Source organism: Aythya fuligula, chromosome 9 (genome assembly GCF_009819795.1).
Source record: "Aythya fuligula isolate bAytFul2 chromosome 9, bAytFul2.pri, whole genome shotgun sequence".
In the NCBI taxonomy this organism is placed as follows: domain Eukaryota; kingdom Metazoa; phylum Chordata; class Aves; order Anseriformes; family Anatidae; genus Aythya; species Aythya fuligula.
The window spans coordinates 26,302,510-26,433,532 of NC_045567.1; the positions used below are offsets into that span (position 1 = coordinate 26,302,510).

The following is a 131,023-nucleotide window of genomic DNA, read 5'->3' on the forward strand; positions in this document are numbered from 1 at the left end:
CGCCCGCGGCCACCCCGCGGACCCGAAGTTTCCGAGGCCGTTGCATAACCGCAGGCGGGGCGGGGCGGGACGAGGGCCGGGCCGCCGGGGGGCGGGCGGAGGGGGCCGGCGCGGCCCTCGCCCCGCCGCAGCCCGGCGTGGCCCGGCCCGGCCCGGCGCGGGGGAGGGCGGCGCGCCGCCCGGGGGCTGACCCGCCCGCCCCTCCGTCGGCCGCCCGGGACTCCGCCGCCGTCCGGGACGCGGAGGCATTGTCCGCGGCGCAGCTGCCGGGGAGCAGCTCGGCCGGCTCCGAAGGGCACGGCGCGTCCTCGGCGGCGGCCTGCGGCGGGGCCGGCCCCGGCGACCGCCCGCGCGCCGAGGCGTCCGCGCTCGCCGTCGGGGCGGACGGGCGGAAAATGAACCCCGCTCCCGCGGCCCCGCCGCCGGGGCAGCAGGTGATCCACGTCACGCAGGACCTGGACACGGAGCTCGAGGCGCTGTTCAACGCCGTCATGAACCCCAAGCCCAGCTCCTGGAGGAAGAAGATCCTGCCCGAGTCCTTCTTCAAGGAGCCCGACTCGGGCTCGCACTCGCGGCAGTCGAGCACGGACTCGGGCGGCCCTCCGCCGCGGCCCGCCGCCGCGCAGCACGTCCGCTCCCACTCCTCGCCCGCCTCTCTCGTGGGCTCGGCCGCCGCGCCGCAGCACGGGCACCTCCGCCAGCGCTCCTACGACGTGACGGACGAGCTGCCGCTGCCGCCCGGCTGGGAGATGGCTCTCACGCACACGGGACAGCGGTACTTTCTCAAGTGAGTGCCCGCGGCGCCGAGCCGCCGCCGCCCCGGGGCGGGGCGGGCGGGCGGGGGGGCGCCGGGGCCGGGCCGGGTCCCGCTGCGGAGGGGTGGGTGGGGGGGAGGGGGCCTCCGTGCGGGCGGGGCGCGGCGGGGCGGCCGAACGGCCCCGGCTGAGCGTCCCGCCGGCGACGTCGGGAGCTGGGTGGGAAGCGGCTCCGTAGGCCCGGAGACGGTTTGCGACCGCGGCGGGGGCAAGGCGCCCGGCCCCGGCGCCGGTGCGGACGAGAGGGCGCCGCTGACCCGGCGGCAGCCGAGCGGCCGGGGCCGGGGCCGCGGAGCTCCCTCGGGCCGGGCGCGACAGCCGGCACGTGGGCAGCGCGTGGCGGCCCCGCGAGGGCTGGGCGCAAGTTGGTCGCAAAAACGGGGGAGTGCGGGGCCGGGGGCCGTGGAACCCGCGAGGAGCCCAGACCTCGAGTTGCTCCGTACAGAGGCTGGGTCTTTGCCTCTCGCACCCCGAGCTGCCAGCACAGCGCGAAAACGCGTTCCTTGCCGTGCCGCCGTTCCGTACGCTGGTGTGTGCGGTGTGTAGCACCGGGAGCACGCTCCCCAGGGTCTGGATTTACCGGTCTTTCGTTGAGCTGGGGTATCACGTAAAGGAGACGTTGCTGCTCCGTACTTCGGGCGCGCTTTTCTCAGTAGAGCACGACAGAGAAGAGGAGGCTTGCTGGTAGGAGCACCGCGACAGACTGCTCACACACTAATATGTTACATAAATTCTTCCTAGGGCTTGACCAGCAAGCGTTTTCAAACTCTGACTGAAGATCAGATCACATAATCTTCATCTGCCATTCAGCTTTTGCCTAATATCGAAATGCGCTCACATGGTTTCACCTTCACCCGCTACGCATTTCTGGCACAGAGATGGTGTTTTCCAAACTGCGGAATTCTTGTTGCTTAGGCCAAAAAATGCAAGTCCCTTGTTAAAATAGCTATGGATAAAAACCCAAAGCATCTTTGATGTTGACAGGATTTGGGAAAAACAGCAATACTCTGATTAACAATATCCTTTTTAATATAAAATAATGTTTAATAGTGTGTGTCGTTTGTTACCTTATTCTATATAGTTTCCCCAGTTTCATTGACCCAACAGAACTTTTCTCATTTCTTTAAAAATTAATTGGAATAATGTATTTCTTTATTACTTGGTGCATTTTGTGGTAATACTTACCAATGAAACGGTCATGTTTGAGTTGCAGTGTTTTGCAAGCTATGTGATGTCTTTCAGCTGAAAATAGCATTTTCTGCAGAAATTTAAGATTGTTAATGGAAAGCAACATTTAAAACTGTGCAATATTATGTAGAGTTCACATCAGACAATGAGTTTGAAAATCCTATCTGGTCAAACCAAGCATACCTATATTGAGGTGCTATCTGTTGAAAAAAAAAAAAAAAAAGTTTTTTATTTCCAGCATACTGATAAAGATTTGTTCAATAGTCATTAGCAAAAAAAAAATTGAGAAGGAAATGAAGAGCACATAGCCAGACTAGGTCCTGTTAAAGCCTTTAAGGTCTGCTGAAGTTTAGCAAGCAGTTTCTCGTACTTGAACGTGTAGCTCATGTTTCCAAGAGCTACTAGAAGAAAGCAGCAGTGGTCCTCTCAGTCAGTGGTGAGCCATGGTTAGTGCTGTTGACCAGGAACCAGCCGGGACTTGTCGTGATCACACTCATGCATGTCTGTTCCTGCAGAAGTTTTCTGGCTGTGGCTGGAAGAAACATAAGTAGCCTGGGGACCACTCCACCCTGTAATTAAATACCAAGCCACAGAAGTGGGGGATGGAAAACAGACTAATAAACACACACTCGCTTACAGCAATGTTATCTAAAGCATTTTTCTCCGTGTGCATGCATGGGAAAAAAAAATTTAAGTGTGATTTATTTCTGATAAAAAAAGATTTCTGGAAAGACAGGCAAACTGCCTTGTGTAGCTCTTATGTTGGTAAGTGGGAATATCAGTTGCGTATCGATCCACATGCTGAGCTGTGTACACATATTCACTGAAAAGAATTTTTCAAGTATTACTTTCTACCGATTTGTTTTTAGGTGCTGCAACCTCATATTTCAAATGCGAAGACTTACGTTTTAATGTTTTCTCAGTGTGTGTACAGTGCTTCTTGATCAGGGTGTGATTTCATTCCAGAAGGTAAACAGAATACAGGGAGTATGGTGTTTGCACTGAACAGATTTGTGAAACTTGTTGCGGCTGTTATCTTTAATACAGTGTTGTTTTTCTTCAAATGTTACAGTGAACATTTGCCATTCCAGGACATATTTGCCAATGAAATTCTCTTCAAGGGGGAAGAAGGCTAGTCACTTTCAGTGTTTGATTTGCTTGACCTGTTCAAAGTTTTTCCTGCTAGTTTCTGTTGGTGGAAAAGCTTGATTTGATGCACAGTCAATTTTATATTACTGAACAGGTTCAGCAGGACATTGAGACAAAAATTAATATAAATGCTATGGAAATACTTCCTCCCCCCCCCCTAAAAAAAAATAGTTGAAGTGCCCAGCTGGTTTCCAAATGCAGTCCTTCCATGAGAGCAGTTCATGGTAGTTCTGCAGGGTCGCGATCGTTTTCACATTGATTTGCTAGGTGCTGTGGGGCAGAGGAACTTCTCCACCATGGGAGCCTGGTCATACAGTACAGGTGGGAGACGGGAAGGACAGTGCACAAGACCATTACCCTGCTGAGTTGAGAAGTGATGAAAAATTTGACACCTTCATCTATTCATATGACACTTACAGTATTGGTCCACATTTATGACCAACTACTAATGGGCAGGAGGCAGACCCTGGAAGGTGGGGCTCACATCAGTATAGTTTCCTTTGGTCTTGGTAGAAAAACAGTGCCAACCAAGAAGCCACGCATCCTTGCTGTTCTTGGAGTTGTGTGTTGGAGAGAGGTGTTTGCAAAAGAACAGAGCTTTTAAAGCTTTTCATGCATGCTTTGGGCAGTGTTTTTCCCCTGTACCTAGTGGTTGCTCAGGTGGGGTCTTGGTGGTTTCCTTACATCTGCTGCTCATGCTGCTCTTCTCACCAGTATTCCTTTGTTAAAAATAAGTTATACTGCACAAGACAGTTTTGAGATGCATTGCTACTAATGACGTCTGTATGGTATTGATGCATATATTTACAGACTTTTAAAAGTTCTTAACAGACAGGAAAGCTGTGATAAAATCACACAGAATAACAGAATTTCTAGGTTGGAAGAGACCTCAAGATCATCGAGTCCAACCTCTGACCACAAAACAAAACATGAGTTTTGTTTAATGGATAATCCAAAACACCACATAAACAAAATACGAGTTTGTTTAATGGATATTCAACTATAGCTCAACTTTCTGCCTCATTTCAAAGATTCTTAGGGAGTACTGAGTTTTGGGATGTACCAAATTCATGAGCTGTGATTGACAACATTAAAGTGCTATCTGATTGCTCCTTTAACTGGAGTCCGTGGTTCAAATTCTGTTTTAATAATGTTGTTACAAATCCAGAGAACTTCCTTAACTTTTGTGCAGCTGAGAATTGGCTCCCTTCTTATACAGGGCCAGCACGATGTATGGAACAATTTTGGCCTCTCAGTTTTGAGATAGGGCTAGACCTCGCTCTTGGCAAAGCGGGAGGGCTTGGGCTTTGTCTAGAGAAGTTCTAGTGCCGCCAGGTAGGAGGGAGGATGAACACCAAAACTCTTCAGGCATATGCAATTAGGTGATTCAATTCCTGCGAATGAACATTTGAAATACAGGAAGTACAAAAATATTAAAAATACTAAAAATATTTTCAGAATCATAAATTAATTAGTATATTTGATTTAGTAATCTCTGGTACTGTATGCAAGCAAGAAAACCAATGGAATTTGAAAGCTGTCTTTCAAAACAGAAATTTGCTCATTAGTTCATCGTCCTTGATAGGATTTGTGCCTGACGGAAGACAGAAGGATTTCAGAAATTCACCTTATACATTGTTAAGGAATAACTGTCTTATTTCACTGCTAAATATTTCTAAGTTTCTTATAAGGTAGGCATATAACTAAATTTGAATATGCTCCAAAAATTAGGCATCTATTTTTTTTTTAAAGTACAGTAGAAAAGCAGAATTGGTAATCACAAGAATATTTAATAAGTTTTATTAATGGACTGCTGATACTGAAAGTCATTACTGGGACAAACTAATAAAAGCCACAGACACCAGACCATATCCGAGCTGTTACTTTTCAGGCTGTTCTGCTTCATTAGAATTGCATACCTATGATTCCAGTCAGAACTTGCATTTCAGCCATCACAGCTTTAAGTTTCTCAATTTAATATATTTGTATGGAGTGCAATCATATTTCATGTATGTCTTGACTTTTTATATAAGATTTAATTACTGTATTTGGAGTGTATATGAATATATATATATAAACGTATTTAAAAAGAGCATATACACTTTCTAAGAAAAGTTCTGTATGACTAGCTCCTAAGTACATCATGGAATATTACTGACATGACATTTTTTTTCTTTTTTTTCTTTTTTTTTTTGACTTGGAAGTTTTAATAGATGCATTTCCATAGTTGGTGCTATATTAGACCTGCAATAGATTCCACATTAAAAAAGTTTGTAATAATGTAATATATTTGTGTTTTTATCAAAGGAGCATATGGAAGCAAAAATACTCGGAAATAAAGGTTAATTAAAACGGTGTAACAAATGCATAGACAATAAATTAAATCAACTTGGTTTTGTTACTTTATGAACAAAGTGCAAGCTTGGATAATTTTTGCTGTTGGAAGTGAGACAGTTGTAGTTTTTTCTTCTTAGATGCTTCTCTTAAAGTAAAATGGCTGAACTGTTTCATTAGTTAAAATTTGCATTTTTCGTAATCTTTAAAGTCCAGTTTCCCTTAAGTGAGTACACTTGCTAGCCTATTTTTTGGAAGTGGAGCATAGCCTTTTTTTTTTTCTGGTGATCAAGCCAAAAGTCACATTTGGTGTATGAAAAAGTTTTGACTATATTCGGGACTTGTGTATCGCTACTTTGGGAAGGAGATAAAATCATGTCTGTCGTAAAATTGATGCAACTCAAAATTCAGACCATACCATCATTCTCAGCACAATGGCGCTTATGAAGTGATGAGTTTTTCCTTTTCACTGACCTTCTACTGGATGCGGTGAACTGAAGGCCCTGCCATTTAACAGGAAGTTTCAGGCTCTTATCATAGGAGATGTGATCCTGTGGTGAAACTTCTAATTAAAAAGCTGGTTGCAGGACATCATATCTGAACCATGCATGTTAGAATATCTGATCTTTGTATTTTTCTTTAGCTAACATTTTAATAATTACTGGACTATGATCATTATTTAACCAATTTGGTATTTTTAACTTTAATGGTATTTTTAACTTCAAAAGTCAAGAACGAGTTTAAGCATTCATTTGCTGGCAGGAGGCAACAAATAGTATTTTCGCATTACTTTTAAAACTTTGTGCATTCAAACTAAGTGGGGAAACACCGGTGGTTTAGTAGATTAACAGTTTTGTAATTTAATATGCATATTAAAAATAATTATAAAAAAACACAACGTAAAAATGGACCACATTTTGGCTTATGAATTCAAATTTTTCGTTTTGGATCAAATACTCTTTTTAGGCTGTGACTGCATTTGTAGTCATTATATGCAAAGGTACATAAATGTGTCAAGCATGCAGCTTTAGTTATAACAACAATGGACTTGTAGCAGAAACCCAGTGAAATGTGAAAAATTATTTCTAGGATCTTTGGATGGTTCTTTTCAGAGTTGGGTCACATCCTGCTGACTGATACATGTCTATTTTAGATCTTAACTGAAGATAGTCAAAAGAACAGTTATAAGGTATCGCATTGCAGGCTGATTGTTGCAGATCTGCTGCAGCTGAAGCAATGGATTGTGTTTACTGACACTCATTGTAATGGTCTGTTTGAAAGTGTCTCTTTTGAATACAAGAAAATCTGCCAGGCTTATGCTTTAAATTTACAGTGAGGTTAGAAAACAGTTATTCATATGTTGACTTAACTTTGTGGAAATTAAAGTGTCTCTCTCCATTGATAGTTACAAAAGGTTGGAATAGATTGTTTAAAATCAGACTGAATCACTGGAGGAAATTTTGACATGGATAAATAACTTCTTTTGATATAAATTTATAAAATACTGTTGAAGTGAAAAAATAACCTAATTTATCTGTTGACATTATAGCCCCTCTTGAAAAAATAAATAAAATTAAAAAACAAAAACACTAAGGATCTGTAAGTCACCTTTTTCCTCTGAATTTGGGGATGGTAGGAATACCATCCAAACAGTAGGAATGGCTGCAGTTCAGTTTTCAATGACAGTTGATAATTATTAATTTTCTAATCCAAGATAGTGTCTTTTTATGATCAATAGGCTGTTTTCTCAAAATCTAAAAACACATCAGCTGCAGTGCTTAATAAAAATTGCTGGTTAATATGCTGCTTAAAATGTTGAGCTTAATAAAGTCTGAGGGTGGAAGCGGATCTAGAATAAAACTGATTTGGGGATGTGTTCCTCTTGCAAGGTTCCTGGGTTTTCTGCATTAGGATATGATCTACATTTTCACTTAGTCAGCTGTAAAGTGTCAGCAAAGAAAGCTTAATGCAGGACTGTGTTGACTTTAGAAGTGTTGCCAAGAAGGGTTCCTTTGAAGAAATATATAAGAAACTTGTGTGAAGGGTTGTCCAGACACGAAAGTTGTATTAAATTTAAATAGACATACTCCTAAGTAATTTAGGAAATCAATGAAAACCCTTCTATAGACACTGTTGTTTTGATGTAAAATTGATTGTATTGGACTGATGTACACTTTTAAGCTAATCAGTGAACAATTATTGTGCATGCAGAGAAGTGCAGTGGTTTAGTGAAATGTGTCTTAAATCCACCCATTAGTCTTAGTTTTAAACCCAAAGCTCAGCATCAGATCCAAACAATCACACATTCATTTCATAATATAAGATTAAAATACGATTGCTTTAAGCATAAATCATCAGAAAAGAATGTCAATTAGTGTACTTTAGAAAGATGTGATAGAATTGTGGTGTATGGAATGAATCTTGGTGTAGAATCAGGTGTTAATGCTATCGTGAGAACATTCTTCCCTTGTAGATGTTTTCTGGAAACATATGCAAGGGAATAGGCTTTATGAATGGTTTGGACTGCTCCACATAGGAACAGCCAGTTGTTTTGCTTTCGTGCTGTTTGTGAGCTGCTGTAGGCGGCATCTAGAAGACAACCTGCCCTGCCCTAACCATCTTCACTGCACAGTCTGCATAGAGGTCAGCATGCAGAGCCAGCTGCTTCTCTGCCTGCCTGCTGTACACAGCCCGTCCTCACCAGCCCACACTGCTTGCTCCCTCACATCCTGGGGGAGTCAGCAGTATGGCCTGGGCTTGTCTACGGCTTGGGTGCTCTGGATGAAGGTAGAAACCTGTTTATTTCACTTGCTCTGCTTGGTTTTAGCCACATGTTCTTTGCTCTTATTATGGAGGTGGGAGGAGGACAAGAGCTCCTTTGTAACAGAGAATATTTTGTGCTCTGGGACCTAGCGTGACTAGCAGATGCAAATTGTGTGGAAGCAATTAGATCCAAAGGAAACGTCATGTGGGCTGAATTTCAGCATACAGTCTTGTGGCATTTCCCCCCTCATTTCAGAGAGAGGGGGAGTGATAGGGGGTCAGGTTTTTGTTTGTTCTGGGGGATTTTGTTGCATTTGGTTAAGTCAAAGCCCAGACCCAGAGTTAATTCCTGCGGCTGCTGTGTGAACTCATGTTACGTGGGATGCAAGGGTGCTGCACGGCACCACAGCGTCCCCTCTTCCCTACCTTTGGCCATTTCCAAGGTGGGTGTGACTGAAACTGCTGGGCAGGGACAGAGCAATGCCTGCTTAGAGAGCTGAGCAGAACATGGCACATTAAAACTGAAGTAAAGCCTATAGTGCCTAAAGCACAGTGATGGAAAGGGAGGTGAAGAGGAAGGAGCTGGCTGTCCTGCGCTTTCTGGTGGCTGGTGGCTTGTGCTTCGGCAGCTGCTGCCTCGTGTAGAAGGAGCAGGGCTGAAGTCTGGGCATAGCATGCTGGCAGTGGGGAGTTCTTTGTCTGCCCAGACCCAGTGTTCCATTTGTGGGTACCTCACTACTTTCTTGGCCAGAATGCTCCTTTCTTTTCATCGGGTACCAATCTGTCCCTAGTCCTTTTTGGGCTCAATATGCTGTCTGCCTTTCAGGTTTATGCGTAGAAGGATGCTTCCATTGATTGTCTTGAGTTTTTGCCCTACACTACAAGTAATCCTTTTTTTCCCCATCTGTGTTCAACTTTCCTGGTCTCTCAATTGCTGTCATTTTTATTAAATGCTCTACATAAACTATTTTTCAGCAATTGGTTGATGAGCAATGGTGTGTCACAGAGTGAAGCAACAGTCTTCTGTCAAATGAATAGTTTGTGCAAACTACAGTCTATACCTGAAAGCTTCCGTAGAACAGAATTTACAGACCTATGAAGAAGGCAGCTTCACTGACTACAGTGTGTTAGATCTATAGACCGTATTTTCAAAGGTCACTTTGCCTAAAAAGCAATTTGTTTTTGGTTTAGTGGTTTTGGAGCCTCCTTTTGTGAAAAGAGAGAAAGAGAGAAGGAAAAAAAGAAGGAGACAAAGAAAGAAAATCCATTATGTGTAACTGTTTTGCCTAAGCAGACTTTTGCATATGTCAAGGTGCAAATGCGAATGTTGTCTTCAGAATTTTCTCAAAGTACGGTATTTTCGAGGGTTTCAGGAGTAAACGTAATTACCGCTTAGAAAGGCTTTGGATTGTCTTCTTAGTTGGACAGTTTGGACAAAAGTAGCCTCTCTAATCTCAGCATTTGTTCTGTGTGATTTTAGAGCCACTCCAGTAGGTACATTGTGTGGATTCATTTCTCTTCAGCCTCTGGCCGGAGCCATGGTTCACGTAGGTTGGATATTTGGGGAACCACACAAAAGCAGACTTTGCATAAGTAAATGACTGCAGCCTGCACTGTGTGGTCATCACTGTACAGCTTTGTGGGGAGTGTAGTAAAAGGTCAACATTTCTGAGCTTACAAGAGCAGGATTTAGCGTGGGAGTTCTTCACAAAAGTGTTTTTTTTTTTTTTTAAATTTCATATTTGTTTTTGGCACTACATTTTCATAATCACTTCTGACATTTTACTCATTCTACTGTATGTATTCAAACAGAACTGTAATGGTTTTTGTCTTGAGAGGTGAGGTGTTTTTTTGTTTTTGTTTTTTTTCAAATATATGTGACAATTGCACAGGCATAAATCAAAAATGAGGATTTGATGTGATGTGAAGTTACTGTGAAAACCATGAACCAGATTTTCATGCATTGAATAAACGCATGTAGGTGCAACCTGCAGCTCCTGCGAGTGAGCGGGCAGTCATGTGAGCAGGAGTGGTATCAGGATGCTGAAGACTTTGACATCCCTTCATATTGCATCAGGTACAGCTGGCATTTCTGACAGCTAGTTCTTTAGTGAAGATTTCCCCAGTTAAGCGATGATTTTTCACAGATGCTGCCATCACTGTATCTCAGCCTTGATGTCACCCAAGTGTTAAATTGTACTTTTAGACAAAACACTTTTTTTTTTTTTTTGGTGGGGGAGGGAGCGAGGGTGATCAAGGGTTCTGCTTCTTCGTTCACGTTTTGTAATAGGCATTTTGATTTAGCCTGCCACTGAAAGACTTCATGGTGGTGGAAAATCAATGACACTATGCCACTGCAAAAGAGTAGACAATGTAAAGCTGAATAAAAGAGATTTCTACTAAGATTATTTACAACTCACTGAAAGTGGAACATTAAAAAAAATATGTTTAGGAGAAATTAAGGTTTTGTTGAAGATTCAACACTGAGGGTAGTCAGTGAAGGTTTGTATGTTGCAAAAGTATCTTCTGAAAGCTAGGAAAGATCATTTTCTGTGATCTCAGTTTCCCAGGGTTAAAAAAAAAAAAAAAAAGACCTTTCTGAAGGTCTTTTATGAAATATGAAAACAGAAAAATCTTCAATCAGTCAGCACATTAAAAGAGAGGGGGAAAAACATGCACATTTCCAATTAAATAAATCTCCTGGTTATGAAAATTTCTGGAGGTACTGATTTTACTTTTACTTTGATTATGTTCTGTTTACATTTTTTTCATTTATGATTTGCTCTAGGTCCCCTCCTGCCCCCAAACAGAACTTTAAAAGGGCTGTTTCAAAGTTGTTATGACAACCTTGTAAAGGCCTCTGTAGACAGTTGCTACAAGGACTGTGGATGTGATCAGCTGCAGTGGAGCCTCAGCTGAAGGTCACCCAGCCAAAATTCTGTACTTTTTTCCAGCCTTGGGAATGCTTGTTATTGTTCCTTTTCCCTTGCTTTTAATTTACATCTGGACAGGGAAAATGAAGTTCTCTGCAAAGTCTGAGACATCAAGCAACAGATCATTTTTTAAGTGTTACACTCAGCCACACATAATGGGACAAATGTTTTATTTTAGAATTAATAGTTCAAATAAAAAAAAGTTCAAATAAAAAAAAAAGCTTTCTTGTATGAAAAGTGCTTTTGGACTGGTTCTTTTATGACCGTTTATTTTATAAGTCAATGGAAGAAAAACAAGTTGATGCAATGAAAAGGCAGGAGCTTAGCTGTTCTGATAGGTATTTTAAGTGTCTTTATCATGCCTACAATCTAAAAAAATTAAAAAAAAAAAAAAAAGTGTTGCAAAATACCGAATTAGGTAACTTGCCAGTACAAAACCATCTCTTTTTGCAAAAGATGCTTTGTGAAATGAAATTGTCTAAGTGATTGTTGTACTAGTTTCTATTCTTGGAAATGAGAATTTTGATCCTACAGATCCATAATTGAGGCTTGGATTACTCTTGTGAGTAGGAATTTAACAATGCCTTGTCAAGATTGAGTCCAGAAGGAGAGGACCCAGACCCTGCTGCTTTACCAAGGCATGAAGTGAATGATGTAAAACACGCTTGGTGGCCCAGGCGGGATGGAGCTAAGAGTGCATTGTGCAGGGACAGGCTGCCCTGCAGGGCCGTGGCTGGGGCTCACAGCAGCCCCCACCGCACTGCCCAACACAGCCCTGTGTCTCTCATGCAGGGACCGCAGGACAGAGAGTGTGTCATGCTGCAGGTGGCAGTGCAGTGTGTCAGGACCCTGCTGGTGTGCTGCTGTTTTTGTTTGGAGCATGTGAGTCAGTAAGAATATGCCTTCTAACAGAAAGAGGTCCCCCTCAACTCTTCCCAAGGAGAAAACAGTCTTGTAACGTTACATTTTGAATCGATGGACTTGTGTCCTTACTCAAGAAGGACTAGATGACCGTAGCTCAAAGCACACAAATCAGAATTGTGTATGGAGAGCCCTAGTGGAGTGACTCCCCTGTGGGCTCCAGCTCTCAGCATTCCCTTCTGCGTTCTGAGCAGTTGGCTTCCTAGCTGGTTGCCAGTGACCGTGACTGGACTTTGATTCCCCCTCCAAAAGCAGAGAAAGTGTGACGTGGAAGTCAGGAATGCCCTTCGAGTATTTGTATTCCAGCCTGTCAGTTCCCTAACAGAATGCCAATGTGCTCTAGTGTGGGAGATGCACTCACAGTGCACTTTATGCTTCGCTTTGCCTTTGGAGTCTGTGTGTAAATGATGTGATGATTTTAGAGACTGTGTGAAAATATATTTCTCCACTAGCTGTGAAGGATCAACAAAAGCACTTTTTAACCTTTTTTTTAATATTCCACATACTGGTTCAAGCTTTTATTTCAGTTCATTATCTGATACTGCCAATATTCCTCATCTAATGCAAATAAGGCTTCTCTAATCACTAGATGGTTTTCTTAGTTGCAGAGGGTAGTTCATGGTTTGAGGTGGTAAATTCTCCAAGACTTCTGTAGGTTATAGTTCATACTGCAAGTGCTTAACACTTGCTAATATGAGACAGAGGTTTATTTCGGTGAATTTATTTTTGGAATTACCATTTTAAGTACCCAAAATAATGATTATTTTTTCCTACAAGAAGCTGAAGTAAGAGGATCTTTGTACTGATGTGTTTCGTAGCCAGCCCAGCATAGCATGGAGACATCTTGGCTAGGCCTTTAACCAGATGTGCTTGGCTTTTAAAGTTAATTTAAATAACTCTGTTGACATTATGAATAATCTGTTTTTGTTCACCAGTGCCTCCATTTGTCTCACCCAGCTGTATCATGCTGTTAGATAATTTCTGTTCAACAATGATTACAATGTAGGATATTTTCCTCCCCAGGTTCAATTTTATTGTGAGGAAAAAAAACAACTCTTAGGATGCTGTAGTAGTTCTCACCTCAAAATTCTGTGGGTTATATTCGTCATATTTTCAGTGGATTTCTTTCAGAGGTGGAACACATAAACATAGCAAGTATGCACATAACAAATGTATATTTTCTCCTTTGGAGTATTGCGCTTCGTGAGAACAGCATTGCTCTTTTAGGATAGGCAGAGTACCTGATTTCATGGAACTAGTTATAATTAATTAATGTAGTTGTGTTAGACCACTGAAAAGGGACTTCATAAATGCTTGGTAATTTTCCTGAATTTAATAATTAAGTAAATAGTCCATTTAGAGGTACAGTATTGAAATACTTACTCTAATTCATTCTACAGGTTTTTCTTTTAAACAGAAACAATTATATTGGACTTCTTAAGACCATGAGATAGAGTAAGAAAGAATAAAAATAAAATGAAAAAGAATAAAAATATGTGTAGAAGTTTTACTCTCTAGGTTCAAGAGCAAATACCATTTTAGCGCTGAGAAGTACATAAAGTCTGGACCCCTGTTGGCAGAATCTCGAGTCGGTGATACAGGTGTGTAGAGGGGTTTAAGGCTGGCCACTGGCTTGGAGCATGGTTCACCCTGGAGGTGCACCTGCAGGTTATGGGGCCAACCATCAGACTGCTTTTGAGTGAAGAAAATGTTAAATTCTCATCCATAGGTTGCTGTATTATCTTAATGAAAGCTAATGAAAAGCAGAATGCTTCAGCAGCTCGTTAGTCTGAGTAACTTGAATTGCTTGCCCCAAGATTAGTCATCCAAACTGTGAGCATATACATGTCTTTGCCATTCAAATTTTTAAGTGTGGTAAAATTACCGAACTGTAAGGGCTTCTTCACTGAGGCTTCTCTGACTGGAAAGACAACTGCTTTTAAAGCAGAAATAATGAAAATGAAAAAGGTATGTAAATTTTCCATCTTCAAAATCAGCACAGTATCATCAGGCGTTATGACATACAGCTGCACATTCTCCTGCTTTTCTTCTGCATGTATTAGACACTGAAGGCAGTGCTAAGACAAGAAGAGATTAAAACTGACTTGAGTGTAATGGAAAGTGTCATCCAATCTCAAATAAGCAATTGGGGCCTTTGTAGCTTCCCGAAAAATCAAGTGTAGACCAGAAGTTTGAAAACTTCTTTTTTCATGTAAGCAAATTACAGGAGTGTTTTGTCAACCTCATTTGCTTATGACAATACATAAAAACAACCAACCAAAAACAAAAACAAGCAAACCAAAACAAACAAACAAAAATAACAACAAAAAAAACACCTTGTGTTCTTGGGAATGGGAAATCTCATTCATTGACAAAATATTGCAAAAATTAAAAGAAATGTTATGGAACTATTTAATGTAAATTCTGGTTTACTGTGGTCATTTTGTAGAAACATAGGAGGTAGTTGGAATCTAGTCCAGTCCCCTTTTATTAGAGATAACTCCTTCATATAACACATATTCTTATATTTTGTAAAAACTGCTTATTTTTTTAAGCCTGCTCTTCCTGTTAAGATAATTGCAGAAACTTCAGATAGGAAGATAATATCCTGACTTTTCACAGTCTCTTTCCTTTTGTACCTAATGAGAATATTACATTATGATATAGAAGCCTACAAATTTATGTTCTACTTGTATACCATAATTCGGTGTACGACAGCTTCTCAAATAACTTTGCAGTTCTTTTCAAGTCCATAAATTGTAAAGGAGAGGCTAACTCTTAGTACATGCTAATACTCACCCAAATCTACATGTATATAGGAACTAGAGGAATGTTTTTTTAACCAGTCATCTGCAGTGACTTGATGATTTGTATTATTAGGTGTATTTTCTTCCTGTGGTAGGATATTCTCTGAAGACAGAGGGACGATCTAACTTTGGTTCCTTAAATACCGTTTACATATATCAACAGCTAGATTTACCATTTCATGTGAATTGTTTCATAGAAGCAGAATTATTATAGCATTCCATTGGCAACCAATTTGATGCAGTTCAATGCTTCTGTGACAAGTGTCACAGAATATTTAGTGTTGCAGCATGAAAAAATATTTAGTGTTGCAACATGAAAATGTATGAACAGTTTATGGCACCAGAAGTGGTTTCATGAGCTATACACATCCAGAAAGCAGCTCTTGTGTGATCTGGGGCAGTGCTAGGGTAAAAGCAGTAATGCTATTCACGTCTGATTGTCTGCTTTTTTTTAAAAAACAAACAAAAGAAACTTGTATTTAAGAGACACATTAGATTATCATATGGAGCCACCTGTGTTGATTTTCTTGTCAGACAATTGCCAAAACTTGGGCACTGTAATTGCTTATGGTGTTTGGTGCCATATATTTAGACTCAAAAACTTCCCAAAGCATTCATGAAATTTTGATGTTTTGATATGCTATTTTTTAGCAGTTACCGCAGATCTTTCTTGTAACAGTGAATAAAATTATTGGAGAAAGAAGCATAATCTTACATATAAAACGAAGATGTAATTAAGACACGGGAGCACTGCCAGTTACCATTCTGTGCTACTTTTCTTGTAGGTATAGACATATGTTTGCATTTATCATAGTAGTTATGGGATACTGTCTGGTATGCTTTTCTAAACAGATGTCTTTTGCTGAGGATATTGTCTCATGAACATTTCCTTTTTCTGTCAGAATGGCCTCTATTAAGAACTGTATTTCCAGTCGTCTTTTTTATCTTGAAGAAACAAATGTCTGATTCATTTTCCTAGAAAAAACAGGAAGCTGTAAAGAACACAGACTGAAAAAGAAATGCATGCTATTACTCACAATGTAATTTTTTAAGAAAAAAAAAAGAATGTTATTTGTCAGGCACTGATGGGATATTACAGTTTTACTGTTTTCCTCCTGCTGTCTGAACCTCACGTGAAAAACAATTTAAGATGAGCTTGTTGAAAACAAACAAAAAAGATCTGCACATATGAAAACCTCAAATTAAAGCAGCTTCAATACAGCAGGATGTGGTTTGAAAACATCCAGTCTTTGCTTCTTTGTGAGCTATGGTACCTGTCAGTGATGTTCAGTACTACAGCTGCACTATGACAGGTACAGATTCTGGCTATAACTAAGTATTTTTCAAAGCAAGAGAAAAAGAGAAAAATGTAGAAATTTGTGTTGATGATTCTTTCTGGCCATGTATGAGTTTGAGATTTTTTTGAAATGGAATTACATGATTAATGAGTAAGATCTTCCAACTAATTTCAGTAGACTGAAAAAAGCCTGCATATTAATAATCATGTTACTAATGACATACTGTATAGCTGTTTTTGCTATTTGAACTTTTTAGAAAAGTTCAATCCTAAAGGCAAATTCTTCTCAGATTTGCATTAAAGAAACCTGCCAATCTGCTATTCTGGTTTCCTACCTACTGGAAATACCCACTAACATTTTGCACCCGTAAAAAGCAGAATGACTGCATGCTGAAAGTGGAATATAAAAAATCATGTTCTACAGTAGCCACTGCATTAGGATGATGCTGATAAGTATATGCAATTAGTAAGTGATGAGGTATTGATACTTTTGGGTATCACCACTACCTGTCTTGTACTCCCCTTGCCATGCATAGCCTGGTCCTCCACTCTAGTAGCTCTGTTACTGTTCTTTATCCCGAGGGCAGTAGTCTTCCCTGCTCCAGTGTGTGCTGGTGGAAGTTCTCCCTGTAACACGTGTTGATGAAACTTAAAGATCAGGCCTTCTAGTTTAATACCCGTGACAGAGAATGGAAGCTTAGAAATGTAACAGGAATGCATCCTAAGAAAAGTCAAGCTAAAAGACTTCTGTTAATGTCATAGTTTTACCTTCTGACAGATACGAGGTGAACTGCCTAAAAGCTATAGTGAAATTGATATATTGAAAGCATGAAATTCAGTCTTTACTTCTGCAGATAAATACTCAGTGGGAAGATCATCTTGACTGTAATTAAAGAGTGCTTGCAAAGTGCAAAACCATCAGAAATTAATCTGATCCAATGAGCTGAAGTCTCTGAGATCTACCTTTGTGGTAATGCTGCAAGAAACTTTAGATTTGTGTTCAAATAAGGAGTGATGCCACTTGGCTTACAGTCTTTGAAGATTCATTGCACAAAATAATTCAAATACATTTGGTAGTTTGTAACTGCTGACAACCTGCATGACCAGTGCCAGCTAAACTGCCTCAAGCATCTTAATCCCAAGCTCCTAAATTGCTTTTAAACTTTTGACTGCAGAACACAAATTTTCTCCTAATAAATACATTTGGCTACTTTTTGTTTGTTTGTTTGTTTGTCTGTTTGTTTTTCTTAGTGACTGTAAAAGGAAGTACAGGAAAAAATGTCTTAACTGAAATTGTTCTTAGGGTCACAGGGAAAGAGCATATCACTGCAAAAGTTCTACCTGATACAGAAATAGCATTTGACCTGACTTCTTGTTTGCATGTTATGCACGTCAGTGTTGCAGCTTGCTTTTGTAGATAGTGTTTCAGAACAGAAGGGAAATATTTTCTCTGAGACAAAGCTATGACAGTCATTAAAATTCTAATCAATAAGTGAAGTTTTACATAAATTACAGCTTTTTAAAGTTCTTGTTCACTGCTGAGAGATAAGCAGTTTACAAATGGTTTATTCTATCCTAGTATTCCTTTGACACTGTAGTTCCAGAGGGATCTTCACAAAGAAGGCAATAGAAATACTGTTCAGTTATCCAATATAAAGATAATTTTGACTTTAATTATGTGTTTGGAATTAAGAACAAAGCATGCATAAATCCTCATTGTCAACTCACATTTATAGTCCACACTTTAAATAAGCATAAGAAGTTGATGACAAAGCCATCTTTCAATATATTTTGTAACGTATTGTTAGTCCAATGTGAAAAATTCTATAATGTATTTTAGCATATTGGTTTCCAGTGGTTAAAACAGGACTGAGAGCTAGCTGATCAGCGTTCCATTCCAGTCCATCATTGCAGGATGATTGAATGCAACACTCTATGTCCAGTCTTTTTGTTGGTAAACTGGGAAATTTTAATACTAATTGGGATCTGGAGCTAGCTGAATTTGGCTGAGTCCCAGAGGTATTTAACTGGAAAGTGAGTGAACGATTATTTCAACTGGAAAGTAAATGGGAGATTATTTATTGTTGTAACTGGGTTGCAGGATTTTTATCAAACTGCCACTGAAATCGATGGATATGATCCATTTTCTTACTAATTTTGAGTCACCTTTAACAGATGTGTTTTGGGGGATTCACATCTCTGTGAGATCAAAATAGCATTTTTTTTTTGTTGAAATTACATATTTATTTGGTGTAATGACTAGACTCTGTCTTAGTCCTTAATCCATTAGCATTATTAAGCATCCTAGCATCCCACTTCTACTCTCTTTTACTTTTGCATAATGCTCATCTGTTTAAAATAATCTTAATGTAAAGCAAGATGGCAATCACGTTAAACATGGGCTAGGCATGCATCCTTGTTCTTCAGTTCACACAGTTTGGACTGGCCTTTCTTTTCTGTGTGGTCAAACCTCGCCTATCAAGTCAAATTAGGCCATAAAAATTACTACAAATTTAAATCCATAGTTGATAAATGACATGCCTTCTAACATGATTATATGCACGTGGAGTCCATGTTCTTTTTTATGTTGAATAATACCATTTTGTTAAGACAACTATGTACTGTAGGAACATATGCAAAAATTACTTGTTCTAGGAATAACTATCACTAGTTCTCTGAGCACAGAGTTGTAACTGAATTGGTTGGACTGAACTCAGAACTGTTTGTTTTTGCCAAAGATGCCATTCTCCTGCTTGGGTTTTGTAGTTGGATGCCTCTTAACGGAATTAGTTCTTGAGGCAGATGTATCTCAGTGAAACATAGGGTAGTTGTCATCCTTGTAGGCAGTGCTTCATGCTCCGTAGATTTAGCAAGCTAACTGTCTGCTATGAAATACACCAGTAAATGAGTTAACTTGTACAGTCATGGTCATACTGAACTCATCAAAGTTTAATTTTATTTGCTGCAAGGTGTACTGAATAACTTACTGGTCTTCAGCTGACTACACTGTGAAGAGTCTTGCTGGCATTTTAAGCCTTTTTTACATACTAGATGTCTAGCAACTTGTTTCCTGAGATATAGAAGCCAGACATGCATTCCACATGAAAAAAGAACAGGGGGACTTGAAATGCGTGTTTAGCTTGCAAGCAATTTTAGTGCCTGAACAGTTACGACATCTCAATCCATTTTTTTTCCCCTCCTTTTTCTTATATAATCATAGAATACCCTGAGTTGGATGGGACCTGTGACAATTATTGAGTCCAACTCCTGTCTCCACACAAGACTACCTAAACATTAAACCGTATGTTTGAGAGCATTATCCAAATGCTTCTTGAACACTAGCAAGAAGAACCTCAGTCATTTATGTTTATAGTAACCAGACCCATTAATCTCTTTTTTTGTTTTTTTCCATGAAAGTTCCTGATGCTTCATTAGGTCCAGTTCTTATTTCCCTATGCAACATTTATTTTGACCCTTTGTAAAATCCTCTAGCTCTATAGCTAAAACTGTCTTTAGTTAAGCTCTTGCATATTGTTTCCCTGGCTTGTTGACTCATTCACTGTACAAAATGAAGAGTTCACAGTTAACTAAATACAGCAAGATACTTAATTTTATTTCTCTTTTTGTGTTTTCAGACCTTACTAACTGCAAACTACAATTTGGTTTCTGTGATGCCCTTTCGTGAGTTGTGCCAGTCCTAAGGATAGCCTTGTAAACTTTCTCAATTTTTGCAGTTCTTTTTATGAGAGATTGCCTGTGAAGCAATGATTGAATCTGTAGGATGACAGCTTTGAGGTTCCAGGTGTCTCAGGTAAAGTAAGAAAGGAATTCATCATCTGGCTTTCTGATTTGAGGGCACAGTCAGACAACTACAAACTTAAAAATGTTCTAATTTAAAATAATATTTTTTTGTGGGTGACAAAACAGTGTTGCAAATTACAGGCACAAAATAGTCCTTTTTTTTTAGCAGAGACATTTGAAGTCAAGTAATTGGGTGGCATGTAGATTGTTCATTAAGTCTAGGGGATCTCAGTAGAAGCTGTCACATGCAACGTTCATTTCACGTTGAACGTGGACAAAAGACTGTTCTGTTTTTTTCCCACCATATGTTCACTTTTGGTAGAATAATATGCAGTTTTCCATTTCTTAAGATTTCTGTAAGAAAAAATTTGGTGTGTAATATTGTGGGGTTTTGTCTGTCTACTTGTTTATACTTCAGAGTATTGTTGCAGTGTTTCCAGAGAGCATACAGAAAAGTTTGGGGGAAACAATAATTATATGGAAATACTATGGAAAGTTATTATTTGTCTCAGATTATGTAATGACCTTTATGACTTTAGAGTCTGGAAGACCAGGAGAGGATCTACAGCTTCCATTTTGCCCAGGATCAGGAGTTTGTGGCAACAGAAAATAATCAGCTGCCATGACAAAAAAAAAAACCCTGCAATTCTGGTTTCTTTCCTGTACCTGTTTTTCTTTATACGTCTTATGTCAACAACTTAGTACATAATGTTGTATTATATGATGCAGTCTATCTTAACAGGAGTTAGTATAAATACTGACACCAACTTTGATGACAGTAATAGCACAATATTTTCCTTTGTAATGGAAGATAACTGTGATATTGCAAAATAAAAAATAAAATGTGTATAGTCACTTGAGCCCAGTAGATGGGTGAGACCGGAGCAGATTTTATGTGAGGTGCACAAGGTAAGCTGGCCTTTTTTCCTCCATTTTGTGGTCTGGTTGGCAGTGTCTGCATGCTGCCCCTCCAGTTATGTGTGATCGGCATTGTCATTTAATGCAGAATGATTGTTCTTACCTGTCAGACAGGTAACATTCTGAACACTTTTGTTATTGTAAATTATGAAAGTACCAACAAATCATTAGATTTTATCAGATACATTTTAAAATAGTTATAAATAGTTTTAAAATAGTTTATTTTAAAAAATAATAGATACTGCTTTATTCCTCACCTCTGAATTCAGTATGCAAATAAAACATCACAAACCTTTCCTAAGATGACAGAGCTCCTTGCAGGGCATATCCTTACTTGCATTCTCACAAAATTTCTTTTGCCTCTTCGGAGTTTAATTTTGGTCAAGAGTTCATGTAATATTTTACTGAATTTGGATATTACAAATTCTTTGTCTTTTTGAAAGACCACAAAGGATTTTAAGGCTTTGAACTAAATTAAAATACAGTCTATATTTGTACTGTGACATAATTGCACCTTTATTTAATAGGAAGTCCAATTGAAATGCAGGGAGATTGTTTTCCAGGTGAGATGTTAATCAAAAATACTTCATTCCTACTGTATTTTAAAAATCATGTTTGAAAGACCAAATTTTTGTTTGTTTGTTTGTTTTGCAGCTTTAGGAAATTTACATAATTCTGTAGCACTGCCTTTTCATTTTATTTTTTTTAATTAGTGTCAGCACTTCTTGTAGCTGCAGTACGGCCTTCTAATGTTCAAAAGACAGTCACATTTTTCCTGAGTATAGGAAACTTTTTTCTCATTTCTTTTCCCTAGAAATTACATTTGTTAGCCAGGTTTAATATGTAAGCTAAACATAACCTGATCAGTCACTCTATTTTGCTTTACTAAATAAATAGGCTTAGGATCCGAGTCTTAACTAGTAAGAATTTAGTAACTATGCTGCTTCAGTATCACATTATTCTTTTTACATACAACACAGTATATTCCTTGAAAATATATGCAGCTTCTCAGAGTTGTACCAGTAATCCTCAAAAAAAGTGTGGATTTGTAATTCTTAACTGAGCAGTGTACTCCTCTATAAATAAGTGGGATGCACCTATGCTGTTAAGTGATATTTTTGTACACTATTCTCAGCTTAAGGGAAATAAATCTTGCTCGTCCACATGTGTACTTAAAATTTTAAAAGATAGCTTTACTTTCAAATAGAATGTATATGATCGGAATATTATTACAGTGTCAGAATTGACAATTCCTTTCCAACTAAATATTATTTCAGACCCTGGTGTCACTTTAAAACGCTCAACTTATATACCAGTGAGCACCAGTGCAGAACTGTCACCCTTCTTCAGCTGAGGTCAACTATCAGCTAGCAAACATCGTATCTTTATTTTGGAAAGGTTTTGCTTGGGCAGAGATTTGGTCTTTTAACCAGATCCTGCTTTTCATCTGTTTTTGATGGCAAACAATCACATTTCCCAACCATTTGCAAACAGTGACTGTCTGGCAGGATTTCCTGGATACACAGTAGTTTTGGATTATAAAAGGACAACTTTCTGAATTCCAGCGATTAGTATGGTTATTTGTACGGCCTTTTCTTCCATGGGAACTAATCAGCTCATCATATGGAAGGTAGAAATAGGGTCCAAGAAAAATTCATCTGCTAGCTAATGACCTCCTCTGCCATGAATCACAAAGAAAAAAAAAGTAATTGAAATAGGACAGCTCCTGACCTTTTTGTACTAAATGTTCTGAAGAGCAGAAACTGAAATTTTAGGAATTTTTGTAAAACAGTCCTGAAAAAGCTATTTAGAACCTGATCCATTTTTGTGTAGCAGAATGAGGTACCTTGCAGCACATAACCCATGAGTTAGAAGTTGTGTGAGCGGAACACAATGGATAATCAGAACTGAATGCGAAAAGAAGTATTTATTTATTAAACTTTTTTTTTTGTATTCTGTACTTTTGTATTTTGTATTATTTTGTATTTTGTATTTTTTTGTATTCCAAGCCATCCTTCAAAATTAAAAGCAAGAAGGTAATAAAAACATGTAAATCCAAAGATGCTACAAGAAACTAGACCAATTTTAATTTATTTCTTGTGAGTCAATTCACTGGAAGAAGCAGTGGGATTTTTCATTTCAGGTAAGAGATGAACCCTTCACCGGTGTTCCAAGGGCACCTTCTAGAAGGGTAAGTATGGAATAGTAGAGAAGATATTGATGAGAGCCAGACTTGATCCATTATTTTAATGGAAAATGTCTTCACATTATGAAAATGGTTGTGTTTCTTGAACACCAGGAGTCCTAATGTTTTTTGTTTTTTTTTTTAATCTTAAGGGGAAGAGAAAAGAGTTATGCTCCATTTTCCTTATCACACAAAAGTTGATTTTGATTGATGGCTTTCCCACTTGAGGGGGAAATGTCAAAGACGTCCTGATATCCTCATATCCTCTTTCTCTGCCCATACTGTCCAGAGTATTTTTTTTTTTTTAACAATATGAATGCGATCTAAAAGTTTGGGGGTTGTATGGTTGGTTTTTTGGGGGTGGAGGTGGTGTGTGTCTGTGTATGTTTGTTTTAAATATGTATGCATTCTCCACCAATCCAGCTGATTTTCTGCAAGATTGTCATCTGCATGTAGTTAGCTAGTGACTAGCAGGCTGATTTGAGTACAGATGCTGGTGCGGGAGGGCAGGATTCTCAAACCTTGCAAAGATGCTTGGGCTGTACAAGTCTTTCACATAACTCGATGTCTGCATCCGCATGTACATTTTACAAGTTATAAAAGCAATTTAGAAATGTTACTTCAGCCTCTGACATGTAGGCTTGAAAATATGCTTCTTATTCTACACCGTACAACACTGAAAGGAGAGCAGGAACCAAAAAAGAGTTTGATGGTTAGATTCACAGCATAAAGCGCGCTTTCTTTCTTATCCCTCTAAGCAATTCTGTACTCTACCAAAGCTTCACTCCCAGTGAAATCAAAGGATTTGCTTCCAAAAACAGCTGGTGATCTTGTAATGCAACTGTGAGCTGTCATTTTTATCCATGTCTGCTTCTTTCATTAAATAAATCTGCAAAAGTGTGATGCATCTCATCAGTGATAAGTTGACAAAACTTCAGTGCTTACTATTAAAGTTACCCTTAGCACTTCAGTTTTCATTAAAAAAGAAACAAAAAAAAACCCATCTGAAATACTGGGAGATTAAGGGAGGTTTGAAATTTAATATAATTCTAGCTTCCTGTTTACCACTATTGTGGTAGCTAAATAGAAATGTAAAGTAATTTTCTTCTACTGAATATTGATATCTGTGATTAGAAAGAACATATACAAGTGAAGCTTGTTGAGAAACATTGTTCATTCTTCACTTCTTCTAACTAAGTCTTAGGAGAAAATGCCCTTTCCAAAATAATTTTGCCAAACTAGTTCAAGTCTTATTGACAAGATTTGTATCTTGGTCTGAAGAATTAGGGATTTGGGGCTTTAAGGGAAAACAAACTGCTGCCGTGACAGCAGAGAAAATATATTTTAGGTCCGAGCTTTGCTCTGCATCTGTTGTGCTGTAACCATTGGCATCTGTGTTAAAATATAAAGACTGCTGCAGATGAAGTTCAAAGAGCAGAAGCTGTTCTGACTTTTTCTGGAGGTTAATAAATGTACTGACCTGAAAGTTGAGTTTGTGAGAATGATGTCTGAGTGAGAGCTGCAGTACCAGGAACTGCTTTGCACAAATGTGTGTATTTTGAGCCAGAGTTTTGTTTCCAGTGAAGGCAAATCATCTGTTTGGGAAGTGTATCCCTCAAGCCAATTTTTGTTATCATTTGGAAACTCTGACCAAGCAGAACTGGAAGAAGAAATCTTGTCATAGGAAAAAGTTAGAACAACTGCTCGGCATTTGTGAAAAGAAATTCTACAGGCTGTGGTAACCTCAATTTTTTGTCCTTTTATGAAATGCTGATCCCAGTTGTACAGTATCAAAAACAAAGATGAGACCACCGATGTGCCTGCTGTGAAGTTCGGAGTAGAAATTACTTTTTTTCTGTAGCTAAAAGCCTTCTTTAAAAGTGTGCTTGAATGAGTTGCATTTGTGCAATTGATTTGCAGATCAGTTGTATTGACCTTGAAGTGCTTTACAGTTATTCTTAAAATTACAAAGAGAAGACAGTCCATGATGGTTAGTTAAATAGCACAAATATCAGAGTTTTATTGGGATTATAGATAAGATAATGATAAAGATAACTCCATATATTTTTTGATCAAATATACACTGGTACTAGGAAAAAAATCCAAATTTTAATATACATGTACACCCAAAATGTACAGTGCTCTGGAATTGTAAATGGTGAATTTTCTGACAGACTCAGAAAGCACAATGTGAAATAAAAGTTTAGGCTGCAGGGAGCTCTTGGGCTGAATTCTGCAATGCCATGCATTTCTCTGCCTCTGGCTGATGCAGTGCGATACAACCATAAAGGATATTTATTCTTACGTCCGATTTTGTTTGAGGGTGTTTGTCTAACAATCTGTTCTTACATGAGGGAGATTTTGATTATTTTCCTATAAGGGGATTCTGCATAGATACAGAGCATTCTTTTTGTTGTTAGTGATTTGTTTTGCTTTGGTTGTTCTTACTAGAGCACAGAATATGTTAAAATATTAAAGTTTTGCCTAGAAATGCCACCTTGATGGTAAAAGAATATTTATTAGATTGGGCTCCTCCTTTTCTTGTTACAAGGTAGCACCGTTCTATATTTTGTTTAGATATACCCTGATTGCTCATAAATATGTTAACTTTTGACAGAGGTTTTCTATTGGTAAGTAAAGAGTTGCTGTCACAACAAAAGATGGTTACAGGCCTCTAGCTCAAGTGGAGGACAGTTAATTATTTTTCATTCTGCAACCTATTTAAAAATTTCTGTAACTTCATGAATCTTTAAATGTCATGTGTCCCTTTCACGGGAGCATTTGTTTTCAGATTAATACATATTTCCCAAAATAAAATAAATATGTTTTTTAATAGAATCATTAATATGTATCTTTAAATATGAATGATACAGACATTTGTCAAGCAAGCAAATATGCATTAGCACCATTATATATTGTATACATTAAAAAATCCCATAACAACGTTCTCTATAATAGTTTCATTCATTACCCTTTTTTCTTTCTCTCAAGAACTGGGATTTCATCCAAATTCTAAAGGTTAAGTTGTCAATAGAACTCAAAGGGGTTTTGTTTCCATCTGTATAACTAGTTTAAAGTCTTTTAAGTCCCCAGCATATACTCACAATAGGATCAGTCAGTTACAGGGAAGCTTAGCAGGGCATTCTTAAAGTTCTCTTCATGGTAGCAAGTAATGTTGAAACTAATTCAGTAAAAGAGCAACTCATGTCATTAAAAAGTTATTTTAATTAGTACTTAACATGGGATAATAAATATTCAAATAATTATGTAATGTTCCGGCTTCAAGATTAGAAATTACAATGAACATGCAATAGGGAAACAAAGTCCATGGTTCAGTCCATTTAATAATTACATTGTGTCTCCTCGTTAAAACTTCATGAAATTTTCATGAAACATTATCAATGTCTGAAAAAGCAAGTGCCATGAATATTACTAGCTAAATCGTCAAGTTGAGCTATGAGGTTGTTACATGTTTGTGTGCTTCTATAGTGTTATCATGAAAGATAAAATCTTTTTCTTTCCAACTGTTGAAATAAGCAGTATAACTATAATCACTAACATACAGCTTTAACCTCTTCAGCCTAATAGGTATTCTGTCCTCTCATGTATATACTGTGTGTATGGTCTTTTATAAAATATTAGTAACATTTTGGTTTTTAATAAGACAAACTTTTTTTGCTTTCCTGATTAGCAGTGAATACTGCCAGCCAAAAATTAAAATGCTGAATTTAGAAAACAATATTTAACAGCCATTCTGGAGGATATCAAGAAGGGCCACCCTGAGTGCTTTGCAGTGGCTATAAGCATGGGCTAACAAAATGAGTTTACTCCGAAGTGCTGGTGAGCACTCTGAGTGCCATAGGCATAAGCAGTATCTCCTATATTTAAGGGAGAGGAGTTGTACGAGATTTTTGTAGTAAAAAACTAGTATAGCATGTGGTTTTTGATATCTGGTTTTGGTATAAAACAAAAATGTCACTGTTGACTTTCATTCATCTTTCCCATTCTGCTCTCTATCAGAAATTTCTAGACCAGAGCTGAGTATGAAATAGACTGAAAGTAACCCAGCTATTTCACAGTTCAATCTATTCTGACTGCAGAGTGCTGCTGAAAGGAGCAGTCCAGCCTTGACCTTACATTCCCTTCTGCATATTTCCAAACTTTTTTCTGCATTTTGTTTTGTCTAGCATTCTTGGGGTTGCGGGGTGCACCAGATCAATTTGATCATCCAGCTGAGAAATAATCAGCAGGGTTTGTTTCTAGAGGTTCAACAAGTTGACAGAAGGGCTTGGTCACTTCACCTTGCCCCAGCATGGTTATTAGGCCTGACACAAAGAAATGGTGAGAGGGTTCCTGGAGCTGAGTACCTGGCGGGCTGTCCCCTTCCGTATTACGATGGCCATGAAGCCAATGTTATTCTGTTAGACAAACAGAGGCTACCTGCTTGTGCTTTTTTTTTTTTTTTTTTTTTTTTTTTTTTTTTTTTTTTTTTTTTTTTAAACCAGCCTGCTGGGGTTGAATTGTGACCTTAAGATGCCTCATGTATTTTTTGTGATCTAGAACCACAGAAATTGAGAACAGACCTTAAGTCTGTTTTTTAATTTTATTTGCAGTAGTCCACGTGTCCTATGGTCTGACCCAAGGGCTTGGAACATCAAGAAACACCAGTGTTAGTCAAGTCAGTAGTGTTAAGAAGCAAGCACACTGTGACCGTCTTAATTTCCTACTTCAAAGTATTGTCCCATGAAAGGAGAATCTTACACATTCGTTGCTAGCCAGCACTGTGCCATATGCCTGCAATGTGGCACTTGAGGTAGGCCAGTGTCTATGTCAGACAAATTCTCTGTGCCTGTACTGAGCCTGTTGTACACACATATGTTTTACCTACATACTCCGTTGCCAACAGAGTCTGACTCATCCTGTCTAGGTTCTTGTCTGCTATTAGCCAACATTGTGTTTTTACAGTAACTCATTATTTTTCACATATTTTCCTATAGGGGATGAAGCCAATCTAAAAATAAATGTGTATTCCACTTACTCCACTTTTACATATGAATGAAAAAGGAAATAGTATTATTCTTCAAGTACCTGGAACAGAACAAGTTCTGTCAACATTTTTATATGATATTGAAAAAATGTCAGACTAGTGGAGAAATATTTATTCTGCAGAGAATATTCATTTTTGACATGGCTGTTACAGGTGATAAAAGATAAGGATATGCTAAATATTGTTTGTGAGGATCACAACTTTTACCCATTGTTTACTACAAATTGAATCATTAAATCAAGCTTCATGGAATCATAAAATGGCTCACGTTGGAAGGGACCTTAAAAATCATCTAGATCCAACCTTCCACTAGATCTGGTTGCTCAAAGCCCCGTGTGTATTCACAAGATAGCCTAAATAAAGGCTCTATTCTTTCATCCTCTGTTCATCTATTTTAGTTCGCACTGTACAAAAAAAGGATTTTTAATCTCCGTCAACCTGCATGAAAGGGTGTATATGTTTGAGAGAAAGAAGCCTGGAAGGAGCATTTTTTTTTAATATTCTACATTTAGTATAGTTCAGGGAGTATAAAGCAGATTTATTCTGAAAAGCTTTTATGTCAAAACTGTTTTGGATATAGAAACATATTTATGTTTATGGTGATATCTTTTAACACAGAGAGTCTAGTGTCTATTTGGCACTGAGTGAAATCACTCTTCAGAATTCATTGTCTGTGGAAACCTGAATCAGCTGTTCTTCAACTCTCTCAAATATAACTCTTTGTGAAAATCTAACCAGAGTGTATAGTCCAAGAAGAAGGATCTTCCCTATGAACATTGAGAATGCAAGATGTATACTTTTTAAAAATCTTTTCTTTATTTTTCTTAGTAAGGATTTTTCCCATCTCACAATCTGCAAGACAGCTGACAAAATTCCCCAGTCTGTTTGGCTGCTTCCCTTTTAGCATAAAGAGTGGAATTTGCATAGGATCTTCAAAATAAACTGCACTAAATGCCATCTAGAGCTGATTTTTTTTTCAGTCATGAAGTCAAAACCATAGTGAAAGGGACTAGAGTGTGAAATAAGTTTAAAACTAAAGCAAAGGAGAAAATCTAATTGAAATTGTGACTTAAGAGTTTTGAGGGAGCTCACAAGGTAAAACCACATGGGATGTTTATCTTAGTGGACAGAGTTGGAAAGAAGGAAGCTAGTGCCTTATCTTTTTGGCACAAGTTGTTGGAAGAGAGACAGTTCAAGCACAAGTTAGATGAGCAAAGGACATGGGAAGGGGAATAAAATGAGAAATTGCTGTGACGGTAGCTGGCTCAAGCACCTTGACAGTACTAAAGTTACAGGAAGTAATTTTGAACTGAACCTGACATACCAGAAAACCAGTGAAGGTGTTTGCAGATAGAACTGATCTTGTAAAAGATACTACTATAGAAGAAGTGCTTGAAAAGATGAAGGAAAACTACTCTAATTCAGTACTCCACTGTAGAACAGGAAATGATGGACTCTCTCCTTCAGTAGCAGTTTATGGTCTGTGCTAAGGCAGTTGACAAATTTTTTTGGAGAGCCATGAATGTACCAGGGCTAAGGTGTAAAGGAAATGATTGGTATTTGTCTTCTGGTCCAAGTTGAGATGCACCTACTAGGTACCATCGTAATTAATGAGCATGCTACCACACATTATTTCTCAGTCAGTGTATACAAGATGAAGTCTTAATTTGGTTTCCAAATTCACTATTTTTTTTTTTTTTTTAATGTAAATGTACTGTAATGAATCATTTCCCAGTCAAAGAGTTGTTGAATATTTGAATTAGGCTGATTTTTTAAAATAAATTTAATTCAAAAAATAATTGGAAGGAGTTTCTCTTGATTCTTTTTTTTTTTTTTTTTCCTCCATAGAAATGTGTTTTTGTGGACTCAGGAGCACATACAAGCACACTTTCACTTAGCAATTGCCCATTGTGTTGTGGGGTAATTGTAAGCTCCATTTATCCATTTATGCAGTGGGTGCCTAAAGATCCATAGAGCACAAAGTATCCTGGACATACCTTAGCTGCTGTTGTAGAAGAAATGAGAGTAATGGTAATAATACAGGTTCATTTAATCTCTGCCTTACCACATGATAATAGATTATGAAAGATGGTTGCTGAAAAATAGGTGAGAGGATTTTGCATGTTCAAAGGCAAGGAAATCCAACTGCTTGAGCCTACATTTATCTCCTTTGTATTTATTTTTGAACAACCTATTGTACTAGCTGAGCTGAGGAGATAGCAGAGGATGGGCATGAGCAAGGTGCAGAACTGTTGGTGATGTTACGTTTGGCCTCACCAAGCATACTGCAGACAGGCAATAACCTGAAACGCTGCTCGATCTCTCATGTCATATGAAGGGCTGAATGCTTGGCACCTGTGTGGGTTAAGTTCCTACACCAGATTAACAAAAATGAACATCATTTTTTCTTTGTTAGTTGTATTCCTGCTGCACTGGGGTCATGCTGAACATGTGATCACAGCTGCTGCTGTGGGTCTTGGTCTCTCAGGGTTCTGGGTCAGCTGCCTCCTGGCACTGGTCGTTGCAACCACCAGGATCACATAAAGCGGGCCAGAGACAGTAGTGACTGCCCAGGGAGAGGAGTCACTCAATTTTGGAGCCTGGGTGTGGTCAGCTGTGGGGCAGAAATGGGAAGCTTTTCTTGTAGTTACCAGGAGCATGTCTGGTTTGTGTGAATAGTTTTTTTTTTTCTTTGTAGGCATGCTTTAAAGCAAACTTCTAAGGCACCAAAAGCTGATAAACATTTTTACTTTTGCTGCTAGATCTGTCATCCTACTTGTTGCTGAAATATTGTGTGGGTTGGATCTGGCTGTAGTTCTATAGCCAGAAATTGCATTTCAGTACAGTGAGCAAACACAGAACAGACTGGGATGTTGTGGCCCCAAGGTCATTCCTTTAAAATTTCAAGAACTGTCCATTTGTCCATTTAAAAACCGCTCAAGTATGTCTGCTACATCATGTAGTGACAAAGCATTTCCGATGGAATCTTATTTGAAAGCAAACTTCTTTTTTGCCTCTTTTTTGCTTACAAAGGACAACAGAGTGAAGTTGGGCAATGATTTGGTTCTGCGTAGAGTGAAATAAGCAGATTTCCCAATGTTCAATAATGATGGAAGTGTATGTCTGGATGTTCCCCAACACAGTATGAGTTATCATCCTGCTTGGAGAAATTAATGAGTCAGAACATACAGGTTGTTCACATTAATGAGTCATCAACTTCCCACTTGCCCTGAAGCAGCTTTACTTTGATGTAACTCAGTCACAAAATCCCCTCTCATAGTCCCTTTGACAAAGGCCTGATAAAGAACTCTATACAAGCACTACAGTGTTAGCTAAGCTCTAAGTTTGTGTTATTTCAGGTGAGAGCACGCTTATGGAATAATACATTTCAAATCAGTTCTTTCTTTTCAATTCTCCTTTTTAAATTATTAGGTCTGAATTTGCTGATACTAGAAAAATATACGGTCATGAAGTAGAACTAGATATTAGATAAAATATTAGAACCTAGCAGTTAATAATGATAATATCTAGTAGAATAATAATTATAATAATACCTAGTAGAATTAGATGCTAGATCTAGTATTACAACCTAGTAGTTAAAAAATGCAATACACAGCAGTAGCTCAAGTTCTGAAGAACATTCTCATTTCAGAGTGAGAAGCTGACACCCAAACAGGAAACATTTACCAAAAAAAGCCTTAGGTACAACAGGAGGAACAGAATCAAAAAATCCTGGTAAAATACGGATTTACTTAAATCTGAAGTATTGCTTTTTTTTTTTTTTTCTTTTTCCTAATGAGGAGACACCATTAGGATGCAATTTACAGCTTGCCAAGCTTGTGCATCATAGGACTTTGTGGTTGCAAATGGTTTTGGCAACTTGGGGCAGTGTTTGTAATAGCATATCTCTGTCATACTTGACAGATAGTTGGTATCTCTTTCAAGTTGTAAATACTTTACTTTCTCTGATTTCAGTAGGAAGTGTTAACCCTCAGCTAAGCATTCTTGAAAATTATATTTTCAAAACTTTGCTAATAAAGACCCCCATCAGTTTTCCATGTGATTCAGAAAGAAGTTAAAATGAATGTCTCTTCTTTCCCACTCTGCTTAATTATGAGTAAAGACCTTGTTGAGAAATAGTCTGCTCTGATGCTAGGATTTATAATGATAGGAAAAGCAAAGATTGCTTGTGAAAAAAAAAATTGAAAGTGAGAACTTCAGCATGTGTTTTGGGGCTACCTTGTCAAGTACTTGAATGCTCCCCAAATCAAAATTCCATAAAAACAAGCCTTTAAAGTTCATTACATTTCTGGTTAGCAGTTCTCTGTATCTCATACTAAAGCTTCAATTTTATTGGTTAGCCAAGATATCCTTAGAGTTTGGGGCTCTTCCTCTTTAGATTCATACACAGGTAATGGAGACATATATCTTCACAATTTATAATAAGAAACCGTTTCACCAATTCTTTCTCAAACTCCTAGACTGTTTGGATAGTATGTATTGATGATGAACAGAAAATGGCATGCAATAAAAGATTGCATTGGATTGCGGCACTCATAAAATTGGTCTTTTTCAGAATTGTTCCAACCTTGAGTTTCATGTTCATCTTTAGTTGAGCACTTGATACAAGAATACCTTTTTAAGAAAATGTATGTGAATGCAATCAGCATTTTTTATTCATATACATTTTAAAACAAAAAATGTGTTATTGTTCCATCTTGTATTTTCATAACAATTACAAGAGAAATTGAAATATATAATTTAATATATAATTTACATAACTTTGGAGCTATTTTATGAAAACCGTTAATCAATTAAAAATTTATTATAATCCACAGACAAATGTGCAAAAATTAAAAGTATAAGGAAGAAGAATTTTTTCTATAGTTGCTGTTTTAGGGAAGTGAAGGCAGATTCTTCAACAGAATATATCTATTAGGACTGAATGACAGAAAGATGTTTTCATAGTATTTATTAATGTTGACAGATTTAGTAGAGTGTCTTTCTGTATAGGTTTCACCAGCGTGCAAGTAGAGTATCTTTCTGTATAGGTTAATTCTGTTGCACCAGAATGAAATGCTTAAAGTGATTTATAACAATATAATTCCATTGTTAAAACTGGTAAAGCTATCGTACAGACAAGGCCTTAGGGGATACTTAGGTCAGAGTTTTAATTCACTGGTGCCTAATTCTCAGTGATACTGGAGGTTAAATGCTTAATTTTTCATCAGTACCAGTGTAAAGCTCAGATTCTGGAAGAAGCAAAAGTTCTGTAGTCTTCCAAGGCTTGTCATCCATTCAGTATAGTTTAGCAATGAAGACAAGATTTCCTGTGTATATTATTTACCTTTGTCTGAAGCTTTGTTTTCTGTCTCATTGTTACAGGCTATGTGATGTATGCCAAGAAAAAAATACTTATGGGATTAGTATTTCTAGAAATAATAAAATAAGAAACAGATGGATTGATACAATCCCAGATAAGGATGTTTAGTTGTTTTCTCCATAGTGTTGTTTGTTTGTTTTTGTGTATAGAATCACTTAAATGGTTTTCATTAGAATGAAATTTCACATAGAATCGTAGAATTGATCATATAACCATAGACTGGTTAGGGTTGGAGGGGACCTTACAGCCCACCAAGTCCCAGCCCCTGCAATGGGCAGGGACACCTCCCACCAGAGCAGGCTACACAAATCCCATCCAACCTGGCCTTGGGCACTGCCAGGGATGGGGCAGCCCCAGCTTCTCAGGACAACCTGTGCCAGGGTCTCACCACCCTCACAGTGAAAATTTCTTCCATCTAAATCTACCCGCTCTCAGGTAAATTACCCCTTGTCCTATCATTACATGCCCTTCACAGAATCACACAGAATCACAGAATTTTCTAGGTTGGAAGAGACCTCAAGATCATCGAGTCCAACCTCTGACCTAACGCTAGCAGTCCCCACTAAACCATATCCCTAAGCTCTACATCTAAACGTCTTTTGAAGACTTCCAGGGATGGTGACTCCACCACTTCCCTAATGTAACAAGTCTCTTTTTATCTTTCTTTTAAGTCCCCTCTAAGTACTGGAAGGCTGCTATCAGGTCTCCCCAGATTCTTCTCTTCTCCATGCTGAACAACCCCATCTCCCTCAGCTTGTCTCCACAGGAGAGGTGTTCCAGCCATCGTTGTGCCTTCTTCTGGGCCTGCTCCAGCAAGGAGCAGAATCACCTCCCTCGACCTGCTGGTTGCACATTTTTGATGCTGCCAGGATACAGTTCATTTTCTGGGCTGCAAACACACACTGCCAGCTCATTTCCAATTGTTCATCCACCAGTATCCAGAAGTCCTTCTCCATAGGGGCTGTTCTCAGTCCATTCATACCCCACTCTCTACTGATGTTTGGGATGCCCTAGCCCAGCTGCAGCACCTTGCACTTGTATGCGTGAAATTATTTTTCCAGGCAGGATTAAACTAAAGAGAGGTAAAAGGGTGTGGTTTAACAGTCAAAAATCCTGCTTTTCTGCCACTAAGGAGCCGCATTCCCTCCCCCTTCATTGTGCAGCCCTAACAGCTGTTTGGATGAGGTTCCACCAAAAATAGAATTGGCAAAAGAGAAAAGAAGAAATTATTAGCCAAAAAAGCATCATACTTTCAAAAAAGCAAAAGAGTCCTGTGGACAGTACAGAGCTAGATGCTCTGTTTACAGCTGCTCAGTGTGACTGAATCTGGCCTGGCTGCTCCATATAGCAGAGTTACCGAATGTTTATAGTAGGCTTGTGAGTGGGAGCCATGGGTCATCTACTGGTCTTAGGCTGGTGGCTGCCTGTTGATGGATTTCAACAGTGAAGATCCTGAATTTTAGGGCAGCATTCTACATGCTGGTGTTTGAAATCTATCTGTAATGTTCAGTGTTTTACCTGCTGGCCTTTAAGGAAAAAGAGATGGTTCTGAATTTAATTTTATCAGTTCTAATACCCAGGAGGCTGTAAGAATGTAAAAATAAAATAAAATATTTTATTTTATTCTCCTGTATAAACGAAAACATACTAGGCCAAATTCTGTTATCAAAGTATAAATCCAATAATTTGAAGTGGAGTGAGCCAGCACCCGTTTCTGCAAAGGTTTAATGTAACCTTTTCCAATACCTGTGTAGAAATAAAGGGAGAATGTTTACATAAACAGTGGAAATTTTGGCAGGGCAGAAGGCTGCTCTGGCCTGTAAGCAAGCCTTTTAGTTTAGAGTCTCAGTGCATTCAGTTAGGGCATTGTTGTTTTCCTGGTTCTGTTTTCTTAAGTTGTTAGCCACTTGGGGATCCCAGCTATGGCTGTTGAGAGCTTATCGTGTTTACACAGAAAAATTCCTGTGATGTTGTTAGTTTTTAATGCAGTTAAATCTGTGCAGATAGATCTATGATCCTTATGTTTTTGACCTTTTTTCAGTTCTTTTTTATGTTAAGAAGTATTGCCGAACGGCTGATGCTGCCCTGCTTCTTACATGTGTGATTACAGTACAGATCGTTTTCTTTATAAAAAGGAGAAAAGAGGTGTTGAACAAAAGCAGTATTAGTTTTGAACTACAATTTCATGACCAGTTGCTTTGTATGGTGATTTGCACATTTTTCTCTTTTCTTAGAAGTATTTCCCTGTCAGAACAGGCTGCATGAATTTATTAAGACCTTTTTGAATTTATATTTTTACTTCAAATGAAAAATAAAATCTGCAGGTTATGATAACTTCTGTTTAAAGTGAAAATATACAATCTAGGAAAACAGTAGATTAGAAAATACTGTCTTGTTCATAGATGCTAAATGACGATGTGTTTCTCCATGTTTTTGTGTTGCCTTAATTCTGTCTGCCTTGTGGTACCTATAACTAAGAAAAGACACACATTTCAGAGAAAGCAAATAGCAGAGCTTATAAACCTTTATAGGCTGGACATTTTGAGTAGGAATATTTAAAAAAAAAAAAAAAAGAAAAGAAAAGAAAAAGAAAAAGAAAAAGAAAAAAGGAAAGGATGGAGAATTGGCTCATGGAACTACATAGAAAAAAAATCCTTTACAGAACTAAAGCTCATTTTATCCTAATTTGGTCATCAGAAACAAAGTGTTTCCACATGCAGTGTTAGGTCAAATGTGTTCATAAAAGAGTAACTATAGCTTGATTGTGTGGCATTTCAAGTATATTAGCATAGTACTGTTCATAATTTTTTTGTTTTCAAAGTCACTATATGGACAATGTTTTGCTGACCTTATGATAATATCATAAGCACTATGTCAGCACTACGTAAACTGTATTGCTGAAGAATATTTGTAATGACTTCTGTCAACAAAACTCTGTATGTTCTTGTTTTTACTTTCTAAAGATACTCAATAAATACATTTTTTTTTAATTATTTCAGTAGAGTGAACCCAGCAAGCCCGTATTAAAAATGCAAGACCAAAAAAAATTGTAGTTATGATAACTGACTACCAACTGCAACCAAGCACTCCTGATATCATGTTCTTTTCTAAATATCTGCTGTGCTGTGAGGCTGTGCAAAATTATTACCCACCTTCCATCATCATCTGTGGCAAAACTTCTAGTGACTTCAGTTTTTCAGGATCAAGGCCTAAGTGAAGATTTCTATCTCTTGATCAATATCTGGTTTTGCTACTTGCTGACCTATTTTACAAAGAACAGCAGATTACTTTTTGCTTTTCTCTATGCTGCATTTTCTATACAGTAATAGCAGCATTGAGATGTTTATATATAAAGTATTTTGTGTTATAAGTAACATCTTTCAATTCTTGCATGTAACTAAATATAAAGTGCAGAAAAGAAGGTAGCAAGAAAGAAACATTGGAACAAACAGTGCATGTTCTAGTGGTTCATTAACTCCAGTTGCATGAATTTTGTGGTCATCTGAGTTCATTGAACAGATTTCCCAGCTGCATTCTGCCCAGGAGATAAAGGCCCTTTCTCTTGGATGCATCCCTGAATATGGTGTTTCAGAGCTTCTTGGAGCTTCTTCAAGGCTAGACAAGTGTAGCTTCCAGTGTGGAGTTCTTCACTGAGCAAGTGACTGTCCATTTATTCAGCAGGAGGTAGTCCAGGAAAATGATAAGGATGTTTTGAAGTCAGCGTGGGTCATATTTGGGCTACTAGGTAGTCTTGTTCTCCTTTCCTAAATGCTTAAAATGAAAGGATCCTCGAATTGTAAGTACAAGTTCACATGCATGACACTGCACGTGTTCATAGCTCTCCCCCAAATCAAAAAATGAGTGATCATATTTTATTGTCTTTTAATGTCCATGAAATAGGAGGATGTTAAAGCTGAAAGGAACTTTGGTGATAAAACAGAATTTCAAAGCTGACCATTTTGGTATTCTATTGTGTTTTTAAGAGCACTTCAGTTACTGCTCATTGTACGTGATTGGCAGTTGTAGTTAAAGGTTTCAGATTTGTAGTTAGAGTGAATAATATGTTCAAACAAGTTACTGATTGCTTAATAAATATTTTAACTTGTGCTTCAGATTTTCCTAATAGGAATTTATACTTTCAGTTTCTACAGACGAATGTTACAGGAGAAAAAAAAAAAAGTCTGATTTAATTTGAATGTTTTTTCATTAATTTAAACAGGGTTTACATGTAAAAAATGTTTGAGAGTGAGAGATCTGTTTTGATACAAGCTATGTAAAGGCAGCATTTATTTAATCATTAAAGCTCATGCTTAAAAGAAATGTTTCACTATTTGGGGAATAATCTTTTCTATTATATTTGTTTATGGTATTTGTGTTGGTATTCCAAAATTCATAGCTTTGATTAAGTGTAGCTTCTTTTTTTGAATTAAAATGCCAGAGAAACAAAACAATGGAACTTAAAAAATATATATATAACTTTCATCTCATTTATACACAATTAGTACTTCAGAAAACATTGTCCAGTCTATTGGTATACCAGCATCTTTAGTTCAGAATGACATTTTATAATTTTGGATGAAAGATCATTTAATTGAGCGGGATACAAGAATTCTTGTGAATTAAAAAAGAAATGGTTTCAATGATAATAACAATGATAACAAGTAGTAAATATTCCAGAAGCTATGAAGAAATGAAGAGACTTAACTGCTTAGGGCCTGGGGTTTAGACAAGCATAGAAGTGAAAGTGTGATCTTTGGTTGCAGTTTTGTAACTGTACATTAAATGTAAAATATTAAGAAAAGGAAATGGCCACAGACTAAATAAAGACCGTGTTGCTTTCTTCTGTTCTTTAAAAAATGTCTTGGGTTGAGGGGAGGTTGTATTTTTTTGCTTTTTCCTGCTTGTAATTCACATTATTTGGTAATACCACAGACTGACTGTAAAGAGTTTGGATATGTTAACATGGCAGTAGATGGAAACTTGCTTGTGAAATACTGGTGGCCAACTGAGTCTGAAGCTCTGAGGTGGTCACAGCGTTAATGGCAGTGCTACCATAGGTAAAAATAGCAATGCGAAGTTTTGAGTTAGAGTTCGGTAAAGATGAAGTTAGACATTGCTTTTATGAAAGGTGGATTAGAATGGTTTTCCATACACAGATCATTTAAAAGTTTTATCCTTCTTTACATGTTCTACTAAAAGACTTTCCTCTTTTAAAGTTTTCTAGAAGGAAAAAAAAAAAGAGGAAAACCTATTTGAGTACAAAAAGTAATTTGTGATCTGTTGCCTGGTTAGTCAGTTGGGCAAAAAGCTGGATGTGCCAAGATGGAACCACATGCAAACAGAGCATCACTAGGTATATACCAGACCGGTGATTTGGTGATTGCTTTAAGGTGATTCCTTTGTTGTTTTTTTTCTTATTTGTCTTTCTCTTGTTTCAAATTGAATACATGCTGATACTTAAAATCCTTGTCCTGTTAAGTTACTGTCTAAACTGATACATTTCAATGAAAACACAGTCCCTTCACAATACTTTATTCTGTAGCAAAAAAAAATTTGTAGAAATGACAGGTTTTAGTTACCTCACTGTATTTTTCAGTGTAATATGGGTACATGAGGCTTTATGTAACTAGAGTGGTGGGTGCATTGTTGACCCACATTGTCTATCTTTCAGTAAAAAATGTTAGTGCCTTTACAGAGAAATTAGCAGTTACACATTAGTCAATAGGACATAATCTGCCCCTTTTGGCAATGAGAATATATTCTGATATTCTTGGAGACATATGGACAGACTAGTTTTTCTGGGCTGGTAAGGAATAAAGCAATCAGATCTAGCAAAACACGTTTTCAAAACTCAGCAAAATGACCAACTATTGGTTCATGAATAATGGCCTTGTATATGAGTGTAGAGAAAAAGATGGCTAGATCAGGAATAAAATTTTTGGATAATTAAATAGTCTGGAAGATAAATGTCTATTACAGATTTTCAAAATCACAATGGATATCCCCATTTGTTCAAGTAAAAGTAACTGATACATGAGTAGCATATGAAGTAGTAGAATGGCAAAGGGTAGAAGATCAAAAGAAAAAAAAGTTCAAGGGCTAAAGAAATGACAAGATGGTAGATAATTTCAAATGGTTTGTGGTGAGATAAGGGTAGAAAGATACAGGATAAGAAACACAAATAGGACTTTCATGGCATTATGCATTACCATGTATGCAATACACTTGGGCATTTTCTGTTAAACTTATGCTTTATCTTTACTTTCTCAGTCACATAGAAAAAATTACAACTTGGCAAGATCCTCGAAAAACAATGAACCAACCACTGAATCACATGAGCCACCATCCCGCGGCTACTTCCACACCTATACCGCAAAGGTCTATGGCAATGTCTCAGCCAAATCTCGGTGAGTACTGGATATCGTTTCTGTGGTGGAAATTCAAACAAGAAAGGAGGGCTACCTTTTACTAATTTGTTTGCCAAATTAATTTTTGGTCCAAAATAGGTAGCTCCGATTCTGCTATCAAGCCAAACAGTATGTTCTCTACTTTCTTGTTTTTTCCTTCTGCAGAGTTGGCAGCAAGTGAATTTGCACTGCTTGAAGTGTTTGAAGTTCTGACATTTCATGCATTTTATTTTAGAGCTTCTGTGAAAAAATTTTGATGTAGTAGTGAACATAGTAAAATAAACTCTTCCTGTGCTTTTTCATTCAGAGATGGTATAAAGCCTCTACAAGCCTACTATATCATTTTCAAAGCTTACTGCATTAAGTCCTGCATTAAGAAATCTGTCTCTAGTCTTTCCTGTGTTTCTTCAGGTTAGAGGTTGTAGCTGTTTTTGTTGTTTGTTTGTTTTGCATAGTTAGGTTCTGTAATGGAATCTACTTGCAGAATACTAGAAATTTATTTTGCAGTAAGAATTAACTGAAGACCTTCTGTAAGTTGTGTGGTTTTGTTGGTGTTCCTGCTTAGCACTTCAAGGTTAACTTTAAGCATCAACTTATGTTCATCTGAAGTTGCCTGTTATAAATCTTAGTGAAAATAAAACCATGAAAATTCTGAAAATATTAAAGAAAAAATGTAAATGGAAGAAAACCTTTTTCATGTATAATTAAGAATGACATTTTTTCTGTAATTTTTTGCTTCTGCAGCTCAAAGCCCAGTAGTTTTAACTTCTCTAGCTTTCAAGAAAATGAGGAACAGATAGGACAGCTTACAGGCTCAAGATCACAAAACTGGGTCAAATAGGCAGTCATAAAACCACAAACCTGATTCTTGTTCAAGTTAATTTTGTTAAGTGGATCTCATAATTTCATGATTACTCATTTGCAGTTCATTGGGGTTGTCTCTTCACATTTACCAAGAAAACTTGAGAAAACATTTGGTTGATGATAGTCACCGATAGCAGTAATACAAACTGCATTTTTATTTATGTCTTGAATTTATACTAAATATCTAGGTTGTTCCCTGAAGCAGATCATTTTAGTTCATACTTTCTCTAAACAACTGTCCTGCTTGTCTGTATTCACTACAAAGGCATTGCTGGTTACGCTGTGTGAGTCAGCACATAGCAGCAGGTGGTCATCATAAAAAAACTGAGTGGTCATCGTAAAAAAATGAAGTAAAGAATGAAAGGCTAGGGTGTACTGTAGGCTGTCGTACTACATGGCAAAACTAACAGTTGGTCTGCACGTTATTTCAAACCACAACTGCTTTATGTTGATCTGGCCATCCTAATTTTGAAATGGCCAAGAGGTAAGAGTAGAACAGGGTTTTTTTGTTTGTTCATACCATCTCCTCAGCTTACATTGACATCTGTTCACTATAATTAAGAAACAGAGGAAGTCCCGTAAATTAGCACGCTGTTCAACAAGCTTTTTCCCCCAATGCATCAATGGAAGTGAAGTGAGGTTAATCAAAGAGAAATTGTATACTGAAATACTTGCATATTGAAGCTTGGAGGAGGGTATTTCTCCTCCAAGAGATTTCTAATCATACAAATGATTAGAAATAGAAGCCAATATCTAATTAAGAGTCTGTTCTTGAAGGGACTTCAGATGCCCAACAGGGTTAATTCCACAGACTTGAAAATCTGTCACATCAACTACAGACAATATTTTATTCAGTATCCTTCACATTATAGACAAGGTACTGTTGTTGTTAGGTATTTATACGGTGCTTAGTATAGTGGTTCTGGTCTGCAACCGAATTAACTAAACATTAGCCCACTACAAAGATACAGAAATTTCCATAATGTCCATATTTATTTAGTCAAGAAAATATTTTATCAACATGTTTTGGTGAGCTTTTCCTTGTTCCTTTGGCTTTCTAAAGGAATGCTGTGACACTTCTTTGGAAGCAAAAAACTGGTTATGCAGTAGAGTAACACTTTCTGCACCCTGTTATTAAATTCAGCATCACTGTGCATGATTTTCCAGTCCACCACCTGCTTGAACATACCAAGTATAACATTATTTTTTTAAAAAATAGAACAAAAGATTTTATTTAGAAATTGTGGATATATATATAAACACTTACATATACATCATCACAATCTTGTAATTTCTGTGTGTACTTATAAGTACTTACATATCTGTACAGGATGCAGTAGCTTCTCAATTATTCATGTGACCGTTTAAAATACGTATGAGTGCAGTTTCTGGTGTTAAAGTAGAACATCTCTGTTTTGAAATTATCCTGGCCAAAAGGAGGGGGGATACCTTTCTACTCTTCTGTGATACAAAAGTTTAACTTCTGAAGTTGTTTTCTTGGGTCTGCTCAGACTCTGAACTGAGCAGCAATTCTTTGGTCTGGTGGTGAGACCTCTAGCCAGAAGTGATTGTGCCAACATCCTTCAGACATCAGAGGAAAAATGGAAACTGGATAACAAGTTAAACTCTTCTGGACATAATTTGTAACTTTTTAGTAATTGAAGTCTATGCATCTGTCTTTTGCCTTCACATTTTTTGGTACTGTAGGAATTTAAAAAGTTTTCTTTTGAAGATGTGCCACCTACAAGAAAACGATCTAAGTATTCCAGGTCTGCATGCTGGTCTGCACTTTCAATTACTAACACGTGCTTTCCTTGGTATTCTTCTTATAAAGAGATGGAAAATACTTTGTGTTCTGTACAGCTTGTTGCTTTGGTTTATAAACTCCTTTCAGCAATACTTGCTGGGAAGTGTACAAAGGCACTTATAAACATTCTGTCAAAAGCACAGTGTGGCTAAATGATACCACATTGTAATATGCTTATGCTTGAGACAGAGAGAAACCTGTAGTGAGAATTCACTCAAATTGGTAGACATACCTTAAAAAATCTGCTGTACTTTTCTACATTCTTACTGCAGATGTATTATTTCTGTTCTGAGCAGATGGCTTAGAACATTAGCATAATGGCTTTCTTATAACATTAGCAGTGTTTGTTTTCTCACCAACATTTAAAGCATTGCTTTTTAAATGTTGTATAACAAAGGCATCTGAAGGCATTTCTTTCTTTGATGCATCACGTTAAGTTTACATAAAACTAATAATACATGGTAGGTGAGTTTCTGTGTTTACTTACAAAAGACCACAAAATTCAGTGAAGTTTCTTGAATGGAAAGGGAAATTTGTCTCTGATACTGAAAGCATATTGTTGCAGGTTAGCAAATACTCAGACTTGTTCGGTCTAACCTTTTTAAATATTTTACCTTTGTTGTTTTTCTAAGGAAAGGGCAAAATTAACAGCAGTCTTTTAACTATTTTGTTGTTGGAATGCCAGATGGAAAATGATCAGCCTCTGACTGAAGACAACCAGAAGCACTGCATTTTTTATTTCTTCATGAGTGCTTCATAAATGCTATTTACTTCAGTTCTGAATCTGCACATGGATATGTTGTCTGCCCAGTCTAAAACATGGCCTTTTCCAACTGATTGATAAACTATTACGTACCTACTACCAGTCAGCTCCGTTAGTGTTTTAGAATCAGACCCTGTGTGGAAGGAGAAGTATTTGTGCAGCCTCGTTTTTGGCACCAGATGTAGATCCCTGAATTAGGAGACTAAGCTCCATGGGCTTCCTGTAAATGAAAGGAGGCAGAGAGCAGCTGCAGTGCACCCAGTTTAATGATCAAACTACTGCCTCACTTAAGTGACTAAACTGTTCTCTGTAAATGCCTAACTCCAAGGTAAGGAAGCTAGTCTGCGTTAATGGCAGTCACTGGAAAGTCACTGAAAAGAGATGGCAGTATGTGTTTTGTGTGTGTGTGTGTGTTTTTTGGTTTGGTTTGGTTTGTTTCTTTGTTTTTGTGTAGCAAAATTTAAGGGAAAAAAATAGATCCTTATAAAAGTTTGTCTTTTGCAATTATTTTTAATTAAATTCTGATTGTTTTGTAGTTTTTCTCTATTCTACATTATGCAACGCTCAGAAACATTTTTATTTTCATCCTGATGCCTTCAGACTGTTTTAAAGAGATTTCTTTTGTCATTGTAGTTTTGCCTGATTGGTGAGAACAGCCTGATCTTCATTTAAATGCTTTTTAAATTTTACAGTTTGCAAGTTATTCTGAAAACAAACAAAACAAAACAAAAAGCTTATAGTTTTCTGTAATGTCTTCTGTATCAATTGACTTGAATTTATAGGTGTGAGTTACTTCAAAAACCTCGTTACTTAAAAACCTTAGCCATCACAGAACAATTAAGGTGGGAAGGGGCCTTGAGAGGTCTGTAACTGAACCTTGTGCTCAAAGCAGTCAGCTTTGAGGTCATACCAAGCTCCTCAAGACTTCATGCAGTCAGGTCTTGAAAACCTTTGTGACAGATTTGAGGTTCCTGGTGCAGTTCTTAGCTTTCATTAGACTGGAGCCTGGCAACATAAATAAAACGAGTGCTGAATGGTAGAGTTTTAGAATGTGTAATATGTACATAATAATAGACAGTGATTTCTGGCAGAGGAAGAAGGTTGCTATATATACTTTTGTCTGCTCTTGATACCTGCACTTTCACCTGATTATATAATGTGTAAATACAGACTGTAAGAAAAATAAAACATCGTGGCACATCTGTGGTAGAAGCTGGTAATATTATCTCCATTTAGTAGGTCAGGTTTTTCAGGCATAAGACAATGGAAGGCCCAATGTTAATCTGTTCATGGTCAACGTATGCATTGATTCTAAGAGATGAACCATACTAACTTACTGAGTTAAACTCCAAATGGAGAATTGTTTGATTTTTTTTTTCTTCCTACTGAAGAAGAGAAAGCTTCTTGCCTTAGAAGCTTACTCTGTCAATCAACTCTACATAGTTGGACCAGGGATCCAGAAGGGAGGTTAGACCAGGTGATCCAGAAGTCCATTTCAACCTCAGCCATTCTGTGATTCTGTGATGAAATTCCACCAGTAGATACGATCCAAGTGATATGAGCAGGATACTTTTAACTATTAAATACACTGGTTCTGTAATGTGAAAGCCATTATGTATTACACAATAGAGTTTAATGTGGAGAATCTCTTACACACTGACAACTGTTTCTGTTCTAGAAATTCATCCACAAATCTAAAAAGTTTAGCTTTCAGCTGTATTGCTCTAGGTAATTGAACTGGGTCTGGACAAACAGGTTTTATGGCACTTTGCATCTGCTTTCCTGTTTTTTTTTTTGAGTCAGTCAGGAAATCCAACCAATAAAACAATGCAGTATACCTGTTTAAAAGCAATAAACACATGAAGCAAGGTTTCCATATCCTGCCAGGATAAAAGAGGTGTAGCTACTATTGTTTGAAGATGATAAAATACAGTTCTGGTTACTGTGTCAAAGTGATCTGGAGATAGGAAACCCCTAAGGTGTTTAAAAACAGTCAGTATGTATTTTAGTGACAACTATCATACATTAAATGGTCTAGATTTTGCAATACATCGTTTGCATTGGCTGGAAGTGTGGCAACAAGTAGGTAACATTGACAGGAACACATTTTCCCCCTCAGTAGCCCATACCCACACACCACCTACATGGTGGAAAGGCTTCCTGTTTCAGGTCATTTTTAATTACCGGACATCCTGAAAGAAGCTGACACAACCCAGTTATGGTCAATGTGAATAATTTTGGCACCTGCTTCTGGTTAATAAAATAGTTCTTACAGGAGAGCTGGATTTGTTGTAGGGGACTAGTACATTCTGTGGGAATATCAGTTTTACAACACAGCTCTGGGAAAGACTTTTCTTTGTTGTTATTTATAATTAAAACCAACAACTGATTTCAAATTGAGAATTTGCATGTGTTTTGAAGACAGAGGCTAGCAGCTATAGAGATTAACAGAAATTAATTTCAGTATCAGGTAAATTAAATTCAGATGTGTGTATGACACACAGAATTACAGAATGTTAGGGATTGGAAGGGACCTTGAAAGATCATCTAGTCCAATCCGTCTGCTGGAGCAGGAACACCTAGATCAGGTCACACAGGAATGCCTCTAGGTGGGTTTTGAATGTCTCCAGAGAAGGAGACTCCACAACCCCCCTGGGCAGTCTGTTCCAGTGTTTTGTCACCCTCACTGTGGAAAAAGTTTCTTCTCATGTTTAAGTGGAACATCCTGTGTTCCAGCTTGCACTCACCGCCCCTTGGCCTATCATTAGATGTCACCAAGAAGAGCCTGGCTCCATCATCACACTCACCTTTACATATTCATAGACATTAATAAGGCCACCCCTCAGTCTCCTCCAAGCTAGAGACCTTCAGCCTTTCCTCATAAGGGAGGTGCTCCACCCCCTTAATTAACCTTGTGGCTCTGTGCTGGACTCTCTCAAGCAGTTCCCTGTGCTTCTTGAACTGAGAGAGGCCCAGAACTGGACACAATATTCCAGATGTGGTCTCGCCAGGGCAGAGCAGAAAGGGAGGAGAACCTCTCTCAACCTACTAACCACAGCCCTTCTGATACACCCCAGGATGCCAATGGCCTTCTTGGCTACAAGGGCACAGTGCTGCCTCATGGTCATCTAGCTGTCCACCAGGACCCCCAGGTCCTTTTCCCCTATGCTGCTCTCCAACAGGCCAGTTCCCAATTTATACTGGTGCCTGGAGTTGTTCTTACCCAGGTGCATGACTCTACACTTGCCCTTGTTATATTTCATTCAATTTTTCCCTGACCAACTCTCCAGCTTGTCTAGGTCTCACTGGATGGCAGCACAGCCTTCCGCCATGTCAGCCACTCCCAGTTTAGTATCATTAGCAGACTTGCTAACAGTACGCTCTATTCCCTCATCTAGTTGTCAATGAATATATTGAGTACCTTGTCCCATGAGATTTCCCCTAGCAGTTGGTTGAAAAGGCCAAACTTCGCCCTAATGAATTCCACGGTTGTGATTCTGGTTTGTATTCTGTTTCTGCCACATGAGATCCCAAACTCCACCATCTCATGGTCACTGTAACCAAGGTTGCCATCAACCTTCACTGCTTCAGCCAGGCCTTCCTTGTTAGTGAGGACAAGATCCAGCGGCACTCCTCTCCTAATTGGCACACCCACCATTTGCATCAGGAATTTTTCATCAATGCACTGGAGGAACCTCCTGGACTGCAGATGGATGGCTGAGTAGGCCTTCCAGCAAATGTTAGCATAGTTGAAATCCCCGAGGATCTGTAATCATAAGGCTGCTATCAGCTGCCTGTAGAAGGCCTCGTCAACTTCCTCATCCTGATCTCGTGGTCTGTAATAATAGACACCCACAACAGTATCACCCATGCCAGCCTGTCCCTTAATTCTCACCCACAGACTCTCAGCTCACTCCTCATCTGGCCCTGGACAGTACTCAGTACAAGTAAGCACTCATATAAAGAGCAACTCCACCACCTTGCTTGCTGGCCTGTCTTTCCTGAGCAGGACATACCCATCTATGACAGTCATGTGAGCTGTCCCACCATGTAATCGCCACCTCTGTAATTGCCACGGGATCATAATTTCCTGATTGAACAGGGATTTCTAACTCCTTTTGCCTATTCCCCATACTGCATGCATTGGTGTACAGGCACTTCAGGGAGTAAGCTGAGCACGATGATTTCACCCTAGGGACTGCATGGTCCTAAGACCTCATGGTCTCCCTCAGTGCTACAGCACGGCCCCACTGGTGCAAGCCCAGCTACAACCCTATCCATCTTCGAAGCTGGTTTAAAGTTCTCCAAATGAACCCTGCTAATTCCTGTCCCAGAACCCATTTGCCCCTGTGAGATAAACCTTTCCTGCCTATTACACAGATAAAGACCTTTACACCAGCAGCCAACTGTCTAGTAAATCTGAAATGTTAAAAGTTGATGTGTTTAAGAAATGTTGGTATTTTTTTTCAAAATCTAGCACTTTTTAATTTCAACATCAAGAGGTTCCTGTTGTTGTAAGCATTTCCCTTCAGGGTTAATAATAATCTAAACATGTGCTAGTGAAAGACTAGTCATTTTCACAGTTGAAAACTAGATGGAATGTAAAAGCTAAAGATTTCATGAAACAATTGAAAGCAAAAAAAAATATTTAATACATATTTTAAATAATAAAGGTTATCAATAATTGGTCATTAACATCAATGCTGTCCTTCCTCAGTCAAGCATTCCCCACTGTTATTTGTTGTTTTTTATTAGGTGATTTAAAAGGAAGTACCTAAGTTCCTACATAGTCAATCTGTAAACTTCGAAATAATTTCCTGCTAAATCATAGCTTTGATGCTGCACCTGCATTTATTTTATTTTATTTTTTTAATCTTGACACATTGAAGACAGGAAAAAGTAGTTACATGTGCATATCATAGAAATGAACATTACGATTCAAACTGTGAGAAATTTCTGCATAGCTATTTTCTGCCCAGAAATCTGAATAATGGACTCTATATGTACTGGGTCCATAAAGAAAGTACAACTGCTTAGTACAACTTTTTGGTTTAATACTTCACAGATTTTTGGAACAAAATGCACTAGAACTGAAAAGCAGCATTTTTTGCTGACCTTGTTGGAAGGCTAATGCTGTTTCTGGGAAATAAGTGAAACAAGCAGTTCTTTGTTGGCAGAAAGAGAGAGAGACGAGGAGGGGAGCCTAGTCTTTTTTTCCTCACAATATCGTGACTAAGTCAAAATTGTAATATGGCTGGGTTCTTTCTTTTTTTTCTTTTATTTTTTTCACTTCTATAGACGTGGTTTTCATCAAACGGTGTTGTGTAAAGGACACCAGGCACTGGCCAGCTCATATGAATTAGTCTCTGGACTGCCCATAAACAGCGTAGAGAAAAAGATCCTGAATTGCATTGAGACACTTCTGACCCTAAAATCATAAAAGTTGTTACAATCGGTTCAACACGTGTGTCAAAAACAATTTATGCTTGCATGTTTTGGCTTCCATGACTTGCAAATTGTGTTGCCCACAAAATAATCCTTGCCTAGTATGTACCCAGAACTTAGTATGTAACAGAAAGGTCTCACACAATGCCAGAAAACCTGATTTGTTAGAATACCATTATTAATTTAAAAATAAATAAGACCAATAAAATAATTGTTTCATGTTTCATCTAACTGGAAAAAGGGAATTACATAGGACTAATCAAGATGTGAAATAAGTCTTCATAATTCCATGGACTGCAGTGCGACTGTGACGAAATACTCCAGGTTTGGAACTTAGCTCTACATTTTTATTCACTTTAATTTGAGCTAGAAAGTTGTGTAACAGCTGTTTAATGAAGAGACTTATTTCATATTACAAAACAAATTTGTTTCTCCCAAGAGAACTGAATTCAAGGGCACCTTAAATCAGTCTGCTGTAAGGATGACTACTTTTGATCTGCTATGTTATATCCAATCTCCTTTACCACATGGTGGTAGAATTTTTCTTCTTAAATTTTTTGTTTGTTTGCAGAACCTTAGAAATCTTCCAGTGGGAATAGCAAACCCTGCCTAGGGAATTTAAGCTTTCTGAAGACGTTAGTTATCCTTGGACCCCTCGGAATCAGTCCAGAAGTTCTAAGGCCTCCCAAAACACAGGCTGAAAAGAGCTGTTAAGGCATTACTTATTTATTAGATGTGTCATTGAACTGAAATTGGTATTCATATTGGGCAACCTAGTCTGAGCTTAAACTGCAAGTTTTTCTATTTTAACTCAAACTCTGTTATGTTCCTCATAATATTCTAATGTAAATTCAGAATTCAAATATAACAGAGCAGTCAATAATAAAGCCAAGTAAGTAGCACAAAAATGTGGCGTATGATTATATCCTATGGAACAGAGATTTGTAGAATGTTGTTGTACTGTTACGTTGCACACAGCAGTTGGCACAAGACCTTCCTTTGACTTGGCTGGGCTCATTCAAACCTTCATTGACAAAGAGTTATCAGCTACATACAAAAAAGTGTTACTGGACTTTTCAGTACAGGAATTCACTTGAGAATGGTAAAAGAGAATCAGTAACAGTTTAGGCTAGTTCCAGGAAAAGCAGTGAAGTAAAAGACTTTTCCCAAAATAAGCTTGCATTTATACCACCCAGGGGTGGTTTTTCCATTGTTGAGATTATTTTTATTCCAACTTGTGTATTTACAGATTCGCTATTAATTTTAAATCTAGGCAATATAAGACATATCAAACATGCCTGAAGATATTTTCAGGTACTATAATTTTTCATTATGCCTATGCATATCATTGTAGCTTGCCTTTCAGAAAAGCAACTTATTTTCTTCTCAAAAATATTTTTCTTCTTGTTGTTTGAAGAACTCACATAGTAAGAATTTGAAAGCAGTGAGAACTCTTGGTCTTGTAATATGTGATCATACTTTGCCACATATCTTTTGAAGAGATTCTGTCTGGATGGTGGTTTTTGCCCAGGTAGATAGCTTTGTGGGATAAGACCTACCTGGTGTTACATACAGTGTTTTGAACAGGAAATATGAGGCATGGAAGAGGGTAGGGAAGGGAAGCTGTAGAGGAAAAAGAGGGGGAAGTATTTTTAAGTGATCATAAGTGTTGCCACAATTGTATGGTAGATAAATGTGACCACAGATTTTGTTGGTATTGATTCTGTAAAGAAAATGTCTAGAAGGATGCAAGTAATTATATATGAAAGCATGCATACTTAATTATTAATTACTGTACTAACTAGGGTGTAATAATAGCAAGAATCAAATAGTCTGTTGAGACTTTCGGAATTGCCCTGTCTAAGGCAGTTTTAATTTGCATGGATTTGTAAACCTCAGTGTCATTTTCACAAGCATAAATTAGGTAAAAATACATGATGATGCTCAACACAAAACGGGTCACAGAAAGAGTTTCCAGCAAAACTGAATCTTGCTTTTAATTTATTCTACAGAAGGTTCAACCATATTAAATGTATCATTTCAGAGCTTCCATAGTTTTTTTTGCCGCAGTGAAAGGAGGCAGTCATATTTTCTGTCATAAAATGTTGAGAAGCATACACAGGACCAGTATGATCAGATTGTTTAGCTTTACAATGTATAAAGATGTTTTCTGTAACAAAGAAGATTGGTTTGGGGTGATAATTTTTCATATTTAGCAAAATGCAAATCACTTGCTAGTTTATTTCGGTTTATGCCCAGATTTGTTTTGCCTTGTTTACTGTGTGCAGTCAAAAAGTTCGAGATATTAGACAACATCTGCAACCTCATCTCCGGTGGAGAAGCTGCCTCAGTGGAGTTGCAGTATGTCCATTTGTCTCTAGATCTGGCTTCCTTTTTTATCCAGACATCACTTGGGTAGAGCTTAAAGATTTTTTATATTTGTTTTGAATTATGAGTTCCGGCGTCCTGACTGGAAGGTACTGCAGGCTACACCAGATCAGCTATATTGTACCTGAACTGAAAGTCCAGCACTTGACAGAAACATTTAGTGTCTAATGCATTTGCTGTGCTTTTGTACTGTGTTTAGCTGGGATGGAATTAATTTCATAGCAGCTGGTATGGTGCTGTGTTTTGGATTCCTGACCAGAACAGTGCTGATAACAGAGCAGTGTTTTGGCTGTTGCTGAGCAGAGCTTGCACAGTGTGGATGGAGGCTTTCTTCTTAACCCCACTATTTCCCACCACCACACACAGCTGCCCCGCCACCAGCAAGCTGGGATGCACCAGAAGCTGGGAGGAGACTGCTGGCTTGAATTGATCAAAGGGACATTCCATACTGCGTGGCCTTGTGCTCAGCCATAAAAGGCTACGGAAAGGAGGAGGAAGGGGGGGACATTAATGGTTGTGGCATTTGTCTTCCCAAGTAACCTGTGCAAGTGCTGAGGCCCTCCTTTTTAGGAAGTGGCTAAACTGCCTGCCAATGGGAAATACTGATTTTTTTATTTTTTTTTTATTATGCTTTGCTTGCATGCACAGCTTTGGTTCACTTAATAAACTGTCTTTATCTCAATGCACATTTTTTTCATGCTTTAATTCTTCCAATCCTTTCCCCCACCCCGTTGTGTGGGGCTGGGGTGTGACAGGGTGGGTGTTTAGTTGCTGTCTGGGGGTGGCCAACCCACCATAGCATGGTGACTGTGATTTTCAAAGCTCTGGATGGCTTTAGTGCACATTCAGAACACATTGAACAACCCCTGCCCAGTAAACTCCAAATTGTTGTATTTGTCCCATGTACTCAGATGCAATGTGCAACATATGCACATTTCTGCCAACCATCTCAAAGCTTTGTATCCAACTATTTGTGTAATGGAATTGTTCAGTCCACTAAGAAGTCCTTTTACCCTTTCTTCATCTGTCAAAACTCCAGTGGCAAATGCCATTGTTTGCAGCTTGAACAGCACTACTTCATTAGGTTTTCTGATGGATCAATCATTCAGTAGCTTTAACTGCTCTGCCAAACTGCAGGATTTCTGGGCTGTTAGTTCATTTAGGAAGACTAAGAGAGATGGAAGTTTTGCATTAGTACTGCCAGCGCCTCTCTCTGTTGCCTCTGGATTTGTCTGTAACATGATGGCATTTCCTTTCTGTGCATCATTTATCTTGAGTATTCCAGCTACCACTAAGTCTGCAGGGAACCTGGAAAGATCACTTATCGTTGGTAAACTTAATTTATGTTCTTTGACCTGGATGTTTCTTTAGGTCTCCTGATTTTCTCACGTCAGAATTTCTTACAGATAATAGCTGTTGATGTAGGAAGCTGCAGTTTTCAGCACAAGCCTGTCTGTATTCATGTAGTATAGCTGTCTTTAACTTAGGAGCATCATGTAGCGAACCACAAATCTGAAACTGTGTGAAGATCTAGCCCAGGTCTCTTATGGTCCTCTCAAAGCTGGTGCTAATGCACTTCCACAGAATGAAGTGGGTGGCTCTGTGCTGCAGTCTGTGGGTTCCAGGAGGCTTTACTTGGGGATCAGATGACATCTACATTGCCTCTGGAGAAATCACATTGAAGGACACACTGGCATATCTGTGCTATACTCTCCAGAACTTCTGATTCTGGAAGCACATTGCAAAGAAAGTTTAGATATGTCTGCTTGCTTTCCACAGGCCCTGGAAGGATTTACTAGTGTGGGCTTTGCACCACCTACAGGTAATAAAGCTCTTTCTAGACCCAAACTAGGTATAGCACATGAGTAATCCATGCCTATTAGATATGGCTAGTCCTGATCTGCAGAAGTAATAAAATAAATCTGCACCATGACTAAACCTTACAGTTGGCACTTTCAAAATTCATTGTATTTCACTCCGGACCTATCTGGATGTTATCAATGCTGGATGCGATTCTTAACACTATGAACAAGAAGAAGCTAAGCATGGAAGTTGAAGACACATTCCACATGCCATAGCATTTGAACTGCTGGTATAGAAAAGCTCTAAAACCTAACACATTAAACGCTTGTTCATAACAATGTATATTGCCTTTCAGTTGAACTGAAGCAGAAGAACACTTGCAAACCTGCTGTTATTTAATTACACATCAGTTCATTCCCAGACTCAGCTGTTTTATTACTGTACAAGTAACATTTTGACCCTTCAGATATATTTTTAGAACAGCTGAATGCAGCAGTTGCTGTGGAAAGTGCTGTGGAATGTCCCAGATTTTAGTTTCATTTTGTTTTCTATAATGAGTTGCATAACAGTTTTACACTATTTTTATTTCCAGTTAATATTTGTTTTGAGCTAGGTTAGATTAATTTGCATTATGTGTCCATGCACACACACACAAACTAGACCTGTCTTTGCAAAAGTAGACCACCTGGGTCCTACATGAGTCCTAAATTTGCCTGTGCAACGTGATCGTGATGCACTCAAGAATAATTCAAGTGGCACAGTGCTGTTATGTGGCTAATAAGATCTAATAAGATCAAAACCTGGGCCTTAACATCTGTGCATTTATTAGCTGGTTTTGAAAAAAAAAAAAAAAAAAAAGTGATTTTATCACTGTATCAATGCTACATTTTAAGATAGATTTTGTCATACATGTACTTTAGAAGATACCTTAACAAAACTATCTGTACTCATTTGAAAGCACAGACACATGGCTTCTCTATATTTGCTGTTTCTGAGTCTATTCATAAAGTCTGCTGCTAAGATAGGTGTCCGGTATTGAAAGTGAACGAAGAGTTACCTGAATCCCTTTTTTTCTTGAAGCAGCGTATGCTGGAGAAAAATGTGGTGTCAGCAGGTTCAAATGACATCTGGTGAATTTGTCCCTATTACTCAACTCAATGGCTTTTTAGAACTCATTCCAATTAGTGGCAGTTTTGAACAGAGCTGTTTCTCTCTGGACGTATGTCCAGAGGTTTCAGACCTACAAACCTCTGAGAAGAAAGGCACTGACAGGAACAGGAGCATTGCCAAATAACACAAATGGTGTGGAGTTGGTTGAGGATCGCTCCGACCTAGTCCTTTGCCTTCTATATATGTCCTGTACTGAAACTTGTAAAAAATTCTCATAGCTGTAGCTTTATCAAACACAGACGATGTAAGTCCCTTTTATTGGAAGTAGCACGAATTTTTGTTGTTTCTTAGAAATATAACCACAGAAAAAGGATAACATGAGGAGGAGGAAGCAGATGAATGTGCAAGAGGTGATAGCAGTCAATAACCCTGGTTTCATGTGGAAGCATGATGTCATTTGTGTGGATGCAGCTGTTTGTGAGCCACACATACACTGAATCAGTAAGAACGTTATATTGCTGCAGAGCTGCTTTTAGCTTGGATTATTTATTGAGCTGAATTTGCTTCTGAAGCTAAAATGTCATGCAGCTGCACTCCCAAGTGGTTCCATAGTGCTGTACCTACGTGTTGCTGGATCACCCAGAATTTAAAAGTCAGTTCAGATCTATGTGAGCACATGTCAATAAATTTGTCAAATGAAGCAAGGCAAAGTTTATGCTGGCCCAATGCCTGTGTACCTGCTTTATTCCAACTGCAGAAAAACAAGCAACACCCAATTTGGCAAAAAACTAACTAGCAAGAAGTCAACCTCTCTCTTTTTTTTTTTTTTCTTTTAATTTTTTAACTTGGGACTAGTAGAGTGAGTTAAGATCAATATTTTGCATTGTATGTGTATCATACATTTGATCCAGGCTTTAAAATCATCAACCCATTTCTTTCAATGCACACTTTCAAGAGGGATTGCTCTACCATATCCTTCAAGGTCAGTGATATGCACAACATTAATATCCAGGTCTGAGAAGCAGAGAACTGAGTTGAGATTTCTGTTTTCATATGGTAAGAGCAATGAGTGAAAGACAAAAAGGAAAATACAAATCATAGTCCTTTGGAAAGAAAGACATTGTACCTTTTTTAGGAAGTATTTTAGTACCTGGGATATTCTTGTTAAAACAGTAGAGCTTTGTTAATTACATTATTGCCTCACTAGTGAAAGAATCCTTGCACAAATGTCAATTTTAAAGCAGTATGTGGGTATCACTTGTTATCCAGACTGGCTTTAGGCACTGTATGTATTTTTTACTGGAAATGTGGAGGAAGAAAAGAACTGTTCATTCTATGGCACACAAAAGGCATTGCATTGCTGAGAACTGATGTATTTTACTCAAAAATAAAATGGAGGTCCAATCAAACCTAACTCTTAGAGTAACTTACTTTTCTTTCTACCAATACTAACCATTGTCACATACTATCAACAAAATGGAGGTACAAAAGAGGCTGTGCAGCCACCCTGCTTTGTCTCATTTTCCTCCTGTTTTTTTTCCCACTACAAATAGGGAAACATCTTCAGAGAGATGGGATGTTTCTGTTTCTATGTACAAGTGATACCTCCTGGTGAAAGTTCCAGTTGATTATTTTGGCTTTGTGGCATGATTACCAAAAACATCTAGCTAGCTCACTGCATGTTATAGGTACACATTTATAGAGAAGTTTTCAATTAAAAAGTTTGCATATCATTTACTACCTATGACTAGGTAAATATTTGAACATACCAGGATCATAGAATCATAGAAGGGTTTGAGTTAGAAGGGACCTTAAGGATCGCCCAGTTCTAACCTCCCTTCCATGAGCAGGGACAACTTCCACTGGATCAGATTACTCAAAATATGACTTTAAATACTTGTTGTATCTTAAGTATTTAAATTTCATACACATATAAAATATTTCAGATTATTTATTAAGCAATTACTAGTATCAGATCTTGCCAGGTAGCATAGTTCTCTCGATCATTAGAAGTAAATAATTCTAATGATGCTATACTCACTGTAGATGAGCAATATGTGTCGTAGGCATTCTGTTACCTTAAAGTACAATTGTTCTTAATCAGACTTGATTTCTTTTCTTTCCCACAGTTATGAATCACCAACACCAAATAACACACAGCACAGCTATCTCACAGCAAAGTCGTCCTCCCCAGACCCCACAGCCAGGGCTGTTGAACATGCCCAATGCACTGACCACACAGCAGCAGCAGCAGCAGAAGTTGAGGCTCCAGAGAATCCAAATGGAGAGGGAGCGAATTAGGATGCGTCAGGAGGAGTTACTGCGACAGGTAACACCGAGGATACGCTTCTATTCTGTTCAAGAGCTTTTGGTTCGATGCATCCAAATTTTTAGCAGGTACAATTAGTAGCACTGTTAATTTATGTCAAGGTTAAACATTGCTTTAGGTAAGGATAACCAAAAAACTAATACAAATAGAGTCTTCATGAACAGAGAACATTTCATTTTTTCTCTCAACTAGCATTGAGCAGAGCACAAAATGTCATATAGCAGTTCTTGGAAAACAAAGTATAAGGAAAGAGACTCAAGAGTCACAGGCCTCAACTGTTTCTTACTCTCTATGATGGCAATGTAAAGACCAAATTCTGTTTAACAGCTGTTTATAAATCTAGAACAACTATCACTGGTTATTTCTCAGTCTACTTTGATTTCCGTAAAAGACCATGTTCATGCTTCATTGAAGATAAGGCAGAACATACAGGCTTGTTCTTGAATCTGATCCCAGTTTTATAATTTGCAACCTTTACCTTTAATTGAAATAAAAACACATTCATATATTACATGAGTACCTCAATTTTGCTGACTTTTCAGAGATGTGTTTCTGTAGGTGTTTTGTTTATTTTTCTATTTCATAAGTTTTAGCTCTGTATAATGACTCATATTGAATAAAATAGATAGGTAGTTTCCTTTACACTGCCTTAAGGAAATAAACAGAGTCTTTTATTCTGCTAGAGACCACTCTACTGATGATATTGTGCTTTGCACAGTATATTAATCAGCTTCCTTAGAGAAAATAAACAACCTGTTTCCATTAGAAACAATGTGAACTAAGTAAATTTTACCAAGGATATCACCATTATGGCCAGTGACCTTGTAAACGCTACAGTTACAGGTCCAAGTAGCTTTGAAAATGGTGACTTTCACAAAAATCAAAGAATCACAAATTGGCCTCACACTAGACATCATGCCACTGGTCACCACTCTCTGGGCTCAGCCATTCAGATAGTTTTCAAACCTCACCTCATCCAGCCCACACATTAACAGCCTCTCTGTGAGGAAAATATAGGGGACAGCGTCAAAAGCTTTACTGAAGCCTAGGTATACAATATTCACTGTTCTTGCCTTTTCTCCCAGGCCAGTCACATAATCATAGTTGTTTATCAAGTTGGTCAAGCATGACCCTCTTGGGGAATCCATGCTAACAACTCCTGATGATTTTCTTGTTCCTGGAAATGTTTTCCAGGATTAGCTGCTTCATCATCTTCTCAAGGATCAAGACGAGGCTGATCACTCTGTAGTTTCCTGGGTCCTTCTTCTTGCTCTTGTTGATGTTAGGAGAGACATTTGCTTTCCTCCAGTCTTTAGCCACTTCTCCCAGTCACCATGTTTGATCAAAGCTTATCAAGAGTGGCCTCACAATGACATCTGCCAGCTCCCTCAACACTCATGGCTACATCCTATCAGGGCCCATGGATTTAGTATGTCCAGCATGCATAATTATTCCCTGACCTGATCCTTTTCCACCAAGGGTGCATCTACCTTGCTTCAGTCTTTTCTTCTGGTCTCCAGGACCTGGGATTCCTGAAGGCCAGTCATTCTGGTAATGACTTTGCCAAAGAAGGCATTTGGTAGCTCACTTTTCTCAGGTCCTCTGTAACTGGGTGGCCAGTGTAATTCAGCAGTGAGCCCGTATTTCCTCTGGTCTTCCTTTTGTCACATATGTAAAGCCCTTCTTTGTTGTCTTTTACATACCTAGACAGATTCAATTCTAAATGGGCTTTAGCTTTCCTGATGTCATATTTGCATGCTTGGACAATGTCTCTGTATTCCTCCCTGGTCACCCGTCCTCACTGACAGCCTCTATGAAATTAATAATTCTGTGGAATTACTATTTCATGTCTGCAGCTCTTTTGCCTTTGGGTCATTTCAGGGTAACAATTGTTTATACTGTATTTATAAATACAGTGTGACCAGTCTTGGCAGCACTTAAAAACATGTTTGTGACCAGGATAAAGATGACAATAGGCTGAACTTTTCTGATGTGTTAGAGTACCTTAAGTTGCTGTAATTTTTGGAAATGGTAGTGACTTCTGTAGAATGCAAAAAGAAACTTAAGAAAAATCCTCACACTTAGATGACCTTTAAGGGAGAGTAGCAGAGTCTGTGTAAAGGATGGGTAGCCACAAGTAAGTGAAGAGTGGTACTCACTCTTGTTCTGACAAGTTGGAGGAGAATTAGTGAGAAAAAATATATCAGTGTTGAAAACAGACTGGAACATCTAAATGACCTCTAGTAGGCATTGTAGGGTAGCAAAGAAAAGGGGACATACCCACTTAGTGGGTGTGAAATAGAGTTCTGGATGATCAGAGCAGATCTATCAAAAGGGAAATATACTCACAAATAATTTGTTTTATTTTATAAGCAGCAGTCATGAAAATCTTGAATTAGTGACCAGTGTTTTGGTTTCCTCTCGGAAAAAAAAAAAAAGAAAAAAAAGAAAAAAACAGGAAAAAAAAGCAGAATTGCAAAAATTTTAGTGAGAGTATTTGTAAAAACAGTTTATGATAATATATTTGCAACATTTATATTTTTACTCTTTTATCTCCTTCCTCTAAATGTATGTATAAGAACTTAAAGAAATTCTCTTTAACAAAATTAATTAAAATTCATTTATAGTTTTTGAATCTGTACAGCACTATCTAACAGCATTTGAAAATAAGGAAAAAAGAAAAAAAAATTAAATTATGTTCCTTTTATAAATCCTGAGGAAACACCTATTTTTGCATGTGATTATTCCCAACATCTTTGGTGAATATTTGTACATGCTCAAAGTTAAGCATGTGCTCAGTGCTCTTGCTGAACAGGCATGTGAAAGGCAGATACAAGTCCGTTAATGTCTCTGAAATTTTTTATCTACTTGTCTCAGGGCTGAATTTGACTTTTATGGTTCAGACCTGAGTCTAAAAACTGTGCCGACACCAATGTCTTGTGCCCATGATCAATTTCCATTTACCTTAATTTCTGGGAACTACATTACATTATATCACCTGTGTGTGCAGAATAACTGCGTTCAAGGTAGTGTTCTCTGACCTGATCAGTAATCCCAAGTCTTGCACATACATTCTTTACTATCAAGAGCTCAGAACATAATAGTGCTGGCCATAGGAAGAGAGTGGACCTAATTTGCTCTGAGTTTAGTCATATTGTCATCATGCTAATAATGCAGCTAGCTATTTCTACTTTCTTTGGACCTGTTTTTGCTCCAGAGCAAGAGCAAATTAAGCTTCAGAACAGGTGAACCATTAACACAATGGCTGGTTTCCCTGCCCTGCTGACTGTTCTACTTTGAAACTAATACGTGTAAAACATTATGCAGCTGTGCTGTGCTTAATAAAGTCTTCAACTTATTATGCTTATTATGCTGTGTAGCACCCTGCACTGATGCTCTTTGTTTAAGATATAAAGCAGGACAGTATCACTTTGCATTACTAAAATTTCCAGAACTGGGTTAGCTTCTAGGAGACAACATATTTGCAACTCGAGGAAGGTAAGATGTAAAATCTATCCTTTGCAACAGAACTTTGTACACTTCCTGCCATTAGCCTGAATAGCAGTGAACCCTGGCATCTGAGAAGAATGTGGCAAATCACTCTGGAACAGGACCCTTTGCTACTGTTTTTGCTTTTTTAGTGTGACCTATCTAAGGGAAAAATGCTGACTAAAAGTGTGCACTGCTGCTAGGCGACTCCAAGGAGGTGCAGAGAGCTTGAGCAAGATGGGAGGAATTCTTTCAGTCTTCAACAAATCCGATTTCAGCCTGGCAGCAGCTGCTGGCTCCCTGTAGCCACTCCTGGCTGCAGCTGCTTGGGTGGAGCAGCATACCCAGCCTGAAGGAGCATGTGGTCCTGGAGGCACTCTGCTTAGGGGATTTGTTTACTGCTTTGTCCTTCTCTGCATTAGTTGGTAAAGCCGCTAGAACAGCAAACTCAGTGCATGCAGGAAGGGCGTTGTGTTTCAGCAAGCCAGTATGACTGAACTTCCATTTAAAAGTTTCCTTGCTCAGTTTTGTCATTCTGGAAAGAGTTTTCTTTCTTACTGGTTTGTTTTTCTCAGCTTTCCAAAGGAAATGGGAGAAATCTGCTTGCTGCCGAAGAGCTTTCTTGGAAGTTGAAGTAACTAGAGTTGATTTCAGTAAAAAATCTCTGAAAGTGTCATATAGGAAAGATATCCAAGTGCTCTTCTCTTCATGTACAAATGCCATCTTTCAGCTCATCTGGAAGGGCAAGAATAGTCACAAAAAAGCAACGCATCTCATAGGTAGCTTTCTAATCCCCTTATCCTATTCCATAAATGTGTGTATGGAAAGGTACAGGGGCTCAAAAGCAGCTGTAGAAGGAGTGGTGTATGGGGACACAGATGAAAATTTATCACGGTTTTGTGGCTCAAGAATAGAAGGTCACTTGCATGCTACAGCCTGCACAGAAAAATTTTATTACTTTATTTTTAGTAATAGCATTTGATTTTTAGAAATGACAGCCAAGTGCTAACAAACATGTATTTTACATATTGTCAAACTAGGGGAAAGGCTTTTATTTCTTCTTTTTGTTCCATTCTTACCTTTTTTAGCGTGGAACTCTCTCCAGTAAGATTTGAAAATTCAATGCCTAAGTATTAAAGACATGAACTTTATCTCTGGATTGGACTTTTAACAAAAAAAAATCTTGGCAAAGTATGTCCTGCATCATTTTCGCTGTCTTCCTTTTCATCTTTCTTCCTGTATCTTCCTGTATTTCTTTCTCCTTCCTTCCTTCCTTCCTTCCCTCCTTCCTTCCTTCCTTCCTTCCTTCCTTCCTTCCTTCCTTCCTTCCTTCCTTCCTTCCTTCCTTCCTTCCTTCCTTCCTTCCTTCCTTCCTTCCTCTATTTATTTCTCTATTTCTTTCTCTCTGTCTTGCTAGTGTTAGTTTTGCTTGTGTTGTTGCAGTTGCTATTTACTTCTTATATTTAAAAAAGTATTTTCACCATCTTCATGTAGACAGTTAAAAAAGCAGGTCTGCCCATTTTCTGAGATTTGTATATTTTCACAGACATACATAAGCTATCATGTGTAAACTATTAAAACTATTCAGTCTGCGTATTTTTAGCATTTATTAAATAATTACATAATCTAATGGAGATTACTATTTATCAGTCAGTTACTGGCAATTTGATTATAAGTGAAGCATTATGATAATGGGCACCAATAGATTTTAGTTCCCAATGCATAATGGTTGCATTATTAATGCAGAGACCAGACTGGTCCTCCTTAGTGAACAAATCAATTGCAAACATAGTAAAGCATTACATTCTAGCCTCAAAAAATTGTTTATTTTTCTGTATTTGGGAGAATGATTGAGTGACCGATTCAGCAGAGAAAGGTTTTGTACTACACTTTAAATAAAACATTTATTTTCCTTATTTCATAAAAATATGTAATAATAATTAGGTTGATTGAAACAGGTTTACTGATACAGCTTCAGTATTTTTAAGGTCTTGGGATGTTTGGAACATCTCTGTGGAGCCAAACAATAATTGTATTAGAACTCTGTACCACTAGATGTCATGGTTGTTTCATGGAGCTACAACAAGGAGGATTTATCTTCCAGGAAGAGTTGAAAAAAGTTTCCTTTGGCTCTAATTGCTCGTTTGTCATTTTTAAGACAGTATACAAGAGACAGATCATTAGGCAGATACTTATTATTAAGCAGAGGGTTTGTTATTGGATTAAATTCTTGGTTGCAGTGGTTTTCTTCTAATTTGCTAAGTACTTTATGGTTCCAACTTGGATTATTCTGCTTTGGTATCTAGCAAATTATATCATCTAGTTTGTCATCAGAAGGGCAACAAAGATAGCGAAGGGTCTGGAGGGCAAGATGTATGAGGAGCAGCTGAGGTCCCATGATTTGTTCAGTCCAGAGAAGAGGAGACTGAGGGGAGTGGGCCTTGTGGTGGCGGGCTGCTCTCTCACAAGGGGAGCAGAGGGGCAGGCACTAGCTCTGCTCTCTGGGGACAGTGACAGGACCCAAGGGAATGGCATGGAGCTGGGACAGGGGAATGTCAGGCTGGATATCAGGCAGAGGTTGTTCACTGAGAGGGTAGTTGGACACGAGAACAGGCTCCCCAGGGACCAGGTCACTGCACCAAGCCTGCTGGAGTTCAGGAAGCATTTGGACAAAGCCCTCAGGAATGGGGTTTAATTTTTACTTAGTCCTGTGTGGAGCTGGGAATTGGACTCAGCTATCCTTGTAGGTCCCTTCCAACTTGGGATATTCTGTGATTTCATAGTTCTAACTCTTGCCCAGCAGTTTATACTGAGAGCAATTTCACTTAAGGTAAGATGTTAGAAGAAACACATGAGAGATTAAATTTGATGTTTTAAATTGTTTTATTATTCCTACTCCAGCTCTCAGAGTAGCCGACCTCACTGAAAAGTAAACTGAAATTATAATTTGAATGTTGCACAGCTCTCATAGACACGTGAAAACCCTCAATTGGATTTAGCTGGCCCTTGAAGTGTGGACAGGCAATTAATAATTGGTGGTAATGTGCAGACCTATCAGTGTTTATGGTGGGGCAACATACAAGTTGTCCTAAATTACAACATAGGTAGTTTGACTTTGTAGCTATTATCTCTGTGGCTGCAAAGCTGTAGAGTTGTCATCAGTTACATTGTTTAGAATTACTTTCCTGAATAAAAAGAGGTATATATATTGCAGGTTCTCTTTTGTGAGACTGCAGTGATTCTGAGCTGTTGGAATAACCTTTCTCTTTTATTTATTTGCCTTTTCAGGAAGCTGCACTGTGCAGGCAACTTCCCATGGACTCAGAAAACATGACCCCAGTTCAAACAGCTGTGAGCACAGCAGCCATGACACAAGACATGAGACCTGTTACAAATAATGGATCTGATCCTTTCTTGAACAGGCAAGTTCATGTCCTCCATATTAGACAATCTACACTTTTAAAGTTGTCTCTCTAAAGCAATTTCTGTTTCTATTTATAGTGGGCCATACCATTCCAGGGAACAGAGTACAGACAGTGGTTTGGGATTAGGGTGCTACAGTATACCAACAACACCTGAAGATTTCCTCAGCAACGTAGATGAGATGGATACAGGTAGAATAACCTGATTTACCTTAAAGTATAATGATATTAACAGTGTCTTATTATAGCTAATAATGTTTTATAATTGTGTAATTTTTTAAGGTAACATTTGCAGAGGATAGGCATTATTTTAAATGCTTATGGGAAACAGGGAGGGTAATTTTTATATTAAGTGTGTTGTTTTAAATTACTTCTAAGAAGAGTTTGGTATAAAAATTCTTCTTTACTTTTCCCAGGAGAAACTATAGCACAGACAACAATGAACATAAATACACAACAAACACGTTTCCCTGATTTCCTCGACTGTCTTCCAGGAACAAATGTTGATCTTGGGACATTAGAGTCAGAAGACTTGATCCCTATCCTGAACGATGTGGAGTCAGTACTCAACAAAAATGAGCCCTTCCTTACATGGCTGTAGTCATCCATTATTCAATGCTGATTCAGCCTATAATGTAATTCAGAGTTTCTTTTTCCTCTTTAGATAGAGGTAGAATATCTGAAAATCCTCAGAGATTACTGCGTTAATGACTTTTGTTAGTTTAATCTCTGCGTGGATTTGATTGACACTAACTTAAATGTAAAATACATATATGGATACACATACATAAATATCATACATAAATATGTATTTCTTCCTCTTCAGAAGAGCACACACTAGTTTACGCATTTGTATAATTCTTTTACTTTTCAGATCAGGCAGAAATGTTTCACTTTAAGGACAGAAATTTAGTGTCATTTGTGCATGTCTTTGACTGATCTTCTAGGTATTGATTAACATCACAAACCCTTAATGAATCACAAAAGCTAACTACTAGGTCACTTGGTTCAGAAAACCAGCACAGCAACAGACCATGTAAGCAGTTTTATTACTATATTTATGACAATACTATCAGAGGCTTTTTTATCAACTTCTTTAAGCTTTAAAAATATTTTTTATTATTAGCAAAACTGTGCTGTGTGGACTATAGATTAAATCTGATCCATATCAGCCATAGTAATTCTCATTATATATTTGTAAAGGCACAAACAGTACTATTGCAGGTTTGTTTGTTTGTTTTTTCAGTATATTACTGTATAGTTTTCAGGTAGTAAATATGCTTTCATTTTTAAAGTACCAGGATTGTTCAGCAACAGTTTCACACTGCTATAGTGTTGTAAAATAAAACAGACTGGTACTAACTGCACACTTTTTAAAATAATGTTACAAAAAAGCAATTTTTAATGGATCTTAGATTTTGATGTTTATTATATTAAACACTACAATTTTGTAAATTAACACATGAACAAACAATTTTTATGTATAAAAATCTGGCAAATAATGCAAAAAGCTGCTGTTGAAATCAAGACAGAAAAATGTGGCACAACTTGGTAATATCATATGTAGTGGGAAAAAGTGTTCGCTCATACTGTTTTCAGTAATGTGCTTAACTGACAATGTCAAACTGTACATGTAGTTGTATACATGAAAAAAGATGGTAACTTTATCAGGGCAAAGCTAAGCAGTATTGTTACTTGTCTTGTAAAGTTGCATAGTTCTTAAGTCTTTCAGTTACTGTAATTTGTGTACAGGACACAAGGCATAATGTTCTCTTTGCACTTCTACCTATTGTATATCCTACAAATACTTCTTTCTCAGAGGTTTGGGACTGAGAAGGCATCAAGGACATAAAGCATCTAGTTCCCCTGAAATGCAAATGAAGTCCTAAAATTCTTAAATATTTTGAGGATATATTATTTATAATCTATGAATTTAAGCTTTTTATATTGAAAAATGTCTTTTTATGAAAAGCGTGAAAACTTTTCTTTGAGCTTAATCTGGGTTGTGTAGAGAGAGGAAGAGATGTAGCACTCAGTGTAAATGTGTGTTTTTCAGATCTAACAACACTTAGTAAGATATTACCAATGAGCTAGAGTATTGATCACTAAAGACTTTTTTCCATCTGGTGGGATGAACGTAGGTGAAAAGGTCAGAGATGAAGTTATGGGAGCATGAGAAGGCTTGGAAGTAGAATGATTATGTAACAAAATTTGATCCATATTGGGAAGGGTCACTGCAAAATGGGATACACACCAAATAAGTCACCAGCATTCAATAGAAGACATAGTAGAACTTGATACAGTAAACTACCTTGCAGTTGATGAACTGATGAGTGTACATTATACCAAAAGTTGAAACCTAAAATTCTCACATCAAAATTTAGAAAAAGGAGAGGGAAGGCAACATCTTACAGTCATGGAGTTGTATTACATAATGAAAAGTAGCTCTTTTTGTATATATATATTTTTTCTAATATAAAATGCAATGTGACAGCAGAGATATGTGTGCACAGAATTTAATTACTGAATGGTCACTGTGTTTCTTTCATTCTTTCGGGGGGTCTTCTTTGTTTGTTCATTTGTTTGTTGGTTGGTTTTGTTTCTTTTTTTAATTTCTGCTAGTGCTGTTGAAGTAACAGAAATTTCTTTTCCACAAACAAGGGACCGGGCAGGGCTGACCAATGTTGCTGTAGCTATGATTAATCTCTTTTAAGATTACTTCAGGTTGTCAGCCACAGTGAAAAATGGCTTTGTTCTTTGGCATAACTCACTGTATGAAAAACTGTGGTGAAAGAATTTTTGGTGTTTTGGCATCTGGTTGTGGTGCCAACTTGTAAGGTCAGCTCTTCAGCACTGCATTATTTGCCTAACAGACTGAAAGACATCAGTGCTAGAACAATTTAAAATAGCTGCAGATCAATGCTCCAGTATGATTCGGTTGATAAAGCTCATCATTAGATTATATTTAGAAAATGCAGTTTGTTAATTTGCTAGTAAGTAAGTACTACTGTAAATTTAAGTTTTGTCATAATACATCATATTCCAAGCAGGTCAAGATTTCATCTGGTGTGAATTAGCTAGCCTGTACTGGCTTCTGTTTGGCTACACTGATTCTCATCAAATGGAGGCGACAGCTCTTACAATGAAAACTGATACAGTTTTCTGTTGAAGTCACATACGTTTATCAGAATTACAAAGCTGGAAATTTGATTCCTCTTTCAAGTGTTTCAAGTGGTTAGGTGTCTATGTTCAAAAAGTTAAAGAGGTAAAAAATCAGAAACCGTGTCTTCCATATTCTGTAATAAAACAAGAAGGTGCTACTATGTGAAACATTATTGTCAGTGTAAAGCAACTACCAGAATCTTAGGTTGGATCTTTACTCAGTCATGAGCCAAACCATGGTTAAGTTAAAAGTGATTATTTATACTGTAAGCTTTTATTTCTTGTAATGGAGAGGATATATAAGATGAAGCACAGCAACAGCAAAATCTATTTTAAGTTCTTTTTTAAAAACAGTTTCTAGCTTTAAACAGGCTTATGGTAGAACTTTTATTCAAAGCACATTTAATTCTTCTGAAACTTAATTTTTTGTTGACAATATTTTACTGTACTATTTCAGGTTTTGAACAGTTACTTCACTAAATGTATGCCATCTACATGTAGAATAAATGCAGTATATGTGCCAGCTGTATAGCTGCACCATCACTGAGGGTGGCATACAGAAGTGTTGATGATACAGAGTAATGGAGTGTTGTTAATTACAGTTTGGTTTTTGGTAATACCATAAGAATGTAATTTGGGGAGGGATTGGGTTTGACTTTTTGAAAACAAATGCTATATGGGGGAAGGAGAGGGTTAAAATGTCTATTTTGAATACAGAAAAACATGAGCGTTCAAATAAACTTCTTTCCTAATATAGTGCATCCATGTACATGCTAATACTTTAACTTTTTATTTACTTTTTCCATCTTGTTATATGACGTGTTATATTTGTTATTAATTTAGAGTACCTCGCAACCGATTGTATGTATCAAAAGCAATCAGATCAAACTGTTGTATTGAGGGTTTGAATCTGCTTTTTATTATTATTATTTTATTTCTTTGATGTTGTACCTGAAAAATAAAATGAATTTTAAAATTCTGGATACGTATTTGTTTATTAATTATTATTTTTTTTTCCTTTGAGGATTTTACTGTATGCTTCCTGGAGAACTGTACATGCTTGTAATAAAGGTAAAGGCATCTATTCTGTGGAAAAGATATACATTAAATTAAATGATTGGCACTTAGCAAAAGAAATGTTATTTTACGGTTTCAGTTTAATAGTAGTTGTTTTGGACATTGGTTACAATTACAGTTTTACATGTAATACTTCCAACATGCTCCCAGTGCCACCACTACTTGTTTCTTTTTGTGGTCCCTTGTAATTCACTAACACAATGGCTTGGTTACAATCTGTTTAATAAAATTTTCGCTAAGCAGAAAAGTCAGCACAGAGTCCATTTCCATTAATTTCTGTTTGGAGGACTTAAATAGTGCATTGGTCTCACTCTGATAAAGAACAAGAAGTTTCTCAAATTCTGCATAAAGAAAATTACAGTCTTCTTTCCTAGGAAACAGCCATGAAACCTAAATATCATGTGCTTGTATTTGAATATCTTTTCTTTACTTTTACAGAATAATTCTGAAGATGTCCTAAACTTGAGTCTCTTGATGCCTAATGGTTTTAATGAGAGTTGAAATGCAGAAAAAGAGATCCAATCAATCAAGTGTACTCAGATTTTCAGTAAAATTTTAAAAGGCTGCTGCAGAAACAGAACTCTGACACCATAAATAGAAATATTCACCTATGAATTGATGACTGATTTGAAACACTGTAAATAGCAGCAATAAAAGGATATGTTGTCTCAAAAAAGTTGTGCCAGGGGTGTTTTAGGTTGGATATTAGGAAGAACTTCTTTACTGAGAGGGTTGTGAGGCATTGGAATGGGCTGCCCAGGGAAGTGGTGGAGTCACCATCCCTGGAGGTCTTTAAAAGATGTTTAGATGTAGAGCTTAGGGATATGGTTTAGTGGAGGACTTGTTAGTGTTAGGTCAGAGGTTGGACTCGATGATCTTGAGGTCTCTTCCAACCTAGACAATTCTGTGATTCTGTGAAAAAGAGGTAGTATCAGTCTCTTCCACAGTTTGCACAGGGAGTTATGCTATGGAATGTACTTGCAATGATCTGGAAAACAGGTGAAGAGTGAGGTGAAAAGTTTACAGATGGTATGAAATCATGCAGTATAATGAAGGCTAAATCTTATCACAAAGACATTTGGAAGTATTCCGTAATAGAGAATGACATGGCATTGTATTTCATTTGAAATGTACTAATAAATTTGCAATAATGTCTAAGGGAAAAATTAGGCCTAACAAGGCATAAATAATGCTGTGCTTTGAAGTATCCATTATTGATTGGTAAAGAAATTTGGAAGTGACTGTGTCTAGTTCTGCAAGAGATTAGTTTTGTTATCAGAAGGATTAAAAACAGCAAATTACAGAACTGTATACTTTATTATGTGAAGGAAAAGGAAATACAATTATGTTCTTAAAAAAATGCCATCAATCTGATCAGAGATAATGACACATTTTCAATATTAGACAAGACTAGGAAGGCCCTTAACATGAATGCGGTGGGAAGGTAACAATGAAGAATGAAAGTTACCTGATTTGATTGTTTGGTAGTAGATTTTAGACAACAAAAAAAGGGGGATTTTGTCCCATAGCATGTAATTAAAATGTAGAATGCAAATACTTTAGTACCTTTCTCTGGATCAGGAGACTGCTTTTTGAAGTGAATCTCTCAACTATCTACTTTGTTTGCATTAATGGGATTCACTACAAATTTAACTTATATAGAACATTTAATTCAGGAGTGCATCTACTGTGCCCTTACAACTAAATCAGGCCAACAGCCCAAGCTGCAGTTAATCTGAAACAAAACCACCAAAATGTGTGTAGCATGGACATTGAGCCTCGGGTACTGATTTTTTCTATAGATCCACTCTACAGCATGTGCCAATGTACGCACACATCCATCACCCATAGATGCCATAAAGGGGTTCCCACAGAGCCCAATTCAAGGCCACCCACCTATGGTTATTAAGCCCATCAGTTCTACATGCAGTCTTTGGGTTTAAAATCTTTTAAATCATAGATGGCTGACCCAATATGGGCATTTTGGGGTTCCCAAGACATCAGCTGTGTGCCACTGTATATTTTATAAATTACTGTGCTCTAACACATGCTGTGATTTATGTCCACATACAGGTAGTAATCTAATACACTCTTGAAAGCAGGTCTATTGCTTAGTGTTTTTAACCTACCTGAGAATAGTTTTGTACAACTACCATCTAAAATAGCAACATTCAGATTAACTTATATAGCAATTCTTATATTGTGTAGAAAAAATTTATTTGGCTCTTAGGTGATTTGAGATTCAATGTAACTGTCACTGTTAAGTAAACTTAATACTCTTCCTAGAATCATTTCCTAACACAATTTATTCTAATCAATTGTTAGAATGCTTGTAACAATATCCTCTGCTTACTACGTGAAAAAGCCCTGGAATCTTCACCAAACAGAAATTTAAAGGTAGTCATTTATTTTACTTTAGTTTTAACCTAAAAAAAAAAAAAAAAAGGACAACTATTTGCAGCTTCTTGCTTGGGGGTCCTCATAATAAATAGTATGTGCAATATTTATAAACAATTCCATTTTAAGATGCCTTTTTTTTTTTTTTTTTTTTTGTTCCAAAGGGAACATTGTATTACTTCATTAAAACAAACAAACAAACAAAAACAAACAAACAAACAAACAAAAAAACCTTAAAGATGGAAGACGAGTATTAGCCAAAATATTTCACCCATTTTAGGGTAAGAAAATATGGGGCAATACTTGCTTTCCAGTTGGATGAAAATGTGCTTTTGGATAAGGTTATGTATGGCATATGCCACAGACTGGGGCAAAGAGCAAAGGGCAGGGAAAATGAAGAAACTGTTCTGTCCTCTTTGCTGCAGATTTACTACTGAGGTTTCAGCAGTTCGTGTCATTCCTCTGAGTGAGTCTTTCCACATATAAAATGGGAATACTTTGTTTATACGCTTACTTCACTGTTGTGCGTTTGCAAGTGAACTGGTCAGTGGAGAGAAAGCACTCTCCCAATGTAGGACTATGCCAACTGGTATGCTATATATGGGCACCAAAGCTCTCAGAAATAGTGTCTGAAATCACCCATTTTATGGAGGATGCATCACACAGACTTCTGAGGATCTCCTACATTTAGCAGGTGTAAATATAAATGTAATGTTTTATCAGCTTACTTTGGTCTGTCTGGCCTTCTTATACATGAAAGTGTATGAATCTAGTCTCCAAACTGAAAATGAGTGTTTATCCAAAATTAGACTCTTTGCTCTCTTTCTGCATTTTTTCCCTATCAGTTGCAGCAAAGCAGGGCCCTTTTTCTTAACACTGAAGGACTAAGAAGTTTATGTAAATCTACAGAGGATTTATATGTATCTTCTGGTTTGCTGATGCAGCTCAAGATGACTTAAAGAGATGTTTTAGGTGATCAACTACAGAACCAGAGTCTTCTGTGTATGTAATTTTATAGAACATAAGTGATATATACCATGTCCCTAGGCAATAATACTGCATTAGATTGTGAACCTGTTTTGAGAAACATTTCTTAATTTACTCAGGCATATTAATCAGGTTTCTTTGGCAGAAATGCTGAGTGTGTGTTTGTTTATGAAGGTCATTCAGTTTTTTCATAATGATGCTGACTCACAGCTGGTAAGTTATCTCTGCCTTCCTTCCAGTTTGGTCAGCAGTGTTCTGTGCAGATTGCCACTCCCTGCGTCTTGTCATATAAGAGCTATAATAAAACTGTTCATTAGGGAGGAACTTCCTGTGATTGTGATGAATTCAAGAGCCCAGCCATTTTGCAGGAAGAGTGTCAATAGTCTGACCTTCCTAGACAACAATTTAATGTAGCAGTGCCACTGGTGGGCCCTCTGTTCTCTTTTTTTTTTTCCTGCATAAGTTCAGAAAGCCTGTTCAGGCTACACCAACAGCTGCACATCTACAGAAGACTTTGCTGCCAGTTTTCTACTGGGTGAATAAATAGTGTGCATGTGTCTTCTTGGAGCTTTACTTCTAACATTGTCTCCATAGAGTTCTGTCAGGAGGGCATTCTGACAATGTTATTTTCAGTGCAGTGCTTAAGTTAAAATCTTTCCTAGGCGTTTTTTCTATCTTGTCCTCAAAGCTCACACTATCCTCTGTCATCAGCAATGTGTGTCCGTTCCCCCAGCTGTCTTTTAACTCTTTACGATGTGATTATTATTTTCAAGTGCAGTAGTCCAGAAAAATCAAGACCTTGTGGTTAGGGTGTTTGTTTTGTTTCCTTCTAAAAACTAACAATATTGTAAACAATGTCTTGCAGAATTTCAATATTTATCTTCTCAATTTTTGCAACAGTGCAAGAGTTCTGGAGCAAACTAACAGCACTGCCTTCAGTTCTTTGAGAGGTGCCATGAGCCCATGTAAAACCCTCTTGTGCACCTGTGCACTTCTTCAAGTACTGGTAAATGGCACCCTTTCCCTCGCCCAAAGTTCTTGGTGCCTGGATCTATCCAGTGGGCTGCAACACACGGGGTCCTGTGGGGATGGTGTCAGCTGCAGGCATGAACGAACACTCCCATCCCCAGTGGCTGCTTCATTTCAGCTTCAGCTTTGGAACTTGCATTGCCAAGCCTCATAACTGCCCATGGAGAAGGGAGAAAGATGGAACCACAGCATGAGGGAGGCAGCACAAATACAGGGGGTGGGAGGTAGTGGCTTTTCACTCATGGCCATCACTGTGATGTCTCTGGGGTAAAGAACCCACCTATATCTATGACATGAAGAAATCATTGTTCCCCACTCTGGGGCAGCACAGGCTGCACCAACAGTTTGCCTTGTTGATAGTTATACTGAGTAACATAGAAGCCATTAAGGGGAAACTAAAGATGAACTGAGGGCAGGTGATGAATGTTCCAAGGATAGAATGATTCTAGAAACCATCCTTTGCACCCAGCTGATGTGAACATTATAAAGGAAGCACAAAAGTTTTAACTTTGTGTGTGCTATTTCCCAGTTTTAGAAACAATTTTTTTTGCTAAGAGTTGTCAGCTAGAGCATCATTCCCTGACAGGCAACACTGTCATGTGGTTCATGATCATCTTGTTACAAGCCATTTGTTGCAGACAATAAATAAAGAGAGCTCCAATTGTACACAATTTAGCCCTGCAGGGGCACCGGTATTGTCAGGTGAAAGCTGAAATGTTCAGTCTTAAAATCACATGCACATGCTCAAGATGATGTAATCAGAGTTATTAAATTACCTATGTTTCTTTTTATGTAAACTCTCAGTTGAAACTGTGCCTCACAATGTCAAAATCACCATACTCTCAGCACTCAAGTCACTGAGCAGCCAGGTTTTTGAGTGAGTAATGAAGTTTCAAATAACAGATGCATCACTGAGATTTCTCAAACAATAGTGTTTTTCCTTTAAGCAACCAGGATTTCTACTCAGTGTAACAGTTGACAATTGCACATGCTAAAACATTCCATATTCCCAAAGGCTTCATATAAATAAAACAAGACAAATGCAAGATGAGGTGCTAGACAGCTGCTAGCCACAGATGAAAGAGTAAATGTAAGATGGTTGCATCAGTGGGTGGTGATATAAAGTGTACCCTCAAATTCCCTAGCAGTGCAGTAGAACAGGTGGGAGAGACAGCTGTTTCTAAAGAGTTTTTTTTTTTTGTTTTTTTTTTTTTTTTTAACCTGTCACAACGTATCATTAAGGCCCCTTTGCCTTTATTAATGTAACTCTTTGTATATATCTAGCTATTTAACATTTGTGCATAGCGTTCACCACCTCTTACTGCTTTTAAATCCTTGAAGTTCTTTGTACATCTCTAGCATAGATACAGAATGCATGTAAAACTTTTTTTTTTTTTTCTCCTGAGCACAGGGCACAGAATTATTATTGCAGGAGGAAATTTTAGGGAAAAAATGTGTCTTCTTCAGTCCCCATATTTTCTTCTTGTTTTCTCAGGGAAATGTTTTTTTAAGTTTTGAAAGAATAATTTGTTCTAAAAAGAACGGAATAAATTTGCTAGGGCAGTGTGACTACCAGAAATACTGCTGCTCTGTCCCTTCTATCTCAGAGTATAATGGGGAAAGATGAAAAAAATTAAAAGTGGGGAAAAAAAAAAAGTGAAACAACTTCTATATGATTGGATAAATAAACCAACTTTGCTCAGGGTAAAAAAGAGACAACTAAGAAGAAATATGAGAGAACCTGTGAAATTAGGTGTCATGGGGAAAATGTATAATCTTTCTTGCAGACAAGAACTAGGAGGCAGTAAATGAAATAAGCAGACAGCAGAGTCAGAGCAAAGGAGATTCTTCCCACAACATGAAGTTCAGGTATAGAAGGGATATTGCGATTCAGGAAACAACTGGACAGCTTTGTGGAGAAGAAATTTGTCAAGAAGAGTTAAATACAGAGATGGAACCTTTTTCTCAGGATATTCATGGAATACAAAGAATTCTAGTCTGTGGAAGTACTCTGGGAAATGTCTCTCTACAAATTTCCTTATACTCTCAGTTTTCAGTTTCATCTTCTACTGTTATGCTGTGTTGTTATATTTCCTCCTTCAAAGGTGACAGCAGGAAAATTGGTCATGGGTCAGAGAAATAAAATGCTGGGAGAAGTCATTACCCTGTCATGCTAAGAAAAAGGCTATGCATTGGCCTTTCTCAATGAATTTCTGAAGCTGGGTACAGTTGTGTCCAAGCAGGTTTATAATGCTGCCAACTAGAGATCCACAGCAGTCTATTCTTCAGCCTATTGCTTTGACCATATGCTGACAGGCACAGTTGTGCTGCTAAATACATGCATCAGTGAGACACACTCAAGAAAAGAGACCTCACCATGAGATTAATGAATCTTTTTTGTAACAGAGTCTCTTTATAAAAAGCATTTTAATTATAGCAGTCTGGAAGAGAGAAGTCCTTGCTTTTCCATGTACATAAACATATAATCATGAGCAGTTACACTTGTTTGTGACATTGCCGTTTGATAAATCTCAAAAGAAATTAGATGAAATTGCATAACAACTGAACTTGTACCAGCACTGTTTTGTGACCAAAGTTAGAAATCTGATTCAGGAGAGAAAAATAAAAAGAGTATTTTCAGGCAAAATATTAAATGGAAGCTGTTTTACAAAAATAAATATGATTGTGAGAGTTGAATTTCACTTATTTTATTCCATGAAGAGAGGTTTCAGGAAGGCTAGCTAGAAGGGAAGTCAGGGCTTCGTAACATCAGTGGAGCGAAGTGGCCTTCATTCTGATCTTCTTAGCCAGAGGCAACACATCTTGAGGGCTGCTCTCCAGAGCAGTTTCAGATGGGAGCTTCCCAAGAGGAGAAGGTTCTCTGCACTGTTCATATTATTTAGACAGTTCCATCTCCCTGGAAGATCAAAAATATGGAGATTATTTAGTGGGTAATGTTCTTGTGACGTCCAAAGGATTTTATTATTTTCCAGTGGCTACAGGAAGCTGTCAGATAAACCCCACAAATAAGGACTGAGATCATATTTTCATCACTTGACAACACTGTAAGATTTTAACTGTACTTTAGAAAACATGATCACGGTGCTGTGAAGCACCGTGAAGTGAATGAAGGCTTGTTTAGTTTTTCAAACTGTCAGCCAGTCAAGTGCATATACAGCTGTTATCAGCACACAAAATAATGAGCAAAAAACATCAGTTGCTTACCCCACAACATCCGCAACATTTGCAGTCCCCACAGATTGTTCCAAAGAGTCCGTTCACAACCTGAATGCCGCAGAGCACTGCTTGGATCCCACTCATCACTAGCAGCAAGGCAAAGAGGGTCAGGTGCCAAGGAACTATAGTGTCAGGTGATTTACACATAGTCCATACTGTGTGGTTACCTAGATAATTCCTGTGCAGAAGGGAAACAACAGTTATGGATATGATGTTAGCTCCCAGAGTGGTGACCTGTTATGGCTGACAAGCTGTTACTCTTGTAATATGTGACTGAATTTCTGTTACCTTCAGTATTGTAAAAAAGTATTCCCATTACAGCACATTTTGTTTATAACATCAGTTTTTGTAGTTTCTAGATCATTTGAAGTAATTGATTTGAAAAGAGAAGGCACAATCAAAGATAATAATGTGTTAGATACAATCTAATCGTTCGTGGTATTTTGGGAAGAAGACATTACCAAACCATAGCCAAGTATGTGCCAAAATGATGTTCATCCCTATTAATATCTTGTCTGAAGTCAAGTGGCTTTCCTACTGTCGGTTTAGTTCTGATATTGCACGAAGCAGTGCTGACATCTAGTGGTGCATTAAATGGACCTACAAAGCATGGAAGAATCGTAGGGTTTCCCGAGGAATATGGCATCTTCTGTAATTCCCCCTCTAGCAGAAACCCCGGGCTTTTCTTTGGTTACAGCATTAGATTTTTTCCTTCTTGCTGTCTGTGTGGAAGTGATAAATAAAAATGATAGCAAACGTTTTACTTGTAGTGGGAGGAAGAGACAACTTTGAAATTCCATAAGCACGATAAAAATTATATAAACATTAATTACTTGAAAAACATTGCATTTCAATAAAAGATGTCACTGCTAATCAAATGGACTGAATTTATCCTCGAATACTGTTTATAATCCCAAGAATAAACTAGAGTGCTGTACTCTTTACTGGCTCCTTTGAAACTCAATAGTTTTGATTGGTCATTGTATTCTTTACACATCTGTTCTTGTTGCTTAATTAGTATTACTGTGCATTGCTGGGTCTTCAAAGAGCATATTTCTTGGATTAATAGTAAAATTCCCATTGTTATACAATAGATTTGGAAGTTTAACAATTACACAAAGTTTCACAAAGTTAAATAATATTTATTTATTTAATTATTTATTTATTTGTTCCCTGTTGTCTTGTCTTACCCGTCCTGGAAGGGATAGAGCCAATCTTTTCCATCACTACATTTAGGGCCTCTGTTTAGGGCTACTGCTGACACAACAAAGCAATATCCAGCTCCCAAAACTCCAACTGCAGCAAATATTATAGAGGAAAACATCTGACAGAGAAAAATTATGTTATTTTTATTCTCATTCGAACAATGAAATGTGCCCTATTAATGTAAAGGTACGTTCCCTAAGCTCAGCTCTTAATGGTCAAAACAGTCAGCTGCTAAATAGCTGAAATGTTTTAATTTGCAATTGCATGATAAATACATAATGTATACTGGCACTGGTATTTAGAAGTTTTGAAAGAGTTAGGTGAGGGCAGTCTTTGCCTGAAGATTCATGGACTTGGTACCTACACAGTAGATGGCACTCTTCACGTTTATACAGTATTTATCTAAGCATTTTCTTTGTTCAAGGTACAGTGTTTCACTGAAGAAGCTGTCTTTCACAGAAGATTATAAGCAAGACTGAAGTATTGGACCACTTACCGCATTAAAAAAAATAAAATAAAAATCGACAGTACCCTTTACTAGTTAACTTTTTTATCTTAGTCATATTTGGACCAAGTAATTTTATTTTTCCTTCTTGAGACTTCCCTTCAGGTTTTGTATTAGTGTATTTTTCTTTATCTTCTTACAGGTACTTATCACCATAAGCTCTAGTAGTGCAATTGGAATTAATAGAAGGCTCTCCTTATTTTTCTGGCTTTCCATTAGTACATTCTTGCATACACTAATATGTAAGGAAATTGTCCAAATATATCCAAAATGCCCTACTTGTTTTTTAATCACTTAAAATTCAAACCCTAATTGTTTGTAGATAGAGGTAGCCACAACAGTTTGTAGGTACAGGGGATATCTTTTACTGGATCAAAGTGATATAGGTGGGGGGAAAAAAAGAAATGCACTTTCCAGTCTCTGAGTGCTTATACAGATGTCAGCACAAGGATCTTTTGTGAGTGTTGAGATAGAACAGAACTGAACCGTTCAGCTGAAAATGACCTTCAAATATCACCAAGTCCAACTGCCTGACCACTTTAGGGCTAACCAGCCTCAAAGGATATTAATGAGGGAGTTGTCCAAATGGTTCATAAACATGGACAGGTATGCATTTTTATGTTGGCATATCTGATGAGGCTAACAAAAATTATATTAATGCAGTAGACATCATAGTAATGATACTTCTGCTAAAATACAAGAGCAAGTTCAGTTCTCAGTCATGCTGTGGTAAGGCCACCAGGACACTTTAATATAGTGTTGTGACTGTACTAATATTCGCAGTCTCTCAGCCAGCTACAGCAGTAGCAGGATTCATCAGCAAGGTATGGCACTGAGGAATGGAGGTTGCTGTATGGACAGCAATATCCTTACATATGCTTTATCTTATGTTTGCCAGCATGACCACAGGTGGAGAGCACACACAGCTCAGAGGGTCACCTCTGTCTCTATAGATGTTCTCCAAGTTCATCTGAATTTCTGAATTGCAGGGTGGTGAGTGGAAGTCTGGCAGCAAAACATTAGTGGTTTGGTAGATGCCGAGTTATATGTGGTCTTGAAAGCTAAGCTTTGTTCACTGTTGACAGAAAGTTGGTAATGCAGTGTGACAAAGAGAAATATGTGCCTCCATTTTTTTTCCTAAAGAGTTTTCTTGGCATTGCAGGGAGGCAGAATCATAGGGAATTTAGGGAAGGCTCTTTGTTAATCTCACAGCCATGACTTTTTTTTTTTTTTTTTTAAGTGAAATATCTGTTCCTTTGTAAAAGAGTGTAATGATCTATTTATGCCAAACAATTTATCTCAGAAGGACAGACTTTCCAGGAGGAATATGCCTATTTTATATCTAATCTCATCTTTTAAATAACATGCATGTGTTTTTCACTAATGGCTAAATGTATCCATTTGAAACTTTTCACTTGTGGTGTGAAAGGAGAAAGGATTTACATCCACTATGTAAATCATAGTGGAGCCCAGTTTAGGGCTGACTGTTTTAAGCAGGATGTTGAGTTAGGTAAATTCCCAAGGCTTGTTCCAACCAGAAGTTTCTTATGAACCTAAGATATTCATAGCCTCCCGCATGGCCCTGCAATCAGCTGGGAATATAATGCACAACTGTCAAAGTAATTTTTAAAACTGCCAGCAAAAAAATGGCTGAAGAGAGAACTGTTATGCTGTGCAAAACCAAGTGCAGATCTTTCAGAAATTCATTTTAATTGTGATCACAACTGTTAGTATGTTGTGATTGCTAAATATATCAAGGCAGTACAGATTTGGTACCTGTGACACAACATTAAAGGTACAACACCATTTTGACAACCTGCTATTTATACCTTTAAGCGCTCAGCCAAATGACAAGGCTTTGCATCTTACAATTTGGAGAGCATCTGTCTAGTCTCTCAATGACTGCGAGCAGAAGAAGTATATATACTTATTGATAATAATACATCTTTTACTTTTTTGCCACATTTCTTCTCACTTACCGCAAACCTCTTTCCACAGCTCTCATTACCACAGCATCCACAGCAATCATTATTCTTAAGGCCCAAAAACACCAAAGCAGGAAAGATCATCTACCAAAGGCAGAAATACAGTTTGAGTTGGGATGAATTCAAATTACAATTGCTTTTAAATGCAATAGTTCTATGTCTTTATTTCCTTGACACTAAATTAAGTAACTTATTGCTAAACTATTGGGTGACTTTTAACTTATTTGCTTATCAAAGAAGAATTTGCAGTATTGGAGCCTACGTTTGAGAAAATTCAACAATAAAAAGTCATGGTTTAGGTGGTACAAAAAAGACTGTAATATCTGAATTTATATACTCACCAGTACACCAGATCCTAAGATCCCTCCGAAGTACCAAACCTCATCTGTAATATTTTGATTGTTTTCAACCACTTTTCCTCCAGGGAAAAACAGCAAAATATTAGCAAGTGTACATAGCACAGCCAAAGGGATAAGAGTGATTCCTAGGCACTTAGCACAGCCTCCAGTGCACATGTTTTGTTGTTGTTGTTGTTTTTAAAAAAAGAAAGAAATTGCAAACACAGCTAAAGACAGAGGAAAAAATCTCTCAGATGTTCTCAGAAATGTTTTCTAAAAAGCTTCTCAGTTTCTTTTGCAAAATCCAGTTTCTGCTGTGCCTCTTGATAAGCTTAACCTATAGAATGCTCCCTTCAGAGACGTTGCTGCCTTTGATTTGAAATGCTGTATTCTGGTTATTTATACATTCTCACAGCCATGATGTCAATTTTCTGAACCTCCATAAATGAAATTACGTTCAGTGCAACTGCTCATTTTACTATGACAACCGATGACCTTTGTTAATATTTTACTAATGTGAATGAGACACTTGGTTATCTGGGCTCAGGTTGTGGGTAGAAATTCTTTTTAGTTCAGGATCATCATTTTTACAATACAGTGTCCTTCATTCTACAAACTACTTTGTAGAGACTGACATGGAAACACATAATGAATCAGCTTATGTTAGTAACAACTGTGTATAATAGAAAAGTTCTAGTGAATTTTCTTTTCTTTGGGAAGTTTGAGCTAGTCATTTAATGTTTTGAAACAGACAGCTTGCATATTTTCAATATATAATGAATTAATACGAAAGCTGTGCTTTGCAGCTGGTATCTCTGAATAAAAATAAACATCAGAAAAGTTTCAGCGGACCTGCTTCTTATGGTTTGTCATTTTTTGTTCTATCAAAGTCTAACATTTCATCTGTGCTCAGATGAAGTTTACATTTAAAATTGTACTGTGTGCGGCAGACAAACTTCTGAGTTCAAGCAGAGCATGCAGCTTTTTACTCAAGCAAGTACCTCTGTTAAAGCAAGTCCTGCAGCTCTCTAATGGACACTGGATGCTTAGACTTGGTATATTGCCTTGCAAAACTTGTGCTATGATGAAGTACATCATCTTGAACTGTCCAAAACTGTCTGGAAATATGCAAAGCTGAAGCTTCAGGTTAAGTGGCAATGCTGAATAAGCTGGTTTAAGCAGCCCACCATTTTTTTACAGAAATGGTGCAGCTAGAGAAAAAAAAAAAATACAGGGACAGGGACCTCTTGAACCTTTACTGATGCTGAAGAAATGTATTTGGAACCAGAACCTGGGCCAGTTAACTTTACCTTTCTGCCGAAACAGAAAGATACAAAGCAGTTGTATCAGAGTGGAGCATCAGATCTGTTGTTCTTAGGGAAATGTCTTTTTAAGTGACAGTAGTAATACTAGAAATCATATTTATCTCTGTACATAATTCTAGGAGTTGCAAAGTGCAATTAGAAGGGTGGTTAACTTCTGAGAGAACTAACTGACATTTTTCTTAAAGGTGCCAGTATGATTGAACACAGACAGGTACTGCCCCTGAGAGACCGCAAGTTTGGGGTTCTGCTGCAAAATAAGCACCAAAATTTAGGAAAATCAGTTATTACTAATCAAGATGGGTACTTGGTATATTTCTATTGTTCTTAACAACTTAATTCTGTATAACTTCAGGCAGAAAGGATCAAGGTCTTGTTTTTTTGATAAAAAGATGAAACTATGAAACCCATTTTCATGTCAGACAATATTAAACTTTTGATGCTTTTGTTTACTTCAGGGAGCCTGATCTTAGACTAAGAAAAATATCATGCTGTGATTTGATATAAATATGATACAAAACAACAGCTCACACATTTATTATTCACCTTGAGCAGAGCAATTTCTATAGTTAAATCTTACTTTTTCCAAAAAGTTCTCCTCTAGATACAGAGAATCAACCACACAAATATCAAAGGCTTTGACTGGTTAATCAATAATTCCTTATATTTCTATTATTGCTTTAATTAAAATAACCTCAATCCTGAAAATAAATAAATAAATAAATAAAAAGGAGATAATCCTGGGTGCTATTGAAAGGCAGCTGTCATAGTCATATGTTCTAAGACTGTGAGATAAAGACTGTACAAGGCCTTTTGTGAATCACACAGGGGAAGGCAAGGTGGAGATTTTATCATTCGTTTAGCTACGTGCATTCAACTACAGCACCTGAGGTTCTGTAAAAATTTTTGTGTAACAGTGTTGCTAGTGGGTGTATAAAATTAGCTGTTGCTCTCAGTTCAATGATACTTCTCAATTGATATTCTGCCTTTAGCACAAACCTGAATCAAAGGTCTTAGAGGAGTCAAATTTATGTTAAGTACATACATATTAGAATAAAGGCTAGTGGTGGGGTTTTTGTCCTTTCCTTTCCTTTCCTTTCCTTTCCTTTCCTTTCCTTTCCTTTCCTTTCCTTTCCTTTCCTTTCCTTTCCTTTCCTTTCCTTTCCTTTCCTTTCCTTTCCTTTCCTTTCCTTTCCTTTCCTTTCCTTTCCTTTCCTTTCCTTTCCTTTCCTTTCCTTTCCTTTCCTTTCCTTTCCTTTCCTTTCCTTTCCTTTCCTTTCCTTTCCTTTCCTTTCCTTTCCTTTCCTTCCTTTCCTCTCCTTTCCTCTCCTCTCCTCTCCTCTCCTCTCCTCTCCTCTCCTCTCCTCTCCTCTCCTCTCCTCTCCTCTCCTCTCCTCTCCTCTCCTCTCCTCTCCTCTCCTCTCCTCTCCTCTCCTCTCCTCTCCTCTCCTCTCCTCTCCTCTCCTCTCCTCTCCTCTCCTCTCCTCTCCTCTCCTCTCCTCTCCTCTCCTCTCCTCTCCTCTCCTCTCCTCTCCTCTCCTCTCCTCTCCTCTCCTTTCCTCTCCTTTCCTCTCCTTTCCACTGATGAGTTATTTCTGTTACAATTAGGTATTAACAGTCCAAAGTTTTCTTACACAATATTTTAGATGGTTTTGTATCTGAAATAGTAGATAAACCAACTGACACAAAGATGAGACATTATAGGCTGGTAAAGACACTCATCCATAAATCCAGAAATGTTCTTGAATTGCAGTAGAATGAGAAAGAGACACACCACACACTACTGATGTTAGTGCTGAAAAATAATTAAAAAAAAAAAAAGACATAAACTAGACTGGTTATCACCAGCTTGGAGCTTTATACTGCAGTATACAGGAAACTGTATCCTGTGTAGTAGATATGGCATTATGACTTATATACAAACTTATATGCAAACAACTAATAGCAAAGTTATCACAGAGTCCATTTTATATTTTATTAGTCAAGAAATTTCCCAAGAGTACATTTTGAAAAGCTCCTGCTTGTTAATTGAACATTTCATTCCAAGAAAGACAACTATTACGCAACAGAAAAGCAGAGAGAGGAACAAATGAAGTCCTGAATGACAGACAGCAGTCTACATGTGCTGGTCAGTCAGATGTCAGAATTAGGCCAATGTAGGCAGTTTTTATTTTTATTTTTATTTATTTATTTATTTATTTATTTATGTATTCATTTATTTATTATGGCCTGCCATTGCCTCTGTGGCAAAGATATTCAGAACTTGAAAACTCTCCATATTTCATGCACTGTGTTAAACAGACTTTCATGATGTTCCCAGTGAGTAGAGAGTATTTGTAGTTTGGCTCCCAATTATGGCATATGTACTCAGCAGCAGACATAAGGAAAATATTTGCTGTAGCTGGAACATAAATCTTACTATGCTTTTTCCTGTCAGACTAGAATGTGGCCTTTTTTTTTCTTTCCTGTTGTGAATTCTGGCTTGTAGTAAAGGGAGAAGTTTTAAACTGTATTGCATCCAGCACCCTGTCACCCCAACACACCTCAGGTGTCTTCTACGAAGTCCTTACCACGCTTCCAAGCTAAGGCTACTGACCTGGGCAACAGTCCTACTCTTACCCTCACTCTACTCACCAACATGGTCAATAGCATAGAAGGTTGGGCAGACTCCTCTGTTCAACTATTATTTAGGCCAGGCATTTTTAAAGCACTGCCAAAATTTGTGTGAGGTTTTAAGCTACATTTCTGTGTCAGCAGGGATGACTCAAGGGGAAATGGCATTCAGCCTGAGCTGGAAAACACTCACATTGGCTCAAGTCTTTTTCCATTGAAAAATTGAGTGACTTGCACACTCAGGTCCTCAAGGAGGTCTTTCCCTTCCATCCTAGCCCATGTTCTTTTTAACTCTGTCCGTCTATCTAGGTTTAGGACCAGTAAACACATTGTCCAGCTTTAGCCATGGCTGCTTGTCCTTCAATACTCCATTGTGGAGATTCTGAGGCCTGGCAACTGGGGTGGAGCCAGTCTGAATTTTGTGTCATGCAACACATTTTCCTAACAATTGTGGAGTCACGATGGAAGGCACTCCTTTCTGACATCCTGTGAGAGGGTGTTTCCTTCTTTCCTTATCTTCAAAGTCATACAGAGTCCATGCTATGCAGAGAAAGATGAAATTACATATTTTCCTATGGAAAAAATAATAACAATGAAAGGTTACTCATAAAGTTTTGGTTATTTCAGGAAGTTGTAAGCAGTGCTGATATTTATTCTTTGCCTGGCTTCTTAAAATTAGTCAGACAATGATCTGCAAAGTACGTGGAGACTGAGAAATGACTGGAACAGAGAATTTGATAAATGTGAAGGATAAATATACATGTAAATACAGCTACATGCCTAGTGTCTATGTATAAAAATGCACAGTACATGGTAGATATAAATGAGAAATCTAAAGGATTTGAATGAGTGATGCTGAAACAGGAATAAATGTAGCTTAGATGGTAACCTGAATAGTAGTGTAAATTATCCTGTATGCAGCATACACTAATTAAACACCTTTGTCTTGGGTACCTAGGGTAGCCACCTCGGGTATCACCAGTACAATCATCATAAGAAGTTTTTTTTTTTTTTTTTTTTTTTTTTTTTTTTTTTTTTTTTTCTGCTGTTGTTACCATGCATTTCTGCATTTCTTACTAATCTTACTGATATACTAATTGTAGATAAGCGTGTCTTGATCAGTTCTTGCATTGATGACTAATCTCATTAGAAGGTTATGACCCATGACAATGAGTTCTTGCTGTTGTGATCTGTGTTACTACTTCCATATCTTAAATGTAGTTTTGGCTACACGGAGCTTCATAAACTTCTACTAGAAGTTCTGGTTCTGCTTTCAGTTAAACCATGGAGGATTTTGCTAAGAATTTACAAGTAGGATTAGATTTGCAGTAGCATAACTGAAAACAAGATTGTTCAAGCCTCTGCTGCTGCATGTAAATTTGTGTGTGTGTGTGTATTTATATAGATATGTGGTGAAACACTGATCACAAGCAAGAAATCTTGAAGGAAGTTCCTGCATTAAATGATTCAAACAATCATTTTACAGAAACACTTTACATGGTGTTCTGTTTTCTTTTGTGTTTTGCCATTCCATTGAGGACTGGTTGACTGTGGACCAAGTCCCCTTTCTTTGGAAAGGATACGAAGGAAAATGAGCTGAGAAATGTCTCCCTTTGCATTACCCCTATCTTAATTGCAGTGAGGGATTGATTGCATTAGCACAACCTCCTTCAGAGAACACAAGGGAGCTTCTCAGCTCTGATGTCATTGTAGACATGCAGAGAGGACAGACTCCATTCCTCTTGTCTGATGATACAAAGCAGCCACCCCTTCTATATGAAATGTGTGGATATGGAACACACAGTGGGGAGATGCTACAAGTGCAGGGCTTAATTACCATGGCCATGTTTGCACAAAGTAAAAAACATCATCACAACTCTGTACACAGCTTTGACAGAGGAGAAATACATTCACTTTTTTATTTACAGATTTCTGTCAGTCCTGGCATCTAGCTGTGTGGTGAGGTATGTGAAAGTAGACAAGAGGAAACTAGGTACTGTAGGCTTCCCTTTCACAATGTTTTCCTGTCCCAGCCCAGCTGCTGAACTTCCATCTCAGCTCTCCTATCAGGACAGGCTGGTAACATACAGTTTCCCTAGTATCTTGTTTGACCTTTGTTCTCTTCCTGATGTTTCTGTTCAGATAAGAACTTGTGACAGAAGTAGCTTGGCACAGGTGGTATTTTAAGTTGCAAATTGATATCACTGTGAATATCATTGTGAAAAGCAAAGTATGCTAATGAGAAACAAGAGGAGTGGGCTGGAGGGCATACTAGAACCAAATAAGCCTGGATTCATGAACTGTGTGGGCAGTTCTGCCATCAGTATTCTGAATTTAGTTATGATTTCAGCTTGATGTTAAGGACCTAGACTGAGTATAAACTATAAGTAGATAATTGCCAGCTTAGGGTAAGAGATTCCTGTGCTTGAGAATGGAAATAAGTCAGATGAAGAAACTTGAATTTTAATGTCCTATTCTATGTAAAGTTTTTATTCCCTGCTATCATTCTGATATCTGTTAGCCTAGTCCTTTCCCATTAAATAAAGATATTAGAAAAGAAGTTTTCATTTCCATCAATATCAGAACTATTTGTGTTACTGACATTCACATTAGAAGTGAAATGTTACAGAAACTAGTTGGATTTTTACAGCTTTTTTGTAGCTCAGCTTTATAATTCTTTGCTGTTTTGCTGTTCTTTTCAGTGATGTTATGTTGCTTTCCATTTTACCAAAGATAAAGTTGCTTCATCTGCCACTTCACCACCTTTCCCACAAATGTCTTCAAGATTTCTCCTCTACATGTAACTTCTTCTGTTAAGGTTTTAATAAACTCATACCTTCATTCTCCTCAAGGTATAATCTAACCATGAGACCAAAAGTAACTGTCAACCAGTAGCAAGTAGGCATGCGGCCATTAAACAATCTCTGATATTTCTCTGATTTATGATGTTACTTTTAAGTAGGTAAAAATTATGTAACTACATTTATGTAAAACTTCTTTTTACTACTGTTATAGTTGTTGAGTCTTGTGGTATATATTTTTGTTCCTCTGCAGAACAGGTGTTTTGGTGTTTTGTGATTAATTAATCACAACTGGGGGGTGGGTATTGTTTGTTTGGTTTTGTTTTTGATTGTTTTGTTGTTGTAAACCACAATGCCTGAAGCAAAAAAATAAAAGAACTTTAATCCTGCCATAAGCCATCTAAACACCACTGAAACACATGTACATTTAATAATTAGTAGGGATAGTAGTAAACACCAGGGGTGATTACCAAAATAGGAAAAGGAACCATTTTATTTAGGGTTATATAAGTTAATTATTTCTGTGTGGGGATGTATGTACCTTATAGGTTTTTGTTTGTTTTGTTGATTGATTGTTTTGTGTGTGTGTGTGTGTGTGTGTGTGTGTCAAATTCAGAACCATTTGCAGTTTTGTGACTGTCTACAATTACAAATTCCTGTCTGGCACCTTCATTCTCTTGCTGAGCATCATTTAGGTTTTCTTTTTCCTCCTGACATTACATAATTAGGTAAGCAGGCAAGAAAAGCCTGGGAAAAAATGGTCCAGTTCATTTAATTTTGCAAAATGGATTAATCTTTTTTCCAGGTAATTTTGTTCTTCTAGTGAATGTCTTTCCTGTCTTGCATGAGAAGCTTCTTTGGGTGCTATCACTCCTCTTGATTTTGTGTAGCTTCTTTCTCAGAGTGATAATTTGTCATTCACTTATTACATGTCTTCAGAGCCTTGTAGTATTCACTGTGACACTGTATGTTTCTGAAGAATGAAGCAATATACACCATGCCTCCATATGTATTAACCCCTCTTAAAATCAGTGTCCTACATGCTTTGGTCTACTTTAGTTCTTTTTCTAGCAGTCATAGAATCTGTTGTTTCACAAGAAAATTTAAGTTATAAGCAACATTTGTACAAGTTCTGTAAAGCCTTGAAAACATGAGAAGTTGAAAATACTGTTGATTGAGTAAAATCTTGGCTATACCTTCAAATATTTCAGTAGTTCCAACAAAGTCATCAAAGAGTGGATTTTAATCCTTGTGTTGTTTTTTTTTTCAAACTTTTTTTTTTTTTACCTCTGTCTTGCTTTCTCCCTATGTACCTAAATTCTCATACGTTTGTGTCTTCTACAATAACAAACATCTTTAAAATAGGAAGTTTTCACAACTTCTGTTTCTGAATGTGGTATTTGCTTCTTTGCATCTAGAAACACTCAAATCTTTATTATCTGGTCATGCAGCGGCTGAACTATTTTGCTTGTTTATTCTTTTTGTTTGTTTTGTTTTGTTTTGTTTTGTTTCTTCTACTCCTTCTACTCTCCCTTCAAGGGCACATTCAAACTGCTCAGATTTTGATAGGTCTCTCTCATATAGCAACTTTAAAGAATGGTGGCAATGCAGCAGGTGCTGCTGTGGCTGTTACTCTAAATATCACTGACCCTGACAGTGCTCATGAAGTTAGAGATTGCTCCTGTCTTTATCATAATGCAAGCATGGTCTTATCAGAAGGTAAATGTCAAAGAAAAAGTCTGGGCATTCCTATCCCATGCTAGATACCAAAGCAATTATGAGGAAAATCCTCCTGTGAATTCATTAACTCACTCTACCTGAGAATAACTTGTGGCCTAAGTGGCCCCAGACATAAAGCAGGAGTAATACTACAAATTTATATGGAGTTGCATTGCTTTTAGCCTGTCATAGAATACCCATCTCTCTTTCTCATCTTTATTTCTAGACTTAATGGTGGAGAAGAGAGCAAAGGGGAACTAGAATAATTCCTGCTGCTTGTCTGTGTTGCTGATAAATGGCATTTCCTGAATGCTGGCTCTTCACCACCATTTGGGCTACTGTGGCAGTCAGATGTGAACTGCACATTATTTGAACCAAGTGCCTCTCTCCAGTTATGTTTCAGCTTCTTGGCTTTGTATCCTCCATTTGCATTGTCCAGCTCAATTGTTCACATGTTCCACTAAAATTATACACTTGTGGCTCCTTGTCTCTTGCTTCTCCCACCCATTTTTCTATAAGGGATGCATCTTCCTTAAGGACATCCTTGCTTAAAAATTCCTTACATAGAAACGGTTCATGTGTCACAGAGCAAAATAATGAACCCCAGAAACAGTTCATACACTGAAAAATATGTTTATCTTATATGATGCTATTGATACCTGGATGACATGGATAGGTTCAGTCCTACTTTTAGATCACCTGTCTGAAATGACGACACTTCTTACGGATCATAAACTGATGACTGTGTAGGGAGACAGAGTGGAAAAAGAGGGGAACACTGTCTTTTCCTCTGTGTAAGTGGGTAAAGACCATTCCCATTTTGGATCAAATTTGAAAGACTGCTATGGTTTTGAATTTATCAAAATTTTAGAGTTGGTTAAGAGATCATATCTTCCAAGCTATATGTCTTGTGTACTTCAAGGCAATTCTGTACAGGTTTTGGTTGATGATAAGAATGTTATTATATAGCACATTAAATTTAATTCATTTGCTGTGACACTGGGACATTTAATACTCTGTATTTATCATATGCTTAACTACAGCCATGTTTCCAGCTGGCTAATCCATCTCCTGTGCTGATTTCACTGGAGACATGTTTGTTAAGAAAGGGGTCAGAGTCCATATTTACATTTCCTTGTCAATTTGTTTAACTTCCCTCTATTTGAATTCTGTTCAAAAGGGAGATTTGCATGACTGAAGAGTATTTTCTTCCATGCTAAGCTCCTTTGATGGCTAGAATCAAGAAATGCTAAAGGAAGCATTTGTGAGTTTTTTCCTTATTTTTCAGATAAATATATTTAATTTTTAGTTACGCATTGAAGATCTAATTACATATCCTCCATGTATGTCAGTTCCCACTGGCTTCTGTGGGAAGACTTGTTGGAGAAGAAAGACAGAACTATACTGACTTACTGAAATCTTTCTTCATGTCATTAACACAGTGCATGATATTTCCCACCATATCTCAAATTGCTAGCAGCTTGATCTTGTAGTCCCTGTGCTTACTGATGTCAACATTAGGCTCCACAGGTTCCTGTAGCGCTTATCATTATGGACGATATGTGACTACATGTTTGCATCCTTATCTGCAGTGAATTTATTTCTTGGTCACTTCTGTAGTTGAGAGCAAAACACGAGCATATTCATCTCTGCTTATTGATCTCTTAATTAACAACTAAGTAAAATTAAGAAATGAGATAAATCATGCAACAGTAAGTCTAATTTCTCACCATTTCTGTGAAAGTTGAACTGTTCTTTTTATGAACCAGTTGAAAAAGGTAGTATAAAATCTTGGGTGTTAGGATAGCTGTATACTCACTGCAGATAGCCCCATGCTATCCAAAGAAAATCCCATGGAGGCAAGGACATTACATGCTACTGCTGCTATCAGATTATGAACACATTTTTTAGGTCACATATCTTGGCTAGAGTGTGGAGGGAGGACAGAATGCCCCCTACAGCTTCTCCCAACCTCTTTGCCTCTTAAGTTCTTCCTTTGCTGTTGCAGCTTTTGCAAGCTTAAATAATTAGCAATCTATTCCTGCTTTCAGAGCATTCATGTGAGGGGTGCATTATTCATATTCCTCTATCTCTGCCAAATCACCTTGCAGTAGTGAATTTAGCATTAGGTACAGCAACAAATTGGTTGCTCTGTAAATAGACATCCAGATGGTATAAGGCATGTTAACTGTTTTGTACTACATGCTGTTTGACTGGTAATTATTGATTTGTTAACAAATTCATGAGGCTAAGAGTAGACTTACATTGTTGGTAACAGCATCCACATTAATTTCAAATGATCCTTGGCACTGAAAATCTTGCCTCTCTGTATGCTCCATCTGTCCTTCTAACATAGTTCTAGTCATTGTCATTATGCAGAATCTGTTTGCAAAGCCTCTGTTGCTGAAACAAAGCAAAAGGATATTCTAGCTGTTCTTTTTTTATAGTTATGACTTTCCCCCAAAGCCCTTTTCTTAAATGTAAAGTTTGTCCCAGCTTGAAAAAGAATTAGCTATTTCCTCACTGAAAGCACATAGTTGTCAAGTATAACATACAAATATCCTATAACGAGCAGAGTTGGAATGTGTTCACTATTTCACAGGCTTGTCTCCTATTATATTCTATACTTTGTTTCCTTTATTCCTGAGATTTGACATGAGCCATTTCATTTTATGAATATAGTTATTGAAAATATTTAAGATACATTTTTCTGAAAAAACTTCAAAATCTGGATTTCTGAAACAAAAATCTTGATTTCCTTTTCAGGAAAAGGTTATGCTCAGTTTTATAGATGGACTGTAACACTGGTGTGCTCAAAGTTGGCACAAATCATGAATTCCTTTTCACCACTCTAATTTTAAATTCTATTACAAGGCATAAAAAAGGTACAAGACTGCATGCTGATGAATTTCTTGCTGAAGTAAGATTTATACAAGAAATGAAGAGCAGATTAATTTTTATTGCATAATAAGAATTATACAGATTACATTTAATGAGAGGAGATGTGTGTGTATATATATATGTATATATATACACATATATGTATGTATGTGTATATATATATATATATTTATTTATTTATTTATTTTCCATAAATGAATTAGTAGAGGTTTTGCAACAGCCTCTGTTAAATTGGGTTTATATCCATGGCAACTTTTTCTGCTTCCTGGATAACTTTGTTTCAGTGCGTGTAACTCTGAAGTGGGTGGAAGATAGGCTTTTCTGCGTAGTAATAAGTGGAGAACTACAATAAAGTTCCATATTATGAGCAGATAAATATAGGCCCTTAACCTCATTGTGTAGGGAATGTAATGTTACTGGTTGCTGAAAACCAAATGCCAGTAAAAATAAATAAGTAAATGAGAGTGAGAGCCTATTGATCGTGCCAGTTCATCCATACTAAAAGCACATACAGGATCTCAGCTGTAGGAAACATAATGCATTGCTTTATTGTTTTCTTTCTTAGAAATGTGTTCTGAAATTTTATTGTGTTTACTAGTGTGACTAAAGCTAGGTAACTGTTAATCTATTCTATAAATAAACTCTTGCTCCTGTTTCTGCTTCAAATTTGATGTTAACTACTATGCAATTAGAAGGCCCAGAGAGACACTGTTTATTTCAGAGGTATATCATGTGTAGGCTGAAGGTTTTTCTTGCTTTGTTTTGTTTTCCAAAGGCATGGAAGTAAACCAGTTTGAATGCAAATGACTCGATTGGTCCAAATAACTGGAACATTTAAAAGCTTAGGTTTGGATACAAAACATTTTGTTTCAAACCATGAAATAAAATTTCTGATTTTTTCACGTCTTTCTTCTCTCTCTTTTTTTTTTTTTTTTTTTTTTTTTTTTTTTTTTTCTTACCCAAATGGATAAAATTATTTCAGGAAAGAGTTGACTCACTTTGAGTAAATCAGTTATTGCTTGTGTTAATATTTAACAGTATGGTACCAGGCTGTACCCTGTTACTCTCAGAATACTCCCACATTGTTTTGAGAGATGGTGCATCTCCTGCTGCTCCTGCTGCAGTATCAGGTATCTAGGATAGACTGTGCTGTGTGGTCCTTAAAGGCATGGTGCTTCTATTGCATTCACCTTTGTGTAAAGTCTGTGATGAATCCTAATGTTGAAAACATTAAGATTCAGAAAGCCCAATTCTAGTCTTGCTGGTAACGATTAGGAAAAAAAAATGTGATAGGTCAGGAAATAAATAAATAAATTTGAAATAATTCTAGTAATTTTCTCTATCTCGTGAAAAATATCCTGACCCTTTTGAAGTCAAACAGAGGTTAAGGGACTGTAGCAGTCCTTAGATCTCATACTTTGCATTTCCCCTGTCTCTCACACCATCTTTTGCCTGCATTTCCATCTATCACCAGTGCCTGAGATCTGCTGCATTCTACACTCCTTTTGCTGCTGCTTTCCCATCCCCAGGCACTGGTTTGTTCCACAAGCTGTTCCCCTGGCTGTCACCATTGCCCATGCTTGTCCTGTCTCTGCTGGTGGTGATGCAGACCTGTCCAGGTTGGACTTCACCTGTCACTGGCTTTCTCCTCAAATCCTCTGCTGGCTGCTGCTCTTTGGCTAAAGAATGAGAATTGGGAACAGTGGGATTGGAGTTCCTGCTCATACTGGTTTGCTGTGGACCTGACCACTTAGCCTGTCAGACAGAGGCTGCAGCAGGTCTTGCCACTTTTAATCTGCTAAAAGAGCTCCAGAACAGGCCAGTCCAAACAGTTAGGAGAAACAAACAAACTAGAGCTGCTTACCCCCTTTTTTGCACTTTTATGAACTGGGACAAAGCTGTGGGATGATGGTCTTGATGTAAACCTATAGGATTTGATTTATGATGAACTGATCTGCTCACTCATGTTTTTGCAATTAAAGAAACAGCTTGCTTCTGTGTAGTCCCAGCCCTTGGTGTCTGGATGTAGAAGGACCTAGATTTTGTACAAGGTAAGGGAGGCCAACCCTCCATAATCTTTGTGTGAGCAAAAGAACTTGATGAGAGAAACGCTTCTGAAGGTAACTTCGCATTGCAGAAACAGGGGAAAAAAAAAAAAAACTCACAGTGAATTATAGACAATTATTCTCCTTCCAGCTAGTTAAACTTTGATTTCTTTCCCATTCTGCTTTTGCTATGTTTTTAATACTTTAAGCATGAAAATGTATTCCCTGTAAAGGGGAGAGCAATGGATTCTTTACTTTTTAATGATTAACAACAGTTCTGAAAACATCTGCCTGCACATCATTACAGATAACACCAAAATGTAACACCAACAAGAAAAATCATTTCCAGGGTCTATCAGCAGCATTAAAAAGATCCCTTGTTTCCAAGCTGAACAGGGGTGACAATCACTGAGTACTGATCATCGAGGCCTCCATCAGAGAAGGGCCACGAAGACGATCAAGGGGCTGGAGCACCCCTCCTACAAAGAAAGGCTGAGAGAGCTGGGGCTGTTCATCCTAAAGATAAAGACCTTATTGCAACTTTTCAGTGCTTAAAGGGAGCTTACAAAAAAGATGGAGAGCAACTGTTTGCTCAATCAGATAGTGACAGGAGAAGGGGGAATGGTTTTAAACTAAAAGAGAGGAGATTTAGATTAGAGGTTGGAAGGAAATTCTTCACTCAGAGGGTGGCGAGGCACTGGAACAGGTTGCCCAGAGAAAAGAAAACTGTTTTGCCCCAGATATAGAAGATGTTTACTAGCATCAGTTTAGATAAATGCCTTTGGAAAAGTTGCCCAGACAGGTTGTGGATGCCCTATCCCTGGAGGTGTTCAAGACCAGGTTAGATGAGGCCCTGGGCATCCTGATCTAGTGGGTGGCATCCCTGCCTATGGGAGGCAGTTTAGAAACAGATGATCTTTAAGGTCCATTCCAACACATGCCATTCTATGGTTCTGTGATTTTTTTGATCACTTAAGTCAACTGTTAGATTACACCTTGAGACTGTGAAGACTGTTGTATTATTGGGCCTCTCCATGACATAACATTAGTCAGTAATCAGTAATTAGTCAGTAATCAGTAATATTAAAATTTCATAGATGGATGTATTCATTAATACGATATACAAAGGTTTTTTTGATCATATTTACTTTGTGACTATGGTCTCTGAGTTTAAGATAAAACAAGATAATATTGGCTGCAGCTTGTTCTGCACAAAAGGTGTGAATCTGGTCTAATTAACAAGAGGCATAGTCAGGAGGATGTTTCTGACTTTGGTGGAACTCAGTTCCTTTAAAATCATAGAACCATACTCCAGTTTGGGTTGGAAGGGACTTTAAAGGTTATCTAATTCTAACCTCTCTGCCAAGAGCAGCATTAGGTTTAGAAAAATTCATTTGAGGTGTGGGGAGCAGGAAACTGGCAAGAAGTTCACTGCCGTAGGGTTTTCTGCCCTGGTGTGCCTAATGTAGAGACATCTTTTAAATTATTTTTGTGCTATCTGCTTCTGTTTTCCCTGTTGTATCGTGAGTAGTGTGGGGTGATTTTGGGAACCAAAGGAACTTTTTATATATGATACTAAGGTTTTCTTTAAATAGTTTCAAGTTCTACATGTGTGAATTATTGATTTCAATTTCTGTCTTGTTGGTAGCTTGTTGGTAAATCATTGCATAATTAGAGTAGCTGAGAATAACTGCTTTCAAATTTAACCAGCTACTTACTCTTATATCCATTCGGGTTGGGGGAATTAAAATGCTTTTTGATGGTGAATATAGTTCAAAGCCTCAGTAACCCTTACAGATTGGTTGAGGCAATATATGTTCTTTTAGATAATCACTAGTATGTCATAATAGCACACCAGTTTGTGTTTCACCAGGAGATTCTCCTCAGCTCTTCTGACTCATTACTGCATGACCTTGTAGAAGAGCTTCAGTTGCTGTCACACCCTTGTCTTTGTGAATAAAAGTGTTTTGTATTCTCACAATGTAGTCAGAGTAACTACAAGCTACTTGACCTGTTACATGAAGTCTCCTCTTAATGCAATGAGGTCTTTATATCCAGTTTCATCTTTTTATATTGGTGTTTTTACTGACTTACAAGTCTCTTTAATTTGAATATAGACCTCATTCTGTACATTTGACAATAGAGCTGAAACATGTTAAGATATACTATGTATGTATGTACATGGGATATAATTGCCATTCCTCCAGAACTCAAGCAGGAGGAAATTATTTGAGATCTGGATGCACAGCTGTTTCAGCTTGTGCATTGAGCTTTCATGCTCACAGACACACAAATGGTCACAGGTAGAACAGAGTGCTTCCAGGCACAGCAGATCTGTGCTCTGTCTTTGTCAAAACTCCAGTGTTTTTTAACAGTATGCTATTCTCATGTTTTGTCTGTCTTTACTTACTATTCTGCATTATTTTTTCTTTAGTGTTTTAATAAACCATTCTATTTCATAGAAAACCATTTGTTAAAGCATCACAAACTAGTATAAACATCTCCCCACCTTTCTGTGGCTGCATTTCTTCTTTATAATCAAGTGGAATTTAATGGCAATATTGTCAAACTTGAATTTCTAAAATTATTCACCTATAATGTCTGCTTAGGCAACAGAGTAAGTGACCTAAATTTCAAGGTGCTAAATATCCTAGTACTCTAATTAAAGTCTTTGGGATTTTGTAAGTGAACTGCAACTGACTTTCCAAATTAACTGCCACTGGAACATCTATACATTTTTCAGAAACAGCTGAACTATTACTGAATACATTATACACACTAAGTGTACTTCCTCTTTGAAGAAAATGCTATTTCAGTAACATGGTGATCATTTGCTTAGATTATTACCCAAGAGTTAAAATTGGCACACTGCTTTATTAAGGATTTATGGATCTGTCTTCCACAGATCACTTAAATCACTAAAATTATAAAATAATACTGTTTTTAGCACATATTATCCTCAAAGGTTATTTTCACCTGGAGACATTTAAGTCCCTTTCAGGAGCTTGCAGTATCTGGCAAGAAAATATTGTTTTGAAGGTTAGGTTGCAGCTGCTATTTCAGAAATGGTTTAGACAAATTGATCTGGAAAGCAGCTTAGGAGAAAAAGCCCAAGAGATCCTGGGTGGCACCAAGTGGAACATGAACCAGCAGTATGTCCTTGCCACAAAGTAAGCTATTGGCAACCAGAGCTGCGTTAAGAGTGCTGCCATCAGGTTGAGGTCATCCTTTCCCTCTGCTCAACACTGTCAAGTGCCTCGCCACCCTCTGAGTGAAGAATTTCCTTCCAACCTCTAATCTAAATCTCCTCTCTTTTAGTTTAAAACCATTCCCCCTTCTCCTGTCACTATCTGATTGAGCAAACAGTTGCTCTCCATCTTTTTTGTAAGCTCCCTTTAAGCACTGAAAAGTTGCAATAAGGTCTTTATCTTTAGGATGAACAGCCCCAGCTCTCTCAGCCTTTCTTTGTAGGAGGGGTGCTCCAGCCCCTTGATTGTCTTCGTGGCCCTTCTCTGATGGAGGCCTCGATGATCAGTACTCAGTGATTGTCACCCCTGTTCAGCTTGGAAACAAGGGATCTTTTTAATGCTGCTGATAGACCCTGGAAATGATTTTTCTTGTTGGTGTTACATTTTGGTGTTATCTGTAATGATGTGCAGGCAGATGTTTTCAGAACTGTTGTTAATCATTAAAAAGTTAAAAAAAAAAATGGAAAATTTAAGACAAGGCCTTTTTTTGTGATCTCTGTTTTCTTGATTGTCCCAATAATTATCACTGACAACATGCCTCTGTCACATGTACAGCAATTGTTACAATATAGTAACACTGGCTGGGGAGGGGGGGGAGAAATTGTTTCTTTAGTTCTGCATAATGTTCTAGAATTTTTTAGACAAAAGGGTCTCTCCTAAAGTATTTCTCAGCTGGAATGTTTTTACTCAAAAAGTATAGATAAGATCATGTGTATAAATGTACCTCATAAGTATTATGCATAGAAAAAAAGTTACAGTTACAGTTTTAATTTCTTGCTTATCATAAGTTCAAGCTTTTTCCAGTTATACTTTTATACTTTCTAATATTGTTCACACTTCCTAAAACTTGTGTAGTCTATCTAATAGAATGGTAGTTGGGTTGGAAAAGTGTGTGGGGGGGGGGGGGGGAGGGGGGAAGAGGGGGAGAAAGATAGGAGGTGGTTTTTATTCTTACCATAGAAGTTACCACTTGCATTATCTCAACAGATAGGTCGGCATACTCTGCACACCCACTTATTAGACATGGTATACTATAGTTTCATAATGCTTCTCCCTGCCAAGAACAAGCATTCCTTTTAATCCAGGGCTTGCAGCAAAAACTTATTAGTCATTCAGTAGCACACCCATTGCCTATTGAGAAATGTTTTTAGAAAGGAGCAGATGTCTATAGCATGGCTCACAGAGACTAATTTGAAATATGTGGCTAAGTGCACACCCATTCCTGTAGCCTTTACTCAAGAAAACTTTTTAATGACATCAATGGGAGCTGCTTCCAACACAAAGGAACTTAGGATAGACTCTTCATACTAATGAGCTACCTGTTGGACTAGTGAATTTCCTGTTTTGAAAGTGGGAAAATCTGTGTACAGAGTAATATTGAAACCAAAACATCCAGATGAATAGCAGCTTTGGAAGCAGACATTAAAACTTTACAAGATTTTTTGTAGGTTTAGCAAGGTAATTTGGGTCAGCTCAATGTTCGAAGGAGGTGTTTGCTTTAATGCTCATCAGGTATGTGTGTGGCATCTGATACACTAGATATATTTGTACACATGTTCTGCTGAGCCAGATGATGGGTGCTGGAAGAGCCATGGAAAGTTCTTGATCTGTCTTGACATGTTTACTGCAAAGGGGCTTCAAAACTAACACTATCTTACTGATAGGTTTTGCAACACTTGCTCTGGACAGTGGTTGGGTGATAGAGGTGGGAGGGGAACGAGTGCTTTCCACAGGGAGTATGCTGTTGGCCAGGATAAGGAATCATGCACTGATACCATCAAAGAGAAGAAAGAGAATTTAGGAGGTTGTAGCAAAGCAGTGTTAAGAGGCTCATTTTGAAAAACAAGCAAAGATCACTCCTTTTGGAGCCCAGCTGCAAAAGAATGTGGGATGTCCAGTACTAATCTACTTTTGAAAAGTAGATTACTAGAATGCCTCCCCAGTGTGACAAAAGTTACAGGCATTCCTCAGCCTGAGGACATTTTAAACCACATCTCGTACTCCATGTGAAGATCCTTATCAGTAGGTAGTGGGATGATCTTTCTGAGAGTGCCTTCCTGTTGTCTTCCATGCAGCCTCAAGGAGCAAAAGGATTCAAGACATGGTAGGCTGCAGAGGAGGAGCAGTTGCTCCAGACAGCTGTATTCTGGTGTTCAGGACTCTACTAATGGTTGTCCAACAAAGCAGAAGTTTGGACACATACATATTTGACAGGATTTACAGGGCATCTTTCTTCTTCTGATGTCACCTTATGGGCAAGTAGCCTTGTGATTTAGGTGTTTATTCTTAGACAGGTACAGATTCCACTGAAGACAAAGGAGTGCTTTTAATGTTTTTACATGCTTCTCAGAAACCTTTTTGACAGGCACATTTCTGCTGCAGGAAGGTTCTGAGCTTACTTGGCCCTTGGAAATACTAGGGAAAAACAAAGGCCACAATGTGACCATAAATGTGCAAAGAATTAAGTACCCTTCAAGTGCATGATGAAAAATTTGTGTCTAATTAATCTGCAGTTGAAATCTAGTTTGTGTGAAAGCTGTCTAGTTTGTGTGAAAGCTACTTCATGTAGTAATAATAATAGTATTGGCAGTTTTCTACATTGGCCTTATGACAGTGCATTGGGTTACCGTTGCAGAATAGAGTGTTAATTTATAATGTTTATATCTTCTGGAATATGGAGTTGGAGAAGTGGGGGAAGGCGTTACCTTATTGTTTTGAGGGATTGTTGTGTATGATGAAGAAATACCTTGCTTCTCTGTTGTTTTTAATATAGATTTATAATAATGAACTTTTTTCTGATGCTTAGGTCAGGGGAGAAAAGTTTTTTTTTCTTCCTGAAGTGGGTGAATGTTTGGGAAATACCTCCAGATGGGGAAGGAATTACAGCTTTGATGACCCTAAACATTATGGAGAATTGTAATGTTAAAGATATGGCTTTTATATAAGAATTTTGATAGACATGTATTTGTTTTTTCAAATCTGGCCAACTTTAAAAGTACAATTCAGGAACAGAAGAATTAATCTGAAAAAGTTTTCAGCTCTTTTCAGTTCAAAGAAAATCTTTACTGATGCCAATCAGAAGTCATGACTTTAACTGCACAGTGAATAGTTTTCTACTAGTAAGTATAGTACAGAGTAAAATAGGATTTTATTGGAGAGAGTTTTTTCGTATTCAACACGTGTTGAAAATATTGTTTTGCAAGCTACAGTATACTTCAGAGAAAATCTCCAGTACGATTTAACTGATTTTTCTCAAGAGATTTATACCATTTCAAAATTCCTAGTTGCTAACTACAGTGCAATGCTATGAACAATATGATTAAATTAATAACTTAAATAAGTTATGTGAATAATGCCTGCATACACAGTACTTTATAATGCAGTAACACTGGAGGTTTTAAAATGTGTGGTAAATCTAATGCAACTGTATGTTTGTTGTTGATGTTGCTGGGCATGGGTTATAGTAATACATCTGGGTTATCATAATACAACTGACTACTACTACACATGCAGACTGGGACCATGAAAATCAGCTTCAGTGATGCATTCTCAGTCTTTGCTGACCCTGACCAAGTTCTTGTACCTACAAAAAAAAAAAAAAAAAGTCTGTCCAAAACCTAAGGAGTAAGTTCTCAAGTAGTTAACCTACAAAGATATTTTCTCTTCCCTTGCTTGCATGGAGGTACACTCTGTAGCAAAAGGAATAACTCTGTTACTAGAAATCTTCAACTGTCTCGTTACATCTATGATCATCTGACTTCTTTCAGAATTATTTAGTTTGAAGTATGTCTGTCTGTTAAATAACTTGGCTAAAAAATATTATTTGTTGTTATATCATTAGTCCATATATATCATTGTATCATTTAAAAGATGAAAAAGAGTAGAAAAAGAGCAAATAGCAAATGATAAACTATGGTAAAGTTTTGTTATAAATAATTATAATTGTTTAAGCTCAAAAATGTAGAAATCAAAGAGGTGCACTTATGTCTTACTCTAGCTTTAAATGAAATCATTTAATATATTCAATTTCAAAAATAATGAACTACATCATATTTCCTTCTTGCCTAAGAATAAAACTAAAAAATTTGCTTGGACAGTCATGAAAAATAAAAAAAAAAAAAAAAAAAAGAGAGAGAGAGAGAGAGAAATGCCTCCAACTTTATATCTCAATCAGTGTGATCAAAAAACTTTATGGAGGCTACAGCACAACCCCCAAATTATTAAATCTTTGTATACCTGTAGGTATTTGTGCTGCTTTCAACAGTGGATTTTTTAGAGTACTGGTTTATATCACACGGAGGCAGATAAATGCTATATAAGAAGTATCTTCCCCTAGGCAAAGGGGATAGGGGGGGATATACCTTCTGTCAGAGACTGCAGCACTCTTAAGAGCTCTATAGGTCTCCACAACAAACTTTAAGGCCTTGAATTTCTGCCTCCAACTGAGAGTTCAGTGTGGCAGGAAATTACATTCATCTGTTTACATGTGAAGGTGAATCTGAAAACAGGTGAACACTGCAGTAAAGCCCTCCTGAGATGCTCTGTGTGGATCTGCCTCCCTTCCAGTCACCTTCCAACACTATTCCTTATATTTAATGATTCTATTTCATTAGTGCGTTTGAAGGGCAAAAATGAATTATTGTAGGTTGATGGGGTTTGCAGTCTCATGAAACTCAGTTAGGTCCACACATAGCAAGATTTTGTAGCTAAAAGTCATCTTAATGTGTTGTGCAATGCTGAGTTTATGAAGGAAAATTAAGAAAGTCCTCCAAGCACAGTGATTACTCATGCACATGCAGGAATTCCGATGTGTGTAAGTACCAGCCTGTGTTAGTCTGTTTTTGTGTACTCTAGATAGGTGTGTTTACTTTAATTTATTGGCAGGGTTGTGCTTGAACTTAACCAAATATTAGTTATAAAGTTGAAATGTCTTATTGATATAGGCGTTACGTGGCTATAAGTGGACTTTGGATCCATCCATTACTTTATCTTTCGTGTGATAACATCTGTCATTTCAAAGTATCTATCTGAAGCTTGTTACATTATGTTTGTTTCAGGTTATGCTTTATATTACCACCTTGGAATTACTCTCCTTATATTTGCTCTAGTTTCATGCTAGTGTAAGGAGTCTAGGCTAATTTGGCCCCTAGATTCCATTTAAAAAAAAAAAAAAAAAAAAAAGATTAGGGTCAGGATGGTATTTTTGTCATTTTGCTGTATGAATATCTCCTCTGGTTCCAGTAGGATGGTTCACAAGAGGGGGTGAGTTATGTCTTGTAGGTGTACAATGGTTTATTTTTAACTGAACCTGAATTTTGATGTTTGCTAATCTTGCTTATGTTCTGCTTTTCAGAGGAGTAAAAAAAATCTAGTTCTGAAAATGTCTTGCCTTTGGAAGTAACACAGTATACTTCACTGTGGTGGATCCTCAAGACAATGCCTGCTCTTTCACACGTAGTAACTACATGGAATTTGTCACAGGAGTTGTTACAGATGGCTATGGATTTACTCTATGAGTGAGAAGATATTTCCTAGTATAACAAGTTCTGATATGTATGAAGAATATTTGGCAAGATGATCAGTATGATGATGAAACTGTACTATTTTTTCAGGATAGGTTAGTAAGATTCCTCTCCTCTCCTCTCCTCTCCTCTCCTCTCCTCTCCTCTCCTCTCCTCTCCTCTCCTCTCCTCTCCTCTCCTCTCCTCTCCTCTCCTCTCCTCTCCTCTCCTCTCCTCTCCTCTCCTCTCCTCTCCTCTCCTCTCCTCTCCTCTCCTCTCCTCTCCTCTCCTCTCCTCTCCTCTCCTCTCCTCTCCTCTCCTCTCCTCTCCTCTCCTCTCCTCTCCTCTCCTCTCCTCTCCTCTCCTCTCCTCTCCTCTCCTCTCCTCTCCTCTCCTCTCCTCTCCTCTCCTCTCCTCTCCTCTCCTCTCCTCTCCTCTCCTCTCCTCTCCTCTCCTCTCCTCTCCTCTCCTCTCCTCTCCTCTCCTCTCCTCTCCTCTCCTCTCCTCTCCTCTTTTTTTTCCTGGTCATTTTAAGTTCTGTCTGACTAAGTGATCTCATTTTTGTTTCACACAAAGCCTTCTTGGTGCAGCAAGAGAGTAGGGATGGTGTTGCAGCCCCTTCTGCCTGTCTTCTCACTCTTCATAGCAGGTGTGATGTTCTGGGAGAGAGGACTAACTGACATCAGTTAGTCCTTGCTGAGTCCAGTAAGCAAGGTTGTCATACCCCTTCATTAGCCTCAGGAGGTCAGCCTGGTGTCTATGCAGGTGCAGAACTATGCAAATGAAGTGCAGGTGAAATTATGTTTGGGGTGCCATGTCCAAAGTTGAGTCTTTTTACTTTGAAGCAAATAAAGATAGAAAGGTTTCCCACAGCTTTGAAGATACCTAAAAATGATTGCTTCAGCAATGCAAGGTTATATCACCATGAACACTGTGCACCTTGTAACCTGTGTACATAGAACTCTTTCTTACATGTAACCAGTGGTTATAACTCTTCTTTTTGCTCTTCATAAACATAATTTAAAATGTTAAGGAGGTTCTTTCTAAATTCTTTGCAAGATGTCTTTGCAAATTCTAGTTCTTCAATTTATTTTGAGGGAGGAAAATGGAAATGTCTTATTTTTCCTGGATTACTTTTTATAGTCTTTGCACCAGTTAACCACCTATATGGGAAAAGGATTTGATCTGTTGCTTGTTTTTTGGAGTGGGCATTCTGTTGATATTTATATATTTTTCCCATCCTTTTCTTTCCTTGTTTTCTACCCTTCTGCACAGCTAAAAGGGTGGCCTGAAAACTTTAGGCATAGCAGGTTGTATGGTTCTTTTTTCGTCAATTATAATTAAATGTAAGCTTTAATTTTAAATCTGAAATGCAGAAGAAATTGCATCCAACCACTCATTGTCCAAGATCAATACCAATATAGGTTTGGCATAGACAGCAAGTTCTCAAACTTTGTACTTGAGAGGAAAAAATAATCTAAATTATTAGATTGCATTGGCAACATTCATTCATTCACTCACAATCCTGAAATATCAAGACTGAGTTACTAATGATAAACTTTCATAACATTTTACTGTCTATGTTATTTAGCAGTGTACTATCCAGATGTTTTTGTTTGCATCAATGTGATTTTTATAACTGAATTGATCAGTCAATCTGTGAAGGAATTCGGCCTTTTTGTAGAGAAAATTATTTTGTGTCAAGAGGGAAATGACTGTATGCATTTCACTATATTTGTCTATTAGCTAGTTAATTTTTGCTGCTATTTGTAAAAGCCATCATGGCTTGTAGACAATACACTTATACTTATTTCACAAAGAATTTCTGTACAGTTTTAATGAAAATGCATACATAATATATAAACTTCACAGTCATCTGTATTTGGGAGACAATACTGTTTTAAGCAGGTCAGCAGCTTTTTAAAACTATTTGTAGAGTTAAACAGTATAAATAGTACTAAATAATTTTCAGTTAAAAAAAAAAAAAAGAAATCTCTTTCACCACTCAATAAATCAATTGATAATACAACTGACATCATTATGTAAGAGAAAGCATAAAGGAGAGCAATCCACAAGAATGTTTGTATGAAAACCTACTATCCAGTTGCATGATATTTCATTATAGTGTCATGTTGAGTGTAACATTAATGTTGTGTAACTTTGAGAAGGACCAAAAAGTGTCAGCATTTAAGTCTCTAAAAAAATTGTCTTGAGATCAGAGGTGCTACATACTTGAACATTATAATTTATTGTATGATGAAGAAAAACTGATGCAGTTCAAATTTCATTTGGCAGTTTGAAAGCCAGTTTCTATGATGGTGTTTATGCTAGTAGCCTATGGCAGGCCAAAAAAAAAAAAAAAAAATAGGATAGGAAGACTAAAAGTCTGGAAAGAAGAATTCCTCTGTGCTTATTGGGTTGCTAGAGTTACAGCTTCCTCATCAGACCAAAATAAATATTTAAGAAATTTAAGAAATGCCCTGAATACTTCAGTAAAGCTGAGCAGCATAGACACTAGTGTGCACAATGTTGTTTGGCATAGATCTGGTTTTGTGCATGTAGAGACCATACTTGCTAGTAAGTTAGTTTTTCTGTCTGTATGTCTGAGCTCTGGTGGCAACTGGGAAAAATAAGCTCCTGAACACGCATTTCAGTAATGGCAGGTTTAGCCACAAACAGCAGACATTGAAGAGCAGCATGCAGATACACCGATGGGATGGTACTTTCTTGGATACATGCTATGCTGAGCAGACAGGATGGCTGTTCCACTACCAAACAACTGTAGGTGTTAAAATGCAATATATAACTCACAGAAATCCCTTGGTGTGGTTACCACATGCTTTTCTTTTTTCCTCTTCCATTTTAAGTTGCACATACATGTTACTGTTATAAGGGCAAAAATGACAGCATATTAAATGATGTTTATATGCTTGTGTAGATGTGTTCGCTATATTTGTATTTTACATTTGTGTGTGCTCCCTATGTTGCTTTGCAGAAAGCATCTAGTTCCAAAAACATTGGAAGTGCGACTTTATTTACTGGGATTTTTTTTCCCTCCTGCTTTTAAAGGAGGCACACAGCTAAAAACGTACTCCTTCAGCGGCGCGAGTGGCCACAATTAGTCATGGGCCTGTCTGTATTCATAGCTCCCTTTTAACCATTGATATCTAACTGTGTGTATGCTGAGCTTTGCATTCTCCTGTGAATATTTCACAGGCTTCCCTCAATTCTGCCCAGTTCTCAGCACAGTTAGAGATGTACCATCTGAGTTGTTACTATCACCAATTAGCTATCAGATCAGTTTTGGTGGCTGTCATGCATGATTACTGTAAACTACTTGTTCCTTCAACCACATAGATTGTATCTAACCATCTCACCACTTTAATTATATATGGTATATTATTTTTTTTTTTTCAGAGATGAAGAATTAAATTCTCCCTCTCTAGTAGTCACTAAAAATACCTTGCACCAAGGAAATATACATACCACACTATCCTTCCTACCCTAGTGACTGCTGCAGACAGTGAGAAACTTCTGTGCTCCTTCAACAGGATGGGTGGATTCAGGCAGCCCCAAGGACAGGTGCAGGTAACACTTGTGTTTTCAGCAATCTACTGATTGATGGATAGTTTCACTTCTTTAGCTACGGAGAGTTGTTTGCCTTTCCAGGCAGACAGTAGAAACCTGCAGTCACACAGAGTCCTCCTACTTTGATCCTTGTGTATTTTCTCTTAGCCAATTGACCTCTGTTTTCTGGTATATTTATTTATTTTCTTTGAGCCTCCAAATCTCCTAATTGTCAAACACTACATAGATGGGGCAGACTACTTCTGAAAATAAATTTAACATTCATAGCTTTAAGATTTGTGCTTTTCCAATGGGAAACATGAGAAGGAAAGTAATTTCTAGTGATTTGTAGGTGTTTTTATTCTGCTTAGTTACTGCTGTGTAATCTGCTAGTGATGTATAGAAAGTGTAAATGCAAGGATGATGAGCTGGAGCTGTCAGAACTGTATTCCTTCATCAGTTAAATTGTTGGATGGAGTCTGTAACCACTTATGTCACTGTTTTTGTGCTCTTCTTAGATGTAGGTGTCTTTATTTTTAATTTAGTATGCCTACTGATAATTTTTGTTTGATGAAAAATGAGAGGTAATACAGGCCTGTGAATAGTTTTTTAAAAACAGGTAGCCAAAGAATATATGGTGAAGAGTTGGATTAAGCTTAGTCTGCTTTTTGTACATCTGTTTTATTCAACAACAGTTATCCTGTTCCTGTTTCCTTTCCTTTGCAATGCTCTGAGGGGCTGCAGGAAAACCCTTTTTCTCCTACATCTCCTGTTATATCATGCATGAATGAGCACATGCCTTTCCTACAGACTCTAGAGATGTGTTTCATTGAACATAGTGACTCAAGGATAGGATAATTTATGTATAATGTAGGAAATGCAAGCAAAATTCTGCTGCTTCAGCCTCTGTTTCTAGATGTTGATAAGTCCTTGAGCTTGCTAACATCCAGATTTCTGAGTTAAACTTCCACAAGGAAAAATAGCCCCTAATGATGAATTTAAAATAATTTTCACAAAAACAGCTTACATGTAAATCAGGGGTCTTCCTATGAAGGAATATTTTTAAGGAGATTTGCTGCATTATGTACATTCTGCCTCATCGTAGATCTTTGCTTTTTTTTTTTTTTTTTTTTTTTTAACCGACAGGCCTTCAAAGAGCAAGTAAAGGTGTATTTTGCTTCTTTAGACCATAATCTGAAATAATAATCTGAAATTTTGGCATAGAATCTCATTCCTGTTGTGATAGCCTTCTTATATTCATTGTCCATTAAACATATGCTAGCTTAATCAGCAACCCACTTCCAAAGTCTGTATGTGAAAAACTGTGTGATGACTTTATAATTGCAATGGTTCTAAAGACATATTTTAATTTTCCTTCATCCTTTTGTATGACACTGAGTAGCTCTCAGTTAGGACAGTAGTAAGCCCTATGACTTCACCTGGGTGGAGTGTAATTGATTAAAATCTTGGGAGTTAGTGAAAAGTCTTTTTATGGATGTCCTTCATTGGATGTCTGTTTTATGTGCATTGTTAAACATGGTTGGGGATGGCGTCACAAAATTGGCATACTTCAAGCCTGAAGTATGTTAGCCTGTTCTTCGTGTTGTGCTATGCAGAGATATGTATACTAAGCCCATTTTTTCTTGGAGAATAGAAGGCTCCAGGGAGACCTCATTGCAGCCTTCCAGTACTTGAAGGGAGCATATAAACAGGAGGAGGAATGCCTGTTTACATGTGTTGATAGCGATAGGACAAGGTGGAATGGTTTTAAACTAAGACGGGAGATTTAGGTTAGATATTAGGAGGAAGTTTTTCACTCAGAGGGTGGTGAGGCACTGGAACAGGTTGCCCAGAGAGGTTGTGGATGCCCCATCCCTGGATGCATTCATGGCCAGGCTGGGTGTGGCCCTGGGCAGCCTGCTGTAGTGATTGACAACCCTGCTCAGAGCAGGGGGGTAAAATTAGATGATCCTTAAGGTCCTTTTCAACCCAGGCCATTCTATGATTCTATGATTCTAACCTGTACAGCTATAATATACACGCATTACAGAACAGTGTATAATTACAATACAGTGACGATAATGCTTCATGATTGTGTACCTTTTGAAAAACAGCACAAATTTAGGGATAGAATAGGAAGAAAGACAGCAAGCCTGTATAAATACCACAGTGCTAGGGAAACAAACTTCTGTTGGTCATGTTGCATAGCCAAGGTTTCACCCCCAGGCTGTGACAGAAATAGGAATAGAACTTGTTTGTATTATATCCTAATTTTATCATAATAACATGGTTGCAAGTAGTAATGAATGATGGATACATTATGGTTTTTATATGCCAACAGAAAACTTTTTTTTTGAAGTGGCTTATTTGATTGCGAAGTGAAGTTGCAATAACATCACAAGTCTTGGGTTAATAATAGTTATTGTTAAGTAAGAATTGTCAGCTCTTCTATAGACAGAGGAACTTCTATACTCATTTAGTGGTAGTTGCACTCTGATTGTGAAGTTTCAATTCTCTGAGCTTGTTCATTAAGTGTCAAAGCTGCTTCTGTTGCATCATTGCTGACTTTCTTAGGTCAGCATTATTGCTAACAGACCTCTTTGTGTCAATGTGGTAGTTCTAGGTGCTGTTGCATTAAGTGTAAGCACTTGTTTCAAGCTGACTTCTACAGTTCAGAGCAGCTTTCTGTCTCAAACTGATGGCAGAGACAGCAAGCAAGAATGTGCATATATTACAGCTGAGCAAGGATTGCCTTTATGTTCAGTGACCTGTTTCATGGCAGCAGGTGGTTGCATCCTCCTCAGAAGTAGCTCATTAGTTCATCCAGTTGATGTTGTGTAATTAATAAAGGTAATCTGGCAACTTTCTTCTGGCTGTGGCCAGGAGACCACAGGCACAAAGGACTTAAGGGGAGCAGTTTCCTATTGTGACTGTCTAGGTGGAGTTTGCTGACTGACATGCACCTCTGAGGTGGCATGCCTGAGGACAACTGCAGCTACAGAATAGTGCTTTTGCAGATAATGGCTGGAAAACATGAGCAATGAATCATTTGGGCATTGAGAAATAGATGGTAGAGTAGATGGGTGTTTCTTCATTTAATTAAAGGGAAGCTGTGGGTGTTGCTAGGGTCACTGTGAGCTCTGTCTGAACAGCTGGCCAAGAGGCTTCACTTGGAGCTTAGCTAACAGGTAACTGCATATTCATTATACATTCCTAGCAGTTGTCTGAGCTAGTATTCACCCCTGTGAGCAATAAGCTACAAAACAGTAAGGCATAATGAATAGAATAGTTTCCAAGGAAATACAAATGTGAATTCTTAACCTGCATTGGTACACGTGTTGTGTTGTCCAGTCTTTCCAAGTGCATCTGTGCAGTCCATGTTATTGTATCCCAGGCCATGTCTCATCCATTGGTGTTATACAATTTCTGCACCTTGCCCATACCTACACAGGAGGTACTGCACTCCCTGATGGTGCATGGGACCAGAAGTTGAGCAAGAAAAATTATAATGAGCTCTTTGGTAGAAGTTGTAGAATAGGGTGTCCGAATGGCAATGATATTTGCAAAGCCAGTTGATTCACATCTGAGAGGTTTTTAAAATGTAAGAAATTTTATTTGCTTCAAGACTTTTTTTTTTTTATTTGTTTTTTGAGGTAATTGGAAGTCATTTGTCATATGTCTGTTTCAGATGTGTCTCTTGCCCTCTATTGTGTCTTTGAGAAAATCCAGTGTAGGGGTGGCTAGAAGGCTATGTAGAACAGTAAGACAGACAATTTGCAGTGTCTGAAGAAACTATTGTGAAGAAGCAAATCATATTTTTCCGTAAAGAGTGTCATCTTTTTTTTCATTGTTCTGGAATCTTTAAATCAATCTAGGAGATTGCTTATATTTGCTCTGAAAACACTGATGGCAGAAGCAACTATTACCTGTGTTTTAACCTTTGGTTACAAGGAACAAGAACCTCTTGGGAGGGATGGTGCTAACATTATTTAAATGAATAAATAAATAAATAAAAGAGCAACATTCAGTTTAGGGAAGATTAGCAGAATTAACACTAAGTAACTGGGCCATAAAAATCTCCTTCCCATGAAAGGAATAGCAGACAGACTGTATCCTGACCAGGTTCCAGAGAGCTAGGGAGAGAAGTTAATGAGACATCCTGAGAGCACAGAAGCCTTACAGCATACACATGCAACAAGTTCCAACATGATAGCTAGCATGTGGTAGCACGCCCCATGTCTAGTCAGGGAAACTGAGCCCAGACTATGTGCTCTGATCTTGACAGCATACTCAATCTGACATGATGTTTATTTATGTGTTAGATTTCCTCTTCCCAATCCACACACACATGTACTTGATTTCCCTTCTAGTAGGGTATATGAGTGTTTCCAGTATTACGGTGGGTATAAAAATATATTAGTGAAATCCAGAGATATTTTTTGTAAAGTACTTTTCTTTACTGTCACAACTCTGTTTCTTCCATTGGTTATGATGGATCACCCTGGGAATCTGGTTTAAGGCAAAGGTGTGAGATGTAATTGCAGATAACGTAATTTTCTTTCGTAGGAGAAATGTGGTACTTCATGGTTTTCTTTCTCTTGTAAGGCTAATTCTGTGGCATTTTTAAAATATTTTTCAACTTTCTCTGAAAGTATTTTTTGTTGTGGTAGCTTTGACAATCATCAATACACTGCTCCTCTTTGCATTACCTAAACTTAGAACTTGCCTGAATATATAGCAAGGATTTCCAATACATAACTGAGCTGGAGAAAGTAATTTCTTTTGATCCTGTCATCCTGGTTCAGGAACAGCTACAGAAAGATGGAGAATGGTCAGGTTTTCAAAGCTGGAATGTAAAAAGAACTATTCTAATAGTTATGAGATATCCCACTTTCTGACATTAAGAAAACCAGTCACTTTCTAACATCTTTATTTTGTGAAAGATGCATGCTTCTGTCCTCTTCTTGCAATAGAAAAGCCAGAGCAACAATGACTATTGAGGCTTTTTTTTTTTTTTTTTTTGGTTTTATATAGGAGCTGCTGGATCCTTGGATCCCAGGTGGTATTAGGCTTATCTTTAGACATCACAGAAACTGGAAAAGGCACCTGTGATGCTACTTTTAGCTACTTCTCTGTATCCTGCCCTGTGTAGCACTGGTTTGCTGACAGCCTTTATCCTGCAGAAGTGATGATTCAGGGATGCAATCTAATTGCTGTAACTTTTTATAAACCAGCCCCATTCTCCCAGGAGAGGTTATGGACATTTTTCACAATAGTCCTACCCACTGGACCTTAGAATGTGCAATCAGGATTGCATTGCTGTCAAACAGACCAGGATTTGGAAGCCAGAGGGTGCTTTACTGCCTTCTTTGACTGTCATGGTTCTTCTCAGACATAGCTGAGGATGAGACCTATAGTCTAAAGTTAGGTTTTAGCCTAGAACTAAACTTTTATTTCCTCAAATAATATTGGGGGATCAATTTCCTTTTCATACGTGTTCTTCGTCCGGGGTGGACATCCGAGCTACAGAAATATTCTTGTGAGAGAGAAATAGTGGAGCTTTCCATGGGCTGTTGGGAAGCATCTGTGAGTGTGTAAGCAATTATCTCACCTCTGTAAGTGCAAACACTATGGTTCTTAAACAAAAGACTGAAAATCCAATTCTGAGTTTGTTTAAACTAGTGTAAACTCTGCTCATGGTGCTGGAGCAAGTCATGAGATGCAGTTAAGGCCCTGCTGTTCCTCAGGTTGATGAGAAGCTTGTGTTTGGCTCCTGCTCATTCACAGGTCAGTTTTATCTGGACATGCCCATGATAAATGCTAAAAATCCACTGTTGCTCACTTTTCAAGCAGTAGCCGTAGGATTTATGGAGCAAACAGGCATGAGAAGTGAACAACCTCAAGATTTTTTAACCTATATAATTACACAGGAGAGATACTTGAACTACTACTATTTTTTAAAATATTATTTTTTAGTAACTGCAATGACGCACATGCTTGATTGTATACAGAATAAGGGAATTTTTCTATGTACCACATCCACTAACAAAATTAACACAATGGACACTTAGCTGTCCATCTAATCAAATACTTGACTTGATTGTTCCCTCAAAGAAAGAGTGGGGTTCTTTATTTTTGACTAGCCTCTAAATGGTTTTATAGAATAGCATTTAAACTCCAGAGCTCTTCATTTCATTGGGGCTTTTCAGGGGGATTAAATAAATTTACTATTATTTACATTGTCTGGAAAAAAAATCAATCAAAAAATCCATTTTAAATATATGAATTCTTAATTATGTGAAGTTTTATATCAAATCAAGTGTGGTGGGTAAGGGAGGTTGTCATGTTTTATTTGGGGTAGTGTGGGTTTTTTTTTTAGCATAACACAATGAAGGGAGTTTTCAGTTAAGAAGTCATCTCCTTCTGCAGAGGAAACATGCAGGATGATGTTTGTGCTCATTTTAGTCATCAAAGCTGAAGTGCACAATAATGGTAAGCCTATGTTTCTACAATAAGAGGATATTTCTCATAATGAAGGAAGTCTCAAAGGTCAACAGCTACAATACCCGGAGAGGTTACATCACAGAACCACATCTGTGCAACGCTTCTCTCTCTCTCTTTTTTTTTTTTTTCCCTTCCTTTCTTTCTCTTTAAGCTTCAGTGTCATAAGCTTCACAATACTTGCCAGAATAGTATGGATTTAAATTGGACTTTATTTACAGTGTGATTTAGGTATTAAACATATATATATATATATATGTATCAAAAAATTAAAGAAAGAAAGATAACTTAAATGAGTATTCTCCCCAAGTAGCTGAAAGCCTCTTAATATCCTGTACGTTCCCAAATTCAGTTTGTCCAGACTGTTTTTTGAAATGTGATTTATATTGTATTACGGTGATGTCAGCAGCAACATCTCCTGAATCTAGTCTGGACCTCTTAGATATCATAGAATCACAGAATCATTAAGGTTGGAAAAGACCTCCAAGATCATCTGACCCAACTATCCCCCTACCACCAATATCACACTCTAAACTATGTCTCTAAGTACCACATCCAACCTTTCCTTAAACAACAGTTCTCTCAGTCTGCCTTCATAGGAGAGGTGCTCCAGCCTTCTGATTGTCCTCGTGACCCTCTTTGGGACCCACTCCAACAGGTCCATCTTGTGCTGCAGTCCCCAGAGCTGAACGTGGTGCTCCAGGTGGGGGCTCAACAAGAGGGGGACAAGCACCTCTCTCAACCTGCTGGCTGCACTTCTGATGCAGCTGAACATACAGTTGGCTTTCTGGGTTGCAAGCACACACTGCTGGCTCATGTTCATTTTTTTTGTCCACTAGCTTTCCCAAGTGCTTCTCCTCAGGGTTGCTGCTCTCAATCCACTCATTTCCCAGCCTGTATTCATGTTTGGGATGGTCCCAACTCAGGTGCAGGACCTTGTGCTTGGCTTTGTTGAGCTTCATGAGATTTGCAGGGGCATATCTCCCAAGCCTGTCCAGGTCCCTCTGGTCAGCATCCCTTCCCTCCAGCATGTCAACAGCACCACACAGCTTGATGTCAACAGTAGACTTGCTGAAGTTCTTGCTGAAATATCTTCTGTGATAGTACCAGGCCTGGCAACACATACCTCTGTCTTGAGCAGTATATATGTGAACAAGGAAAGTTTTGGCTATTTTGGCAACAATTACATGAGGGAAAAGAATTAGATATATCTTATTTTTTCCAGTTCACTTTGTATCTTGATTTACCATACAAATTAATGTTACCAGTACATGTACCACAGTTTGGAACACTTGATATAATATATTGCCCTCTGTTTGGGGCTTTTATTTTTGTGTGTGTGTGTTTCTGTACTTAAATTTTCATTGCAAAAACTGCATTTTATGATCTGCTTTTTGATGCATTTGCTTTTCCAGCAGTGTTCATTGATTTAGCTTTAGGAAATCATTGTTAATCTAAATACAGCTTGTCTTATAATGGCAAGAATAGGTACACCCCTGCCTGCCCATTCTGTTTGTTTTTCAAGAGACAAGCAGAACTGATAAAGTTCACTCTTATTCCATTAACAGAATAGCAAGGAAAGAGGCTGCTTTACATACTTGTCATTGCTGTAGACTTTATTCTATTTGTACCCAAGACTCTGACTCAGTATTGTTGAAGTCAGCCAAATCTTTCCATGGCTTCAGGTTGTTCTGAAATAGTCTATAGACCTAAAAGCCAAAGCTGCTTCTAACAAAGAAAACAAAATCTTTTTCTTTCAATTTCTAAAAGAACTTATATTGTGGTGGAGCCTGTTGTTCATGTCTAATCATGTTCAATGGTGATCATTCCGTGCATCATATATTAAAGTGAAGTTACCTAGCATTCAGTATTTCCTTGATTGCATTTGGTTTGTCAACAATTATTTCATTTAAAATGGGTGGTGACATTCTACCATCCTCGTTTCCTCACCTGGCAATTTGGAATGATAGGTATGAAGACATTGTAAACGTCATCCAGGTAACTAGAAAACCCTGAGTATTTAAGTAGGTGAGACTAAAGACTGGTCTTCTTTTAGGTGTGGACAAATATGAGATAGGTTGGAGTAGAGAAAGAAGGACTTGAAAAGCTGAGGACATGTGTTTTGGAAGGTGTACTAGGTGTATTGGTTGTAAGTTGCTCATTCTTGCCTTGCTCAGCATTGTGGCCAATATTTTACTTTATTTTCCCAATGGAGAAACAAGATTTGCTTCAGAGCATCATCTCAGCAAATATGTAGAGTGCCTTCATGGCATTCTAGGTGGAGGCCTTTTGGTAAGTAATAAGCTACTGCTTTCTTTGAAATGTATTTTAAAGCTACTTGGTATTACTGTTTCTTTACCAGGTACGTTAACTTATTCATTGAATATCTTGTCAGCAGGAGTCTCTGGAATCATATCAAAAAATAAATAATAATAATAATAATAAAAAGAAGCTATTTTGCAATATGAGTATTATTAGTTACTTTGGTTATCACAGCCTCAACATTATGTCACTTCAGAGCTGAGAATGAGGGTATAGGCTGCAGAACCCAAATGCAAAAATGGAACCAGGCATTCAGCAGGATATGGTTTATGTAAAAGGCTAAGTCTTACATTTTTATTCCATTAGTGAATTTTCTCCTTTTTAATGTCTGTAGATAACTAGTATTTATTTGAAATTCCTTAATGTATGTTATCTGAGATGTGGAAAGACAGCTGTTACAGCTCTGTTTAGCTCTTTTTTTCAGAGGAATCAAATAACAGTTACCAAAGTTTTGAATTAGAGTAATAGCCAAGGATGAAGAACCGAGTGTGTTCAATATAAGAGGTTGTTAATCTGAAGCAATTATTTTTTAAATTTTCAATTTTGTGGACCACAGTTTAGCACATTTACATTTCCTGACTCTAGGCTTCCTTTTTCATTCACTTTTAGCCATCCTCTTACGACTGCAAATCTCAAGCTATCAGCAAATTACAGGGTGAAAAGCATTATATAAGGCCCTCTGTCTTGTGAGAGGTTCTTACAGCTGTGTTACAGCCCCATTAGAACCTAGACTGAGATTTGCAAAGCCAGCTTTACAGGCAGGCTAATCCAAATTAAACAAATGGAACTGCTCCTGAAACACATTCTTGTACTACGTCTTCTGGCCTGCAGCACTGGGGCTCAAAAAAGGTTTGAGTAAGGGCTGAGTAGTATGTGACTCTGCTCAACTGTATTGTAAATCTGTGCTGTTCACTGGTAACACTTTGCTCATTTATGTGTTTTTCCAAGCTATTCCTGGGTGTGGTGTCTTTGTATAAGTGCAAACTAGTATTAAGTCCTATTAGTGCTGGTGGGGAGTATACTCTATTTAACCAGCTCTCTGTTCCTCCTTCTTGATTTTATGCCAAAAGCTCTGGAGTATGGACAATTTAATTTTTGTACAGATAATGTCCCCTCCATTGCTTTGCATTTCTGTTACTGGAAACTCTGTGGATGTGAAAACCTAGAAGAAGCTAGATGTCTGTAATGAGAAGTTTGCATGAATTGGGTAGAATATACCCAGACTTTTTACTAGACTAAGACTTGTTTTGTCACACAGACAGTGACAACTACTCTTCAGTAACAAATATGGTGGTGGTTTTCTTAAAATAAGAAAACAATTTTCAGAGCCTTACCTTGTAGTCCTCCTTTGACAGAAAGTGAATACATTTTTTTTGGTGGTGGTGGTGCTTTTTGTTTTTTGGTGTGTGTGTGTGTGTGTGTTTTGTTTTGTTTTCCCAAAGTATTTTATTTGCAGGATACAGCCTTTGGGGGGGGTAGGGTTGGGGTAGGACCAAAAAAACCACCACACCTTTTAAAGTTGAAGCATCTCAAATTGCAGTAATACCACAATACCACAGCATGGTCTTTATCAACAGGCTTTTTAGGCACTTAAGTGCTATGTATACACAATGTAGAAATAGAAATATACCTATGCTGTTGCTGGTTATACTGCTATCAATATGATAAGCCTACTGTGTGGGAAGTAAAACTGAATAATCTATACACAACACCGATAAGTATGGAAATGAATGCAATGTGAGGAGTGTGTTTTATCTGCCTTGTCTGTATAACAAAACAGAACAAAGAACAGTGTAGTTTTGTTTTCCCCATACCAAGGTACTCATTCCAGCTGCAGTATTCATTGGGATTCACAATGATGACTGCTGTGGGTGCTTTGGCCATGAGAACTGTGGGAAAAGCTGTGCGGTAAGTGATCCTTTATGTCCCAGTCCCTGATAGTCCTCAGGAGAAGTTCATGGCTGTGCTGAAAACTCATATCTGTGTTTGTTGTGCAGATGCTCTCCTCAGTTCTGGCAGCCTTTGTTGGGATCCTTGGTTCTGGATACTGTATAATCATTTCAGCACTGGGCTTGTCTCACGGACCGTATTGTTATACTCGTTTAGAAAGAAACTGGATCTATCCTTTCACTGAATCTTCTGGAGGGTAAGTTGTCTTCATATGTATTCATGAGTATATTAATTCTTTCTGCATGTACAATGGGTTTTATTCTATAACCTTCCAGCAATATTCAGTAGCCACATACCCAGATCCATGGAAAGTTCTGTGTTTGTTTTGAGAAATAATTTTGCTCTTTCAACTGTCTTTAGCTTGTCTCTTGCTTTGATCAATAATAGAAAGTTCTGCCTTTCTAGCCTAGATTTTTTCTGAATAAATTGAACCACACAAATTTTGTTAAGTCTTATAGTTGAACATGTTCTTAAACAGAGCTGGATTTCAGTGTAGTAAACCACTATATTTTCTATTCCTACTTAGAATGATAATCCTTGATGCAATTACAAGCCAGATATAATTTGGTTCTAGTGTGTGGTAAGCATCCCACTCTGACACAATTTTATTATACTTGCATTTGATGTGTACAGATACCTGTTTGAGTATAACAAATGGTCTAAATGTCAAGAACCTCAAAACATCGTTCAGTGGAATGTCACTCTCTTTTCCATTCTTCTTGTCCTGGGAGGAATAGAGTTCATCCTGTGCTTCATACAGATAATCAATGGCATTCTTGGAGGAGTATGTAGGCTGTGCTGCAGTCATGAGGAGGTAAGCCATTTTTTCAGCTAGTTATTACCATACTTCCCAGAAAGCTAATATGAAACACTGTTGTTACTGATGCTACTGTAGAAGCTTAGCAGCTATTTTTCAGGCATTCTTAAGTAACAGCTAAGTATAAAACTTTTTTTAAATTATTATTATTTATATGGCCCTATTGCATTCTGCTTTTTCATATAGTATTTGATCACATGTTTTTAGCTGTTTGCTCAGCTGTCTGCAGTGAATTTAGTCTGCACATGAACTGGGAGGTCTTTTCTCCCACTGTGGCACATGCAGTCATCAGCACAATGTAGGTGTTACAATCAAAATACGTATCTCCTGCTGGTGGTAGTCTTTGCCATAGCCTAAAGTATTGTTGCATAGTATGGTGCGGTATTGTGGCAGGCTGCTTGGTCAAAATGCGTAACTTTAGCCTCACATTTTGCCTACAGTAGCTGGTGAACTACTAAGCTTATGGGTGCCATATGTGTAAAAATAAAATAATAATAATCTGCAGCAAAAACCTTGTTTAGTAAAAGCAGGATAAGAGAAAGAATTAAATTGTATATAGGTAACAAAACTGACAGAGAGATCTGAAGGAATTTTTGAAGGTTTGTTTTTGTTTGGTGTTGCTTTTTGTGAGTGAGGAAGGGGAAATCCTCCAAATTTCTTTAGTCTTGTTATACTCTTTGAGTCTGTTTTTAAAATTAGTACCACAGAGTTATTGTTGGAATTGCAATGCCTTAAAGTATGAAATTGGTACGGTTTATTTCACACACATATTATGGCTAAGAATATTTCACATTTTGAATTGAAATAGTTGAATATTGTGGCACTTTGAAAGCTGTTGCTGTCCTCTACCTCCTGTCTTCTATGCTGTAACTGAAGTACAGAAGAGTTGTGCTATGACTGTCTAAATGTGGTCAGGTTAATTTGGTCTCCTACACTTAGATATAATATTAGCATTAACATTCTTCCCCTTAATATGCGTTTCTTTCTTTTTGTTTCCCCACAGACGTTTGCTTGCTAGAAAACCTGAAAATGGGTTGATGTCAGTGCATATGCATCATGTATTGAGTATTCTGTTTCGTTCTGTTTTTTATATTACTTGCATACTGAAATGCACATTGCTTGTTTTCCAACTATGTTGTCACCATCAATTTAAGTGACTTGGGATCAGCCTTTGTCGTTGGAGTCATATGCATGTAGGCATACGTATGGAGTCAAAGCTGGACAGCTTTGGTTCATTTCATAGTAGTACAGGCAACTGCCTGACCTTGGGTCAATAAATATGCTTTTTTTTTCCTTTTATTTTTTTATTTTTATTTTTTTTCTGACACAACAGCTCTGTACTTCATGCCACTTTCCCAATATAGTTGCACTGTTATTCTGATGTTGGAAAAACCAAACTGAATCTAGTCTGGCCTGGAAATGAATGAATTCTCAGCTGGAACAAAAATAAAGCAACAGTAAAATGTGAGTGACCAAGGACTGGAACATGTACTTTTTTTTTTAAAGCAAGAACTGTCAAAGAATTGAGATATAATAAAACTGAGTTTTTTCCAAGCTTCTCCTGTATTTCACAAATAAAGATTTTTATTAAAAATACCCAGCAGGTGTCAATGCTTCTTTCCATGCCCATGCTGAAACTTCTTTCCTAGTCCTAAAGGAAAACACAATGGTGACATAAGAATATAGATATAAAACTGCCAGGTTATAACCTACTTCTTCCATTCATCAGACCCTGTCAGAGTGAGAACTGTTTCACTCTGTTTTAGATTATTTAGCTGAGCCAGGCAAATGTGCATCAACAAGGCTGTGGAGACTTAGTGAGATCCTTGTAACAAATGAAACTCTTCACCTTATGTGGAGAAGTAGTTCTAGGTCTGAGCTAGCAGCACTTTTCTGATGGCCATTCCAAGCACTGGAGGGAAGTTCCTGCACAGTTGAGCCACTGCTTTCTGGCCCTCATGCTTTTTTCTCCCAAGGAGTGCTCACCCCCTTGGAGTCTTGAGACAGAAGAAAATTTGGGTCTGAATTCCTGTTTCTTAGCTTTGGTCAGCAGGCCCCCAGGCATGGCAGCATTCCAAAAGTATAGTGCAAATTCAGGGCAGCAGTGAGATTAATCTGAAATAATAGACTTCACCCGTAAGCTGCCCGGAGGCAGTATTTTCAAAGAATCTGTGCAAGACCTTCTGAAGTTTATCTTGCAGAATATTGCAGTGAATGTTTTACCATCAGGCAAAGTAAACCTGAATGATATGCTGCCAACAGCATTGCTGGCAGGGTCATTGTGCTACTGGCAATGGCATTTTTTGAAGGAAAAATTAGACATGCCATTTGTTTAAACAAAATGAAGCTGGTTATCATTAGTGCTCAAATATGGAATGTAGCAGTTAATGTCTTCTTTGAAAACAGTCAAGTTAATTTCTGTTTGCATCAAAAAGAATTTTCTACAGGTGTCAGTGTATACTTAGTACTAATTTTAACTAAGAGGGCAGTCTTTAAAGCAACCCAAAACTCAAGAGTTTCTCAGGCTAGAATGAAGTCCTCCCCTCCAAGTCTGCCCTGTACAAATATGTCTCTGAAAAAAAATAAATCAACTGTGAAAATCTGAAGTTGCACACATGGTTCCACAGTCACAAAAGAACTCCCAGATGGGAAGAATTTGTATTCAGAAACTCAGGATAAGTACTTCTTGCGATACCTTTTTTCATACATAAAGTACATAGAATTAGTTGAGAGCACTCTTTAGTACAGCTTCTGCTTGTTGTACTTATCCCTTTCTTGCCCCGTTATGGGAATGAGGAGAACAAGTGTACTCATGCACATACAAACAATTCCTTGTTGCTGTGAGCTATGATGTCTTTGTATGTTAAAAAACACTGTGAAAGAGGATCTACATGGGGTGTGGAGTGAGGGGGAGAAGGAAGAGGAAAAAAAGGTCTTGATGGAATAAGGTATAATTCCCACAAAACTTCAAAGTTTTTTGCCTTTACACTTTCATAATTGTTATTTGTCTTTCTGATTTGTATAACTAATTAGAGAGCTGAAACAAGGTTAGGAATTCCAATGGGCAGAATTATTAGGCCAGAGTTTAGAATTAAAACTATAGCTCAGATCCATGTAACATGAAAGCACAGCATTACTACTCATCCTTTATGTTGTTATTAAAAAAAAAAAAAAAAAAGTCTGTTGGATTCCTTCAAGGCCTAATGGACAAGATAGAGTCTGGGGAGTTTTATCAATTACACTGGGGAGAAGCAGTTGTTTTACGTTACGTTCATTTCAGTTAGCAGAGAAGTCATTCGTCCAAAGTAAACAAGGGTTTTCGGTAAAGGGCTCAGCATCAGCTCATGGATATTGACAGAGAAATCCAGTTCTTGCAACACTTAGTAAGATATTTGAGAAACTAATTACCAGGCTTGCTTACTACTTGGTATAAAATTGTGGTGTCCTGTTCTAGTGGTATAGTTTGCCAGCAACAAAACATACCATGGTTTGTCATTTTTGTTATTTGCAGAGCTCGGTTTAAATACAGGATAAGTCATGCCATTTGTTGGTATACTGCAAAGTGAATACTGTCTCAGGTGTCATTTTCTGTGTTTCTTCTTAGTAGAACATATTTCTGTAGGAAGTAGTAGCAAATTTATTTATAAACTAACCTGCCTTTGTAATTTGGCCTTTGCTCTTAGAAAAAAAGATTTTGGTCTATTCAATGATCTATGAATTTTGTAATATAAATCAATCCTGGGATGTGATGTGCCTGCTGTTAATTCAACTGTTTTCTCTGTTCTGTAAGGGAAAGTGTTAATGCCACACATGTGTGTCTGCCAGGTGAGGTTTATCACTGGTTTCAGTTATAGGGAGGCCTGAAAACATGCCCACAATGATCAAGGAGTAAAACAGAAAGTATAGGAAGATCCTCAGAATAAAGTCTGAGGACTTCAAAGTGAAACCTCTTAGAAAAAGAAGGGGGAGAGGAAAATGAGGAAAGGGAGAGATACAGCGGATAATGAATAGAAGAAAAAAATGGTTTGTTTGCATGAGTAACACCATGCCCATTTCTTTGGGTGACCTTATTCAAAGCAGTAGGAAGGAATTAGTTACAACATGCAACCCAAACAGCTTTTAAGAGATCATGAGAGAAGCCTTACACGTGTAGGGCCTAAAACAGCTCATGGGGAATCAGAATGAAAATATGTCATGACATCATTGCTTCTAAAATCAGCCTTTTCAGTTTTGATAGAGCCCCAATGATTTTGTTCTCTGACCTTGACATCCCCATTGAGTAAACCCTAAGTTTGACCTTGAATTACTTTTCTGATGACTTACCAGGGCAAGCAAAGAAGGTCTGGGTCATGCTTCAAGCATTCAAACAAGTCTGGCTCCATTGTACTGGAAAGGATGCTTAGTTGCTTAGAGCTATCAGAATGATGACGTATGAAAACGGGGAAAGTGCCTGGGATTTGCTTTTCACAGTTCAAAGTCACAAGCACATTTCAAAAACCCAGACCTTTTGTCATGTGCAAGAAATCACACGTACTTAGGTCAGATCTGTAGCCAGATGTACTCAAGTATAAGCACAGAATAAAATAACTATTTTTTTTTAAGAGAAGCGCAATTTATCTCACACACACACACACACAAAAAAAAAAAAAAAAAAAAAGTTCAGCTGCCTTTCTGTGCAGAGGCTTGACATATTCATCAAACAGCTCCCTGCTCCATTTAAAGTAGGAAAAAATGTGCTGTAGTACAGCTGAGAAATCTGCCTCGTGTCACAGAATAGCTACACAGTAATCCATGTTCTCAGGAGGAGTGTGTTTCTAAGCAGTCTCTAGGAAATGAGATCTTTGATGTTCCTTCCTGAGTCTAACTTCTAGACATGGTTCATTAGGAAGATCACTAAGGCGGATCTTTGAGAAAGGAAACTAGTATTTAAAGACATTTGCTCAAAAAGTTTAGACAGCAATATTTGTCTATTGTTCTGCTAACAGTTAAGCACTTCTCTCGCACTGGAGTTATACCCATCACCAGGTCCCTGTGTATATTAAATGACTGAGTCAAACTAAGGAGGTCCAGAACGCTTTTCATAATTAAAACCTTGTAACATTTTGTTAGCTTAGAAGAGCAAAACTTTTAATATTCTTGAGAAATGGCTTTAGAGGCATGTCGAAGTTGTTTGAGTTGTCTGCTGATACCTCTTGCACTTTGGAGTATTGTTGTTAATGTCCTATTATACTTCCCTAACGGGAATGCTTCATATGCCACCAGTTTCCAGCTTCCCAACTATGTGTGGTATTTCGAAGGGATCTGTTTCTCAGGTGTGATGGTAAGTGTTGATTTTATGGATTTTTTTTTTAATGAATTGCAATTCAACTGCAAATAATCTTGGGTTAAGGGGCAGCAAAGTAATTGTGTCTTTAAAGGGAAAATGGATTTCATTGTCAAAATACTGCAGACAGAAAAAATTGATCAAACTGAATAAATTATGACTATATTGAATGACATGCTACATATGCTATTTAATTTCATATATGTGATTTTGCAAGGCTGTTTTGTTTTGTTTTGTTTTGTTTTCCTGCTTGATTTTTGTTTATATGTAATTTACACTTAAATTATTGAGTCAGGAACTATTTTGATATAATCCTCTATGGACTTTGAATTAAAGCTCTTTTAGCAAGACAAAGCAAAACAAAAATCTGAAAAAAAGCCTGTCATGACTGTTCAGATGTTTTTAAGATCTGTATACAGTCCAGTATTTAGAAGACTGATTACAGTTCACAGTACATCAAGATTCACTGTTGTTAGGTTAAATACAGAAGATAGTCTCATTATGCCTGGCATAGTTGGATTTTCTCCATTATATTTGTAATGTGCTCATCTTCAGTAATAAATTAACATAAAGTTGCCTACTACTTATGCTGTTCACTATGTTCATAAAGAACTGTAGCCTCAGGAACAGAAAGTAGTAATGTGATAAAAGTTTGTTTACACAACCCATATTAACCCATGCTAACGTGCATGAATAAGGTGGTTTTATGAAGCTCCTGTACTGTGAGAGGTATTTAAACATGAAGTATTCATTTAAAAGTATGTATTCTTCCTAAAGCAGAAGAAAAAAACAATCTTTTTCCCTATAGGGAAAAAAAAGGGAAAAAAACTCTCAGGGAAAGAATTTGAATGCAAAAGGATAGTTGAAAATTTAACAAAAAGTTAACTGCAAAAGCTACATTCATAGTTTGAAATATTTTTAGCCTTGGGATCATTACCAATTTATTAATGATGTATATATTTTCCTGTTACAAACAGGGCAGCAGCATGTGAGAAGATAGTGTTGTGCTAGCATGCATGTGCTAGCAGCATGTTTTGCTAGAGCTCATCCCAGTGATAAAAACCCTAATGTCAGCAAAGCTTCTGGTGGCTCATGGCATTTTATGTAGTTCCAAACAATGGGTTACTTAAAATGCTGCTGTGATTGATACCATTACATTTCTGAGTTAACTCCTAGCTCTTTCTTCTTGTGTTTTTCTCCTAACTTCCAACCCTCATAAGTGACAAATCTAGGGCCATCTGTTTTGTTTTTTCAAACAGTTTCAGAAACTCTTCCTTGTTATATTTATCCATTCAAACCAGTGCCTTTCTGAGTAGCAACTTTTGGTTCTGGAGTCCAAATCCTATTTATTGTGTTTCTAGTATCAGGTTTAAATAATTAGGTTTAAATATTCTGAGAAAAACAGTATGCGTACTTTACAAAGAAAGAAAAGCAAATTCCAGCTGAATCAAACTTAGGCTTGTACTACTGACTTCTAGCATAGCTGCGTTGGTAAGGGAAGTGACATCCTGATCCACATAACTGTCAGGAAGAAGCTGTTGAACTGATGTGACTAGATCAATGAGATATCCTTACTTTCATTGTTATTAAATCTTTCATTTGTGAGCCTGTTTTTTTGTTTGTTTGTTTGTTTGTTTCAGTTTCACTAGTATAGCTGTGTCCATGCTAGTAACACTTCACTGGGATGGGAGACACTATTATTAAATCTAGTGAACACAGACCAGGTCTCTGGTGCTTTCCTAGTGCAGATTTAAAATCTCAGCAGCGCATAAGAGATACAGTTCTCATCTTGATTAGGGCAGAGAGAATTTGGCTCAATATATCTGCAGTCATTTTACTCACTTTATAATGTGCCCTTACAGATTCTTCTCTTGGCAGTAATTCTCATAGCTCTGGAGTGTAGTGCATTCCATCAGTGCTGCCAGAGTGAGAGCTGTAATAAAACCTACAGGGTGAGTCTATCTTTTATTTTTTGTGTACCTAATCAACATTTATTCTTGGCATCTTCCTGTTCCTGTGTTTCCAGTACATCCTTCTTAGCTCTCTTCTGCTCTGGTTCCATTTTCTTTCACAGAGAAGGATTCTAAGTCAGGTTGAGAGGTCACAGAATGTGCAGCTGATCCCACTGATGCATATGCAGAATGGAAGAAAAACAAACAAAAATCCTTGTAAAATAAAATAAAAACATAAAATGCAGTAGAATTTTAATTGAATGCTCCTTCTAAATAGTTTCATCCCCTTGTTTGTATTATATGGAAGTTATTTTTTCTAGTAACAGGTCAATATATACTGTCTGGGATGCAAATATGTTTAATGCAGGCATGTATTCCTCTAGCATACTGAGATACAATTTTGCAAATACACAAGTTTTAAAAAGATCCCCAAACAAAATTTAACTGAGAGTTGTAAAACTGTCATAAATTCTGCCTTAATCTTTCTTCTGCATATGTATGTTTACTGTTCATTATTTGGTATTTTTCTCTCTGAATTTTGAAGAGTGGGGCAACCACATGTGAAATTCAACCTCAAGGAAGAAGCTGGTCAGGGAGAATGAGTGTATGTTCTGTGGAGACTGCCCGTATAGTAATGTTTTTCTCTCTTTACTTTAGAGTTTTATTTCAATTGTGTTAGCACTGCTTGGAGTTGCTTTCTCTGGATACAGTTGCATCATTTTTACCTTGGGATTGATCCAAGGCCCATTCTGCAATTCATCAAATGGATGGGACTACATCTTCAAAAATACTGTTGGAGGGTAAGAAACATCAGTGTTAACTCCTAGAAGAAACTGTTCATCAAAAAAATAGTCAGACAAATTCTCTCAGAACCTTACATAAAATGGCACAATCTCTTGAACACAAGACCTATATTGTAAGAGTGAAGTTTTTCAGCTTGTTCAGTGAGCACCAGAACCTTCAAAGAAAGGTATTTGCTTCCTTATAACAAAAGCTTAAATATAAGAATCTTTGTACTGATCAAACTTGGAGGTCCATCTAGCCAAGCATTCTTTATCTGGTGATGGTCACAACCATGTGAAGTAAAGAATGTAAGATTAGATTCCGTGTAGATGGATACTTCCTCAATATTGTCTCAAATTCCTCAAGTTCTTGGTTCAAAGACTATAGATGGAATTTTTATGTTTAATAATTTAGTAGGTTTCTGTTTAACTCCAATAGACTCAAAAGTCTGCAGTTTGATCATTGGAAAGTTTTGCAGAGAGCTGCTATGTCTCAAAAAAAAAAAAACAAAAAAAAACAAAACAAAACAAAACAAAACAAAACAAAACAAAACACCTGAGGAAGGTAGACAAAGTGTTGTTGGTGTCCCAGACTCCTAGAAGCATGAAAGGTTTTATTCAAATGTGTACTCTGGCAATGCTTCCACAAGATTTTACATTCTGCCTTTAAAAGATTAAGGTTGTATAAGACTTGAATTTTTCAAGTTATATTTGTCAGGCTCTTCCAGCTGCAGATGAATGCACTGAGGATTAAATTTGTCAGAGGCTTTCAATTACAAATGGTTGGGGAAAAAAACAGCATCACTGAGCAAGTGATTCTAACAAAGCTTCTTGCAATTAAACCCCAGGCTACTGCATGTCTCACAGTTAAAAGGGCATAACTAGCACATGTAAATCACGCACATACAGGATCCTCAAGGATGCAAAGTGTGGCTCTAAAACAACTGGAATTTGCATGTAGTGACACTTACAAGGTTGCATGCACTGATCAGAATGATGTAATTTGGGAGTTCATCTGGACTTAACTTAGAGCTAAAATTAAATTAATAAAAGGAAAGTCATAGAATCATAGAAACACAAAGTTGGAAAAGACCTACAAGATCATCTAGTCCAACCGTCCTCCTATCACCAATACTACCTACTAAGCTGTTATAGAATTCTAGAATCATAGAATATCCCGAGTTGGAAGGGACCCATAAGGATCATTGAGTCCAACTCCTGACACCACACAGGTCTACCCAAAATTTTAGACCATGTGACTAAGTGCACAGTCCAAATGCTTCTTGAACTCCGACAGGCTTGGTGCAGTGACTACTTCCCTGGGGAGCCTGTTCCAGTGTGTGAGCACCCTCTCAGTGAAGAACCTCTTCCTGATGTCTAGCCTAAACTTCCCCTGCCTCAGCCTGACACCATTCCCACGGGTTCTATCACTGGTGATTAAGAATAGATTGGCGCCTTCCCCTCCACTCCCTCCCATGAGGAAGCTGTAGACTGTGATGAGGTCTCCCCTCAGCCTCCTCTTTTCCAGGCTGAACATGCCAAGTGACCTCAGCCACTTCTCATACGTCTTCTCCTCTAGTCCCTTCACCATCTTCGTTGCCCTCCTCTGGACACTCTTCAACAGTTTTGCATCCTTTTTGTACGGTGGTGCTCTGAACTGCACACAGTGCTCAATGGGAGGCCGCACCACCGCAGAGTAAAGCGGGACAGTTGCTTCCCTTGACCGACATCTGCCTTTGGAAAAACAAAAATGCAGTGTCTTTCTAAGCACTTGGGTGTCTAACAGAGAAATTAATGAAACAGGTGTATGTGAGGTACATAAGTCTCTATTCAGCTGTGTTTGGCAAACCTATCCAGGATTTACACTGGTGTAATGAAAGACCAGAGTCTGGCTCTTAAAGCTTAAGCATATAAAGTCCAGTATGGGTTTTCTATATAGGAAAGTTAAAATAATGTGTATTTAAATATAATTGCATACACCATATTTAATTTGCTTCACATTGCTGTTTCTCTAATAGGTACCTCACAGATTACTCTGCTTGGTCACAGTGCACTGAACCTGCTAATGCAGTGGAATGGAACATCATTTTACTCTCTATTCTGATAGCTCTTAGTGGACTGCAGTTGATCATCTGTTTTCTCAAAGTGGCTGCTGAGTTGAAACGGACACTCTGTGGGACCTATTCTGTTTTTGTTCAGGTAACAAAAGACCTGAGGCTGTCTTCTTTTTTCAGCATCTACAAGGTCAGTTTAGCTTCAGCAATTTCTCTCAATAGAAGACGTAGTCTTCCGGTTAATGCATTCTCTGTTCCACTGCATATTAAGAGCAGACAACATATACTGACAGTAGATCTGCTGCATCCTTGTGCTATACAGGGATGACTGTCTGCTCACTCTAACTTTTGAGGCTGGGATTAAAAATAGAAATTAAAATAAAATAAAATAAAAATAAAAATAAAATTTTACTCCCATGTCAGCAGAGGCTTCTGAGCATATTTCTTCTAGCATTCAATATAAAGTCATTCTTATAAATGTGTAGATCTCACAGCAAAAAGAAGATGCGAGATAGTAAGTAGCACTTACTACAGTCCAGGCATCAGTATTTACTGTATTTTCACTAGGTTATTGAGATGATAACTGAGAGGGCTCTGCTTTGGTACAAGAATTAGTTCAAATTCCAGAGTTCAAGTGACTGATGCACACCAGTTTTAAGTGATGTGTTCTACTGTCATTCACTTTCCCTGACTTTGGAGGTAAGGTGAAATGAGGGATGCTTACTTCTCCCTGTCCATCTGCACTCGAATGAAAGAGCCTTCAGGGTTTTTATGTAGCTAACAGTATCAGTGTTGATAGAACATTCAAGAAAGATTTCTGGGTCAGGGAAAGCAACAACGCCCTAAAAACATGTATGTGCACCCACATGCACACACATATATGTACACTTGCACACGCACACACATACACACCTGACACCACACACAGTGGGGGGGGGTATCTTCAACATGTAAGCTTTCTTGCAAATGCTTTGGGAAGCAGTGTGGGGAGGCCAGGGCAGGTAGGATGGCAGTGACTACATAGTGCAAGCATCCTTGAACGGTGCTGAGCAGCATGTTCAGAGAAGCTGTGAGTGCCATGGAGGGCCTTGGGCAAGCAGACAAGGAAGCATTGCTTGTAGGACTTGACTATAACAGCAGCCTATAATGAGGTCATGGCCTGAGGCAGTTTCTCTCAAAAACATGTTTCTTGCCAGAGAAAGAAACCTGAAAACCAACCTAGCTTTCAGTGAAGTCAAAAGGAATGTCTTCCCGTGGGAGCAGAGCAGGGTCACCTCTTGTGCCCTGAATGTATGTTGAATTTAGGTTGGATATGGATATTTAAGAGTCAAACAACTTCTAAATTGAGTTGAAAAAAGCAAGTCTTCCACTTCATTCCTTTTTTTTGTTTGTTTGTTTTCAGGCTGGGATTCTCTGAAAATGGCAAGGAAATCTTCATTGCTTCTGCCACACAAGCACCAAAAAAAAAAAAAAATAAAAAAAATAAAAAAAGAGAGAGAGAGAGAGAGAAATGGCTTCCCCAGCATTTAAGATGGCAGATTTAGTTGCTGCAAAGACAAGTGAAATCTTTGTCTTCAGTCTTTCTTTCTAGAATGTCTGTATTGTGGAGGAAGGTATTTGAATGGTTTGATGACTAAATACTGGACATCTGTAATTTCCTAAAGAAAAGCTGTTTTCTAACCTGTCCAGTTGTGCATAGCCACGACTCTTCACTTCTTACCTTCCAGCTTGTTCTGACAATAGGGAGGTTTAAATACCATGGAACTGCTTTTGTCCTAAGCCTGCCTTTTTTTTTTTTTTTTTTAATAAACTGCAGTAAAACTACTTTTATAGTCTCCTCCTGTCTTTGTTTAGAACATGTGAGTATTTGTTGTTATGATACGGCCTGATTCAAATTCCACTATATCTGGAGGAATTCTACCTTGAGAATTAGTTTATTGGATGAAGCCAAGTTTCTAAATGGTTAAGTTTAGTTACAGACAGACCATAATGGTCATGAAAGGCAGTAGTCTATCCCATTCTGTCCTAGAAGCTTATTAACTGCACAAATCAATCACTGAAAAATTTTAGCAAGTCTTGCTGAGGTAAGGCTTTTAGAAAGACATCCAGGCCTGATTTAAAGATCAGATACACCACTCTGAAGTCATATATGCTAATTAGTATGGCTTAATAGGTGCACTGGGCCTCTTCTTTTCTACCTGGAGGGAGACTTTTATTATTATTATTATTATTTTTATTTTTATTTTTTTTTTTTGGAGAGGGGGAAGGAGTCAAGCATTATGGGAATTGAGGGAATATAGGAAGGTACCCTGCACTGGGAGCACCCAGTGTTAGTTTATTAGTACTCTTGTGAATACCCTGACTTTGCTGCAAGAGAAGGCTAACATTCTTGCCAATAATAATCAGAGGGAAAAAAAATCATCTTTTTAAAACTGGCAGCTAAAGAATTATTGTTTCATTCCTCGTGGAAATTCAGGGATTCACAATAAAGTGGACATATGGTTCATCTACAGCTGCTTGGGCAACATTTGATCTTGCACTCTATCTTCAAGAGAGTGAAAACACAGAAGGCAAACGACATGCTTCAGACTAGCAGTAATGCATGTAACCTTGTTACATCAGAACAAATGGAGCTCAGGCATATGAAAATTGAATATTAAATTTGCACTGTTAGAAGTGTAAGCCATACTATAAGCAACAGTTCTGGATAAAATATTTAGGAAAAAAAAATAGAACATTTAAGTAATTTAATTCTATTTCAAGATAACTTTGAGATTTTGCCTTTATATTCCTCTGACAAATATTTTGGAAAACTGATTTCTTCCTGTAGGATTTGAACAATAGAGCTAAACTTAATTGCTTAGTTTCTATTAAGTTGAATGAAGCAATAAAGAAATTACTGATGGTTAAGAATGTATCTAGTCTTTTGGGTGACAATTCAGGGTGTCATGGATGTTCAGAGGCAAATGATAAAAAGGCATGATGACAAAATAGGGACTGTGGAACTACACATTTTTTTCCATAGGTTTAAATATATGTCATATTATAACACAACTTAAATGATTATCCCACATTCTTATGGATTTATGGATATTGCTTGAGGACAGACAGCAAACAAATAAACAAAAACTTAACAATTAATTCCTACCAAATATCTTGGAAAATCTTGCTGAGCTCATGCTTATAAACCATGGAGCTGCTTATTTTGTTAAGGATTGAAAAAAGATTTTGGTTATTTGGATAAAAACTAGTATGTGTGGGGTATACGTCCAGAGCAGAAAAACGCTAAAATTGTAAAATGTTTCTAAGGTGAAGAGCTCCGTTTCATTGAGGAAATCAAATAAATTAACTATTCTGTTCAGACTCCATCTCAGTCATGGGAAAAACACAGGCTTATTTTTAGGCAAACAGAATCTATTGAGGTAGATTTTAATATGCTAGATAAGAGCAATGAAATACCTGAAAGTTACACCTGGAAACACTTAACCCTTCTTCTTGCTCCTGTATCTGCCCTCTCCACTTTCCAATGATATCTGTCTCTGATAATGAAAAATATTGAGTGTAGCTGACAGAAGACACAAAGTATCTGGTTTCACAGCTTTTTCCATAGTAATCTTATTATTGGCTTTACCTAAACACTGACAAGGTTCAGTTGTCTCTACTTCATCTGTGATTGTGTCATATGAATCTACATTTCTTCTCTAACACAGGCTTGTGTCTCATATTTTAGTGGCATAAATGAAAAGAAAAGATGTTTTCATTGAACATATTGAATCTGTAACCCTCTTTATCCATAATCCAGATATTGGAATCTTCATCGCCCTGGCCAACTTGACAACACAGCTTTTAAATGGGCAGATTATTCATTTGAAATTGATGGTGTTAGTACCAAAGGCTAATAGTGTTTTGTTTGTTTGTTTGTGTGTGTGTGTTTTGTAGGGGTTAAGGCAGAATTAAATTTAATTACTTAATCAAATCAGTCAAACCTTATTCAGTTCTAAATATGCTGTCACTAACAAGTAATGCCTATTAGCTAAAAACAAACAAACAAAAAACCTACAGGATTCCTGTAAGGAATATTAACTGATTTGAAATCCAGACATACCTGACTGCTTTGATGGTGATGTTTGAGACAACAGAACTGTCTGACTCTCCATTTGCAGAATACAGACTTTACCGTAACCATAGATGGAGGAAGCAAGCCATAGAGCCAGGATAAAGATCACACCTTGCTGGCAGATAGGTAACCCTTCTTTTGAAGGTTTCCTATGCATGTGCTATCTGCTCAAACCTACACATAAAATACTCCATGGT

At 37.7% G+C, this 131,023-nt stretch overlaps 4 protein-coding genes across 5 annotated transcripts; 3 read left to right on the forward strand and 1 right to left on the reverse strand.

Moving 5' to 3' along the window:
* Positions 1–366: 366 nt before the first annotated feature.
* Positions 367–65,287, forward strand: WWTR1 (WW domain containing transcription regulator 1). The gene is made up of 6 exons (XM_032192981.1): positions 367–787; positions 39,812–39,948; positions 56,258–56,457; positions 63,235–63,368; positions 63,448–63,560; positions 63,785–65,287. Exons 1-6 carry the CDS (start codon positions 396–398, stop codon positions 63,967–63,969), a joined length of 1,161 nt encoding a protein of 386 aa, XP_032048872.1. The 5' UTR covers positions 367–395; the 3' UTR covers positions 63,970–65,287.
* A 9,632-nt stretch (positions 65,288–74,919) lies between these two features.
* Positions 74,920–79,468, reverse strand: TM4SF4 (transmembrane 4 L six family member 4). Its single transcript, XM_032193311.1, has 5 exons — positions 79,295–79,468; positions 78,948–79,037; positions 76,448–76,581; positions 75,246–75,435; positions 74,920–74,937 (listed from the first exon to the last, which is right to left on the reverse strand). The coding sequence occupies exons 1-5, from the start codon at positions 79,466–79,468 to the stop codon at positions 74,920–74,922; spliced, it is 606 nt and encodes a 201-aa protein (XP_032049202.1).
* A 33,926-nt stretch (positions 79,469–113,394) lies between these two features.
* Positions 113,395–117,880, forward strand: TM4SF1 (transmembrane 4 L six family member 1). The gene is made up of 5 exons (XM_032193480.1): positions 113,395–113,801; positions 115,650–115,739; positions 115,829–115,977; positions 116,415–116,595; positions 117,602–117,880. Exons 1-5 carry the CDS (start codon positions 113,625–113,627, stop codon positions 117,614–117,616), a joined length of 612 nt encoding a protein of 203 aa, XP_032049371.1. The 5' UTR covers positions 113,395–113,624; the 3' UTR covers positions 117,617–117,880.
* A 3,678-nt stretch (positions 117,881–121,558) lies between these two features.
* Positions 121,559–128,183, forward strand: TM4SF18 (transmembrane 4 L six family member 18). 2 transcript variants are annotated; one of them, XM_032193453.1, is made up of 5 exons: positions 121,559–121,918; positions 123,784–123,873; positions 124,531–124,673; positions 126,674–126,854; positions 128,112–128,183. In XM_032193453.1, the coding sequence occupies exons 1-5, from the start codon at positions 121,742–121,744 to the stop codon at positions 128,124–128,126; spliced, it is 606 nt and encodes a 201-aa protein (XP_032049344.1). In that variant the 5' UTR covers positions 121,559–121,741; the 3' UTR covers positions 128,127–128,183. The 2 variants fall into 2 exon arrangements, with proteins under 2 accessions (XP_032049344.1, XP_032049345.1); XM_032193454.1 differs by lacking the exon at positions 123,784–123,873.
* The last annotated feature ends 2,840 nt before the right edge of the window (positions 128,184–131,023 follow it).

Excerpts from the sequence above, each read along its gene's own strand:
- TM4SF1 (XM_032193480.1), top strand. The coding sequence starts at position 113,625 with ATGTGTTTTGGAAGGTGTACTAGGTGTATTGGTTGTAAGTTGCTCATT. Across the intron at positions 115,740-115,828 it reads ACTGTGGGAAAAGCTGTGCG|ATGCTCTCCTCAGTTCTGGC; the intron begins GTAAGTGATCCT and ends TTTGTTGTGCAG. Across the intron at positions 115,978-116,414 it reads TTCACTGAATCTTCTGGAGG|ATACCTGTTTGAGTATAACA; the intron begins GTAAGTTGTCTT and ends TGATGTGTACAG.
- WWTR1 (XM_032192981.1), top strand. The coding sequence starts at position 396 with ATGAACCCCGCTCCCGCGGCCCCGCCGCCGGGGCAGCAGGTGATCCAC. Across the intron at positions 39,949-56,257 it reads AATGTCTCAGCCAAATCTCG|TTATGAATCACCAACACCAA; the intron begins GTGAGTACTGGA and ends TCTTTCCCACAG. Across the intron at positions 63,369-63,447 it reads TCTGATCCTTTCTTGAACAG|TGGGCCATACCATTCCAGGG; the intron begins GCAAGTTCATGT and ends TTCTATTTATAG.
- TM4SF4 (XM_032193311.1), bottom strand. The coding sequence starts at position 79,468 with ATGTGCACTGGAGGCTGTGCTAAGTGCCTAGGAATCACTCTTATCCCT. Across the intron at positions 79,038-79,294 it reads TCTTAGGATCTGGTGTACTG|ATGATCTTTCCTGCTTTGGT; the intron begins GTGAGTATATAA and ends TGCCTTTGGTAG. Across the intron at positions 75,436-76,447 it reads CTCTATCCCTTCCAGGACGG|GAATTATCTAGGTAACCACA; the intron begins GTAAGACAAGAC and ends CCTTCTGCACAG.
- TM4SF18 (XM_032193453.1), top strand. The coding sequence starts at position 121,742 with ATGGCTTTAGAGGCATGTCGAAGTTGTTTGAGTTGTCTGCTGATACCT. Across the intron at positions 121,919-123,783 it reads TCTGTTTCTCAGGTGTGATG|ATTCTTCTCTTGGCAGTAAT; the intron begins GTAAGTGTTGAT and ends GTGCCCTTACAG. Across the intron at positions 123,874-124,530 it reads GCTGTAATAAAACCTACAGG|AGTTTTATTTCAATTGTGTT; the intron begins GTGAGTCTATCT and ends TCTTTACTTTAG.